This window comes from Rhinolophus ferrumequinum, chromosome 6, assembly GCF_004115265.2.
Source record: "Rhinolophus ferrumequinum isolate MPI-CBG mRhiFer1 chromosome 6, mRhiFer1_v1.p, whole genome shotgun sequence".
NCBI classification, from domain to species: Eukaryota; Metazoa; Chordata; class Mammalia; order Chiroptera; family Rhinolophidae; genus Rhinolophus; species Rhinolophus ferrumequinum.
In genome coordinates, this window is record NC_046289.1 from 38017825 (window position 1) to 38132239 (window position 114415).

General features: G+C 38.4%; 1 protein-coding gene and 1 pseudogene across 13 annotated transcripts; one reads left to right on the top strand and one right to left on the bottom strand.

The window, feature by feature from the left end:
* Nucleotides 1-3104: 3104 nt before the first annotated feature.
* On the bottom strand, nucleotides 3105-75050 carry FBXO34 (F-box protein 34). 13 transcript variants are annotated; one of them, XM_033108890.1, is made up of 5 exons: nucleotides 74893-75050; nucleotides 73189-73239; nucleotides 72594-72676; nucleotides 18646-18702; nucleotides 3105-6312 (listed from the first exon to the last, which is right to left on the bottom strand). In XM_033108890.1, exon 5 carries the CDS (start codon nucleotides 6300-6302, stop codon nucleotides 4161-4163), a length of 2142 nt encoding a protein of 713 aa, XP_032964781.1. In that variant the 5' UTR covers nucleotides 6303-6312; nucleotides 18646-18702; nucleotides 72594-72676; nucleotides 73189-73239; nucleotides 74893-75050; the 3' UTR covers nucleotides 3105-4160. The 13 variants fall into 13 exon arrangements, with proteins under 13 accessions (XP_032964781.1, XP_032964780.1, XP_032964779.1 ...); XM_033108889.1 differs by having other exon boundaries at nucleotides 73189-73242; XM_033108888.1 differs by lacking the exon at nucleotides 72594-72676.
* A 15959-nt stretch (nucleotides 75051-91009) lies between these two features.
* LOC117024376 (uncharacterized) lies at nucleotides 91010-91109 on the top strand (annotated as a pseudogene).
* Nucleotides 91110-114415: the final 23306 nt, after the last annotated feature.

Below are 114415 nucleotides of genomic sequence, written 5' to 3' on the forward strand. Positions count from 1 at the left end.
AAATACCAAGGTCAAACCAACTCTACAATGGGGTGATACCTGTCTGTGGTTCTGCTTAAACCAGTTAGGTAGAAACACACCCAAGGGCGCATAACCACAATGTTTACTCTTCCCATGAGCCTGTGTAAACACCAGCTATGATCACAAATTTAGGAAAGGAGTGCATGTCAATAGAAGGGATTGCACATTTCCCACACAGGTACTGTCACCAACTCAGGGATTGCAACACTAGCTTGTTGGAACCCGAAGGAAAACAGGATAGAAAGTATCAGATTACCCTAGAGGCCGAGCTGTGCACCGCAGAGAATGCATTGAAAAGACAGCACAGTCCATAACACCAGCTCTTATTATTGGTGCATCGGGTGTACAGCAAGAAAGGTTCTGGTGCAGGCTGGCATTTTTGTTTCTGTTTTGGAGGCTGTGGGATGAAGGAGAGGACGCATAGCCAGTCTGCTGAATGGAGAAGGAATGCAGGCAGATAAAGCCATGGAAAACACCTGGGAATGCCCACGTAACAAAAACTGTCCGAGGCCAGTCCAAAAAGGTTGGCAGGGAGGCCCTGACAAGTTCAAGTTGGAAGGGATGTTTGGACAGAGCCCAGGAAGGGAACTCCCAGAGCAGGCGTAACCCTCAGCCTTCTGCACTCAGAAAGCCCAAAGAAAGCAGCAGAGCCCAGATCATACCGACGGCACCACTGGCAGTTACCCAGCAAAATGCCTAAGGCTGCCATGGGGCATCCTTAAGCAAGAATGCTCCCGGGGTATCAGCTGTGGACAGAGGAAAAGACCTTCCTAGAGTCCTTTATCCCCACTTCAGGCTTCTCACACAGGATGGAAAACTACAGTATAATCCGGAGCAGTAAGAGCTTGCCAGCACCAGTCACCTTAAAACGGTCACTAGAGAGAAACAAACATTGTATGGAGAGTGGACTGTGCAGCAGGCATGAGGGATGGCACGGCCAGGCTGCCTGAGCCAAGTGAAGTCCAGATGTAAGAAAGGAAAGGAAAGGAAGTGTCCGACGTGTGCAGGGTGCACCCAGCCAGGCAAGGTGGGGTCCCAAAAAAGGGGCCCCCTGAGCACAGAGCTAGCAGTGTGCTAAGGCAGGTTATACAGTATATTTTGAATGACGCTTTTACATGGCCATTTTAAAGCCAGAGTCATTTTGACAAAGCCTGAAAAATCTTTACTCTTAGCCCTTTTTCCATTTCCAGTTCATCCTTTCCTGGGCTGTCTCACCCACTGGGCAGGGGACAAAGCCAGATTGCCTGAAATGGGGAGAGGCTCTTCCAGATTTCTCTAGTCCTGGTTTTTCTTTCAAATGGTGAAGTGGGAGATAAAAAACTAGGCCAGGCATATCAAAGCCTCCGAACAAAAGCTAAGGGGAGGTTTTATTTGGGTGTGGGGGAGGGGAGAGAGGCTGGGATCCTGGTGCCCACGTTTCCTTGACAAGTCATTTCTGCAGCACCGCAGGAGGCAGGGTGCAGGAACAAAAAGTGGGCGGGTTTCCCCAGCTTGGCACTAGGGGGCTCTGAAGCACAGCACCTCTGTCCTAAGGGGAAAGCTGCACTTGTCCAGACAGGAAGACTTGGGAGGAGATGCCCTTTGATGCCACCTGTTAAAATCCTTTCTCGTTCACAGACGGTGCTGGGAACTGGGTCCTGCCATAGTTCAAAAGGGGAAACTGCATGCCAAGATGGAGCTGGGGCATTCTTATTGTGTTCTCTAGTCTTGGTCAGTTCAGCCCCTCAGAGTCAAAGCTTTGTGTGTCCCAAGGGAAAACCAGATCCGAATGGCTGACTTGGGAAACCCAACCAAGAGCTGTTTATCCTGTGTGTTCCCCCTGCGCAAATGTAGAACCAACAGCTAGTTAACACTGATAACTAACATTTTCCTGGACACTTAACCACACACCAGGCTGTATTCTTAGGTCCCCCGTATGTGCGCACCTCCTTTAATCCTGAATTAGGCAGCATGAGAAACCCACTGGAAGCTACCCTGAGACTGGCAGCACAGGGCAAAGCACCGGAGGACGGCAGCACCGGAAACTTCAGCCCGGGGGACTCGGGTTGAAAAGCCTTTTCTTCTTGTTATATAAATAAGTTAGATATAACTTACTAAGTTACATACATGTCTAATCACTATCTTGTACACCTGAAACTAATATAATGTATTCACCTGTAATTGAAAAAAAATTTTAATGAAAACAAAAAGCATTTCCGACATACCTCAGCCAGGGCGTGTCCTGAAGGACCTGACACCCCGAAGGACAAGCAAGCTTCAGTCTCCTCTGTCCTATCAGTCAGCAAGCCCACAGTTTCCAGCCTGTCAAGTATCATTACCATGTGTCTCAAGGGGGCAGACCTGTACAGCACCAAGAAACACTTCAGTTTTCAGTTAGTACCCACATTGCAGGGAGGAGCAGTTACTGCCTGGATTAGGGCAGAAGCAGCCACGGTGGGTTCCAGTATGGAAGCTACTCGGTAGCCACCTAGCGACTCAGCCACAGGTGACCCTGGCCCACCTGGCTCCAGTGCTGCCCCACTCTGCGTGGCCGACCTGGCCCGGGCCTGCTCCGCCTTTACGCCTTTCTCCTTCAGGACCATCACCACACAGCCCTCACTCATCAAGCCCCATGTGCCTCCCCTGGAACATCGGCCGCAGCCCGCAGCTTACACACGCTGCAAGGTGTTTAGGCGAGGACTTGATTTCAAGCCGCCTAGTTTTTAGATGCTCCACAGCAGCTTTCTGGGGTGCGATACCTCCCAGCCCACCCTCTCCCCAAGCAGTACACGACCACAGGCCTGAATACATCCTCTGAACAATTAACTAATTATGCCAGGATAAGCTGTAGGAATGTCCTAGATAATACCTCGTCCAACAGGATATACAGTCAGTGTTAGGCAGGTGACAAAATCAAAATTGTTATGGGTTGCACAAATGTAAGCTCGTAATGGTCAAGATGGTCTCTTAAAGGGCAGAAAGAAAATTCTCTCCCCTTCCCCAAAACAATTCAAAAAGAGTTTTTAATCCTTACAACTCAATTTACAACATCCTTCTTTGTTACTTCATAAGAGGAGGAAAAAAAATCTGTAAAACTCAGGTCCCATTTAAGATGCATGTTTTTATTGAAATTAAAAAAAAAATTTTGTAACCAGACAGAAAGAATAAAGTAGACAAGAATGTTATAATCTGACTATATAATATTCTCTCATTCTTGGTGGATCACTAAAATATAACAAAGGATTGTTCTCTATACTATAATTTTAAAGTCCAGTTAAACCATTATTTGGTATCTTTTCAACAGGTTAACCTCTTAACTATTTAGAGTTTCTTCTCGAAACATTCATATATTATACAGGAAACATTCATAGTTTATTTGGGAAACATTCATAGTTTATACAGGATGTACAAATTTGAGAAAATAAAAAAAACTCACAACTGTAGCCGCAACACTATTCTAGCTGCGTTGTGATTACGTTGCTCAGTCAGCGTCCACTACACACAACTGGATTTGAATGGTGTTATTTACAGAGGGACCCATAGCACTCATGTAAGGTAAAGACGCTCGGGTTTAATGTGCACTTTCACAGCCCTATGAAAAACACAACCATTATATACACTGTAAACACCACAGGGCATGAAATCCATCTCCAACCACAAACATCAATCTCACAGGATCAAGCATACGAGGTCTAGGTAAGGTGCCTGCCTTTTCCTTTGTAAGCATACTTTGCATCCAAGAGAGCTGCTATTCTTTTCATAGGACACTGTTCACTTATTTCAAATATGGTGCCAGTGCTCAAAACATTTCTGGAACCCATTTTGGGGATCGCCTGCACAGTCTTCTGAACGTCCTTGATGGTGACAAGTCTTCATCCTTTGAGGACGGATTTGATTTGGGAAAACAGGCATGATTATTCACGGCCAAGTGAAACCAACTGTGGGCTGCCACCCGGATCAAACATGGGGCGCCGCTGTAAGAGACCAGTCTTCCTGTGCAGCATGTGAATGAAACGCCTGAGCAGGGGCAGTCCCGCCAGGTAAGTACAGATCCTCCTGCTGTGACAACTCGGAGGGCAGCAACACTCACGTGAACGGTATGTCTAGGTGGTGGTTTGCAGTTTCAAAAATGAGTCATCTCGTCTCGCCTCTCACAGACTTTAGTATTCCTCTTCAGTTTCAGTCCCTTTCGTTTTCTTATGGATTGCCCGATTGAAGCTGTGGCAAGCAGGGACCCAGTGATTGTCGTGAAGCCCCAGCTTACAGCCAGGGAAGCCCTTCTGAGACCGGTGGCAGCACATCCAGTATCCCGGCCCGTAGGGCAATGCCTGGCAATAGGGCTTGGGGTGCCACCGGCACAAGGACACATCCCCCTTCACATATTTTTTCTTGCACTGCTTGCAAGGATCCTCTCTATACCGTGGATCTCGAACCCAGCGAGAATCTGCTGGCCTGATGTTGTAGTATTCAATGATAAACTTGAAATAGCAGCAGGTACATTTAAGAGCCACTAAACTCTTGGTGGGAAGTAACCTGAAGATTTTCACCATAATGTGGTGGGGGAGGAAAGCCATGTACTGCTGAGGCTCCAAAAGCTGCTGGATTTTAAACCTGGTCTCTAGAAAGTCATGAGACACCTGCTTCTTCCAACTGGATGCCTCAAGCACCGGCAATGTACTTTCCACAGGAGAGGCTGGCAGGACAAATGCATCAGCTGAAACATGTTTTTCCTCAGATGCACGGCCACCCTCAGCAGCATCTTCAAGCGGGTTGTCCTGGGAAGACTCTTTTATTGTGCTTTCATTCAACTGGGAACAGTCCGACTGGTGCTGACCAGGCTGCAGAAAAAACAGCATCCCTGGAAGTGGGTCTTCACAGGACTTCAAACTACAAGGCTGGTCTTTCTCTACCGTGGACACAGTGATACTAACGCACACGGATTCTTTTCTTCTCTGATCAGGATTACGGCTCGTGAGTGGCACCAGCTGTCTACTCATACAATCAACGGCATCTGTGGGCAACTCAATGGCTTGGGGACACGTGCGAGGAGGAAAGGGTGACTCAACAAGTTCCTCTGTCATTTCCACATCATATCTATTGCTGTTTTTCACAGCAGTTTGCTGATCTGGCTCTAATGCTGCACTGTCCCTGTGGAAACTCACACCAGCTGGCAAAGAGGGACAGCCCCGAGGAGCGCTGTCCCAGGCCTGGCCCCCCGTAAGAGAACAGTTGTCAGCTCTTGAGGGACCACAGTCCACAGATACAGACCCCACGGGATTCACCTGAGTGTCAGATGCCTCCAAGGCGCTTTTGTTTGCTTTGCCTTCATCAGCCTGAGTGCCATTCGCAAGCAACACCCGGCCTACATTTCGACGGAAGCTGTTATTCCTCGAGAGGCTCCCAGGTTCACGCTGGCTCTGCCGCTTCAGACACTCAGACTCCAGCCTGGCTACCATGTCGAGGACACGGACTGGCTCATTCTGTGGTTCACCCACCTCAGGATTTCCCCTTTCCGTGGGTTCTTCACAAGCTCCTGGGGCAGAGAAGGGCTCGGAGGCTGGGGGCACACCTTTGGATTGCCCAGAAAACCTCACCATGCCAGGTGAGTTAGAGCAGTTTTTTGCACAACTGGCTAGCAGAGCACTGGCTCTTTGCTCAAGGAAGGCAACCATCTGTACGACCGACAGGGGCCTCCCAGCATACACGCTGTCCCCACTGTCACCCACATAATGCACAGAACAGTGCTCAATGCCACACGCAAAAGGCTCGGGCTGGTAGCACCTGCTGTTGACTTCCCTCATCCTTTCTAATTGTATCTTGGCTTTTTTAAGATCCCCTGATTTTTTTCTCCTTTTTGTAGCTCTCCCATCAATATCCCAGGAGCTTTTTATTTTCATAGATCCTATCCTATTGCTACACTGGTGGGCTGCAAAGAATGCAATTTTCTCCCTGGTATTTCCCGGTTTCACCACAGCCCAGATATCAAGCGGCCCTTCTCCTTCTTCACCCTGGTGGATTGTCGCAGATGGTGCATTCTTCTTGGTTTTAACATTCAAGCTGTTCTCTACAGGACTCTTCCCACTCATACTGCACAGAACATTTGGAGAAAGGATCCCAAAAGGCTTTCGAGATGATGCTTTACCAGGAGAGGCGGAAGGAAAGGCAGTGGGTTTCATGTAGCTAGCTTTACATTTTTCATGCTTTAGGGCCTCTTGGTGGCTCGTAGGAGTTCTCAGAGTTTCCTTGCTGACTTCCAGAGGTTGCACTTTCTTCTGGAGTTTCCAATATGGCTTTAGGTGCATAACAGAGTCTCTACAGAAAAGAAATACACATTTCATTATGATACCGATTTTGTTTTTAGGAAAAGTTTTTTTTTTTTTAAACTTAACTTCAGATGGTTTTAGCAAGTAATAGAAATATTTTCTAGCAATTCACTAAATCTTTACCAACTTGCCATTTCAGCTAGTTTTAAATGTACAGATCAAGAATAACAAAAACAAAATAACTACTTTCCATGGTATACAGGCCGAAAAATTGAATTTCAGACTCAGTGAACAGACTGAATTTCAGAAAACTGACATTAGTTAACATTCTATACGTAAAATTGGTCTTTTAAATGTAAAGAAATTTGAACTGACCAAAAATATCCCAGTAAGTAAAAGGCACAGTATAGAAGGAAAATAGAAAAGGAACTTGTCCAGAATCCCTAGTGGATTAACACTATTTCTAAGTAATCACAACAAACATTTTATTGGTTGCAAAAGTCTTATCAAAAGCGTTATATTGCTCCCTAAGGTATTTCCATACTGTTGAATATTTAGATGTTTGTAATTTTTCACCTGTTTGCTTATGTACTTTGCCCACCTATTAGTCTTGATTTTCTAAATAATCCATTTGTATCATAAGCTCTCGTCAATTTTTCTGCAAATATCATAAATCAAATCTAGAACCCACAATCCTTAGTAATTCCAAAAACCATTTTGAACTAGTTCAAAAGAAGTACCTTGTTTTGTTCCCAGACCTGAGGTAGAGATGGAAGCTACTTTTTAAACTCATACAGAAAGCTGATTACATGAGAGATCTGTTTTAGTCCTCGCCGTGTCACTAACCAGACAGGGAGATTTCACTTTGCACAAGTCACTTCCTCTCTGACTGGGAGTTGAAATGTTAATTAAAGGGTTGGAATACAAGATTATCTATATAATGATCTCATCAATTTCTATGTCAAATAGCCCACGGCTACACAGAGCACCCTGAGGAAAAAGTGCTTTGTAGAGAAGCCTGGCCTCCTGCAAAAGAAACCTGCAGACCTAAATAAACTTCTGCAGGCTCGGGCTGGTGGGAGTGAGGCATGAGCCCCACGGTCTGAGCACAGGGAGTGTTACCTACTCTCATTCATGGGGACCCCAAGTGAACACATACACAGGGGGCAACTCAGCAGTCCTCTCCTTCGCGCCCTAGCATTTCCCGAGTGCCTGCACTGTGGCAGCCTCCGTGGTAAATGCTTTCAGACAATAGTTGTAATCGTCAAGAATGAAAGTGGTCATCCAGAACAAGTTTACCTTTCATTTCAACTTTTAATTCTGAGAGTCCAGCCTCAGTTAAAAGAAGAAATAAGGGTACGAATATCTTCTAGCTACTTAGGTAAAGAGAAATCTTGCATTTAAGCACACAAGGTACCTTTGGAAAGATATCCCTGAAATATATCAGATTAGTTTGTTTCTGATCTTTGGCAATTTAGATCCTAAATCTGTAAAGCTCTTCCCCTTTTAAGCATTATAAAATTTTTAGTTTTCTATCTTTATATTCTATAATTTAGTCTTATAAACAGAACCACCCAGAATTCTTCAAGAACAAGAGGAAGATATATGAATACAATAGGTAAATGAATAAAAGGGGCACATCTAGTGTGTATCTGTCTCAATAATTTTGTTTTTCAAATCCTATGTAATGAGAGAAATGGAGGCTGCTGAAAACTCCACTCAGTTCTCACATAATGATCTCATTACAGAATGTCTGTGAATAAACTTGAACTTCAGCAGTATGTGTGCCATTCGGCACTGCACAGCATGTTCTCTTTGCTTTCCTCCCACACACATTATTTTAGGTGCTAAACTGATAGGCAGGAACATTAAGAAGAAACTGATGTGATCACAGAAGGCTTCTGTTTGCATTTATTAACCTGTAAAGTCAGCTCAAATGACACATTCCTAATGGATCAGCTTTTAGCACGATTAAAATAGGAGATGATCCCAGGGAACAGAAGTGAGAGAAGGGAAGGACAACAGGGAAGGAGACTAGCCAAGCAGGGTGACTGCTGGAGGGTGAGGGACCATTCTGTGGGTCCCCTGAAGGAGGCAGAACATTTAGACTCACATTCCCAACTGGCTGAAGGCTACCTGGGCTATTAACCGCTTCCCTTCCTTTGCTGGTCTTGAGGGCCTCAGACAGAAAATAGAAATGTACTGGCAAGACGGAGAGTAAGTAAGATACGGCCGAACTCTGAGTTCTGGTTGAAATCAGTGGTGGACCACATGGATATAAGCAGGGCACCAGGGACTTCTGCACAAATCCATAAAATAGAAACTTTACATCTCTCTCTAACAGATTATACCAGATGGTGGCGCTTTCCCCACCCCCACCTAACTCCCTGAACAGGCACTGCAGAAAGCTCCAGCCAGGTTTCCATGGTTGCTAACACTTCATCTCAATTGTATTTTTAAAGTTCGTCATAATAAAGTCCTGCTCTCTTGAAATTAAATAAAATGCACCTACCTACAATTGAGTGTTCCTTAGATGCTCAGAAATGTCCCTGTGAAAATTTAAGATCCTTGGGCCCACTGAATCAGAATTTCTGGGATTGGGCCGAGAATCTGTTTTTATCCTTAGAGTTCATTTGGAAGGAACTTTAAAGGTCATGTGTTAGATCTGACGTAAGAGTGTCAGTGGGACCCTGGACCTGGGCGGGGCTGACATAGCCCGGCTACCTCTACAGGCTGAGGGGGAACTGCCCGAGAAAAGGCCAAGCTGACCTGCCATACTGAAGCGTTTATTCTAACAGCTCGATGAAGACAGACCTCTTCTGGATAATCTCTTTCAAACAGAAAACGCTAATGGCCTTTTTGTTGTCAAACTTCCTCTTCCACTCCAACTCCTCTGTTTCTTTGAAACTCTTTCCCAGCTCTCTTCTCTTCCCGGGCCCTTCAACATCTGTGTTCCTCAGTGTTCTTTGTTTTTCTAGATCATTATTACTCTTAAGCCATAAATCTAAGTGATCTCACAGTTTTAACGACCACACACTGACGACTCTCCAGTGGTGTGTTCTCCCAAACTTCATATCCTGTTGCCTGCCTAGTAGCCATCCTCACCCGGATGTCAAAAAGAATCTCAAAAATCAGTACAACTAGTGAATGATACCATCAAGTACCTGGTCAACCATGCCAGAAAGTTGAGTCATTTAGACGTAGAGTTAAGTACGTCTGACCCCCACATCCAATCACCAAGTCACTAATATGTTCCCTCTTCTTCATCCCCAGCACAACCACCCTACCGTGTTTCCCCGAAAATAAGACCGGGTCTTACATTAATTTTTGCTCCAAAAGACGCATTATGTTTATGTTCAAAAGGGCTTATGTTCAGGGGATGCCCTCCTGAAAAATCATGCTAGGGCTTATTTTCTGGTTAGGTCTTTCTTTCGGGGAAACATGGTAGTTTAAGCAGCCGTCTCCTCTCTGCTACCCTGCTGGTACCTACAGGAAAGCCTACCCTCTTCATCCATGCAACGCCAGGCGGTGGGGCCCACCTGTCAGCCTGTCAGCATCACTCCTGCTGTGCCTGCCACCATACTGCACACTTAGCAAGCTTGTTCACAGAATCATTAGCACAGGGCCAGGTGGAGGAAGGCCAGTCACATCACTTAAGATACAGATGTTAAGGCAGCCAGAACCATAAAACTCACATAACAGCTTTAAAATGTGTTCTTATTAACTGCCACCCATTTCCTTCTATCCATTTATTATCAGAAATTTATTAAAACTCTGGGCTGGGTATTACTGGTGCAATTATGAATAAGACATAACCTCCTGCCTCTGAGAAGACAGAAAAGTACACAGGCAATTACGAGAATGTGATACATGTTGTAAGGGTAGTACTGGTGCTGGGAGAGCGGGGAGGACCCGTGGGGGTTAGAGAAGGAAGGGGTGTATGGAGGGAGCAGGGGAACCACCAGCAGCACCGAGCTCCATCCTGAGGGTGCAGAAATAGGCCAGAGAAGCCCTGACTGTAAGCTAAGCTCTGAAGGAAGAGAAATGAAGTCCTAAGGGGTTCAAAATTAGCGGTGCTTTTGGGAAACTGGGGTAGGGGACAAATAATCAGAGTCCAAGCTAAGGTGCCATAAGTGGAAAGATGACAAGGAAATGGATTAGTACGAAAGAACGGGCAAGATTCTAGCTGCTAATTATAAATGGAGGGTGCGGGAGAGGACACAGGTCCTCATCGTATGGCTTCAGCAACTGGATGAAGAGTGGTACGATACCTTCTAGTGAGATGGTGGCAAAGGGAGCTGAGCAGATTTGGAGCAGGGGAAGCCAAGGTCAATTGAGTTTTAAAAAATGTTGCCTGCAAGATAGAGCTATCTAGTAAGCAGGCTGACACAGGTCTGGCCAAGAGAATAGGAAGAAAGGAACAAGAAAGTTGCCATGGAAACATTTTAATAAGAAAAAGGTTTCTGGATAGAGACTACAAATGTCTTTTCCCAAAATTTTCATATTACCTATGTTACTGTTGTAATCAGAGAAAATAAAATACATAAAAGGAAGGTCACTTTTAGACCCTACAGCGAGGCCAAATAAATAATTGTGTCCAGGTCCTGATGGAGATCCCTGCTGACCCCACTGCACTGGGGGAGTGGTTCATGATGGAGGACTGACTGAAGGTGAGAAAGTGGACCTGAGCAACTCTGTCACGAAGATAGTGGAGAGAGCCTTTGTATATATATACCTGTCACCTTAAATCCTTTCCAGGAATAAGGTGAGATACAACCATCCATCAATTAAAACCTGAACAACTTTCCTCCCGTAGAAGCCAAAATCCTGCTTTCAAATAATTCCAGTATTCCTTTTAGACTGTAATTTCTGATATCAGCTCCAAAAAGCTAGAAAAAACTCTCACCTAGACATAGTGTATAATCCCAAAATGAAGCCATGGAAGAGACTTTAACTTTGCTTAGGAAAAAAAAGTGCCTGGATAGATCCCAAAGTCTAAAGAGTCATACTAACTGTTGTCCGTGGAGGGATGACCGTGGTCAATGAGCAATCTAGTGGCAGCAGTGGGGTAAGGGCAAGGCGGGGCGGGGCGGGGCGGGCAGGGTTTCTCTAAGTGCTCATGGCTTAGCGCAGACAGGAAGGCTACACGAAGGTAGTGCTTTCTAGCTTGTCGCTATAGTCTGTGGTGCCTAGCCTACCAAAACAGTTTAGAAGAGGGGTGGCCGGATGGCTCAGGTGGTGAGAGCGCAAGCTCTCAACAACAAGGTTGCCGGTTCGATTCCCGCATGGGACGGTAGGCTGAGCCCCCTGCAACTAAAGATTGAAAACGGCAACTGGACTTGGAGCTGAGCGGCCCTGGAGAAACACACTGTTCCCCAATACTCCCCAATTTAAAAAAAAAAAAACAGTTTAGAAGAAAAAAATGTTTTTTAATTAAAATAAAAAAGGTTAGAAGATACGGCATTTTCTCTTTCTTTCTGCTTCATTAAAAGTACAGGAATGCTAATTCCAAAAAGCAGTCATCATTTATTAACATAATAAGAGCTACTCTTTATTTACAAAATGTCAGAGGAATAAAAACAGAATAGTCCCTGAAAGACCCCTCCCACGATACCTTTAGAGGGAAAAGAGTATACAGTAAATAAATTCACTGTTTCTTTAGAAATGTAAAAGCTTCCAGAGAACATCTTACCCGTGCCTTATTCACTGGACCATTACAGAAACGATTAGCAACCGAGCAAGGTACCACATGTATAGATAATGAAATCCTTGCTTTTGCAAATGAAGTAACAGAACTAAAATGACCTTTGAAGACCCACTGGTAGAAGATACTGGTAGAATTAAGATCAGAATCAGGTAACAGTCTCCTGGATCTATACTTTCCTTACTACCAAAAAAAAAAACACAAAAAAACGAAAAACCATATAAAGTCCTAGGTTCAGTTATGACACAAATAAAATTAAATAATTCTGACAGCATCTATTCAAAGAGCTTTTAGCTTACAAATTAGGTCAATTTTTCTTAGGTGCCATGTAAAACCTTTACACAGAACTGTGATGAATTAAAGCTGACATCATATCACAAAGGAAGCCATGCTAAAGTAAAAGTATGTAGAAACTGCTTCCATGGCTATCAAAGTGGAAAAAGTGCCAAGACCAGGAGGGTGTGAATACAGGCATCAGAAAACACTTCCCTCCAGAAGCCTCTATGCACTGACAGAATGCATCCAACTCCCACAGAGCGACTTAACAACAACAAAAAAAACCCAGAACAAACGCTAAGTCAGAAAAGATGGTATTTCTCAAACTGAGCTCCCAAATATTTGGGCTGACTTTTTTTGGAGAGGGAGTTCACTCCTTTTTTTTTTAGGGAGTATTCTCTAAAGCCATTTCGTGGAACTTTGAACTTTGCCTCAGGAGTTAGATGGATGGTTAGTAGCGCACAATTTAATGGCAAGACCCTTTCTTGTCTGTTAATAGAATCTGAGTAATACAGAGAATAGCCTTTGGACACGGATGGACGGAACACACACACATACACACACACACACACACAAACACGCTTTTCAAGAACTCATTGCTCATAGCTTTCATCATTCTTAGAATGCACCCCAGTATTTAAGTACAGCACATACCTGCTTCACGGTTATCTATAATACAGATTGGATACCAGGATTAAAGACCAAACAAAGCTAACTTCCAGAAAATAAAGGCTATGATAAGCTTGATGGGGCAACAAAGTATATAAAACATACTGTAAAGGAATATTACAAGTGCGGAATGGTAGCCATTGCTTTGCTCTTCTATTGTGATCACAACAGAAGTGACACCTGACATAGGTGAACAGTATTTAAAATACTGAATTAGTGATATGCTGGTTCACATGGGTCCCCCTCCTCCCTTTCTTGGAGTAGGTAGGGAGGAACGGAGAGGGCCTGCAGGAAAGAACACTTGCTCAGACTGTTGTGAATTATTAAATAACAGCTGGGGATAGAGACAAATTAAAGTATTTCATTTTGTAAAAATTACATTTATTATCTAAGGTAACCCAGTGTACGGTAGTTCACAGTTATTTCCTGTTGCTCCTGTGACATAATGCCAAACACAAAACTCTGCGTATCACAATTTATTGCCACCTAAGCTGGTAAGACATCTATAGTTTGTAGCCCCCGCCAGAATGAACATCAAAATCCAAATGAAACGGAATAAAGTTTAATTCCCCCCAAATCATTAATATATTTTGAAAAGTACATCGAGCATTACCAAGAAAATTCTGCCTCCACAGATTTTGAGATATTCAACGTTCCTGTTAAAATCCTCTTGCTTATTTTTCCTATCCTAATGTTTCTTACATAAAACAAAGAAAAAGAAAACCTCTAACCTTTCACATAACACATTTATTTCCTTAAATGAGCTGATGCTTTTTTCTACTTTGAAACCAATCATTCTTCCACATATCTTTTATATAAACTTACATATTTTAAGGCAATAGCAATTTTGACATCACTTGCACAGGTAGTACTTTCAAAGAACTGATCACAGAGTTTTAACACACGCCCCATTTGACCAAAATGTAACTGAGGCATAAGGACATCAGCTTCCCCTAGGGGATAAATGTTAAAGATTCAATACAAGTCATTGAACACAGTTCAAAAATTCATCAGGTGCCAAATAAAGTTTGATATGAAAAATAAGAGAACAGCTACTAATTCTAGAGTGTAAGTGCAACACGCCCTGTGCTTCCTGCCAACATGCTCACCTAAGCCCTGGGTTGGCTGCCTCCGTCTTAAGCCAAGTACCTAATACAGCCAGCTGGGCACAGGCTGGCACATTAGCACCATTACAAGTAACTGAATTTTAAAATGGCTTATCCCTCAGGAAAGAAAACAAAGAGGTAAAAAACTCAAAATTCAGGGTAACAAATACTAAGGCACCAAGCAAAACACTTTGCTTGCAGTATCAATGCAGACAAAAGAGCTGGCAAGCTAAGACTTTTGTCAGCAATCTTGGGTGGGGATGATTACTGCAGAAATAGGACTCATGGTGTTTCCCAAAGAAATAAAGGCAAGCCGCAGTCCTGACCGGGCCCAGCTGTTTAGTAATTACTCTTCCTTCTACCACATTCCTCTAGGGTCTGTGGAAACAAGACTGACGTAGCTACCCACACTGGCTGGTCAAGGTACACTTGGTTAAGAAGTACCGCTTGGAAAGAAATGAGCTTTAAATCAACAGAAAACTGAAAAAGCTGCTGTTTGGGGGCTTGTTTTTAGAACTTACCAAAGCCAATTTAAATACTGGAGTGAAAACGTAGCCCTTCTTAATGATAAATGTGGAAATTTATACTGCAGAAAACTAATCATTAGGCACCAAGAAGTCCAAACTGCCATGTAATCGGACACTTGTCTTCTCTCTCATATAAAACTACTCCTTGAATACTCCAGGTAAGTCCTATCCTCTGGAAATTCCTGGATGCATGTATTTGCTTAACATGGTTGTAATCATATTGTACATACAATGTTGTACTTTCCATGACAAGTATTTTCCACGTTATTACAGACCATCAACTGTAAATGCGTAAGTACCAGGATTTATTAAACCATTCTCTCCAACCCTGGACATTATAATGTAACATCTGCATAGATATAATCTCTTATGCATTTAAGGGTATGTCCTTAGAAGTTTCCCAGAAGTGGAATTCCTGAGTCACGCTGTGTTCTTAAGATGCTTTATCTCACCCAACCACTCTCCAAAGGGGTAGTGCTAACTTACAGTGCTACCACCAAGAAAATCATGCCACTTTTATGGCAAAGGTTTTGTTGTTTAAAGAGAATTGTTTTTATACCTAGGGAAAGAAACCACTGTAGAACCAGATAAAAGCACAAATAAATGAGAACAGAATAGCTCTTTTTCACACTAGAATAATAATAGCTTTAACAGCTCTAAAATGCTTGCTACCTTGTTTCCCAAAATTAAGACCTAGCTGGACCATCAGCTCTAATGCATCTTTTGGAGCAAAAATTAATATGAGACCCGGTCTTACATTACATTATATAAGACCCGGTCTTCTTTTAATGTAAGATTAAACCCACAAGAACCCATAAGAACCAACCCACAGTATCTCCGAAGTATGCTTGTCTTGTCAAAAACTGACAGCCTGGAGAGGCGTGAGGACAGATAACACACATCACCAGAGAAGGAGACAGGGCTGGAATGACTGTACAGAACACACCTGGGAGAACACACGGAGATACTGTTCTGGTGTTGATTTATAATTAACATAAGACCAGGTCTCATATTAATCTTTGCTTCAAAAGACGCATTACAGCTGATGGTCCAGCTAGGTCTTATTTTCGGGGAAACACGGTATGTGCCAGGCATTGTTCTAAGCTCACAACCCCCCAACACCAAAAACACTTAAGTGTATACTCGATCTCCAATTGCAGATGAAGAAACCAAAGCAGAGGAAGGTAAGGAATTTGCCAAGATCACACAGCAGGCACATCGGGGAGCGTGGATGCACACGTGGGCAGGCGCCAGAGGCTAAGCTCTTACTTACGTACCCCACCCACCGCCGTGCAGCAAGGAAGGGAGCAGGTGAGGCTCACAGGGATGGCTACTCCTTAGCACGCTGATTCTCAATATCATAAACGAAGACTCAGAAGTCTAATTGGAAAAGGAAGCAGAAGTGGGGCTATGGGCTCAATTTGGATGCCACGAATTGATACCTTACTTAAAATTAATCTAGTCCTTTATCAACTATTGACCACACTGCTAAGTGTCAGGCATTGTGCCAGACCCTGGGGCTTCAGCATGAACAAAACTGCTGGAATTCCTGCCCTCTGGCAAACTTGAGAAACATACATTCATCCCTTAGCTTTTCATTCATTTCCAAATCTAAACGTTTCCAATGTTTTGAATCAAGCTACCTATAGAAACAAACATCATTAGAAACATTCAAATTTCATTTTTGGCAGAGAGAAGCTTCAAAAAGTGAACATACAGGCATACCTTGTTTTATTGGGTTTCATTTTATTATGCTTCACAGATGTTGAGTTTGTTTTCCAAATTAAAAGCAAGCCCCCACCAGCAAGAAGATTACAACTTGCTTTATTGTGATACTTGCTTTATTGCGGTGGTCTGGAAGCAACCCACAGTATCTCCGAAGTATGCTTGTATTGTCAAAAACTGACAGCCTGGAGAGGCGTGAGGACAGAGAACAGACATCACCAGAGAAGGAGACAGGGCTGGAATGACTGTACAGAACACACCTGGGAGAACACACGGAGATGCTGTTCTGGTGTTCAGACTCATTTACAAAAAGTAAATGAGAAATGCTACAGAAGAAAATGACATTAAAATATAAGCACAGGCAAGAGGGAAAACTCTGAAAGAATAAACAAATCACTAAAGAATAAGACCAGTAAGAATAGGAATCAATGTTACATCTAGATTTCCTAGGTCCTACCATCTCTTTTAGGTACCAGACTGTGTGAAGCTATACACATTTCATCATTTCCCCTAAAATGCACTGGGGCAAAGAGAAAAAGTTGTTACCTTGCTATATACTTTTTATTGTCACTCAACTACTGCCTGTTCACAAGCATATTAGTTTGCTAGGGCTGCCATGCAAAAATACCACAGACTGGGGGGCTTGAACAACAGAAAAGTTACTCCTCATAGTTCTGGAGGCTAGAAGTCAAAGGTCAAGGTGTCATCAAGTTTGTTTTCTTCTGAGGCCCTTCTCCTTAGCTTGCAGATAGCTGTCTTCTCACTGTGTCCTCACTTGGTCTTTCCTCTGTTCACATAGGCCCCGGTGTCTATCTTTTGTGTTCAAATTTCCTCTCCTTCTAAAGGCACCAGTTAGATTAATTAGGCCCCACCCTCTCTCCACATTCGGTAACATTCCAAGGTAAGCTGGGTGCTGGGGTGGGGGTTAGGCTTCAAGGAGGTATGAAGGGGAAGGGGTGCACAATTCAGCCCGTAACAATGGGATAAATGTAAGGACTCACACGTTCAAGTTTGATGTTCTAAGACCACATGAAAGAAAAATAACAAAGCTATTTTGATTTGATCTCTATATAATCCAAGTTGGCTCAAAAGAACACTTCAAATGATTCAAGAGCTCACTGCTCCAATAATAATAAACAGCTGGACAATTTTCTAACTTTCTGCAAAATATGTCTGGAAAGGAAAAAAATGTTATCATTCCTGTTAATTGAAATCTCATTTGAAAGCAAATGGGCCTCTCCTGAGAAAAGAGCACATATCTACAAAGGTTGGCATTATCGTTGCAGGAGATTCACAAACCACCTGCTTAAAGTTCATCAGGGTCCGTGGACTCAGGGTAAAGAGCACTGACGTAAAGGACCATTTATTATCCAAAGTAAAAACTAAGTGTCCAAAAATGGAACAAAATACTTGAAAAGAGATTATCTTGAAAAATACAGGATATATGATAACCATGTTTATTTTACATTTAGCTGCTACCCGAAGGACTGGAAGTAGCTAATGATCAACCACATAATATCAGAATAAATTTTAATCCTACCAGCCAACACTAAAGGTGAGGAGAGAGAAGAGAGAGAAATATTATTTCAGAAAATCTAAACTAAGAAGACCTGCTGCAACTCAGCACAAAATCTTAGAATAAAAAAGAAAATAACAATAGGTAGACATCACCAGCAGGTTTCTTGTTTACTGAAAAAAGATCCATTGTTTTCTACATACCAAACTCAAAGCCAACAAAAATAACATTATGTTGTTAAATTTTAAAACCTGGCTTGTATTCTATTCTCTCGACTCAAAGGTAGTCTCTGACTTTCCTCAAAAAGCAGCTCTGGACAATTGGGCAAAAGAGAAACTTAAGAGAGTTCTGTGGATGATTTCACTAAGAGGTAAGCGTCCCAGGACAGGGACGCTTGTTTGCCTGCTTTACCACTGTCGCCCTAGCTTCACTCAAAAAATGTTTGTTGAGTTTGAGTGATGTATTCTAGATGACACAGCCTGAATCGGGAACGCAGGGTTAAGAATGTAACAGCCACCTCCACTGCACAAGCACTCCAGCCTCGTGCTGGATCCAACAAGCTATTAGCAGCAAGATGATGGCCCAGAAAACAAAACTGCTATTCATTAAAGAGATTTATTATACCATTATTTTCTAGAGAGTTACCTAAAAAATAACTTGCTGAAGAGCCATCTGGCAAACTGCTGAAAAACTTAAATTTTATTTCCTGATCTATCACTTTAATATCCCTTCTATGTCCACTTACACGATCAAAGTCCAAGTTCATCTGGAAAGCAGACTCAAAATCCCCCAAAGAAAAGTGAAAATCAGGTTTATTCCATTGCACATGTATCTGAAGATTAAATTCAACCATACTTACTAGTTTTGAGTGAGAGAGAAGTCTGCTCACCGCAAGAGCACTGAGCTTGAACAAGATCTGAAGAGTGAAGAAGAAAGGCAGTAAGAATGTATGAGAGGAAAGAAGTTAATTATCTGGTCACTTTAAGATTTATTCAAGAAAATCTCCCCAATTAACCCTCCCACAGATACTCTTATTGAGCACCCCGAGCTAGGCTTCTGCCCACTCTCTCTCTAGTGCACCAGCTTCAGCTGCCTGCTTTACACGAAATACCAATGAGGTAGGTAACTGATTTTTTCCTCAACAAGTTGAATCTTTCCAAAAACAAAAATATTGTTATATTATAAATATCAATAGAGGACAATTTGGAAGGTCCTCAAAGACAACCAAGTGGGTACCAGACCTCTTTGGATAATATTCAATGTAAAATGAAGAAGTTATGAAATAGGACTTACTGTAAACTAGAAAACTGAACAAAATCAGATTATCTTTCAAGACTCCCTTCTATAATTTAAAAAAAAAACCAAAACTGCACAGTTTTGAAACCAAGGTCTTTAGTAAGTAACACCAAAGCTAACTGTACTAAGGAGATATAGTTTAGATTTTATTGGTCCTGATTCCAAATCAAGCCTAGAACTGATTTTTTAAAAATTAAACACATAAAATAAGCTCATTAAAAAAATAATAACTTCATAAGCAGGTAAGACTTTAGAACAGAAATGTATAGTATATAAGCCGAGAAGTTACATACTAATTACAGTGCATATGTATCCCTAATTATTATTTCCAGCTGGGAAACACCCATCAGTAAGCTCTCTAAGACAGCTTCCTAACCAGATGAGGTTACATGGGTCTGAAGTCATTCTGCGGCCATCAGCTTCGTACAGTATCAGGCCCGTACAGTATAGTGCACCTCTTATCACCAAATCGTGTACTGTATTTTAATCACTGCTACAAAGTCATAGAGAAAAAACACTAATTCAAAATACTACTCTTAAAGCTATTAAGGACTTAAATAAAATTTTATTTCCTGATAGGTTTTCATTCAAACTAAATGGAAGGAATGCTAGAAACAGATATCACCATTTTCTAACTTTCAGTGTATTAATAGATCTAGGTATTGATCATCAGTAGCTGCTAACGTAACAAAATAGAAACACAACTAGACATTATATACTCCTGATAGGGGGGAAAGCACTTTAAAAAAAAAATCAATCCTAATCTGGCCAAGCCTTTAGAGCCAGCTGACAATTTATAGTTAACACAAGAGATAGAAATATGCTGAACACCTAAGAGATACAAAACAGCAAAATCTAGACTGGGGAAACTATAGAACAAAATAAGGCTGGTTTCTTCAAGCAAAGCCGGCAGGGAGAGGGGCGGAGAGAGAGAGGAGACTATACGTTAAAAGAGACTGAAGAAACCAAGTATGTTGGTCCCAAATCAAACAGACATACCATAAAAATCACTGTTTGTACATGTATAATACACGCATGTATGTATTTTTAAGTCCTCATCTCTTAGATGCATATCCTAACACCTTTTTAGATTAAGTTATATGATGTCTGAGGGTTCCTTCAAAACCATATGGGAGAGAAGTGGTTGGCTGTATAGATCAAACGAGAATGGCCATGAAACTGGGTAGTAACTAAGTGGGGGTTTATCACTCTACTGTTTCTGTATTATTGTACATAACTAAAATTTCCCATAATTACTGGTTTTTAAAAAGGAGAAATAAATGGGAACATTTTGAAAACACTGGCTGTTCATTATGCACACAGTATAGAGCTGCATACCATCTGATTTGGAGAAAACGGATTCCCTGAGTCCCTGGGCAGGGCAGCTCTGCAGGCTCATTTTAAGTCCCTCCCCACTAAACCACAGGCTGCCTGATTCATCATTCCTTCCTGGTTCAGATACTGGGCACAAACCACGAGAAGTTCTTACCCTACTCCACACCCATTACTGACAACTGGACAGGAAATTAATCAGAAAGCAACCGAAAGATATAAAGAAATGAAAAGGCAACACACACACAGGCAGTCAAAAAAGAACTGAAAGAAAACAGTGGTAAAGATCAATCAATCAGTTTCTTAAATACATAGCTTTCAATCCCTCATACTACAACGTAAATGAGCAATTTAATAAATACCTCAATCTGCCTTGTATAAGTGTACTTTCACAGCTTTAAAGATAAATATAAATTAAACATTTAATTTATGCATAGGAAACACATACGAAATTTTGCTATTTAAAGACATCTCACTGTAAAACATTTTATAGGAAGTCACCCCCCCCACATTCACCCATGCAGGAGGAGGAAATTATACTATTAATATTAAAATATTAATATTATTAATAACATAGCCATTGATATTTATTGAGTACTTAAGCTGTATACTATTCTAAAGAGCTTCATTATATATGTATATGTATTAATTAATTTCCTCTTCAGTACAACTCTATAAGTACAATTATTATTCTTCCCATTTCACAAATGTGGAAATTGACCAAAGTATAATGAATATTTTAATGAATGATAAAATTTTAATGAATATATTTCATAATATAAATCATAAATATACTTACTGAATATATATTTAGATAGTATATCATGAATATATTATAATGAACATAAATATACTTAATGACACAATTTCATGAATGAATAATATTTTAATTTAATGATTGAGTATACAAGTGGCAGTTCATCTTAGAACACTAAATGCTCGGTCATTTTTTAAAACGTACTTCACAGTATTTTAAATGAAGCCATGTGTGCATGTGTGTATACACACATTTATATAACAATTAATAGTCCGAAGAGTCAAATGATTTGCCTAGAAGTCACCAAATCAGCTGTACAGAGGTTCCTAATTACAAGCTCAGAATATTTATGATTGTATTTTCTAAACACTCAAATCCCAGTGGTTCTCCATTCTTTACACACCCTCAGCTCCTGAAGGGCAGGGTCTCTGACTCATATTTTATAGATTCCCCCACAGGATCAAGCACAGAACACTTTACACTTCAGAGGACCTCTAGGAAAAGCAAATGCCAGGAACTATTCTACAATAGCACCCTAACCTCCTACATCTTCATCAACCTGGCCTCCAAATAAGGGGGGAAATGCTAAGGAACTCCTCTGACTGACAATCACCTACCTTTCATTGTCATACAGTCTCTAATAGATCTACCTCATTTGCTGGGTGGGAAACCCACTTTGACAAGGCAATCCACCCCTAGTGATCTAGAGACCACTGCATACATTCAGTTCCCCAAATCCCACCTACCTCCCACAAGGAAAAGTCTCTTCTACTACATGACTTCCTTATTTCTCTTCAAAGCCTCAAAAATCAACATCCTATCCGTCATCAAAGGCTGTTCATCTAGCACAGCGGTTCTCAACTTTTTTCAGACCCTGGACCACTTTCAGAATATGAAAAAAGGTCTGAGTTCTCTGCCCCGGAAAAATGCCAAAGTACACACATAAACAATTTTGCACACCTTCTCAGTGGCCCATGGCCTTCCTTTCCTAAACATCTTTGTCATTCTCTACCCACTTGAACTACTGAAACCGCTCTCCCGACTGTGCCCCTCCCTGCACAGGTCTCATCCGCTGCCCAACCCCAACCCACCAATATTACAGAATGGCTACTACCTGCCTCCTTTGAATTCCCAGAACCACGCCTCTCTTCGGGCACTTACCACGGTCTATCTTGTGGTCATCTCCCCTGCTACACTGTAAACTCCTGAAAGATAGCAATAATCTTACTCGGTTCCGTATCTCAGAGCATGCAGCACAGTGCCTTGTACACAGAGAAATCAACATCAAACCGAAGGACTTAAAAGAAACCAGCAAGTCATCAAGAACCTCCTAAGTAGAACCTGAGCGCCTGGTTAATCAATACCTCTGGCAGCCCAGGAAGCTGACGCAATTAAGGAACTCCACCCATCATTTCCTGACCTAACACCCTGCTCTCTCAGAGATGGGACGTGGAAGAAGTGAAGACACAGAGGACACTCTCCAGGCCACCGTCACCTTTAATCTTGGTTACTTTTCTGCAAAGCAAAAAGTAGTTTAGCTTGGGTAGCACCTTTTCCCCAGAACTATAATCACCTACATCATTCCTATGCAATATCACATTTTAAAGAAAATCCTACTCACCAGCCATGCAACAAACAAACACTTCCACAATAAAGTTATTTTACTTAATACTGCCAGTTTAACTAGCGTAAAAACAATGTTCATATTACTTAACCTCCAGGACAATGCAATCTAGATATGCACGCTATGCACGCATTCAGCTATGAGTTAGGCACCCTCCCTCTCATTTTCAAAGCCCCAAACCACATCCTTTAAATACTAAAATACATAGACACCACGTCCCAACAAGAAACACTGTAAAGTCTCCCCACTATTCTTTACTATATTAAACACAGCTGTCTAGGGTCATGTTTACAACGATTAAAAAAAAAAAACAGCGCTAGCAAAATTTCTGATAAACAGACTCCTACACACCCAAACTAGAAAGGAAGAGGACATCAAGAAGTTTAAAAACACTTCCATCTTCGGACTATAAAAACATAAAGTATGTCCTAGTATTATGTTTTGGTCATTCCTGTAAATTTTACATACATATAAAATTTTATTTTGAAGACACAATACTTTATTATTTCAACAGAAAATCCTAATTTCCCTGGTTCTAAATTAATTATAAAGTAGGCAGAGTTCACACCCAGAACCCTTAGGTACTTCAATTATTAACAAACCAAAGCACAAAGGAGAACCTAATACCCGCGATCAGATTTTAGTGTTGGATTAATAGATGGCAAAACTACACGAGCCAAACATGGTAAGAGTTAGAAATGATAGAAAACTCCCTTCACCCAAAATTTCCAGTAATAATCCCATTCCTCTTTTGTACTGCCAATCTTATAGAAAGTAAGACTATCAGTACAAATAAAATAACTAATTATAATGCAAAACTGCTGGACTTTGTGATTCGTGGGTTCTACTTCCTTCCATTCTCAAGGCAGCATTCCACCCCCCAGGCAAGGTGGCCTTGTAGCTAACAAACCAAAGCTCACTGGAAAAAGCAAACACACACACACACACACACACACACATCTTCGCTAACCGTAGCAGCACCTAAGCTGTAGAGAAACGTTTAGCATCCACAAAGAACTTGCACAAATATCTCATTTGGCCCCCTTTCTGTTCATAAGCGCATTTGCATCTTGGAGCCTCGTACCAGCTGCTCCTTCTTCCTCCCCAGTTTCTGCATCCCTATCCCCTCGTGGTCCTCATGTCACCACAAACCTCATATCCCGAAATGTTTTTGTCCCTCACAGTCTGCAACATTGCGCTGAAAAGGACACGAAAGCTCAGGAACGGACACTTGCTCAAGATTACAGTAGTGCCGTGGCCATTACTTCAGAGGTTAACATTTTCTGATGCACTAAAAATGTCAAACAAACCACACGTTACCTCATTAAGGATTTAAATAATTATACAAGTTCTCCCTGTGAAACCATGCCATGTGTCTTACTTCAGGGGCTGACTTGCAGCACCATATTGTATTCAACACTCCCTCCCAGTTTCAGAAATCAAAAGACAACCTGAGAAAGAACTCTGTATCCAAAAAGCCTTTTACAGTGATTAGCAAAATAACTAAACATTACCCAGAAGCAAACCAGAAGCTAACTTGCTTTACCTGGGATCTTACGGACAGGTGAGTGTTAGACCTGGATTCACACGTTCAGTAAACCCTTTAAACCTGTCCATTCAGTGTTTCACAGACCAGTATCTTCAAGGAGAGTTAACACCCTAATTCAGATTTCAGGAAGCTATTTTAGTCAACCACATCATGAAACAAAAAAATATTTCTAGTAAATAAAACCGATCAGAAAGAATATGAGAGCTCATTTATATAACAAATCCAAAATGGGACGAGAACATCAGGATAACACAGAAACAAAATGGCACAAAAAGAAGGGTCTTTCTGGGACTGAATCTCATCCTGGTGGGTACGCAAACCATTCCTGAAATACTCTAAACAGATTTGAAACAAGTTTTAGAAGGACACTTACGGAGGTGCCAATAAAACTTAAAAGAGAGATTGAGACAATAACAGGGAAAGGAGGAACAACCAGGAGTCCGGTTTTAAATTGGTCGATTATTCCTGAGGTCACTCACTGTTAGCAACAAGTGTACGGTACTGCCGAAGTTTTCAATACTAAAACTAAATTTGGATGGAAAAGCGATGTGATGGCTATCTAATGCCACTCAGCTCTTAATTTCCTACATGATTACAGGAAACACAAATCAGAACTACAGGTAAATGCCTTCCACAGGCTCTCATTTGGAAAGATGGGGAAGGGGAGGGAGGAACATCAGTGATCAGAGGAACAAAAGCAGGCAGGTCAAACAGGAAAAAAAATCTTTTTGATTGAACTTAACACAAAAACAATGGCTAGCCATAACGTAAAGAAAAATAGCACTGAAATTAATGTTTTTCCAAGTATGGAACTAGGAATAGAGGAAATGGAAAGGCTCAAGAGACTAAGGAAATATCTTTAAACACTAGGCAAATTTTATCAGAAAAATCAAATTATTGTGAAATTTTCTTTTTGGTCTTAAAAAAGGACTTAATCCCAAAAATGCCTTTTAAAAAAGTTTGGTTTTCTGAACAGGACCGCCCTACTGTTGGAATTATAAACCTTGAGAATCATAAAGGAATAATGTGATGACCACCTAGCCACACCCTTTCATATACTAATACAGAACCGGAAACCCACTTTTGTCACTGCACTGAGTTTAACGAGGTTCCCAAGGCTAGCTCATACTATATAAATCAGTGTGTCGATTTATTAAACCATAATGGGGACCAAAATTCTGATTTCAGAAATTGGAATACCTGAATCTTCCATTATCCCTCTCCTGGTATCAAAATTATTAAACCAGAAGGTTTCGGTTATACAAGGAAAAAAAGCAAAGAAAGACGACTCATCTAAGGAATTCAAACAACCTATAATGAACCTTGAAATACAGTTTTTGAATCACAACTGATACACCCCCCCTTAAGAACCAAAGTACTCAATACAGGAAGATCCAGCCTCTCCCCCACCCATCCCTTCTCTCCTAAAGGCAGAACAAACATGGCTTGAAAGTTTTGTTTTTAAGCTTCTCCTAACGGCCTAATCAACTACAGTTTATTACAAACTTTGTTCAGCTGATATAACAAAATGGATTTTAACCGCCTAGGTGTTCACTCTCTTCTGAGTCTGAACTAATTCCTTGGACTGTTCTAAATCTCCCTGGCCTTCATTTACTAGATTATGTTCCTTCTAAAGATGTCTGATCTCATCCATTACTACCCAAACCTCCTTAATTTTCTGAGCATCATCTTATCTCAAAGTTGAGTTGTATACTCACTTTAAAGAAAGCAGCCTACTTACTCATTCTTGCAACAAATGTTTATAGTCCATGGATTAATTCTAAACATTATTAAGGTTTCAGAATGGAATACTAGAGAAAAAAATCAAAATATGCATGAATTTTAGAAATAAATCACTTTTTTAAAAGACATTTTGCACAAATCTCCTCATTTTCGGAACAGATTATCTACTGCACCTTCCAGGAACTTCTAAGTAAGTACAATCATGTCTGCTATCTGGAACTCAGTGGTAGACATACTGGGGTATCATTTGAGTAAAATGTGAATTTTGTGTTTGCTTACATATTTCTTATGTGAAAAACACTAGGTACACATACAAAACTGCACTGAGCGGATCCCAGCCACAAAGAAACATACAAAACACAAATATGCTCACATCGCAAACATATTTTTAAAAACACATAGCAAGCACACATAATGTTTTCCTGGAAATTTTTAAATATTCTGCAGCAATCCCTGTGAGTTCTCTAGGATGCCCAGGGTGGCTCAAATAATTTGGGAACTGGCATCCTAAGACCCACTCTCCCACCCCGTCTAATGGCTACACATATAATACAACCCACATTCTGCACCAATGGCCAGCCCAAATCTCACTCCAGGACTCCAGGTCTGTGTACTGTGAAAATGAATAGTGGGAAGTCCTACAGGAGGAGCTCTCATTCACCACCACTCAGGGTACCTTGCAGACTCCTGTAAGAAGCATACACTTCCTTACATTTCTCCATGGGAAGTGGCTTACTGTACTACACCAGCAGGAAAAAGGGAGAGTTTTCTCCTTGCCTAGCAATAGACCTAGCCAGTGAGGAGCTACCATGAATCAGCCAATGGGAAGCCGCTACACTTGAATTCCCAGTTTCCTCCAATGGACATTTTGTTTATATAACAGCCCTTCCTAACTCCTTCCCTTTGCTCTATAAAGTAACGTTCCTCTCTTTTGTAATCTCCCGACTCGTCTATGGTTTGCCATTGCCCGAGTATCCCAAATTTCAACTTCTCTGCCATTCCCAAATAAATTCATTTTTGCTGGTGAAATAATTCGCTATTTTACTTTTAAGGATGACAATAAATACTGACTATTCAAAATCTTCACTTGGATGTCTAATAAGCATCTCAAACTCAACATGTCCGAAATCATAATCCTGATTCCCTGTACACAATCCATCACCACCCTCCCAAAATCTTCCCTATTTTAGTAAACAGCAACCTTATTTTTCCAATTTCTAAAGCCAAAAAACCTTGAGTCATCCATGACCCCCTTTTTCTTTCACAAACCACCTCAGCAAATCCCACTGGCTCTACCTTCAAAATATATTCATAATCCAACTCCCATTCACCACCATCACTGCTCCTACCCTGTTCTAAGCCACCATCATTTCTCACCTGCATTACTCTCCTACTAGTCTCTCCATTCTACTCTTGTTCCCCATATGGTCTACTCTCAAAGTCTGCAGCCAGAATGATCCTGTAAGGAAAAAGAGAAGTTCCATCGTTTCATTCTCTGCCACATCCTCGTTGGTTTCCCCTAAGATGGCCTCCCACTATTTCTCATTTCCTTATCTCTCTCCTTTGCTTACTCTGCTCCAGGGACACTGGTTTCTTTCTCTTCCTCAAACACACAAAGCACAATCCCACCTCAGAGCTTTACACTTGCAGCTATTCCCTTTGCTTCTTCCCTCGGATATTTACCTGGGTCACTCTGACTTTCTTCCACATTTCTTCTCAAACCTCATTTTCTCAGAGGGGCACTCCCTCCTGACATCTGACCACATGACCACCTTCCTCTGCCAGAACACAGCTCTAGGAAAAGACTTCGTTTCATTCACTGCTGTATTGACTGGGCCCAAAACAATATGTTTTAGACACTCAATGCTTGTCAAACAAAAACTGTATCAATTGTTTTAGGAGGCCTTTGATGTTCTGATGAGTATCAAAATGTCCCCAGTGTTTGTATTATTGGGAGTTTTTCAATCCTGCATCTCAAACTCTCCTGTTTTCTTGATATAATTAAACTTACGCTTTTTTTAGTCATCATTATCCATAAAGAAAATTATTTGGCTAGTTCAAAATGTATTTTGATTTTCCTAAACTCTTTAATTCTATTCTTAACTAAAACTAGATAGCCCTCTATATTTTATTAACTACCTTAAAATTTTGTTTTATTTCTGACATCCTCCAGAAATCGGGTCTATGTTTCAGGCAGAAAAATTTATCTATTTCTCTCCACACCAACCTTTCACCAGATTTAGCTTTAAACACAACTGGTAAGAGAAATCTCTAAAATTTAGGTCCCAAACAACCTCTCCTCATAGCAAGATCTAAGACAAAAAGCACTTCAAATGTAACCACAATGTATTTAAACCAAAGATTACCTGTGGCCCCCATCTACATAATCTGGCCCAAATGTAAAAATCACTTTTTACCTTTGCTTCATTTAATTCTCAAGTCCCCCAGAACTTCTCTACCAGTTGTCTTCAGTATGGATTGGGCGGTGCGGGTGGGGTGGTTAATGAGCTTAATAGGAAGCTACTTGATTATCCTCAGGCAGAAAGTGAAGAACATCTGGATTTGTTTAGGAGTCTCTGTAAAGTGATGGAACCTCAACGCAAGGGATTTTACTTCCTCCCTACTAACTATCTCAACTGTATCTTGTCTGTGCGGAGGATGCTGAAACATACCTTCAGCAGGCCTGCTGTCTAATCTACAAAAGGGTTTCTGGACCGTCTTAGGTCCTTCTGAAAAGCAATGAACTAGCAGCATTCTGCCCCACTTAAGTATGAGCTGGCTCCTTGTCACTATGGTGATGAGCACCCTATGAACAGAGATAATTTGCTACTTCACCGAAAAGTCAAAACATTCTATAGCTTTGTTTTGTATCAGGAATGATGAGCAGAACCAATTATGGAGTGTATTTATAAACACGTAAAGGTGTGTGTTTCTTGAATCTGAATAGCAAGATTTTGAATTGTTTAGCTTACAGGAAAAAGGGAATAAGACTGAAGAAAATAAACATGTTGGACTACATTCTTACATGTACAGCTCTACACCATTACTGAACTTGGGCACTATAGATTTTCCAGAACAGAGGTTCTCAGATTGGTTTTCAGGTTTTGTGTATGTGTGACCAACAGACTGGATGGAAAGAAGAATCCACTCAAGTAACAAAGAATCAACCAAGGCCAACAGCAGTGCAAGCCCAATGTTCCTGAAACATTAACAGTTTAAAGGAAAGATGACATAGCTCAATAAATTCTTAAAAGGAAGTAATATTCAGCACCTACTCCTGATTTTTTAAAAAGTGCTTAGTAAACAAGAGATAGAGAAAAACTTTACCTTAATAAAAGGAATCTACCAGAAACTTATAGAAAATAGCAGAGCATACACAATAGCAAAATATTAAAAACCTTTCCAAATTAGAGCCAGGAATAAAACAAAGATGCCAGCCATCATATTACAAAAAGATTAAAATATTTGAAGGAAAGAAACAAAAATCTGTCATATTTGCAAACTACATGTTATCTGGGGCTTTCAAGTTAAACAATCAAATTAAAAATTATTTGGTCTAATATTAAGTCCAAAAACTTACCAGATAAAAGATCAAAATTAAAGATAAAACAAAAAACATTAAACAAAGAATTACCACATGACCCAGCAGTTCTACCCCTAGGTGCATACCCAAAAGAACTGAAAACAGGTACTCAAACAAATATTTGTACACAAAGATTTGCAGCACTATTTAAAATAGACAAAAGGTGAAAACAACGCAGAGGTCCATCAGTGCATGAATGGATAAATTGTGGTATATACATACAATGGGTTATTATTTAGCCATAAAAAGAAATGAAATACTGATACACGCAATGGATGAACCTTGAAAACATGCTAAGTGAAAGAATCCAGACACAAAAGGTCACACATATCATTATAATTCCTTCTGTAGAAAACATCCAGAACAGGCAAACCTATAAAGGCAGAAAGTGGTTGTCTAGGGCCGGTTGGGATGGGGACCGGGGACAGGGACAGGACAGAAAAGGACGAGGGAAAGATGGAGAATGACTGCTAATGGGTATGGAGTTTCTTTTGTGGAGAAATGAAAATGTCCTAGAATTACAGGTGATGGCTGCACAACTTTGTGACTATACTAAACACCAGTGAACTGTACACTTTTAAAAGGTGAATTTTATGGTATGTGATTTATATCTAATAGAAAAGTAAATGGGAGACTATAGTCAATATGATTTGGGGTGGGAAAAAACGTAACTCCCAAAACATACATTAACACTGTAATAACAAAAATAGCAGAGCAGTAGAAAAGAAATAGGTAGGTAGTTCAAGAAAACAGCATCTCAAATGATTACAGGCAGAGCAAGTAAGTGGGGGAAGCAGGATGTTTGAGTAAAGACAGAAAACTAGATATTTGAGCGAAAAGATGAATGCCTTCTCCATTATAAACAGAAACTTAAAAATGCCAGATTAAGTAAGTGAAACGTAAAATCCAATATTGTCAAATATTAAAGAATGATTTTAAAATCTTAGTGGGAAGTAATTCCCCTTCTTAAACAAAAGACACAAAAGACTGACACAATACAAATTTTAAACATCTGTTCGAAAAAATACAACATAGAAAGACAAGCAAAAGATAGAGAATATTTACAATATACACAAAGGGTTAATTTCCACGATATTAAAATAATTCACCCAAGCCACTGGAGGGGGCAGGGGCGAGAAGGACAATATTTTAGTATAATGCTACTGGCACAAAACAAACAAAACTGAAAAGACTATAATGTAGTTTTCAAATACATAGAAAAATATATTATGCCCCCAAACTGTTGTTTATATTTGTGGAGGAGAGTCAGGAGCATATTTTTTTGCGACTATTTTCAATGTTGTTTGAATTTCTGACCACAGTATATATGTTAATTTCCTAATATCAAAAACAATTTTAGAAGAAACAAAGTCTGGGAGGCAAGACTTTAAGTAGCTGAGACCCACTGAAAGACTTTTAAAAGGGAAATAGCATGGCTGGATTAGTATTTTTGACAGATTCCTGGAGCACCTTTACATAGAATGGGTATAAAAAGCACTAGTTGGGAAACAGGTATTGATTCATTTCTCCATTCAACAACTTTTGAGCACTGCTGGGACCTGGCACTGACCTAAGCAGTGGAACCAGTTAGAAATGTTGCAGCTGTCCAGGCAAAAGGTCAGGTATACCTTACCCTGGGCAATGTGCAAGGGAGACAGGGAGGAGAAGATACCTTTCTTTGTTGTTTTTAAGGGAGGGGGTCACAGGGGATGTATGTTAAGGCCCTTGCCATTTTAAGGCATCTGGAAAATAGCCTTCCAATGCTGCTTATATTACAAGAGGACCAGGTATTCCTGATAGGTATAATCGACTTTTTGACAACTGACTGAATAGAAAAAGCAAAAGCCCATTTATCAGCCTTGCTCTTACAAGTTACTGCCTTATTTTCAAGAGTCTTTGACTTTGGAAAGTCCATGTCCTAAAACCTCTAAATGAGTAAATTTCAAAGCCACTTTGGTCATTTTCTCTGTTTCCATATTTATATTCTTTGGTTTCTGTCAAAAGATGCATAAAAAGAGAACACAATCTTAATAGTTAACCCAAAGGAAAAACACTTCAGTGAATCATATTAGAGATATTTTAAATTATGATTTAATTTGAACTGGTTTTGTTTTTTTACAGTTCACACGTTCCCATTTTATCACAGCCATCTGCTTTTTCAGCAGTCAGTTTTAACAAAAGTTTTAATAAATACCATGACTGTACATAAAAATTTTAAATTTCTCACCTTAAAACTTTTTTTGTAAGTGAAAGGAGGCAGAAAAAAAAATCCTGCTGGTAAGTTTGGCAAAAAATTCATCTTACCATTTAGCTTAGGGCATTTCAAACACGACGGGGGTTGGCAGCAGCTCCCAGTTATACCATTACCAGCGAGAGCTCAGAAAAGGAGCTCCGCTGAGGCTGCTGGTCAAAGAGTAAGCTTTTTCTCAAAGCTACCATAATGCTACCAGAATTCTCCCCAAACCATGCCAACAGGACTTCTCATTTATAGATTTCCTATTTCAAATGCATGCTGTGCGCAACGTCAAGGTAAATTTAGGTCAGTTTCTGAGGAAGAGGTTATGGCAAGCATGACACTCCCAATTTTATAGTCCTGTGTTTTCACATAAGGTGATTTATCAAGTATGTGATTCAAGGTGATTTAACACTTATACTCTTGAAAGATTTTTTTATATGAATTTTATATGAATAAAGTTAAAAACCCAGAAAAAAAATCTTCTCAGGCTTTCTATAAAATGTTGCTCCTGAGCATATAGTGTGATATGGAAAAACCTGGCCTAACACCACACACACACACACACACACACACACACACACACACACACACAACCATCCTGAAAAAGAGAAGCATTTCTTCCCACGCAGATCACCAGAAATTACAAAGGATAAAAAAAAACAAAAAAACAAAACACAAAAAACCATTAGAACATAGAGTCTGACCTGGATTTCATCCTACAAACAGAAAAAAACAAAACAAACCCTTCCTTATTATAAAACACAAAAGATGGTGAGGGAAAAGGGAGAGGCTGGAAAGAGGAGCAATCAGCAGTAGTTGCCAGAAGCCCTTTTTGTAGACAGGTTTAATTTAGCAATTGGACATTCCTGCACACTGGATCTTTAGAAATAATTACCATCTTCACAACTCTCAACAAGAAGGGTCACCTAGTCATTTAATCTATCTCACATGCACAGTGTCAAAGAGAACTTGATCAAATATCTATTCCTTTTAGCCATAGCTGTCATTGTCTTGAACTACAAAAATCTTTTTTAAAAATATATGTTAAATATATACATTCCTCAGTAGAGGAATCCAGGAGTTTTTTAAGTGCCTGAGAGGCCTACATCCCCCTTCCAAGAGATGACAAGCAATTTCTTCTACTTCAGTTGCCACCCTGATATCCTATGACCTTTCTACTCTGGCCTTAACTAAAAGGTAACCACTAATATTCAAAGAAGAACTTAGTGAATTTGAGCAGAAGAGGTTTAAGAGTGGAGACAGTCACAAGATTAAAGGCTCACCACCTGAAGGAGCCTGCTTCAGAGTGGACGAAGTGAACAGGGCACCAGATCCAGCCACTGATGGGCAACTGGAACTGCTTTAGAATCTGGGACAAGTAGATACTATTGTTCCAACTGTCCTCAAGACCAAACTATGTGACCTGAAATTGTTTTATGTGTTTCCTTATGTCCCCACACATCCATATAAAAAACGACAATGGCTCATCTGGTTTAACACCTACTTATACAGGGTTACTTCTTCCTTTATGGAAATGAAAAATATTCTAGAATCAGTAGAATTTTTTCCTGACTACACTTATACATGACAAACCAACAGGGGATTGGCTAAGCCTATTTAGAAACCCCTTAAATTGTTGAGGCAATTTACCTATTTTTTTCAAGAATAGGTAAATCCCAGACTTTTGAGTAGGATGGTGGACTTAAACACATTGGTTGATCCTTCCCCAAACACCAATAGGTTTTTCTTATGTTATAAACCAACAAAAAGAAATGAAGATTACAGCCACAAATTTTTGAAAGCTGGAAAATAAATGGACAAAAGGTAAAGGACTCGACTCAGAGACCTAGGAAAACTGAATCGTAAGGTAAGCATCAGGGAACACTTCCCCCAAAAGGTTCAACAGGGATAAAATGGGAAGAATTAACAGAAAAGCTTTCTGAAATGCAATTCCCAGGTCCCCTTCTCTCACTCTTTCAGGCAGTCAGACAAATGCCCTTCCTGCACCCTTGCAGAGGGCTGAAGGTAATCTAAGGAGAGTTAAAACAGAGGGTTACCTGGACTAGGAATCACCAGGTAAGGTGAAGGCAGTTTAACATGTTACTTAGATCCCAGCCCATTGTGTGTTAGTAAATAAATGTTTAACATGTGAAGGCGAGGGAAAGAGAAGGACAGACAAGGACAGTTATTTTTAATATTTGCTGATTCCTGTGGTATAAATATTCTTTCCTTGGCTGCTTCAAGCTATCAAATGATGTCACTGAATGCAGAGTTCAGAAAAAATGCACAATAGCCTATTATTACATAGTATTTCCACCACAGAGACAGATGTAAATAATCAAGAGTGTCCATAACAAAATGTAATAAAATATTAGGAAGTGGTGCGTTATTAGTATTTATTACACTCTGATTTTGAATGTAACATTTAATTATAAGTTTGTATAACCTTTAATAATTATTGTATTTAGCTGATGGCTCACAAAGCTCCTGAAAAGGTAACAACTGGCTCTGATGTTCCAGTACAAACCACCTGACCCTAGCCCGTCTATCAATACTCTTCCCAAAAGGCTTCACTTCCAAGCAGAAAAGATTAGAAAAGACATCTCTGGGGAATCTAACCAGTTATATTAGTCTAAGAGGAAAAATATAAAGATACTGACAAATTCTCAAATTAAATTTGTCCAGTCAGATTATCCTATAGTGAAGCCCAGAATTGGTAAGACCTACTTACATATTCAGAGCTTCCAGCCAGCTTTTTAGGATCCCACTCTTAAATATTAGCAAAGAGCCAAGAATTGTTAGACATCCTGGCATAAAACACAGAGATGGAAACAGAATAAGCAAGTTGGAAGAGAGAGCGAACAGGGTCAGCTTCATGGGCCTGTGACCTGGGCAGCCATGCAGCGCCCTGTACTTGGAAGATCTGCATGTCAGGTTGGAGGCTCTGCTGCTGCTGTCTGGGAATGCTTTAGTAAATGCCCAACAGGGGCCCCCACATTCTCACTCTCTACTTGGCCCTTCCAATTATGTACCTAGTCCTAACAAAGACTATGCAGACAGAAGAAAACTCTGGCGGAAAACACACCATTAATATTTTCAGAAACAGTAAAGATTACAAACATGAAGTAACAACAGTATGTTGAGAGAGAGAGAGAGAGAGAGAGAGAGAGAGAGAGAGACAGAGAGACTAAAAAGAGTCAGAAAGTAAGAATGAGCACAAGCGCGCATTTTCTTGGTAATTAGAAATGTAACAGCAGAGAAATGTAAATGCTGGTTAGCTCAGTTGGTTAGAGCGTGGTGCTAATAACACCAAGGTTGCAGGTTCGATTCCCACATGGGCCACTGCAAACTGCAACCTCCTCAAAAACAAATGTAACAGCAGAAATGAAACCCTCAATAGAATAGCGTAAGAGCACTGGATGATGAGTCCAGGAAGTCTAATATCTGAGTAACAAGACTTCAAGAGAAAATTAAGGGGGGTGCGGGGAAGGAGCAGAGAAAGTCCTCAACAAACCAGTTCCCAGACTGAAAGGGTTCATGAGTATTCAGTGCAACGGATGGAACCAAACTCACATTACGGTACATTAACGTGCAATTTCAAACAGCAAAAAAGAAAAGAACTGATCACAGAAAGGATCGGAAACCCAATGGCTTTGGCTTCAGGAGCAATGAAGTAAACACAGAGGCAACTAGAAAACAATGAAAGCTATGCCTTTGACATTTCAAAGGAAAAACTTCAAGCTAGAATTCTATACCCAAGCAAACAATCAAATAAGAGTAAGGACAGATTATGACATTTTCAGCCATTCGGGATCTAAAAGTTTAACTCCCATGAACTTTTTTGGGCACCTACCAGAGAGTATGTTCTGCCAAAATAACAAGAATAAACCAAGAAACAGGAAAATATGAGATCTAGAAAACAAGAAATCCAACACAAAGAGGCAAAGAATATCACCAAGATGCTGGTAAAGGGCAGTCCCAGGAGGAGAGCTGTGCATTAAAGTAGTGGGCAACCAGTCCGGATGCGGGCACATCTTCAGGAATATGAGATGCTAACAGAATACCTGAAGTGTCAGAACTTCCTGAAAGGAAATTTGGACAAGTTGCAATTTGAACTATACGGCAAGTCCTCACTTAATGTCATAGATAGGTTCTTGGAAACTGTGACTTTAAGCTAAATGATGTATACGGAAACCAATTTTACCATAAGGTAATTGATATAAACAAAAGTTGAGTTCCTACAGTATATTTCTGGTCACAAAAATTTTAAACAAACTTCTACATAAAGATCTAAAACATTTCTAATATTAAACATTAAAATAAATGTGAGCTATACATACAATTAAGAAAGATTAATAAAAACAAGTAAGGGGCATGGGTGGCGGGAGCCTATCTTGGCAACTCAGGGTGCAAGGTGGGACCCCATCCTGGACAGGGACACTCACAGAGGGGGACAGTGTAGACACACCAGTTTATCTCAGATGCACATCTTCAGAATGTGAGAGGAAGCTGGAAGACCCAGAGAAAACCCATGCAGACATGGGGAAAACGTGCAAACTCCACATGGACAGTGGTCCCAGCCAGGAATTGATTTTTTTTTTCTCATCAACATTATAATAAAATAATGCTGAACAAAATTATGTTATTCAAGGACATGCAGTATTGGTGAGAAGTTAATATAAAAGTAAACAACAAAGAAAAATATAAATTTCAAGAAAAACCAAAAGCTGCATAGAAGAAAAAGCATTCCCAGTTTACTACATGGCTTAACTGTGAATTGAACTTTCAGTCTTAACTGTGTAAACGCTAAATACTGATCTAAGCAAAGTTATGAACCTATACTAGGATGGGAGAACAAAGAGAGTACTTGGGGATGTGGGGAAAAACCTAAATCCTTACCTGCTGTAATGGAAAATTGAGAGATGATGCCTGAAGCTGAAAATTCAAGAAACCAGAATTTAAGAATGCTGTTAAGAATGAAGGTGTTCACGACTTGCTACCCCAAAATATGATGCCGTGGATACGGAATATTTTAAGCTGAAGAAATCTGAGAAACGGCAAGTGCAAGAAAGACTCTGACCTTCTCTTCTCCCCTGAAGCAGGTCCGAAGACCCTCAGGTGAGAGGTGCCCTCCCTCCCTATACTCAAAGGGAAGGAGCATCTTTATCTCTGAAGACAGAGGGACACAGAAAAATCCCAAGGAACTAGCCTTGCTTCATTTCCCGTTTACTACCCTTCGCTCATATTCTTTTGTCTTATCACACAGCTGTACATGACTTTTCACCCTTCATCGAATCTAGCATAAAAACCGCTCAGTCTTAAGCACTTCTTCAGGTCTTCGTCTCCTTATGAAGGTTCTCATGTAACATAAAACTTACATTAAATAAATCTGTGTGCTTTTCTCTTGTTAATCTGTCTTTTGTCACTCCAATTTACAGGGCCCCAGCTAGAGAACTTAGGGAGGTAGTAGGAAAAATAACTTTTCCTCCCCTACAAGAACACAGAGATAAATGCGAAAAGAATCAGCTATAAGAAATTAAAGTGTCTGCATCAGGGAGGGAGAAGTGGGGGAATGAAGTGGGAGAGCAGCTGCCTTTCAAACCAAGTATTATAGAGCTACCGTGTTTCCCCGAAAAGAAGACCTAGCCGGACCATCAGCTCTAAAATGTCTTTTGGAGAAAAAATTAATGTTAAGACCCAGTCTTATAGTATATTATATAAGACCCAGTCTTATATTAAAATAAGACTGGGTCTTATATTAATTTTTGCTCCAAAAGACACATTAGAGCTGATGGTCCGGCTGGGTCTTCTTTTAGGGGAAACACGGTATTGAATCTTTAAACTACACACACTCAACACTTTGGTAAAAAATATTAAATAAAAACGAGGAAAAACTAGCAGAAAAAGTTCAGAATGCTTTAGTTCATGCTTCCTTTTTCAAATTACAAGTTTCTCTCAAATTTTTCTCCTTTCATTTGTTGTATTTTCCAATTTTTCTACAAGAAAAATTTAATACTTGTATAATAAGCTTAATAGTCATGTTACTACTGTCTGATATTCAAAATCATCTGTAACTCCAACTACTATTTAGGGGCATTCCTAGGTCATGTGATACCCAACCTGACCCAGCTCAGCAAATTTACCTTCCAGGGGTTACCTTAGCAATTGACACCAAATTACTCCGTATCTCACAATGGGTTTCCCTCTGGAAGCCTACATTCTTTCAAAACAGTACAAAGAGACTGTGGATGAAAAAGGGGTTCTATGGAAAGTAACCTCACAGGATGATCTGACCACAAATTCCTAACTGGGCAGGACACAGTGGGTATCCTGGCCCCAGGCACATAACTTCTTTAGTAAAAGGCTTCTCTTTGTCTTAAGCAAGCCCTGTCCACCGTTTCTGTGCATCTAGGTTAACACACCTTTGAAACGCCCCTTTACAGACTCCTCAGAAGGGAAACCATCTAGGTTAATACACTTTAGAAGTGACTTTTTCAAAGTAAGCACCCTCAAGAGAGCACATAATTCCTTAATTCCAAACACATAAAAGAAGCTGCAAACTCTCAGTCTATTGAGATCTTGCTTCTAGGCCTGTGGTCAGTTTGGCTCAAATAAATTCTTATAAAAATTTTCCATAGGTTTGGACATTTCCTACCTTGACAAGACTTTCCATTAAACTCTATGAGAAACTCAAATAATAAACACAATAAACTCTACAATGTGCTGTTAAAGGGGCAACGACTTCAATTTCTTTCATACTTTTATTATTTCCGACACTAAATTAAGACCTTTCAGTATACATAAATTGCAATATGCAATATATTATTTTAATACAGTTGGGTAAAATTTGTTTTTATTCTGTCTTTATATAGCTGTCACTAGACTATTACACAGCAAGAAAAGTAGTTACGCTCAGTTTACAAAACACAGTTCGGATAATTCTGTCACGTCCTTTGTCCACCTCCAGGTTGGACGCTGCTGCTGCATCACAGGATGTGTAACAAGGAATCTGCTTCTTTAGCACAGAGAACGGAGCCAATCTGCAGACAGATGCAGTCGAGCCAAGGCAGCTACACATGTTTTCATTTATTCCCTTAAGAGTGATTTGATTTGTTTGGATTTGGTATAAAATCATTTCTGGATTTAAAGAAAACTAAACAAGGTTTTACAGCTTGTTATGTTGGCAGGCAGGCAACCATAAAAAAACCCCAATCTTAAAAAAAGATTCTTTTGCACTTAAAATTGAGGTGGGATAGACATACCTGAAGGCATAGTCTACATTTCTCATCTTTATTCTGCCTAATATTGGCAAAGATTATCGTGTCTTCATTATTAATTAGTAAACTCCAGCATGGTACTTTGGCCTGTTCGATCATGAACACTACACACACACACACATACACACACACACACACACACACACACTCATCATGCCACTAAAATATCCCCTTGGCATAAAATACTACTTAAATTTTTCTCAAACTGGCAACAAAAACAAGTTGCTACCAGAATTTCTTTTTTTCTCAAAGTCAAATTAAATTTTGCCAATGTACACACAGAACATACTCCCAGATCAGTGGCTGCTGACCAACGTAATCTTACCACACTCAAACTTCATGTTCACACTAGAGTACTTTAGGTAAATAACACCAATCTCTTCCGGCTTCTAGATAGCTTGCAAACTTCAGGGAAGTTCATCTGGTTTCTTGCCACCTCCATCCATTCCCATCTCACCCTGCCCAAAAAAGCAGTGTGCGTTTTGGGTTTTGTTTTGTTTTGTTTTTGAAACAGCTTGCTTTTTCCATCCTGAGCTTTCCCAAACTATTTCAGGGTTCTGACAATTCTGCCAGTGACTAAGTCTCCTCCTGGGAATAGCTGTCTCATTATCACTACTAAAAACAGTCACTCCTAATACGAAGTGATAAGGATCTGGAAACTCATTGTAACTTTGGGAACGCAAATCCCACCCTACCCAAAGATAAATGCATTACAAATGGAATAACAGACTCACCACACAACTCCAGCAGCCTTTGTGTTCCAATTAAGCTACTGAGTTTTGTGTGTACTCCTACTTCTAGTTAATATGAATAATTTGTTACTATTTCCTTCCTCATACCAATGAATACATAAATTATTAAGAGCCAAGCAGAAAAGAAAAAAGGCAAAGAAACAAAACACACTCACACAAAAACTAAACAGCAAATGCCCTAATATTTTTTCAGGTAATCCAGCCTTGCAACTGAGCATCTGTTTCAGAAACATTTTGCGCAGTGTATGTGTTGTGCGGGTAACTTGTTCTTGGCAAGCCAGTCCTCCTGCTTGGAAATCAACAGCATATAATTTCAAATAACACGTCTTTTCCTACATGCCTCAAATAAAACAACTACTTAAGACTCTTAACTCTTGCAAAAAGGACATGCAACATAAAGATCATCATAAATTCATTTCTATTGTCAAAATTTTGCTTCTATTGAGCTTGCCCAGTATTAGTGGAAAGTCACATAATCATAGTCCATCATTCTGGAAACCTAAGAGATACAGAAAAGAGAAACTCCTGAATACACACAAATCTCCCCCCAAAAGAAACTTTTTTCACATTAACTAGAATCAACTTGAGCCATTTTGTAGTCACTGTGGAAAACATGCAGCTCGAGAATATTTAACCTTTTTTGTGCTATAAACTCCTCTGGCAGTATGCGAAGACTACCAACTTTCAGACTATTTTAAAGCAAAAACACCCACTCACAAAGAAAACCAATTACATTAAAGTACAGTTATCAAAATATTTTTTAAAACTCATAGCATTAAATACACCTTTTTCTTTTTAATATATAAAATAACAAGCTCTAATGACAAGTCTATTAAATACCATAATTTCCAAATTATGACCAATATAAATGATATTTTCAAGATATCTGCAACAACTGCTGTGTAACATAAAAATATTTGTGCTTTCAATTAATGACAAAGTCTCACAGTAACTGCGAATTTACTGTGTGGTTTGAAGGAAATGGTATATTTCAGTCATAGATTACTGAAAACAAATCTTTAACATGTTTCTCATTCAAATTCATGGATCCCTGAAGCTTTTAAAGCATTATCACTTTGGAATATTAAAAGAGGCATTTAGAGGTCACTTGGTTGAACCCCTTCATTTTAAAGATAAAGGAACTAAAGAGGAATTGATGATACTGCTTGCCTGAAGTATTATATCTTAACCCCAAATCATTGGGTTCTGTTGTTTACAGTACACCACTGTTTCTTCAGAAAACCTGAATCTCACATCTGGCAATACTTGCACCTGTTTCATCATCTGTAAAATAAAGATAATAACCCAATTATGGAAGAATCTTAATGTGAAAATCAAATTTTAAAAATCCATGTTAGGGTACTACAGCAGTACCTTGAAAGGTAAGGCTATTATTATCAATGAATTCCATGAGAAATTAAAGTTATTCTTCTTCCTTAGTATACTTTAAGTATCATCAAATTCTGGTTTATTTAATACATTAAATATTTTATGCTATCAAATAGATCTCCCAAAGGACAAAATGACTTAAAGAGGAAAATGATACGTTTACAACAAAAAATACTGGCTTTCGAGTAAGACTATCACAAGCTATGTGCCTATAATTCTAGGCAAAATGCTTGTTTTCTCTGATCCTCCATTTCTGAATCCGTAAAATAGGAATAAATGCTAACACCATATGAGACTGCCATGAAGGTCATTAAATGTGAGTCTCCTTCTCTGAAAAAGGTCAATGAGGAATACATGATTCAAAAATACCCTCCTAAAGCAATAAGGAATCTTTTGTGCTTTCTGCACTATGAATACTTACTTTCTCCTCCTACATCACTTGATAAAGTTACTTAAAACAAAATGAAGTATGGCACAAATAATATCCTCCCTTTATGGTCAGTACAGAATCTCTCAGCAATCTAAAACAGAGCCAATCAAATGGCGGGCAAGTTTTTTTTGCCATAGAAACTCCTTGTTTAAAAAAGATATTATGCAGTAAAAATAGCATTACCACTGAGCATTGAAAAAGAAAAGAGATTAAAACCAAAGGCCATTCCCCAATTTTTAAACCAGACAAATGTAAACAAACACTTGGAGAACAAGAGTCACACAAAATAATTTAAGCACATAAGTATTTAGACATGCAAGGGAAACAAAAAAAAAAACCCAACAGAGGCAAAGTCACTCAACTTCTCCCCACATTCTTTGTTTTGCTTGCCTCCATGAGAATTCAAAGTGGTCGACTGCAGACATGTCCAAGTTATAGTGACAAATCTGCAAGCATTTTAGACTAGGAACAGTATACAGAAAATACAGTAGGTAGTCCAGGGAACACAAAAGGCTCGGAGTACAAAGCAGATTTGTGAAACACTGGGAGCGGAAAAAGAACCATTATCTGTCATGCCCTCCTGTCGCACCCTTTATTTGTAGTCATAACTGCAAGCTGTTTTAAAGACAATGGCAATGTTATTAAGGGTACCTTCATGCTGTGCCAAAGCACATATACATAGCAATTCAGAACAATCAGTCTTACTTTCATGAGAGCAAAGGTTGCAGCCAAATGAAATGGGTGGATACCATATTAAACAATCTTGGAATTAGCTAATAGGATATAGGAAAAAATGATCCTAATGCAGATGCTAAGTTCTTTTCCTCCTTAACACAATAAAAATTTTTACTATTTGAAAAGCATTAGTCGAGAAAGGTTCCATTTACTAAGACCTAAAAATGGCCTGTTGTTAAGCACAAAGATGCTTATTATTTCCTTGTGTAATCTGTAAACTTAAAATATATCCACTGCACACTGATTTGACATCATAGAATTTTCAAAAGGATGATGCTGTGTAGAAGCAACTATAGTGGAAACCTTTAAATACAGGCATTGCAACTCAACAGAAAAACCATGTTTCACAAACATTTAATAAAAGGGGAAATTGAAGGCAGTAGCAACATCAAGACTAATTCTTGGCTTATCTAAGTATTCTACTGTTCTTATTCCTCAGGAAACAACTTATTCTCCCATATGGTTTTCCTAACTTCATGTTCCCTGATCATAATGAAGTCCAAAACATTAAGCAATTGTTTTTCAATGTACAGTGATAACATAATTCAACTTCATGGCTATTCTCAGGCAGAGTATAAACTCTAATTGTTTTTTAAATAATTGGGAAAAGAGAAGAACTATGTATTACATACACGCACACATACAGAGGGTGCCAAAAAAATGTATACACATCATAAGAAAGGAAAAAACTGTATTAAAATTGTAATATTCAATATATACTGATAACAAAAGATGAATACAAGTCACGTCCAACTTCTGCAATTACAAGAGGTGCTCAAAGTGGTTACCATCAGGGTCCAGACATTTCTGATTATGGCGAACTACTGCTTGAGCAATGTTAACCAAGGTGTCCACTTGTATACATATTTTTGGCACCCCCGGTATTTATATAAGACTTTCAGCTGGAATTTAAAGTTTATTTGATAAAACAGAGCTACTCTAATAGGTCACACAGACTTAAAATGTGGCATTTTATCTGTCATTGTGGCATGTCAATGCATTCACTCTAATGCTTTAACTAATTAATACATTAGTTAATGCTTTGTTGACTGGCTTCAAGGGATTAAAAAGAGTTTGAACAGTAAAATATAACTGTAATCATATCAACGTAGCCTTATACATAGATATAGTAATAAATGGAGAAAATAGGAGAGAAAATTCAGGTCTTGGGAGAAATCCTACTACTAAACTAATTCAGAGAAAATTTTTATAAAACAATTTCAATAGTTTGTTTTTAAGACACATATTTTTTTTAAATAATAATATAATTATCTTTAATAATGTAATATTTAAATCAACATTTTGTAAGAATGCAAATGATTTGTAATCCCCCCAAGTCCACAAATTTTATTAAAAACTATAAGTTGATATGCAATAAAACCCATTAATAAAGTTGAATGGCACATTTTAATTGATAAAATTATTTTGTATCTATAATAAACCAGCTCATACCTATTTAAAAAAACAATATAAATATGTACATTATAAATTTTTCATATATATTATTCATATATATATACATATATATGTATGTATTTGTGTGTGTGTGTATACATCCCCTGTTTTATTTTTTTATTTTTATTTTTTTTTAATTTATTTTTAATTTATTGGGGTGACAATTGTTAGTAAAATTACATAGATTTCAGGTGAAGACACATATTTTTGAAAATTTTTTTTAGAAGCAGTTCTAATGCATGAATTACAACTTATATTTTAGGTTAGTTGACTGCTAGTGCGAGAGAACTATATTGTTCAAACTAACCTGAAAGGGAGTGTCTTCTCAGACTGGCTGTTTTTAATAGAATCCCTAAGGATTTTTAAGTTCTTCTTGGGCAGTTCCTCAGTAGGTTCAGCAGCTACTGCCCTAGTTTGCTCTAAGAATAGGAACCGTTTATTACGATTTCACCAAAAATCGCAAAGTACATAAAAACTCTATTTTTAATATTTTTAAAAAACTATTTTGAAAAATCAACCAGTCCTACATAGAGCTCCAAACCTAGAAAGATGAGTACAATAAAAATGGGTTAGCCACCTAAATTACTTGCTACTTACAGTGACTTTAGGCAAAATCACTGATCATTATTTACGAGTGAGGCCATACTTTTAAACTTACTGGGCAGATAGGTGAGGAGGCAAGAAGTCTAGCACTTGCCCAAAGCACTGCAAAAAAGCTCAACAGAGGTTCATCTCATGTCTCAAAACGGCAGTCCCAGAAAACCACCCAAGCCAATTTTGGTCAATTAGCTCCTATTTCCTTTTTCATCTCTAAAAAATGGACTATGTGATCTTTTTTTTTTTTAGGGGATAGAGAGAATATGGTCATACATAATAAAAACACGTATAATGTCGCAAACTTTTTCTGAATTACATATTGAGAGGGAGGCAATTATTTTGTAAACAAATTATCAAACTAATATAAATGAGACAATTCAATCTGTTTTATGTATTTTGAACCTACTTCAAGGTCAAAAGAAAAAAAAGAGCATAATTAAACAGAACATAGAAAACGAATAAATGATTCATTTCAATCAAACACACACCTCACCCTCTTTTAAGTACAACAACTGCTGCTATTCTCTTGACATATGTAGAAGCTGCATTTTGAGGTATTCCGTTTTGTTGCATTTGCTTTACACTTCACTGACGGTTATGGATCACAGAAAACAAATTATACAAAAACATAAAATTATTCAAGGTCACAATAAAATTAAAGGATGGGTAATTTTGGGAAGGCTGAAATACGGAAGACTTATCCCGAAAAAATGACTTAATATTATACCTATTAGTAACCAAATTTATATATTCTGAAAGATATGCTCATGAATGAGAATGACAATGATAACATTAATGAGATAGGAGCTGATATTTCAAATATTAGAGATAATCTATTCCCAACATAAAAAGTACAGCACTCAATGCTAGCAGATTTTTTTTACGTTTTCAATGATAGAATGAGGTTACCATAGTAAAAGCTGAAATCACAAGCATAAACATAGTCCTAGAGCCAATTGCATTAGAAATGAAACATATACTAACTCATATTAAACAATTTCATCACTTTAGTAGCAGACACGTTACTGTAACGGAGCAATAAATCCAAACACTCTTTCCCTTATGTATCCTTACAAAGTAACAGACTGCTTGATTTATTTTCTGCTGGAAAATACTGTTTAATACACACAAGCACATACACATTTTTAATAAGCACCCATTAGTGAGGCTGTCTTAAACCCATATTATTTTTTTAAATGTTAAACAAGGGGGTATATCCCATGGTTTAGCTTAATCTTAAGAATTTTCCTCCATGAATCTATCTGAAGTCTACCAATGCACCTACATTTGGTTAAAGTACTAGTTTATGACATTTCTCATATTAAAATTACTTTCAACTTACTACCAATTGTCACCCCAATAAACTTCAATTTAAAAAAAAAAATTACTTTAAACTAACATAAACCCATGAAAAAAAAAAAAAACATAACACTGACTCCTACTCAGGTACTTTATCAACAAAATCACTCCTTATCAAAGTGCCAATCCTCTCTCCTCAAAAGATTGAACATATAGTCTTATAGTAACAAAGTCTACATTATCCTTGAAAGAAAGTTATAGCAGTTGAATTAAATATATGTCAAAGCCCTCATTTCAGAGGCCACCCTAACTCCAAGTCTAGGATTACAGGAGGGGTAACACAACCTATGGTAGGAAAACCCCACGAAATCCCCTTTACTGAGGGAAATATTCAGGAAATCGGCTCTTTCAAAACCTACCGGGGGTGATATATCAAATTACCAGAAAGTGGCATGAAATTTTTGTTATGACAAGGAAACAGAAGTATAGAAACATAGGACTTGCTCCTATGTTCATGCTTTAAGAATCAGTGATGGAGAACTAGTAATAAACAAACAAAACTTTCCAAGTCTAAAAGCAAATGCATTAAATACTCAGCTACAAAGTCCAATTTTGTAAAACTAAACAGACAAGTTCCGAGGACTAAGGAGGGCGGTGCAATCACAATAAACACACTTAGTTTAAGTCTCCTAAATCTATCCTGCAGTATTAATTCAACTTTTAGCAATACTAGCACAATATATTTCAGTTCCTAGCTTTAGAAAAGCTAGAAAAAGTGTTTCAAGTGTTAAAGAAACTCATTTGTGCAGAAAACCTCTCCAAATCTTTCAGATTTAATATGTTTTGGTAATAGCTCCTTAAAGTCTGTCTTTCCAAAATCACTAGCAATCATTATTGAACACTTAGTATTCTCCAAGCCCAAAGGACAAAATGAGTAGGGCAAACAACCAGCCCACCTATAGTGCCGACATTCTAACACGGAAGACAAAAAATAGTTAACATGTAGGAGGTAAAACTATAAAACTCTTGGAAGAAACACAGGCATAAATCTTCATGAACTTGGATTAGGCAATGGTTTCTTAGATATCACACCAAAAGTTCAAACAACAGAAGAAAAAATAATTAGACTCCACCAAAATTAAAAACTCTCAATTTTAACCATCAAGTGAAAAAAAAACAACCTACTAGAATGGGAGAAAATACTTGCAAATCATGTATCTGATAAGGGATTGTATCTGGAATATATAATAAACTCTCATAACATAATAATACAAAGACCAATAACTCAAATAAAAATGGGGAAAGGATCTATCTAAATAGACATTTTGCCAAAAAAGATATACTAATGGCTAATAAACACATGAAAAGATGCTCGACATCATTAACCCTCAAGGAAATACAAATCAAAACCCCAATGAGATAACCACTTCATATTCGCTAGGATAGCCAGAAACAAAAAGATAATAAATGTCAGTAAAGATATGGATAAATTGGAACCCTGATACACTCGAGTTGGAAATAGAAAATGTGCAGCAGCCTTGGAAAACAGTCTGGCAGTTCCTCAAAAGGTTAAACACATAATCCAACAATTCCACTCCTAGGTATGTCCTCGTAAGAAACGAAAACATGTCCATACAAAAACTTGTATGCTTATGTTCCTAACAGCATTACTCATAAAAGCCAAAAAAGGGGTGGCCAGATGGCTCAGTTGGTTAGAGCACCAGCTCTCAACAACAAGGTTGCCAGTTGAATTCCCGCATGGGATGGTGGGCTGCGCCCCCTGCAACTAAAGATGGAAAACAGCAACTAGACTTGGAGCTGAGCTGCGCCCTCTACAACTAGACTGAAAGACAACGACTTGGAGCTGATGGGCCCTGGAGAAACACACTGTTCCCCAATACTCCCCAATTAAAAAAAATATTACTTAAAAAAAAAAAAGCCAAAAAAGTGGAAACAACCTAAAATGTCCATCAACTGATGAATGAATAAACAAACTGTGGTCTATCCATACAAAAGATTATTCAGCAATAAAACATGATAAAGTATTATAGATGCTACGACATGGATGAACCTTGAGAACATTCTGCTAAGTTAAAGAAGCCTGACACAGAAGACCACGTTACATATGATTTTATTTTTATGAAATGTCTAGAATAAGCAAATTTAGAGAGAGAAAAAACAGATTTAGTGGTTGCCAAGGGCTGGGAGGGGTGGGGGGAACGTGGAGTGACTCATAACGAGTGTAGGGGGTCTTTTTGGTGCGTCTCTTCATGACAGCAACTGGTACTCTCATGATTTGAATCGAATGTCCTATAATTGGTTTCGGCGATGGTTGCACGACTCTGTGAATAGCACTGAACTGTACACTTTAAATGGGTTATTATGTAGCATGTGAAACTATATTTCAATAAAGCTGTTGCTAATAATAATAATGTTTATAAAGCACTGTGAAGAAGTACAGGGTATTCAGGAATCCTAAAAGGAACCCTAATGTAACCTGGGGAAATCAGAGGAGAGTTAAGTGAAAACCTGGATGCGTGAGCACTTTAAAGGGCATGGCACGTCTGAATAACTCCTGGTAGTAGCTGAAAGAATTCGAGAATGGCTGGAGTAGAGTGACAAGGTGGAAGACATAGTAATAACACTGCTTATATTTTTTGAACCTATGTGCCTGGCACGGCTTACTCCAAATCCTGAAACATATTATTATATATAATCCTAATAACTCTGAGATATGGATGATTATTACCCCCATTTTACAGATAAGGAAACAGCCTAGTGAAGGAAAGTAGCCGACCCAGGGTCACAGAAAGAGGCACTATCATCACTTGAACCAAAGCCTCAGAATCCCATAATCTTTAACACTTCACCACCACCACCCTTTCCTGGAAATTGCCTATTAATTACAAAATCATTCTGAATATTCAATCCTATAAAGTAACCACATACATTATACATTTATACAAGTTTATACAACCACATACATTATACATTTACACAAGTTTCTTTGGTTGAACAAATAAAGTACTTACTTAACTTGGGTTTAGAGACCACACTTTGTTAATCTTACACGTAACTTTTAAACTCTGAAATCACACTCAGCAACGCAGGTTGATCACTAATTAGCAGCTCTGAGAATTAAGACATCCTGAAAGACATTTCCCATCTCACACTTAATTTGTGGGGTCATTTATTTACTCATTATATTATTTAAATTATCACTATTTCGTGTGTGCACGCCTATATCCTGAACCCATATAGTGAATGTGCTTAGAACTTACTACGTAGTATTTGTATAAGAAAGTGGATCAAGCTTAGGTTTCTAGCATGAACATTTGCATGGATGATGGTGCCTTTTACTGAGCCTGGGAAAAGACAGTTGTGAGAAAAAATCTGAGTTCAGTTTTGAACAAGCTGAGCTGGGGGAACTATGAGACATCCAAGTCAAGGTGAATAAAAGGCAGCTGGCCTAGCACTTGGTCCTCAGAAGAATTGGCCTAAGGAGTTAAGTTTGGGCACACAGCATGGTATCTCAAGGCTTGATAACCGGCTAAATGCCTAAGGAGAAAGCATAGACCGAGAAACGTTTTAAAACTGTTTCTCAAATTTCATCAAGCATCACAATCACCCGAGGGCCTGTTGTAAGACACAGATGGTCGTGTCCCACCCCCAGAGTTTGGTCTAGGTGGGGCCTGAAGACTTTCATTTATGACAAGTTCCCAGACCACACTTGGAGAAGCAACGGCCTAGAGCAAAGCCCTACAAAACTCGAACAGTTCAAGTCCAGGATGAGAACTTTCAAAGGAGCGCAGGAGGAGTGCAGAGCAAGGTAGGAGGAAAAACTACTCTAATTAAGTTATTTTTACCAAAGTCACCAGCAACTCCTAACTGATAATCCAGGGGAAACTTAGTACTCCTTAAAAACTCACCAAATTCTACTTGCCACAAGTATTTACTGAGCACCTACCATATGTCACACACATCTGTCGCCTGAAACCTGATCCTCCCTCCTCCCTTGGCTTCTGAAATACACTCCCTTGCTGCTGCTGCTGCTGCTGCTGCTGCTTTGAACACTTAGATTTCTGTTCTCTCCTTCCATCCACTCAAAGCATTTCAAGGTTCCCCAGGATTCTGATCATCAGGCAAGCTCCCCAGGGCAATTTCACCTAACCCACAACTTTGGGTACGATCGAGCTACCAAAAATCCCCCCACACTCATCTCTAGTACCAACTCTGGCGCTGAGTTTTAGATCCCAATTCCAACTGCGAGCCCCAACTAGACATTAACACACTAGGCCTCTTCCCAGATTTTCTCTTCAAAACGCACAACCATCCACACAGAGCTAAGCCAGAAATCTGTGCAAACCTTCCTAAGGTTCTCAACCTCAGCTGCATATCAGAACTTCCCACAGAGCTTGAAAGTAAAGAATAACGCCTCAACCACCGTGGGTCTAATAATAATATGACAAAAATCATCCTGTCCTGTCTTTGACATACATGCATGTAAAGCGTATAGCAAAAATGCTATGAGCACTCAATAAAAGGAAGCTATCTTTATAAGCACTTCAAATTTCAGCTCTTCTGAGGTCTTTTCTGAAGTTTCTGATTAATCAACACTTTTTTAAAAGCTATTTCATTGACAAAAACATAAAGGAAAAAAAAGTTTATATGTCCCTATAAGGTAAACTTAATAAAACTGAGGTTCAAATTCCTAGTCCCACTTTTTCCAAATATCCTTTTGGTATGAATCCTTACAGTTGATTTATAAAGGGATTAGTAAAAGTTGTTAAATAGATACATCACTGGAAATGATGGCTTTCTAGTGAAATCTGGCCGATGGATATGAGAACACAAACCGGTGAGTGAAGTCTATTGTTCACAGAGCCATTCACAGAGACTCTGATAAGCCATAAATGGAAAAAAAGACATACCAATACATTCAGACAAGCTAATAGGAGAAACCCATTATACAATGTTATTTAAAAGTATTTGCAAATGAGACATTCAAGTCTGTGGTGATATCAAAGCACCCTTGCACCTCTCCTCTTTGGTGCTAATTTGTATTTTAAGTATTTTCAAGAGATTGACAAAGATTTCAAACAGCCACTATCTTCCAAAGTATAATGCTTTGTTTGTGCCTCTTGCCCAATGATGTTAGCAAATCTGCCTACTTTTTCCTGAAAAGAAGTGAAGAAATCAGCAAAGTGTGAGTCAGTAAGTGAGTTCATTTAAGGCTGTAGAATTCTTGCATTTTCACCCTAGATGGCCAGTTTCCTATAGCTTTAGCACAACTGGAGAGCTCACAAATAGCCTGGGAATATGTCAGAAAAACTAAAGAATAAAAGGTACCAAAATTTGAGACAGTAATAAAAGGGTTGGTTTTATTCAGTTATTGTGTTTGCCTTTACCTAAACAATTAGTAATATGTTTGTGTTACAAATGAATTACAACTAAGTTATTTTTCAGAAATACAATGTATATGCAAATACCACTAGAGTATATAAACATACCAAAAAAACAAAACCTTTTTTAAAAAATTGACTACCTGGTAAACAGAGAGGGGTTTGCAGTTGTTAGCTAAAATGGAATCAATGGAAGAAGGCTTTATTTATGTTTCCAGTAATTATAAAGGTATGTGGATGATGAGAAAGACAGGAGGTTTACACTCCCCTTTTTTAAAGAACTCTGTATGTATATATGAAGTAGCCATATTTCCAAATGGAGGGAAACACAGATATTGATTAGAGCTATGAAAGCCTAATATGTGGGTGAGGAGTGAGGAAAGAACGAATTTAAAGGCTTTTTCTAGTTTTATTTTTCTAGATTCGGGGAAATCTTTAATTTTCACATTTTACATATGAACAAAATGTGTATATAATCTGAAGGTTACCTATTTTCAATATGATATCTGAGTCCTTTTTATAACCCATCCCCTACAAGTTCACACAGCCTGAACCTCTCCAATGGTAGGGAAGTCATTCCATCAACAAAGACTGTTCAACTTCAGAGAACTGTGCCAAAGGACTAACAGCATGCTTTTCAAATTTTAAAACCTAAATGCAAAAAGAGAAAGTTTAATACCATCACACTATTAGACCCTGGTATATTCAGGGTCCCAAGTTCATGGGGGTATATGAGATATATCTCAAGTGTTTTTCAGCAAACTGCCAAGCCAGGTGACATAACCAAGAACCTTTCTCAAAAGTCCACCTGGATTCCAGTCGGGGAAGGAATCATGAGAGCTACAACAGCAACCAAGCAAAAACTTGATCTCCAAACACATTGCTGAAATTTAAGGAGCTGAGGATTGTTTAGTTTTTGTTGTTCTCCTTTGTGACATCCAAAGAGTGATAATCTATTGTATCAGAACAATCTGCGCCATTGTGGTACCTTCTACACCAGGTAATGAATGCACAACGTCCTTGACTATTTCTTATACTCCACTCTGCTTCAATATGCTCAATATACTTGTTTTCAGAGTTTATTCCAGAATGGGAACGTGAAACTACCTTGCTTAAATTAAGGAAGAGTAGGAGCAAACACTGATGGCAAGATTTATTTGCCTCAGAATCTCTTTACAAGCTTTGACAACTCGGCCTCTTTATTACTTCCATTATTCACCGGAAAAAGAAAACAGATCTAGTTCAAATCACAGGCAAATCCCTTATACTTTGACGTATTTGCCCAGAGTAGTTAGATTGGATTTAGAAAGACCCTTGCCAAAGAAGAAAAAACAATTTCTAGCCTTTCATCAATTCTTCTCTAAACCGAAGAAACACCATAAAATGTGTTTCCCATATCTAGTAAGTAACCACCTAGCACTACTTTCTAATTATAAAACCTATTCTAGCCACTGAGTATTCAGACCCATTGCTAGTTACGAGAAAAACGACGACTAAAGGGTGTTTCCTTGAGAAGACTCCTCTATCCCTATAGAGTAAATCCTCACTTACCGTCGGTTCTCAATAGGTTCACAATGTATAACAAACCAATTTATCTCAGGCTAATTGATATAAACAAGAGTTAAGTTCACGCGGCACCTCATCATGAACAAAAATGGCACTATTCAAGGACCTGCTGTACTTTAGGCACAGACACTGCACAATCACGGTTTGTGAGCAGGGCATTTCCATTTCTCTCCTACTAACTAGCCTAACATCATACAAACTTCCCACACCACCAACCAGAGGCAAACTAACAGATGGTCATTGCCCCACGTCCAAACTTCTGATTCTAGCTGAAAAACAGAGAAATCCCCAACAAACGTCTTCTTCAGCTGATATCCTGCTATTCAAACCTAGAGGCTTTGTTGGAATACTCTCACCAGTAAACGGTTCTGAGGCCTCATGAGGAAACTATCAGTTAAGGAACTAGAAATTGCTGCTTTACTTTTGTTCTTACTACTAGACTTTCGCTTGCAACTTGGCGACCAGCTTGCCCTTCCTCGCTGTGGGAGCCACCTCTCCATCTTGCAGCCTGTCTGTTCGCGTGGTCCCTAGCTCCCCATGGCCCCTCTGCTGCTCTATCTTCCTAATGTGTTTCCTCGAAAATAAGACCTGACCGGAAAATAAGTCCTAGCACGATTTTTCAGGATGAAAAATCCCCTGAACATAAGCCTTAATGCGTCTTTTGGAGCAAAAATTAATGTAAGACCCGGTCTTATTTTCAGGGAAACACGGTAGTAATCCAATCAGTTCTTCCTGCACTCCTAGAATTGATCAAATGCCTATCTTCTGAATTGTAATCAGCCAGACAGCAACCAGAATGGGGGACAAGAAATGGTAGCCTATGAGTACAGGTGACATGGCCAACCTGCTGTAACCAGCTGTTTCACAATCTGTCCTGCATCGCGGCTCAGACTGTGTGTACACCCTGGCTCACTGACAGACCTGCTCTTGACCCAACCTAACCCTGCTCTTGACCCAACTTAACCCTTTAGTCTGCACATGGTTTCCCTTGGCCACCAGCCTCACATCTACAACTGTCTACTGAAAACAGAAGAGTACCATTAAGAGACTTCAAGGACTTCCTCCACTCATGTGGAAGGGGGGGGAACACAACAAGGTAAATAATCTAAACTAAGAACCTCCAGTTCAAAACAGGGTCAAGTTTGGGGAAGCAGGGGGAGGGCAGGAACTCCTAAACAAGAGTTAGACTCATTAACTCACCTGAATTGTAGAAACAGTCAGCAGAGTGTGATGAGAAAAGTCTCAGTGTTGTTCCACCATAATGGGGCATACCAAAGCAAAAATAAAAGAATTTTTTTTCAGGAATTACTTCCTGCTGCAAGTCTCCTGCCCTAAACATCCATTTATAAAGAAACTTCCAACATTTCTGAAGTCCAAGAAGTGGGAGTGTCATGTGTTCTGTATGGCAACAAAACTTCCCTAACACCCTGAGCACATGTGATTTTGATTGTGCATAGAATTTCTGGGTGTGAAAATAGTATTTTTTCATTCCAAGTTTTCTGGCTGTGCTCCGAGACTACTTTTCTTATCAAGTTATTTTTACCGAGATCCTTTTGGCGGAGGCCGGGCGAAGGGTAGACCTATGAAAATATTTGCACATACACATTTCAGCACAACTAATGATACCAAGTGTTCTTTGAGGTTCTAAAGAGAAAAACACAATCTAAAACTACCTAATCCTACAAAAATTTCTGCTGTGGGCAATCACCAGCATATCTAAATCACATAATTGTTATCATTAGTAGGGAGAAAAAGGAAAAATTACCACCTTCTGAGAACTTACTAGATGCCAAGTATTTAATATGTGTATTTTTAACTAAATCCTCATAACCACCCTAGTTAGTAAGTGGTTACTATTAATGTCCAAATATTACAGATGAGAAAAGGGGCACTGAAAGGTTAAGTAACAAGTAAATAACTAAGAGGCAGAACCAGATTTGAATCCAAGCAGTCTGACCCCAACATCTGGGCTGCTCGCTGCTATACTACCCTCTACCCTAAAAGTTTTCACTCTGAAACACAGGAAAGATGAATATCTGTACACTTCTAGACCCCAGATCACTGACCCTCTTTACAACAATCCCAGTTCTCTTTGAGATTTTAAATTATTTAGGAAAAAAACCTGGCAAGTCCTTCTTTTATGAAATTAAACTGTCTGGAGAGAATTAATGGCGGCTATTAGAGGCATTAGCATCACTCACCAAGGATAATGGGGCCCCCTAACTGTTCACCCTAATGCAAAGCTCACCACCTGAGAGACCCTGTCTAGGTACAGAGATACCTGTCAATTATATACGGCTTCATTCTTACACTTGATTGGTTAAATCAAAATCAAACATCTGTAACATGCAAGAGACAAACAAAAGTTAAAGAAATGTGACAAAGAAAGAAAAAGAATTCATAAAACGGAATAGAACTCGTTCAACGCCCTCTAATTGAGATCCTCAGAGTCAAGGTATTGCATCCATAAAGCAAGACAGGAAGCTGTGAAAAGGGAAAAAAAAAAGTGAGAAAAGACTCTTGGAAATTAAAAAAAGAAAAAAGAAAAAGGCAGTATAAGGTTTGAAGATGCGAAGATGAAATCAAAAAAGTAAACCAAAACACAGACAAAAAAATTTTCAAGGGAGACAGCATCAGATCAGGAGGTCAGCATTTGACTAACAAGAACTCCAGAACAAAAAGAAAAATTTTTAAATTGAAGAGTGAAAGTTTTCAAAGAAATAGGAATTTTCCACAACTAAAAGATTAAGTTAATAGAAGACGTTATAGAAGTCTTCCAATAGAGACCTCTCAGTGCTCAAATAAAGAGACCCACACCAAGACCTATCAGTGGGAAGTTTCAGACAACAAAGATAAGTAAGATACCAAAAGCTTCCAAAGAAAACGCATCTACAAAGGAACAAGAATCAAAATGACCTAAGACTTCTCATCAATAATGAAGAATACTAGGCAATGATGAAGTGACAGAAAATTATGTTCAACCTAAAATCCTATTCCCAGTGTAAGAAGAGAATAAAAATATTTTCAGACATGGAATTACTCAAAGTTTACCTCCCATACATAGAGCAAAACGAGGCAAAACCAACAACAACAACAAAAAAAACCCAAGAAAAGAGAAATATATGGGAAATAGGAACATAAAGAAGGCAAGTCACAGGATCTCAGCTGAGCAGCAGTTCTAAATACAGCATCAGGAGGGGGATAAGTATGAAAAAAAGAGATACCAGAAATTTGATACTATCTTTAAGAAAGTGGAAAAATTAAGGAAGCTTTCAAAACATATAATACAAAAAATAAATAAATACACCTGAGAACTCTTACATGGGGAGACGATGGCATCCTGTTTTAACTTCAGAGAAATACCTTCTTCCCACCTCCCCCCCCATACATGTGATTCAAATGGGGTGACCCCACCCCCACCCCCAAGAGTGGGCATGGGACCAGGCTCTAACTATTCTAATCTAATTCTCTCCACCTTGCCATAACGACTTGTTCAGACATAAACACACAGCCTAGACTCAGTACTGGTGGGGGAAAGCAGGATCCTGAAAACAAAGCTAAAAGGAGGAAAGCAGACATAGTAAAAGACCAATTCTTTACAGCAAGGTTAAAAACCTGGATCCAACCTTACTCCATTCTCCTGGACTCTCCGTTCTAGGAAAAAATTTCCTTTTTCAGTTAAGTGATTATTGAACTGGTTTCCTAACACTTACAAAGCTCCCTTAGTTAAAATACTCCTCTTTCAAAGCCAGAAGTCGAAAGATACCATCTATTGTTAGTGAAATAAATACACCGTATTTACCAAGGTGACCAGAGAGCTAAAAGTAATGATATAAATGTATCAGAAAGAAGGTGGTGAGTGGGGTAGTGGTGGTGGGAAATAATTTTTCGTGGGTCTCTATGTCTTCCAAGGAAGGCACTGTTTGCTCTTTGTTCTGGACTATATTTTCAAGGACATTCATATGCGAACAGCCTTGGAGGACAGAAAGTGTCTTCCTCCAGAGGAAAGAGCATGCATACTTACTGTCTCCTTTTGGTGCTGGAGCAAAGGGCAGGCATGCTTACTGCCCATAAAATACCTGAAATCCCTAACCTCAGAGTTTTCTCCACTAGCAAAGCCCCACTATATGAACAGGTCATCGGGCCCTTTCTGCATGACATGTGGGAACTGAGGTTGAGGACACTGGCACAAATGAATGCTTGTACTCTAGCTACTGCTACTGCTCTGAGTAATAATACACTGGACTTCATTTCTGCCTCCATGTCTTCCACCAGCATCCATAAAATTGTGGCAGGCTAACTTGTTAGCTTCAAGTAGAGAGTAAAATCTCAGATCCTTTATAATTCTTGACAGGTGGTAAATAGGACAAATCAAGAAATAAAAGTATCAGCATATTAATATATGACTAGACTAGAAGAATCAAACATAGAAACAACTGACATGGTCACCCTGGGAGAGCGAACCGAGGTGGCGAGGTGTGCGTGGGACAAAGGGTTTACTACTTTCACCATAAACTCTTCTGAACCATTACATTTTTCCCCACCATGAACATGTATGTGAAAAAGACGTCTTTGCTGGCTACCTCAAAGGCAAAAAAAGAAGTGTGCAAGAAAAACTTTTTACAGTATTTCCATCCTACTAAAACTGGATGTGAGCATTAAGGAAAGTACCGAATTAAGTACGATGTTCTCATCACAGTTCTACAAACCTAGACGGGAAACACTCTTCTCACCAATGATCATCTCAAGCCAGAAAAGTCTCAGTGTAGCTCCAAAAACAGTGCCTCATGTCTTCCTTTGGAGAATTTTTCTTTCAATTAAATGATTCTACTAGCCAGGTACACAACAGTGTCCTACAACCTCTCCTACACAAGGCACATACTGGCTTCAGCATGTAAATATGTATCCTTAAGCATAATTTCCTGCAATTGTAGATTCTAATTTATGCCTCTAACTTGCCATTGTTTTAAAACTGAAATTAAAATGAGTTTATGATACTGGAGATAACCAGATATAGTTTTAGACTCCTTAGGGTAGAGCAGAAATAATTTTATGCCAGGGGGCAAAAATATGCCATCTTACAAGAAAAAACAGTAATTCACATTAAAGAATCAGAATTTTCTCATCAAAATTTAAAATTACCAATTTTTTTGTGTGGTAGGCATTGGATGATTGTTTCTCTTCGTGTAATTTTATATAAATTACAGGGAAGTTGTTCTCTCAAAATCTAGAACAGCAAAACCTACCTACTGTCTACCCCTCCACTCCCCCACTAAATTATACTTCTCATATAACCACATTGTAACTTGCTTTCTCGCTGAATCTACTATTTAGGGAAGATGAAGGAAAAGCATACAAATTCAGCCCCAGAGATAAGCTAAATTCTTCTTGAGCTAAACTAAGTTTAAGTAACATGAGGTCTGGTTAGGAGTCAGCTCTGGTTTTATTTAAAATATACTTTATTTAAATTAGCATTAACTTTTAACATAATATTACTGCTTCAATCACAGTGGCCTCATTCAATATTTAAGTCATGGGAAGCTGGAACAAATAAAAGATAAAGGTCTCTTTGTGACATTAGAGTGCCACTCAGTTGTTTCGGGTTTCTTTTTCACTTCTAGGTGCTCCTCACTAGGAATGCATTTTATGGAGTGAAGTTCCTCTACAGGTCAGAATGCTCGAGTTTGAAATCCAGCTGCAGCACGCGTACTGGCTAGGCTGGCTGCTTAACCGCTAAGACTAGCTCTCTGCAAGATAAAAGGGACAAGAATACTTTCCTCATAGGGTAGTTGTCAGATAAAAATAATAAAGATAAAAATGATAATACACATAACATGTGTAGCATAAGGCCTTGTCAAAAGGCAGGCAGGAAGGAAGCTATTAATAGTGTCACCCCTCACTTGGTGGCAAGTCACCTCCAGTGGCAAGATGCCCCATCTGCACACACACACTCACCTCAGAGACCCTTTCTCAGGAGCAAAGCACCACTGACGGCTCTGAGAAGCAACTTCACCAAAAAGATGCCAGAGACTTCAGGCAGATGACGTATTTCATCGAATTAAAACTCCGTCCCTTTATTCGACCAAGAGAACACAGAGTCCTTAAACTCTGTACAGGGTGTTTGCCTTGGTATCATGATGGAACGCAGTGGCCTCCAAAAGCAAACTTTTAAAATAATGGACATGGTACTTTTAAATATGAAGTTTTAAAATGTATATTGGTTTACAGCTATCTTTCTTACATGTTACTTTCTTTCCTACCTTCATTCATTCAACCAATGTTTGTTGAGTACCCATGAGACACTTAAAATAGTGAATAGTCAAAGCCCTCAACTAATAACATTCTGGTGGTGAGAGACAACAAATAATAAGCATAATAAGTAAATGACAAGGAGGCAACAGCTATGGGGAACTTGGAAGTGCAGGGGGAGAGGAGCAGTTGACATTTTAAAGAGGGTGTTCCACATAAGCTTCCTTGAGAAGGTGATATACATATAAGAAGAAATTCAGAGGAGGTGAGGAAGTGAGGCATGAAAATTTATCTAAGAGAACAGTGTTCTAGACACAGGGCACAGCCAATGTAAATCGAAGGCAAGCGCATGCCTACGGGACTCCCAATGCCACCACTACCTAACAAGTAAGCAAAAATGTCAGCTACTGCTACTAACCTCTCCCCCCCTAAAAAAAATCTGTGCTAATATAACCAAATAGATCTATTTATAAATATCATTCATTCAACAAATATTTACTGAACACCAACCATGTGCTAGGCACTACTTACTATTCTAAACTACGAAGACCTCACGAAGGGGCCTGAGGTTGACTACAAAGCATTTATTAAGTATAAGAAATACTTGTTTCCTGTTCTTTGGCTTACTAAGCCTTCACTGATTTTAAAAAATAGAGATTTACAGAAATTTGACCTCCAGATAAAGTGGGATGATACTATACTGGAGTATCTCAAAGTCTATCTTTACAGCATAGATACTGGCCCCCTATTACGTTTCTTTACCAAAACAGATAATTTCAAAAGTACAAACAATGACTTTATGTTAGTATGTTCTCCCCCATGCCCCTGAAGGGCCAAAACATTGCTATTGGTAGTGTAAAACTTTTTCTACCACCTTCCCTAGATTCACGTCAATTAGGAAAAAAATGTGATACCAAGTCCAAGGTGCTCTGCCGTGTGCTACGGTAGCTAAATGAGAGGTCGCTGCTCTCTAAGATCTCACATCATGTGGTACGGGAAAGCATATGCAGATACGTCCTTTTTTATGCTATTTCCTACTTCAAAAGTAAGTACTGCTCACAATACCACACAGTTTCATAGAAAATTACTATTATTTTTTTCCTAATGTTCCAATCAAAAGCCTTTAGAATTAAAAACACATTTTAAAAACACTTATTAGTCTATAAAAAAAAATGACAACTTGAGCAGAATATATTTTATATAATTTATCTGAGCCCACTTAGCAACTGGAATAAAAGGTTAGAAAGTTGAGAACCACAACAAGAAATATTATATAAAATGAACCAAGTGTCCCAGGGAAGAAAAAGCTGCTGAAGAAGTTGATCACCACCAAACCAGGATTACAAAAAATGTTAAAGGGTCTTCTTTAAGAAAAAAGAAAAATATCAAAAATATAAATGAAATATAGCAAAGAAAAAAAATTCTCACTGACAAAGGCAACCATATAATAATAAAAGCAGTAGCAGTGGATCAACCAACACTAAAGGTAGAATACAAAGGTTAAAAGGCAAAAGAAGAGCATGTATAATTACAACAGATACACACAAATGCAAAAGAAGTAAAAAACAATGACAACCACATAAACCTGGCGGGAGTGAGTAAAAATGATAGTGATTTTACAATGTGATCGAATTTAAGTGACCATCAACTTAAAATAGACTCCAATAAACCAACCTTGGTATATATGAAGAACATGGTAACCACAAACCAAAAATCTACAAGAGATATACAAGAAATAGAAAGAAAGGAATCCAAACACAACACTACAGAAAGTCATCAACATACAAAAGAAGAGAGCAAGAGAATAAGAAATGAAAAGAGAACTACAAAAACAAACACAACAATAAAATGGTAATAACTATATACTTATCAATAATTATTTTAAATATAAATGGATTAAATGCTCCAATCAAAAGACAAATGGATAAAGAACATGTGGTACATATATAATGGTATATTACTCGGCCATAAAAAAGAATGAAATCTTGTCATCTGAGACAACATGGATGGACCTAGAGGACATATGCTAAGTGAAATAAGAGAAAGACCATGTGATTTCATTTATATGTAGTATCTAAAAAACAAAATAAACGAATAAACAAAACAAACTCATAGATACTGAGAACAAACTGCCAGATGAGGAGGAGGTTGGGGACGGGGTGAAAAAGGTGAAGAGATTAAGAAGTACAAATTGACAGTTACAAAACAGTCATAGGGATGTAAAGTACAGCATAGGCAAGGAATATAGTCATAATATTGTAATAACTATGTATGGTGTCACATGCGGCAAGACCGATCAGGAGGACCACTTTGTTAAGTTACATAAATGTCTAACCACCATGCTGTACACCTGAAACTAATATTATATTGAATGTCCACTGTAATTGAAAATAAAAATTTGAAAAAAGGAACCAAATATAACGTACCTGTTGATTAGTTTCTTTTGCCCCAATTAAGTTAAAGAGTACTTTAAAATTAGTTGAAAACATGGGTGAAAAAGGAGAAGGAATTAGGATGTATAAATTGCAGTTATAAAAAGTCACAGGGATGTAAAAATTATAGTATAGGGAATATAGTCAATAACACTGTGATAACTAAATAAACATGATGCCAGATGGGTACTAGACTTATTGGGGTGATCCCTTAGTAAGTTATATAGATGTCTAATCACTATGTTGTACACCTGAAACTAATATGTCAACTATAATTGAAAAAAAATTTTTTAAAGACTAGTTGCAAACACATTTCTAAGGAATGTATGTTATAAGGAACGTAGGTGAGAAAACAGGACACAAAAAGTTCATGCTTTTTAACCTTATGCCCTAATCTACTTTTATTTAAGAGAGCAACTGCCCAGACACACATTGTTCACTTGTCTTCCTGTCAGTTTACTGTAAGTATTTATGGGTAGAAGGGTTTCTCTTCTAACCTTAACCGTCAGGTCTCCTCTTAGGATTTGCCTAAATAAAATGAAAGTATGCTGTGATATGCTTCATCCAACCTAGCATTACATGAGCTGATTGTGTAGTCCACGTTTGTAAGGCATCTTGGCTAGAGTAGAAGTACTTTCTATACCTAAATGCCCTGTCGGGCATATTAGAGCTACCCTCTGTCCTCATGCTTTACCAGTGAGATTAGGAAACACAAAAACTGTGTCAACAAAGATGTGAAAAAATAGGTGTACACTCAAACTTCAAATACTCTTTGACCCAGCAGTTCCACTTCTAGAAATTTATTCCACAAGACAACCTATAAACAAGGTTATTCACTGAAGCATTATTTCTAACAGAAAACTGTAGTAATGACTCCATTTCTCAACCTCCCTTGCATTCAAATGTGACACTAAATTCTGGCAAACACAGCATGATTAAAAGTGTTGTGAAGTGGCAGCTTCTAGAAATCTTCCTGTAAAAAAGGGTAGCATGTAATCTTTGCCCCTTCTTGCATCCTGCAGCTTGGAATGGTTGCAATAGCTGGAGATCCAGCTAGGTCACTGAGGACACAAGTAAACCCAGTGGAGCAGTAACGGTACAGAGAGAGCTCAGGTAATAAGAAGGGGGGTATGAAGACAGACTACAGCGCGCGCGTGCGCTCTCTCTCTCTCTCTCTCTCTCCTGAGCGTTTGGTCTGTACAATTGTCAAAACTCATCAAACTGTCTGCCTAATATCTGTGCATTTTACTGTATTCATTATGCCTCAAAACAAAGAGAGAAAGAGCGACACCTCAAATGCTATACCAGCCCTAGACCAGCTACCCGAACGTTTACAAGAGAAAGACTTTGTTGTTTAACCTACTGTTGGTTTAGGTTTTCTATCACTAATACACTCTTCATCTACCAATATGTAAAGAATGACAAAATCAATTGAAAAAGGCAAGGTAACTGTATGGAGAATATGCTTTATGTTTTTTAATGAGGAAGAGTGAACAGAATTGGATGCTTTCAGTGAGGGGGAAAAGCGTGCCCGTGATATAGAGAGAAAATTTACTTTGTGCACCGTTTGCATTTTGAACCATACAGACACATTACCTATTCAAAAAACAAATGTTCTTTAATCCTATTAAACATTCCATTTAATTTTTTCAAATTTTGGTATATGCAGATTTTAATGATTGAAGACATACTGACTTTAGTTTCAAGATGATCCCACGTTGAATTAATTACCCCAAGAACCATTAGATACAAAAATGACAAAGGAATAAAAGAAATGTTGGAAGTGGGGGGGAAAGGGATGGAAAGTGGTGAGAACTCTTTCAAGGGGAAAAGACAAGAAAATATTTCAGCCACAAAGAGAAACATTGGTGTCATTCTACTGCTAGAAATATATACTGTATATCTTTTAGTTTCACATTATCTGCTTTTAGTGAAGAACAACAAATCAAAAACACTAACAAGGCTTTTTTTTCTCTTGATTAGCGGAAGAAATCATACAAAAGGTTCTTCTTCTTGTTAGGGGAGTATAGATTATGAAGAGTTACAAGAAGTAATGTGAAGGTCTGTGAATCAGATTAAAAAGTGAAATAAGATGAGAATTTCGGAGAAATTGCTCCAATTGACCTTAGGTGGTTTTCTTTTCTCAACACTACTTTAAAATTTGCATATGTAAACCGCTACCTTTTTCATGGTATAAAGCAATATAACAAGAATCACTCAAAATCTACTGCACTCTTAAAATAGACTATTTAATTTTGTGTCGGTTGCCCAAATCTCAGCCTACATGTACATGCATTTTTAAATATAAGTAGTATGATTTTTGTGTATGATTTTGTGTATCTCTTTTATATTCCATTTTCACATACTTATTTCTGTGTAATAATTAAATTGCACAAAATGAAAAATGTTCACTTTAGAAATACTCATAACATTTTAGATTTTCAAAGGTATCTCAGTAAGAAAGCACTTTCTCACCAATGTCAGATGACTATCCAGAACCTAGCGTATAGGTCATCAACCATCTACGGATCCATCTCAATTACAAAGAATCTCTCAAGTGAGAGATTAAACACTAACATTTAAACCCACAAAGCAGACAGTATTTACATCCTCTGGCTGATAATGGTATCAGATTGTTTCTAAGAGTTACAAACAAAATCACTAACCCCTTAGAAATGAATAGTAACTAGTGTGGAAATTTCACATGGAGTCTCTGGAACACACTTCAGCATAGAAAAAAATCATTCAGCCCTTCAAAGTAAATGCTCCTGATGTACATTTTCCAATACAGTTGTTTGTGTTATCCTATAAGGTAGAATGTCAGCAACATACACTAAACGAACATTCAAATGCAGAAAGCTCAAAGTAAGCACAATTAACGTTTGATGAATGAGTCGAACACTAACAGTTTTGAAACAATACAATGCACAGGGAAATAAAATTAAGCTTTACTTATCTGAATAAGATGTCTACGTTATAAGTACACAATACAAATGGCAAATTTCTTAAAGAAAACTGAGTAATTATACTGAGGTTCACTGATGAAGATTTGCCATGGTTTTCTTTTAAAAAGGAAAAAAGTTTCTGCCAAGAACATAACACTGAATTCACATTGAAATCTTCAAAAATGGTATCACTGTTAAAGTTAATAAACCGAGAAGACTAACGTACTTTGAAAGTAGGAAAGTGGGAAATTACGCTCATCATTTTTTAAAAATTGCTAAGGCAAAAACTAAAGATTAGTTTTCTTATAACTTCTCCTAAATGATTAATTTGGAGGTGAAAAAAAGAACTCATCAAATTAATTTCATATCATGTACTCCAAAAATACTAAATAAACAGCATAAACACAAGGACAGGGATTACTCAAATTCGAGTCTAACAAATTTGTACTTGATTCTATAGGAAACAAAGATTAGTAACTGTCAGTCCCGTACTTAAGGGACTTACTCAAGCCAAAATCTTAAGACTTTTAGCAGAAATTCCCACTGGATGATAAGACTGGTCAAGAGGAACATATCTAAATCATACCATTAAACAAGAGAAAGATTCAATAAATGTTTAGTAAAAGAAATGCTTGGGAACACTGGGGACACATGAAAAGACATTTAATATTTCAGTAGTCCAACCAATAAGTTGGTAAACATTTTAATCTCAAAAATTAGTATCTTTTAAAGAGGCATGCTCCTCTTCTTACATCCTTTAAAAGGAGGGGAAATCCAGGAGACATTCATAAAGGAACAATCCTTACAAGAAGCTTTACAACTCCTAATTCTCTACTAAAACAGGATAATTAAAATTCAAGCAGGACAGAAAAGATAGAGTCACAAAATAAAACAAGATAACAACTACAGTAAAAATCAAATAATTTTTTGGTAATAAATACAAGAATATCTTAGGTAACTGAAAAAATTTATAATACAAAGGCTAAGTCCCTAAATCAAATAAAGAAGAAAAAAAAGAAAATAATTCATTTTTTAAATTCAGAAATAAAATAGTAACTAACATGGATGGCTTAAGTTTTCAGTTAAATTTCAAGACCATGAAATTTTTCTAAAAACAGTAGTTCTAAAATGTTTTATACTATAATTTTTAAGTATAAAAATATTTTATACTATATAATCTTAAAATATATGCAACTAGAATGTAAAGTTATGTTTTAATTTAAGAAAAAGCTACAACCTTCTGTTAATAAAACAAAAATGTGAACTTTCGAGTAATGTTAATGTTTGAACTAATAATAAATTTTATTAATGATATTTGCCAAAAAGGGAGAAAAAATCCACAAGGTGTTATACAATATGACAAAAAATAGATTCTTTAATAAAGGCTGCTACTTGCCAAAGAATATATAGAAAATCTGTAAAATAGTGCTAAGAGAAAAAGTGATACAACTAATGCACTGATCATAATGCCTGGCAGATAAAACATACTGCACTTTTTTTTAGTAAATGAATAATAAACAGGTCTTGAAATGCCACAAGTTAAAAATGTTGATGTGTAACTTTTATTAAGCTAACCATATAACATGTTAAATAAAACACAAGCAAAGAAAATGTCAAATGAAAGACGGGCTTCCTAAAGCATAAAGCCTATGGCCTTTGGACTTATATTCAGGATCCATTTCACAGCCTCAATGCAGTGTCCCAAATAAGCTAAAATACCGTGATGATGGAGGAGCTCATCATCTAGGGGAGGACTGCCTGTCATTTAGGGGAGGAGTGCCTGTCATCTAGGGGAGGACTGCCTGTCATCTAGGGGAGGACTGCCTGTCATCTAGGGGAGGACTGCCTGAACTAGAGAAACCTCTCCCCTAAGGCTAACGTGACTGGTGTGTAGAAAGGACCACGAACCTCAAGAGAATAATCCTGATGACTGAACTTGAAATAAAATCTCTTGCCCTACTTTGAAAACAAGTTTGCCTCTCCTGGTTCCTGGACAACAGAGCAAATGTGTCCTTTGAGACTTCTTTATCAAACTCAAATTTCATCTTCAGAAACTCCAGCTAATCAATAATTCCCTACTGCAGTTCTAAGAATGATTTTACAGCTACAAACAGATTCCTTTATAAACAAAATTAAACTTTTTAGTTTTCAAGAAGCAAACTCCTATGACAGAATCTGACAGAAGTTACCCAGCAGAGTAGAAAACAAATCAGAACTTCAAAAAATTTAAAGCTACAGATTTAAATAGCCAAGTAACGTCCCTAAAGATAAGGGGGGAAGCTCAGCCTTCAATTATGTGTCTACAATTTGGGGACATAAGATATGAAGCTTAGAATTTAGTAGGGGAGATAAGACTGTTAAACATGAAGCAATTACAGAGCAACAAACAATGATATACAATGAAGAGCTAAAGTGTGGTAGGTGGCTGAATACTCAATGTATGTACACCATAGGCGTTCACGAAATGGAAACACTGCGGACGGAACGGAGAATCCAAAGAGTTTTTATGGGCCGAGGCTTGTCACAATGGATGCTGACATTTGGAGAAATGCAGAGGGGAGAGCAAGGCTGAGGAAACTGCCTAACTGAGCACCAGGTTTGTTGCAGGCAGTCCCAGAAACAGGAGGAAGAATGATGGAACAGACGGACCATCTTACAGAGTCTTAAAAGCTACTCTTAAACGTCACGCCAGAGAAACCTCGTACAGGAGAGTAACATCCCAGTGGAATGTTTGTTCAGTTAACCTGGCAACTGCACAGAAAGACTCCAGAAAGCAAATAATGGATTTGTGAAAACTATGATACAGACAAGTATAGAAATCTAAATTCAGAATAATCAGTGGACTAGATCTATGCTACCCAATACAGAAGCCACTAACCACATGTGGCTTTTGAGCACCTGAAATGTCAGGTAGGTGCTCAAAAACTGAGATGAGTCTAAACAGGGATGAGCTTTAAGTATAAAATGCACACTGAATTTCAGACTTTTTATGAAAAAAAAAATGCAAACTATCTCAATAATTTTTATATCGATTACATTGGAAATCATGATGTTTGAGATACGTGTTAAATAATATATTAAAATTATTTTCAGCTGTTTCTTTTTACTTTTTTAATATGACTAACTAAAAAATGTTTAATTACATGTAGCTCACATTGTATTTCTACTGAACAGTATTGTTCTCTGGTTATCTCAACTTTCCTTACCCTCTCATTCCCAAGATTTAAAACAATTTTAACATGTGCCCATAAATATGTACATATTTACAAATCTTATTTCTATACACATACCACTGTACTAATATATGATATATACAGTATGAACAAACACAAAAATAAATACTTAAAAGATGAGAAAAATAAACAGGAGTTCTAATATTTTTCTTTTTGCAATACAATGGACTATCCCACACACTCCATTTTGGAGGCCTATGATGTTAGCAGAGACAAATCCAAGTGCAAGATTCACTAAAAATGTAATGACTGGTTAATTATGGGAGCAAAGGGGAGGGGGTGACATAATGCACGTCTACTGTTTGTTACTTACTCAGCATCTGGTAGCCCATAAATTTCCCTTAGGAATCCACTCCTTGCCCATCATGCTGTGTAGGTAGCAATAACCCCATCCCCAGTGCCAGGGGTAGACCCAGGCTAGTTAAAGCAATTAGCACGTCCATTATTATTAGTGGTTGGTTCAAAAATGTCAGAAACATAACCCAAAGTCAATGAGATACAAGCAGACATTCGCTGGGGCTTCTGGGAAGAGAAACTCTCTTCTAGCAGTAGTTCTTAAGCTGAGGCTCACAGATTACCCTACCTCCACGGGGGTTAGGTATAGAATTCAGGGTGCCGATAAACTCAAATGAGGGTGAAAAATTATATCTTTACTTTCACTAACCTTCAACTAAAATTTAGCATTTCCATGAGAATACAGTCAACAGACCACAATAACATTAGCAATACTGGTCATTCTGCCAACAGGTATTTTCCTATCACATGATCATGGTTGTAGATACCTCCAAATAATGATACCGTTCATCACTACTCAGAAATTATTGAACCCACACTAAATCTTATTATTTAATAAAGAAGTACATATTATTATCTTACAATTTTAAAAAACATTTCTATGACTGTATTTTAATATAACTGTTTTTCTTTCTAGTGCTATGTATTTTATTTTAAAACATTACTCAGAAAAGGGGTCCTAGAGGCTTCAGACTGTCCAAGGAGTCTATGGAGCAAAACTGGTAAGAGCCCAGGCCTACAGCTCTGCAGAAGCACTCTCCTTCCCCCCTTTGGACTTGATGGCATGAGGTCATAGGCCTTGAGCTGCTGACAAACACGCCCTGACCCCAAAGGGACCAACATCATAGAAGCAGAGCTCATTAAATGAAGGAAAGAAGAGAAGGATGAGGTCCTGATCACAGAGGTACCAGTGGCTCAAGCTTCACCTTTGGACTTTTCAGTATTGGGGCCAGCAAATTTGAGTTGGTTTTCTGTTACACTCACAACCTAAAAAAATCTAAATGGTACAGTTAATTTCTATAGTTTCTATCTCAGGAAACTAGAACAATACCCACGTCTTTGCAGAGAAACAACAAAATTAGAAAAGGCTTAACTTTGTCATAATGAGGGAATCTAGGAAAAATGAGTTTAGTCTGTCACAAACTGAATGTACTGAAGACTCTCTCAATACTCCAATCTATTCTCACATGGACTTCCTGTTTTATAGAAGATGGAGAACTAAAAACTACCTTTTCCAGATGCCCCTGAAGCTGAGGTTTCACATATGACCTAAGTGTGGACAAGCACATATACCTGCATAAGATATCGAGGGCAGAAAGTAACATATAATGATGGTTCTAGTACAGCATAGGGAATTACAGTCAATAATATTGTAATAACTATGTACGGCATCAGATGGGACTAGACTTATAGGGGGATCACTTCATAAAGTCTATAAATGCCTAACCACTATGCTGTACACCTGAGGCTAATATAAAACAATACTGAATGTCAACTATAATTGAAAAATAAATTCTAAACTGTTCATTCATCCCACTCAAAATTTATGTAGTATCTTCTTTTCTCAATAAATCCCACTTGCTATAACTACTTAGAGCAAATGTTCTTACTACACATTCTTGAACAGTAAGTTAAGCACAAAGTAAACAGGGATATACCAGAAGCATCCTATTAGCAATTAGAAACCTAACAAGAGTTAATAGCTTATGGATACACAGATGTAGGCATGACCTGGAAAGAATTAAAATTGTGACGCCCTAAGAGGTAAGGGCTAGATCACAAGGAGCACAGAGTCAAAAACAGAGCTTTAGATAGTTTGGATCTGGAAGAATAGTTACCAGCAAAGCTGAGAAATCAAGAGCAATCAGAGATAGGCAAAGAAAAAAGAGAAGCAAGAACGCAAAAAAATGAAGAGGTCTCCTATACAACTAAACACCAAAGATGACAAACAGGATAAGAATTTAACTAAAAGATCTAAAAGTAATGTTTTTCACATTACTTCCTTCCTCAAAAATTGTCATTGGGTGCAGAATAATGCTCAAACTCCTTCCAAAACTGGGTCCCAACCACCCTTGTCTGTTACCGTTCCTTTATACCGTAACTTCTACTTGCAAAGTCTATTTAAAAAACAAAAAAACAAAAACAAAAAACAACCTCTTCTCTGGATCCTCAAATAAAGGGCCAATTCAAGGCTCACACCTATGAAGCTTTCTCTAACAGTACTCTGACTGCCTCCTCGGAATTCATGTAACATTTATTTATCTCTCTTTAGACACCTAACTAAAACCCAAATTAAATTATAAGTTTGGAGAGAGAAGAGCCTGTGTTCACTTCTTGATATTCTGAACACCTAGTGTAATGCTACTCAAATGTGCTAACAAAGCAGGCCTTTTGAACAGGTAGTTTCAGAAGAAATTGGTGGAGGTAAGATTGCAGGAGATTAAAAAGTTAATTAAACTGACTTGGAAGTGCACGAAGGAATCTTCTGTGGTGATGGTAAGGTTCTATATCTTGACAAGGTTACCGGTCACACAGATGTATGAACCTGTCCAAACTAAGGGAATGGTACACGTAAGATCTATACATTTTACTGTATATAAATTTTACCAAAAAAATAAGTAAACAAATAGTTCACAATAGGCATGCTGAAGTGTTTAGGGGTAAAGTATACTTACTTTAAAATACAACAAAGCTATAAGATGGATGAGTAAATGGATAGAGGTAGAGAGGGAGGGGAGAATGGATGGATGGGTACAGTAGGTACAGTAAATACAGTAAAATATAGATACAGTAATACAGATACAGCAAAATATGAATTAAAGAATCTAGGTTGTGGGTATTTAGGTATTCAATGTACAAACAATTCTTGCCATTTTTCTGCGATTGAAATTCTTCATGATAAAGTGTTAGGGAAAGAAAGCAAAGAGTGGAAATGAAGGCTGTGAGAGGCTCACGTATTTCAGAAGTTTGTCGATTTAAAGAAAATTACTGACAGAAAAGAAAACGAAGGTATATACATACATGCCGGAGAGTGGGATGTCTGTATCTCTCTCTCTCTAATTTTAGACTGACTGCACAAACCAGTTCTAGCCTTGAGGGCTTATTCTTGCCTCAAAGGAAAGTGTTCACTCACTCAACTCCCATTTATTCTAGGTCAACCCAAACCCGTGGAGTCTAGACTTTGATAATCTGTCCCCCATTCTTTCCAGCTGAGTTTCTAATACTTCCTTAAACAGATCTTTAGATGAGACCTCTGCCAATCTGGCATAACATAAAAGGTTCATTCTCTTGGTCCAATTCTGGCCCCGCAAACCTATGGCAAAGGAATAAGGTCAAGGGTCCTCGCAGCAATAACAATGCATCTGAGTGTCACAGTCCCTGGCTGATACCTGGCATAGAGGGAGGCACTCAAAAACGTTTGCTGGATGACTGAAACCCATGCCTGATAACACACATATAGAGCACTTAGTTTCACATTTATAACTACATTGTGCTGATGACAGAAAATGTATGTGCTAGGATTCTGAAGGTGAATATTTAAAAAGGGAAGATCTGGAGCCTATTCTGTGGAGAGCTAACTAGAAGATGGAGTTGGAAACGGAAGGTTGATAAACTCTTTCATCTAACTTTAAGAAACACCTACATTTTAATCATTAATGCTTTCCCGGATAACACAGTAAGTTCATCAGCTTCAAAATACCATAAGCATGAACTAAAGGAGAGAAAATAAATTATGCAAAGATAAGGATTGACAGGAATTCAATTTCCAGATGACCTAAATGCATTTGGAGTTAATCTGCTCTTTTTTGTTGTTGTTGTTTCCCAAGGACTGCAGATTATGCACTTGCTAAATTTTGCCTTTGCCACACATGACCTAACAAGGCAGGCATTCATTATACTATAGCAGCTTCCCTCAAGTATCTGGTTCTAAACAGCTGCAAATTTTGGAAGGTAACAAACACCAAATGATGTCTCTCCCCGACAAATATTAAAACAAGTTAAGGTCTACTAGAAGAATATCAAGACCAAATTAAATTGGCTCAGTATACATTTAAATTTAGCAAGTTCATATAAGAATTTAAATTCTACGTATGTTAATAGAATGGATCCAACAAACATATCCTAAAGAATTTCTAAAATATAGCACTTGCATTTTTCATTATATTTGCTTTTATCTGTCAGAAAAATGCCATATCACTGAAGACTGGCTGATTTAGTCCCTTCAAATGCTATAACTGGATAAAATGACAAAATATTTTAAAATAATAATAAACCTGATCATAAATAAATTTCCACTTATAAGAAGTAAAGGCTGCTTCCTACATCCAAAACTGCAAGGCCTGGGTGAAAACCATCCTTCCAAGAAAGTAGAAACAAACTGTAAAAATGTTTCAGGAGAGTTATGGCTTGTTAGTTAAATAGTTATGCAACTATAGGAATATGCTGGCGTGTTTATAACTGTCACTGTTCCTCAGTCACATCAGAATACACTAAGACAGTCCTTCTCTACCTACTAACTCCTTTTCCACAACGAAAAATAGAAGTTTCATAAGCCCTAACAAAACAGAGAGGGGAAAACGCACTGCCAAGGAGGAACTATTTTATCATCATCATTTATGTCTTTCAACTCACATTCAGTTTGACATTGATCCTTTCCCATTTACAATAGTGCACTTGATTTACAGAGCCATGCAGCCTGCCTCAGAAAGGCCATTCTGAAAAGACACATGCAAGGGTCCTTTTTGTACCTCCTTCAATTTCATTACATATTATCTTGCCATGATCCTTTCCTCTTAAACAGTAGGTTGATTAACATTCTTCATATCAGCAGTTTCATGTTAAGTCGGTACCTATCAGTCTTGAGGATCCAAAGGCTTCAACTTTTCTTTAAAACCTTCACTCAACATTGTCACCATACAATTTCCAATTTCATAAAAGAAAAAAAAAGAGCGATTCTCAGTAATACACACAGTGCTGTCAAATTTCCAAGGTATGGTAAGGATCAAAATGAGATTTACAGGAAAGCCTTGCTTTGTGAACTTCCAGTCAAATCTAATAGTAATTAATGAGGGTAAATTTTTGCTTTCATGTCCCTTGTTAATGGGCACAGCATAACTTCCATCTGCATGTTGATGCAAAATCCAGAGAGACAATAAGTTATTAATCACCTATAAAGAGTAAACCGAAGGAAAGGAAGAAGTATTAACCAACACACAAAAAAACCTACCTTGTCAGTCAAGGTCAGTGAAGAAGGATTGAGGACTTCTATTCAAGCTTCCTGCTGAAAAAACGAAATTGTAATTACGAAATTGTAATTACGCTTCAATTTTAAGCCATCTACCTTTCAAACTAGATACTATTAGATGAGTCTATAGAAAGGAAGGCATGATCAAAGTATTCACAAGCTGGAATAGCTGGAGACAGTCAGAGATGCAAGTGAGTAGCTTTTCTTCCAGCCTGATCTGTTTTGAAAGCTTTGGAAGAAAACCAATATGCACAGACAAGGAACTTTTTTAAAATTCAGTAGTTTCATAGTTGAAAGCACTACAGACAAAATTTTAGTTGCAAGTCCAGACAAGCAGTTCTGGGATGTTATTATATTGTTATGGCCCAGCCCTAGCAAGAAAGCAAGAAAAAGGCTTGTTGCTGAGCTATAGCCATAGGAAACCTTCAATTATCCATGGTAGCATGGGACAGGGAGAGTCTGGATAAATTAAATCCTCAGGTAATTATTATTTAAGAAGAATACTGGATTAATTCAAACACCTCACCCCCTTTACAATAGAAAAAGTTCATTTGAGACACGCTTTCCCTCTTCCAGGCCATTCTCTAACAAAAATGCGAACGAGCAGATACTTGATGTCAAAACCGTCTAGCAAAAAAGAGCAAGGTAACTGAATGACCAGCACTGAAATTGGTCCTATTTTGTTGACAATTCCGATCATAAACCATCAAACTAGGAGTTAGCATTCTGAAAAGCATTTACATTAAACACCCAACTACCCGCCACCCAAAAAACCTTCCTGATTTAGATGTTTCTGAATGAAATGTGTCTTATATTGAACTGTATTAACAATGCTTGTTTGATATGAAGTTAAAGAACTTGACAACTATTACATTAAAATTGTAAAATGCTGATATGGAACAACTTTCGATTCAAATTCTGCTGCGAGTCCAAACGTCGGTAGAAGACTGAACTTCCTTTTTCTCCCCGCCAGATCCTCCCGGCCCTGCCGCGCCAAGGTCCCCGCCAGAGCCTGCAGTGACATCACAGCCCATCTCCTGGAAACCCCTGACGTCACAGACACGAGGGCCCACAGCAATATGACTTCATCGAGGACTGGGGCCGACCCGCAGCCGACTTGCGTCTGCCCAGAGACGAAAGAAGCTTCCAAGCCTCCGTCCTGCACATTCCCGATAAGGGTTAAGGGCAGGCGCCGGCTCACCTGCGCTGGGACAGGGAAGGGCAGTGGCCGAGCTGAAGCGGGCGCGACCGTGCGAGGTGACCCCCACCCAAGGCCCGACTTCCTCACTGCCGCTGGTCCCGAAGGTGAGTGAGAGAGCAGGTCCGGTGCCTCCTCACGGCCTATCCGTGATCTCCTAGGCTTCAGCCCGGACCGAGGACCCCGCTCCCGCCCGCCCGCCCGCCCGCCCGCCAGACCCTCTAGGGCCCGCGGGGGCGCTCAGCGCGTGGCGAGTGCGCGGGTGGAGGCCGGCCCGGGAGGAGGTGCGAGCCGCCGGGTCCCTGCCCTAGACGCGCCGGCAGCGCCGAGAGCCCGGCACCCACGGGCGGCGCCCCTGCCCCCACCCGCCCCGCGTCCCGGGAACGCAGGCAAGAGGCGGGAGGGGGGCAGGGAACGGCCACGGTGGCCGCCGCCGAACCCGACCGTGCTGCCCTCGCGCCGCGCCACGCCACGCGGCCCCGACCCACCTGTGCTCCGGCCCCGGCCGGGGCCTGGCCCGGGGCTGCACACCCCGATGCAGCGGCGGCAGCAGGAGGCCTGCCTTGCTCCCTACCGCTGAGGCGGACCGAGCGCCCAGCGCGGCGCGGCGGAGCCCAACGCTCCCTACGAAACCCATTTGTTTGGCTAAAACGGCGTGACGTCATGCGCCGGCCCAATCGACGGTTGGCCAAGGGAGGGGCCGAGAAAGCAGGGATTCACAGCGCCTCCTTTCGGGCATTCTGCAGTACTTCGGGCGCTGGGCCCGGGAAGAGTGGGGGACTTAAAGAAGAACCGGGTGAAGCATCTGCGGGCCCCCAAGTGGTGGAGAAGAGTGAAAGCTCCAATGCGACCTGTAGGGAAAGCACTCAAACCCTCAGGCTAGTCAGAATGGTAATGCCAGTGTTCAGTCAATAGCCATGAGAAGTTTATTAGTACTCATGGGTGAATCTGGAGCTATAAATGGTATTGGATTACTATTAGATATCCTAGTGGACTTCGGTTCCAATTTTAGTTCTGCTACTAGCTCGAAAGGCTGGGCTTCAGAGTTCTCATTTGTAAAATGAAGAGGTTGCGAGAGTTCCTTCTGTCTATCATTCTTTTCCCGGAGGATCATGGCAGAAATACCTACCAGCATGTACATAAACTTTGAGATTGACAATGGATCGGCTCTAAAGCTGACCAGTGGGCCACACTTTGAATAGCACTGGTCTACGAAAAGGAAGATAAGACTAGATAGGAGACGATGAAACCACTATAGGCAAGTCCTCCCATTGATTCTATTTCTTCATTCATACAATGGGAATGATCCCGGAGAAATGAAGCCAGTAGAACCAGTGCAGTGTGCATCCGACCACAGGCCCTCGGGAGGGAGCTCTCGGGTGGGGCTGGTGTGGCACAGTGAGGCCACAAGACTCATAGGAGCTAGAAGAGGAACAAGATTAAGGTGGCCTGAGGTGGCAAAACAGCAGAAAAAGTCTAAATATAAACAGCATAAAACTTTGGTTATTCCATCAATGATTAGGCCTTAATCTCAAACCGGCAAACATCGTATTAAAACCTAGTACAATGGCTTGTTTGTAAGACTTGGTTTTATTACTGCTCTCTGCTCAGAAAAAAAACTAAGGCCCTACCACTTATTCTTTAATAAGCTCACTCCTACCTCCAAAGGAAAATCACCCACCATCTCATCTTCCTCCCTGCCCCCAAACTCTTCATCCTTAACCATACCTACTTCTTCCACTTCAGGAGAAAAGGAAACCAAGAAGCAGGATTCATCTAGACCCATCATTACTGCAGAACTGGGTGTGATAATGCCTTTCCCTACCTACTTAACTAGGTTATTATTAAGCTCAAATAAGAAAAAAAGGCATAAGCAACAACTTGCATTCCTGATGTCTATAGAATCCAAGTGCGGCAGTTAAGCAGGAAACACAGAAAGCTTTTTGTTAGTTAGCTCCTCTGTCAAGTCAGGCAATCTCTGTTCCATCTCAAGGTCTTTGGGCCTTCTCATGCCTTAACCTGGAAGGTTCCTCTCCCTTCCACAACTGGTCAGCCCTACACTATCTTAGGTGTTACCTTAAAGTTCTCCTTCCAGCAATGGATGTGCCAGAATTTATATTTAGGAGGGAACTTGGAAGAAGAAGGAGGTAAGCTGGGGAACTTAAAGTACTTTTGCCTGGCAAGTCGTTTTTATTTAGATTTTATTATTCAGTGGTGACATGGGAAGATGGCTAAAACCTCTTCAAGCCTGGACTTCCCTAGCCATCTTATTTAGTCTTCCCAAAAGTATCCTTTTTCACAAAACTGCATGTCATTGGTTACACTAGTTTTTTATTTATTATAATGCCCTGTAGAGGGACAGCTTCAATAGGATGGGGACTGAGTGTTATTCGGTGCTGTATCCTAATGCCAAGACCAGTGCCTGACATTTAGAAGGTAATAATAATGGCTGAATGATTTCTTTCTAAATGCTAGAAAGAGTTTTCTGAAAGGACATCAGTGGTCTACACTAGAAATGGTTTAACCCCTGCAGTTATGAGAGATGAAAGAAGTTTTTAAACGAGAGGCAAAAAAAAAAAAAAAAATGGGTAATCTTCCTTCTGCTAGAAGAAGAATCTTTCTGCTGGGGTTTTCCCCAGGAGTTGTTCTCTCCACAGTATAGTAAGACCAAATGTGATGAGCCAAATAAGACCACAAAGCCTGTAGCCTGAAGCTGCTCATGTGGGAACACGAGGTCTAGAGCTAGAGGTTGGAGCTTCTTAGAAGGCCAGGAGGACGACGAGTTGTACTTAAGAAACTGGAAGCCTTTTCCACAGAAGGAAGTCACAAAAGAAGAACGCAGGTTTGCATATCCCACTAATTGTTAAGCACAGAAGGAATTAAATCCAGCTGAGAATCATGCTGCGTTCCAAGTACAAAATTACAACCGGCAAACGGAAAGCAGCTCATCACACACACACATACACACACACACACACACACACACACACACACACACACACACCGTCCCCAAGCCCATCAATCCTTCTTCTTGCTCTTATCATAAAATCAGAACTCATTACTATGGCCCATTATAATCAGACACGTCACCTTCCTTGATCTCTCTCCATTCTCCCTTTTGTCTTGGCTGAAATGCTACTTCCTCAGAGAGCTTTCTCTAACTCCAATGTAGTATTTCAGCTTTGTCACTTTCCTTCAAAGTATTCATGCATGGTACACAATAGTCATCCAATAAATATGTATTGAATTAATAAAAATATTCATACTTTTTCTCACCAGACGGTTTAAACCAGGACGCAAGTGTTCATCACCAATGGATGACTAATAAAAGTAACAAGAGTAGAATGTCTTATACATTAGAAATAGGACCTGAATAAAGGAATTTATTGCCACAAGAATATGACCAAAGTAGGAGCATCTGAACTCTGAGGAACCCAACCAATCAGTCATGATTTCGGTGCTTCAACACAAATTACCCTTGATTAAACTTCCTAGATCACCAGTTGATTGTAAGGATACTTACGTTATCCACTTGGCATTTAGGCAGGAACTAGCATTCACAGGGTGTACTCATTCTTAAATAATTCATATTTTTAATAAGGTCCTTGTCTATTTGTTGAAATATGGCAAGAAAGAAAATGGCAATGGGGGTGTGGAACTGCCCACTGACTGTCTATCAAATAGCAATTCTCTCTCTCTTTTGAACAGAATCCTGATCTCCAGCACCTTCTCTGTGCTTCAGGGAAGGTGGGCCCAGACCCATGGGGTGAATAATGAACAATGACCTAAGCTAGTGGTTCTCAATGGGATGATTGATTGATTTTTGTCCCCAAGGGGACATTCAGCAATGTCTAGAGACATTTCTGATAGTCACACTTGGAGGTAAGTGCTATTGGCATCTAGCAGAGAGAGGCCAGGGATTCTGCTCGATATCCTACAAGGTACATTTCAGCCCCCACAACAAAGAATTATCCCTCCCCAAATGCCAATCATGCCAAGGTTAAGAAACCCTGCTAATCAACGTGGTCCCAATCTCCTTATCAGTGATTGGTTTAAGCGTGTGATGCAAATCAAGTTAATAAAATGCAATGGAAGTCTACTGAGATACTTCTGGGAAAGGTTTTTTCTTACCCTTAAAGAAAGACATTCATTTTCTGTTGAAATGAGTCACTTTCCTAAATAAAATATTTACCAACAATGAGAGAGAGAGATCATACAGAAAGAAACAGTCCCTCGTGTGTGGCTAGACGTCAATGTGACTGTGTGTGGTGGCAGGTACTGTGACTGCCATCTTGGAACGATGAGAATTGTTAGCTGAAGAGACTTCAGAGAATGGTTAAGCAGAAAGATGAAAATAACCTGAATCCTTGATGACATCATTGAACCTCTGATTTAACCTTGAGACTTCTTGTTATATGAGATAATACTATTACTATGTAAGTCATTTATAGGACTTTCTAAAATATTAGGAAATACCTGATAACATTACATAGATATACATATATATACATATATGTATTTGGGGGACGTTGATAGGAAATAAAATGGAAGGGAAAAAACACCGATCCACTCCTTTGGAGGCAAGCTCTACAATAAATTAATAATAAAATGATTTTGTTTTGCTATGTTTCCAGGATAGTCTTTAATGTTACCAGAAGCTGATAAAATCAGTGGGAAAAGAATTTTGTACACATCTGTGTGCTCTAAATAAATGAGTAGGAAATCATGTGACATTTGAAATCTTTAAGGAAATGACATTTTCCAAGCATTAAAATTTAATGTGGGGGAGCCTGCAGCATGAGAATGAGTGTAGCCAGGCTGTCCTACTCTTCCTAAGCTCCAGCAAACCTAATTCACAGGCACCTGCTATAACCACGGAGAGGCTGCCTGGCTAAAATAACCCAGTTACATCATCTTGCTAAAATGGTCCAGGGAATAGATTTTTCTTAGAATTGAGTTCTGTAAAAAAAGTCACCAACTTATTCTGCAGTTTTAGGATTTGCTGACATTTTCTACCAGGCATAACTATGCATTTAATACCAAATCTTGCTTTGAAATAGCAAAGACACTTTTCAAAAAGTACAGAGCTCAGTTACTAGTATTTCCATGCAAAAATCACTTGTTTTATTGATTAATAATGTACCCAAACTAGAAGAGTGTACAATGGTTTGGCTTCTTTTGAATGCACCACCATATGGATGGTCTCACCCTACTGTATTAGTCTACTGTTACTCTAACAGTCCCATGGATCTTTCCCCACACCTCACTTCTTACCCCTTCCTAAGACTGCTGAGCTACGTGTAAATTTTTGTGTGCCTTCAGCCAGACACCATCTGAACAGTAATATATACGCAGATGTGTATTAGTAAAGTAAATTGAGCCTGTAGCGTCCTTCTTCTAGATGCCTCCTCTTCAACAAAGCCAAAGTGTGCCTCCTGAGGGGCATAATGATGACCTTGTTTGTAAAAGGGTGAGGACATCTGGTTTCTCCCCCTAGTTCAGAGCTACTCTGGTTTTCTTATGTCAGAGCCAACATTTTCACACTTAGATGATACAGTCCTTCAGGCCCCATTGCTCCTGTGGTTTTGCCATCTGTTACTTTTACTTTGGCTGCACTTTTCTAGCTTTCTCTGTTTTCCTTGTCTCTTCTGCTTCCATCCCTATTATATAGCCCATATTTCTTGACTTTCTTCACAAATGACTTTTAGTGTCATCACTAGTCAAGAAGAAGACTCTTGTTGGTCCATATATGGTGTTACTGGAGTCTCTGCATACTGTGTGTAGGTTTGAATCCTCTCCCTTTCTCAGTTATTTCCTTCCTTCCATGCTACTCAAGGGCTACTTTTGCATGGCTGCATGCATTTCTTTTTTTACAATTCCAGTACTATTAATAATTTAGGGCCGGCCCGGTATCTCAGGCGGTTAGAGCTCTGTGCTCCTAACTCCAAAGGCTGCCGGTTCTATTCCCACATGGGCCAGTGGGCTCTCACCACAAGGTTGCCAGTTCAATTCCTCGAGTACTGCAAGGGATGGTGGACTGCGCCCCCTGCAACTAAGATTGAACAGGACACCTTGAGCTGACCTGCCGCTGAGCTCCCGGATGGCTCAGTTGGTTGGAGTGCGTCCTCTCAACCACAAGGTTGCCGGTTCGACTCCCGCAAGGGATGGTGGGCTGTGCCTCCTCAATTAGAAAACGGCAACTGGACCTGGAGCTGAGCTGCGCCCGACACAACTAAAACTGAAAGGACAACAACTTGACTTGGAAAACAGGTCTAGAAGTACACACTGTTCCCCAATAAAGTCCTGTTCCCCTTCCCCAATAAAATAAAAAAAAACATTAAAAAAATGATAATTTAATAGTTTAAATTATTTACTACCTGTAGGTAATATTGATGCAAAGCAGAAAATCTTAGGTGCATTCCTATTTTCTCCTCTTCTCCCAAAGCATTTATGAAACAGACTCTGTTAGCTGACCATGTAAAAGTCTTACTACGCAAAATGTACAAAAATGAGTGGAGGAAATGAAGCTAAGATTTCTGTCTCTACTTACCTGGCATTACGGCTCTGTTTTTCCAGTGAGAAGACAATAACAAATCCCCGGCATTTATAAGCCATTTGGAATTTGAACTCTAGGGGCAAATGCTTCCATTATGCTGTTAAAAGCATACACAGAACTGGCAGTGAGACAGAATACCATAGTCCTCTTGTCCTCCCTAAATCATCATCCCATCAGCTTTTTTCCTGGTTGGTTCCAGAAAACAAAGCCCAGACATATATGACTAACCTATTACAAAGCAGTACCACTCAATGGCTAAGCACAATGGAGAACGCAGGGAGCCAAGGCACACACAAGGCAGTGAGTCCATAATGTGGCTTTCCATAAAACTGTGGCAGTGATGTTGTCTCTGACCACCTACCTCCCCCCAAGTGCCCAAATTCTTGTCTCCTGTGCTTCATACAAAATAAATTTCAAACGTATTGTTGGGGCTGATGAAGCCTCAGCAAGCTGGAAACAAAAAGGGGAATAATCATTAAAACCTTTCACTTTTGCCTCAAAGGTTTAAAAGTCCTTTTTTTCCCCTAAGGCACCATTTGTTTAAAATGAGTTGGTGCCAGGGACCTACGTCAAAAGCAGCATCCAGCATAAAGAAATCATTCTATGATAATATTAGATGCCTGATGGGAAGGAGCGCTAGCAACTCCCAAGTATTCTCAGAAGGGATTTCCAGCTGAGAAAAGCCTGTGGCTCTGTGAAAGGCATTCTGCAATCTTTTCACAAACTGTTCTTTACTTGCCTCAGGGGAGAGAGGTCCCAGTGGATGAGAACTCAGAACTTGACAAGGTAGATTTGTTTTTCCTTAAAAAAGTCTTAGGAAAATATCTAAAGATCTCTTCCACAACAAACAGATCGAAAACTGTTTGAAAGTATTTACAGGTAGTGTTTCTGGCTACACATTAAAATCATCTAGGGAGCTTTGAAAAGTAGGATACAGAGGCATGGCCATCCCAGACCAATTGAATCAGAGCCTGGGGGAGGAGCAGCCCAGACATTTGTAACTCTGATGCACAGGGACAGTTAAGAATTACTGCTGTATGTCCAGGAATAGGCTAGTAAACTGGCCTTCAGGGGTAAGGATGGGTTATTCCAGGGAGCTCTGATTTATATGACATGTGCCTATTTCTTGGTGTAAATACTTCCACTATGGCCAAGTTCAAGCTACTAACGTGAAGACACTGAACATGGAGTACATAAGCAGCCCTCGTGAGCTCCTAAGGGCTAGCTAACTCCAGCACACCACCTTTAGGAGCCTCTGATGGTGAAGTTACAGTAAGGGGTGAGAAAGCAATAGATTGTGTGTTGGGTTTTTTTGTTTGTTTGTTTTACCTACCACAGAACTTTAAATCAGAATTCAAGCTTTTTCAGTTTAAAGGTTATAAGGAAAAACTAACATCCGATTGTGATGTCCTGGAGATCCAGGGTCCAGTGCCCGATATGGATCAGATGGCTCTCCAATGGGGTCAAGATCCTGGAAGAATAATCCCTCCATCAGGCCAACTCCATCTGGATGCAGAGCTTCTACAGGAGCAAGACAGAGCTTGCCCTGGTGCTCCTTACAGTAATAGTTGCTCAGGATTTTGTTGTTCAACTTCCCACCTGAACAAGGAGGGAGCCTCTGATCCAGGCAGTTCCTCTCTCATCCTCCTGTCAGGGGTCAGATGTTACAGAGGGGACAGAGGACAGTTCCTAATCCTATTCTTCCCTTATTCTGGAAAATGAGGCTGAGACTTCCCAGGAATCGCTTCCCCGCTCCCTCTGGGGAGTTTCTGACCCAGCACATCACCACTGGCAGCAAGAAGTGTCTGTACCTCAAGGCTAGACTCCATCTCTGTCCACACAGCCTAAAAACAAAGTGTATCATCTTCCGAGTTGATTCCTCCTTCCAATGATTCTACTTCTGAAGATCCAAGACCACAGCAGGTTACATTTTTCTCTCTACTACAGTAAATTAGATTTTTTTCTTTTAGTGTTATTGCTACTAACTGATTATAAAATGGCTCAAATGGAAGCTTGGTAGGATTATACATTTTTAGGATAATGTTTTACAACAGTAGATTTTAAAAATATGAATCTTGAAAATTAATTGCTTCCATTATTTTATTTGTAGCTAGCATAATAACAGTATTTTTGTTAATAAATTCATTAAAATAATTCAGAAGCACATTTTTTTGTCTTTTAAAATAATTTTTTTTCTCTTTTGGTTTTACTGTTTGTACAGTAGCTCAAAGGGAAACTTAATAGCGCTGTAATTTTTAGGTAGGTTTTCTAAATGTATACTACACAAATGTGAATCTTATTAGTAAATTGTTTCCATCTTATTTGATTTCTAGATAGTGTACCATGTTTTTTCATTACTATTTAACAAGTCTCTTCTATTGATCCAGAAACAGCATTCTTTGTCTCTTTTATAAAGTGATTTTGAATGTTCTCTCATTTAGTTTTACTGCTGTAGTTAAGTGATTATACAATTGCTCAGATATAAGCTTGATAATTTTATCAAGCTTATAATTATATAAAGACTCATATCAAGCTGATAATTGACAGGATATAAATTGACAGTTTTATAAATGTAGTTTATTTAAAAGTCAATTTCACAAATGAATTGTTTCTTTTCTTCCATTTCTAGATGTCATAAGGATAACATTTTAGTTATTTCTTTTCAACAAGTCCCTATGACATCCACTTTTATAAGTCATACATGAAAAGTCTCACTACCAGAGACATTTGAAACTCATAGTTTATATTTCTGTATACCAAAGACTGAATTTACTCTAGTTATAAGGCTGATCTAGCTAACATAAAATTTTAAATTCAAACTGAACTAATTTCAAATATTAATTATTGGTAAAGTGAAAAAAGAGAATTCTTTAAGACTAACATTTTAAAATAAATGTCGGCTTTGAAAATAGAGTGGAGCAAGCAAAAACTGATGAAATCGTAGATCATTTGTTAATGTGATGTGCTGGGTCAGAAAGTCCACAGGGGGAGGGTAGAAATGATTTGACTTTTAAAATGATGTGACTTTTTAAGTGCATCAATTAATTTACCTTTTTCAGTTAATTTAGTGGACATTTGGTCTCTTTTCTTTGAGAGGTTTTAAATAAGTATTTAACTCAGCTGTATCAACCCATTTTTTCAAAACTCCTCATTCATGTTCTAAGAGGCGGCCATTTTCTAATGCATATGCTCCATCTAGTTCCAAGTTATATATGCTCCATCTAGTTCCAAGTTCTCACCATCTTGCCTTCTCCAAGAATCGCAGCCTGATCACTCATCTTTAGCACATGCTCACCTGAGGCTTGCTCGGACTGTCTTGATCCTTTAGATCTTGCATGTGCTGTTTAGCATTTCTAACATTTTTTTTCCCATTGAATTCATTTGGTCCATCTTCCTTTCTCTTTCAGTTTCTTCTGAGTACAGTTTATACAACCCTGAAAATAAGAATTTTCATGTAAAGCATCGTTTAGTGCTTCTAAAGTTGTTTTCCGTCCTTGCCATGTATTTTGAAGGCTGTTTTGATTGCAGCTACTTGAGATTTTATGTGTTTTGATGCATCTTCTAGAAACTGAATCTTTCTTACAATGTCAATCATCAGCTCAACTTGTTTGAATGTTTAGCTTCCTCTTCTTTCAGTCCTTCCTCAAATTCTTTATTTCAAGTCTGTGAAAAGAACTGGAAGTTTCTAGCTCTTTATTAATGGCCTCCAGTGTTTATATTTCTGATCAATTGTCCTTAAACGTGGCATCAATTAAAGTTGACTCAAGCTTCTAAATTCTTTTTTTTTTCTTTTCCTGAATTGGATCCTTTATTTTGCTCTAAAGGATATTATTGGGACAATTGATAAAATTTAATGGTGTCTCAGGATTAGGTACTATTATCAATGTTAATTTACTGATCTTGATGGTTATATTGTGATTATGTAGGAAAATGTCCTTCATACACCCCCTAAAGTATTTGGGGGTAATGGGGCATCAGGTTGGCAACTTACTCTCAAATGGTTTAAGATAAAATGTTATCTGTACTGTTCTTGCAACTTTTCTGTAAGTTTCAGATTGTATTTTTTAGTTAATAAACTTCATTTTTCAGAGCAGTTTTAGGTTTACTGCAAAACTGAATAGAAGGTAGATGAACCCAAAGAGGCCCACACCAAGACACATCATAATTAAAATGGAAAAGGTTAAAGACAAAGAGAGAATCCTAAAAGCAGCAAGAGAAAGACAACTTGTTGCTTACAACGATGCTCCCTGATAAGACTATTAGCTGATTTTTCAACAGAAACTTTGCAGGCTAGAAGGAAGTGGCAGGAAATATTCAAAGTGATGAAAAAGCAAGAAAGCCCAGTCACATCTTCCCTTGGCACTGGCTGAGGCACAAGAGAGCCTTTGCATTTTAAAGTTTCCCTTGGCTGTGAGATGTCAACAACCATTTTGATGGCCTTTTCTTTTCTTTTCATGAAGTCCTCATCCTCAGGAAGACTAAAGGCAGTTTGGACCTGGGATATAGAGTAAGAGCAAATGGATGCCCATTTCTTCTTTTGTTTCTATGGTTCACTTCATCAGCTCCAGAACCACAGCTTCTTTGCCAGGATCTGTACCCGCAAACTGCATACCCTGCACTTTCCCTCTTCCTCCACATAACTCCATTCTGAAGCAAAGTCTTAATCTGATTAGCAAAATCTCCATGACCTATCTGCATCCTAACAAGAAAGAAAGCTGGAAAAGGGAAATGGTTCTACATTGAGAAGGCAAGGTATTCACCGTGAGGAACTGTAATTATGGGGAGAAAATGTTCAGAAGGTTTGGGGCAGTCATGAATGACAGATGCTCACTGTAGTTGCTTTACTTGTATCATGTGACCTGGCTTCTCAAGACATAATTCTTCATTTATAGACTAATCATGAGGAAAATATTTATCTTTTGAGATAACTTGTGGAAGAACTCTGTCTAATAATGATAGAAAGGGACACACTGACCCACTTAAATCCTCTCTCGGGTTCTGAGAGACATACAAAGAGGTCAGCAGTTAGCAGACAGAGAAAAGTAGGGTTACAAGAATGGAGAGAGACAAGAGCAGGGGAGCAGAAAGCCACAACCACCGGATTCAGAGATGACTTTTGCAAATCTACTGTGGTATCACTAGATGTACCATAGTATCTGGACGAACACTAGTTTTATATGGAGCCTGACATAGAACTCACATTGCAAGAGAGAACCTGATCACATCTCTGCTCCTGCAATCCGAAACATGCAACCCACTGTACCCACCGAAAGTATTGCAAACTCTCAATGTCCAGAGGTTGCCCACCAGATTTGAACTCACAAAAAGACCAACGTCTGCTTAATTTGTGTATCATCCCAAAGCATCTAATACTTTTGGAAAACACTCAGGAGATGTTTGTTGACAATTGAAATGAGGGTATAAGCAGTAAGTGCTATGGGGTTCGGAGTAGAGAACAATCACTGTTATAATCCCAGTGTGCTAGGCGCTCTGGGTTTGCCCCTCACCACAGATTCATCGGCTCTTCTCTGCCTTGCTCTATGCCTTAGAAAGAAGACTTCCAAGGATGCCATGCCCTATGCTCCTTTATCCTGTGGCTTACCACTGGGAACGGCCGAAGAGAAGCACTGCTCCTAACAATGGCTGGAAGGGAGACAAAAGGGAATTTATTCTCTACTACCCCCTGTGGTTCTGGCCACGGCCACTGCCAGGTAGTCTCTCTCCCACAGTTTCAGCTCCTCAGGTCTCTGGTGACACTGCTCACTTCCCTGGCCTCTTCAGGCCTATGGTGGTAACAGCTTTCAGCTATTGTTAATTCCTGGGTACTTCACCAGCCTTTTTTTGGCCCCTTAACCATGTGCATACCTCTGATAATAGTTCCTTTTTAAATTCTTCAGTCCAATCCATTGAGTGTGCCATTTATTACCAGCCAGCACCCTGATTGATACATTATATTCATATTCTAGAAAGGAGGAGATACTATTGTTCTTGTCCCCAAGTAGTGTTACCACTTGTAGACAGGTCAAGTTCACATAGTCTGAAAGAATGTACAAAACAGCCTTTTACTTCTAGCGTTGGAGATACAGAAGTGACTCCTCTGTTTTCTTCTATCTTTCTACTCCCCAAATTCTTTCACAGGAGCCAGATGTCAACCTCGTCCTCCCTCATCCCCTTATCAGAAAAGCCTCCTCCCTTGTAGCTACAGAGGTTTTTTTTTGTTGTTGTTGTTTATTTTTTAACCTCCTGGCTCCAGGAAACCATTGCTTCTTGTGCCAATTGTCAGTCTTTAGACCAAGTCATATTCCTTGCCAGGATGGATTGGGGTTTCCAACTCTAGAGGCTCAAGATGGAAAGGGAAAGAAAGAGGCCTTCTTAGTGGTTTGCTCTCAGGCTGTAAAATATCAGATCACTCTTGGATAAGGTAAAACAATCTGTAGGTATTTCCTGCACTTGCTAGAAGGTTTGCTAAAAGGCTGAATATCTTCTATTAGGCTGGCGTTACGTGTATCTGACTCTGGAAGAGAAAGGGAGAAAGTGGAGAGGGGACCCTCAATCTACCTTAGAAGCACCTTCTTTGAGGAAACAACACTTGAGCTTCACTTTAAAGGAGAAATAAGACTAAGCAACGGATAAGAAGGAAGAGGGCACATAAGACGATGGAGAAGGATGTGGGCAAAACAGATGTGAATGTGGCAGTTGGGAAGAAATAAGGTCCCACTTTGCTGGCTGATGTCAACACGTAGAGGGAGATGGGCTTGGAAAACAGGGTAAAGCACCAATTTTGAAGTCCTTCAATGCCAGGATAAAGTCCTAAGACATCTCTGAAGGTGCATAGCAAGGCAGTGTTTCAGAATCCACATATAAAATGATTTGGAGGGGCAGAGACAGGATGACAAGTTAGAAAATAAATGCAGTTATCCAGATGTGAGATTGTGAAGGTCTGTGCCAGGGTAGTAGTTCTTGAAAATGTTGCAAAGGAAGAACCTACACTTTGGTTATGGGGTAGAAAAGGGGAAGTAGAAGACAAGGCTTACTTCAACATTTTGCAGTTGAGACACTCAGAGTGTGGTGCACAGGCCAAAGTAGAAAAGCTTCTTAGAGAGAGTTAGTTTTAGATGAAAGCTTAGTTAGGTTTTAAGTATACTGCATCTTAGGTGGCTGCTGTGTCTCCTAGTGGAGGTAGAAATGGAGGTGTACAACACGAAGAGAAGGTTGGAGACATGAACTGGAAAAGTGATTATTTGAAGTCATAAGCGTAAGCAGCACCTCCAAGAAAGACTTCACATTAAATCAGGGGGTCCAGGATTAAGCTGTCGGACATGGCTGCCATGAGAGAGCTAGAGGAGAAAATAGAGAAAATACAATAAAGGGTAGTACAGAAACAAGCCAAGCAATGGTCATAGAAAAAGATGGAGAAATGAGACAGCATAAAAAAAACCAAAGAGTATTTCCAGAAAGGATAAGCTCGACATTTGAATTTTAACACATACACTTCAGCCTTTCCAAAGTATCCTTCAAGACTTTGAAAATAAAATTAGTGAATAAAGCAATGGGGTAAACAGTATGAGAAGGTTGTGTTAAATTAGGTCCTCAGGTCAAAAACACTTTCCTGAAAATTTGGTCTACATTACCAGATGTTGACATAATCCTGAAGCCATTGATAGGTTTGTCAGTTAAGATGTCTTTGGATGCAGCAAACAGAAAACCCAGTTCAAATTAGCTTAAACAATGTAACTGGAAGTTTGTTGGCTCACTTTTCTGAAAAGATCACAAGTTGGGCAGGCTTAAGGGTCGGTCCAATCTGAGAGAGAAAACACATTTTTCTGCAATTCTCTCAGTTGTGCCTGCCTTCAAAGGTAGCTATATCCTCAGGCGGATTTCTCTAAAGCTACATGCTTCCGTGTTTACATCGAGGGTTACATTCTTCTCTGGGAAGAGGGTGCTTCTCCCAAACTGCCCTCTATTTGTATCATACCCAAACCAACCACTGGATCTGGGGAAGGCCATGAACTGATTGGTTTAGGTGCTCATCACTGAAACAATCACGACTGCCACACATTGAAATGACCAGGACTGACTAACTCGGTCAGAATGTGGGATGTATGGTCCCTAACCCTCTGAATGTGGGATGTATGGTCAATCTCACTCAACTGCCAGGCTGGTTCACAATGAGAGAAGGCTTAAATGAATGTTGAGAAGATAACTAGATTTCCACAGATGTATACTGAATGTATACATTAGGATGTGATTGATCAAAATATTAATGGCTTAAACAAGGTAGTTCTTTCTCTTGCTTAAAATCCTGGAACTTTGCAGTACAGGATTGGTACAGCAGCCAGGTTTGCTCCAAAAAGTCCTTGAGAGCCAGGATCTCCTTCTAGCTTACCACCCTGGTGACATTCCAAGGATGCAGCCCTAATTCTAATTATCCAAAGGAGGATCTCTGCACCAGGCAGGACGATGGAGGAAGTGACAAAGAAACAGGGGCACATTTGAAGGAAGGCTCCTAAAAGCTATCACACATGGTGACTGTCATCACATGACAATACCTACCTGCCAAGTAAGCTAGAAAATGAACTTTATTCTGGGTGGTTGTATTCCTGGCTAGCCATTCTATTGTTATGGCCTGAAGGGGAAATAAACATTGGGGGACAAGCGCTCTCTGCTACTCTAAAGAAATGAGATTTGTTAATAGTTGATTGAATGATCTCAGGCTAGGTGACTAGTAAATTACTTGGGAAAGCAGTTATCCATTTGTAATCTGGCAAACAGGATGGGGTGAGATGAGAGGAAAGGCTCAATTTAAAGGAATGAAATAGTGAAAAGGAAACAATAAATTATGCATTAAGGAAACTGTGTTTACATCACATTTCTGTCCCCTAATAGTTGGACAATCTTTAACAGGTTGCATAATCTCTATAAGCCTGTGATCTTATCTGTCAAATGGAAATAATACCATCTACTCCACAAAGCTGGGAAAAGATTAATTGAGATAATAGTTGTTAAGTGCTTTGTAAGCAATAATGCTCATATAGATAAAAGTTACTGTTATTAATTATAACAAAGCTTACAATAACATGGCTAATATTTTAGAAACAAAGTATTGAGTGAAAATGAAATGTGAGACTTTGATTCGCTTTTTGAGATTAATTTTTTTTTAACACAGTAAGTGATTTTTTTTTTGATTAATTTAATTTTTTAAAATGTGACTATGTTTCTCCCTACTGGTCAGGTCTCATTTATCAAATTGTTAAATGTATATCCAGAAAACAGTTGAGCAAATATTCTCACTGTGTCATAACAAAGCCATAAACACAAAGTCAGAAATTGCACATAAAAATTCCAAATATTAATTTATGGCATTAATTTCTACAATAAAATCAAAATTTCAAAATTATAATAAATTATATAATGGAATCCCAAATTTCATATATACTCTTTTTTGCATAAAGAATGGAATAAGTTGAAAAGAAAGTATCTCATCTGCTTTATGTTGTTTCCTTGTGTTTTGTATTGGAATTCAATGTCAACGGCTGCTAACATTAAGTAAATTTTTTAAAAAGTGAAAACCAGACGTTCTTTAAAAAGAACACAAAGGGATCGAATCTGAGCCTGATGAAGCATCTGGAGTCAGCTGCCAGTTTCTAGGAAACATGGAAGGCACAGGAACATGTTGAACTAGATCTGAGTGTACAATCAGCAAAATCCAAATTGTAAGATATTCTTATGTGTCAACCAGACTGAGCTCCACAACAGATAAAGTAGAAGAAAAAGAAAGGATGCGAGAGAACCTGTAGATTAAAAGAGATTTCAAAGACATAACAAAGTGTGCTTTTTGTTGTTGTATTTTTAAAACGGGCAAGACTAAACTATAGTGTAAAGAAATGCAAGAGGGGTGCTTGCCTCTACAGCTCATACTAAAATTGGAATGATACATCAAATATATGGTGATGGAAAGAGAACTGACTCTGGGTGGTGAACACGCAATGGGATTTATAGATGATGTAATACAGAATTGTACACCTGAAATCTGTGTCATTTTACTAACAATTGTCAACCCAATAAATTTTTTAAAAATTGGAATGATACAGAGATTAGCATGGCTGCTGTGCAAGGATGACACGAATTCGTGAAGCATTCCATATTTTTAATGACTAGTGCCAGATGGGTACCAGATCTATCAGGGTGATGGCTGGGAATGGGGTTGGGGGCATGAAAAAGGGGAAGGCATTAAGAAGTACAAATTAGGAGTTAATACAGTATGGGGAATATAATCAACAATGTTGTAAAGATCACGTAAGGTGCCAGATGGGCACTGGACTTATCAGGGGGATCATGTCATAGACTGTGTAGATGCCTGACCAATGCACTATACATCTGAAGCTGAAGTAGAATAATATTGAATATATAGGTATATATACCTATATAGTCACGGGACATGAAGTACAATACAACATAGGGAAGATAGTCGATGGTATATAAGATGTCAGAGGGGTGGTAGCTTGCAGGGGGAGGTTATCACAATATGAGGAATTTAAATGTCTAACTATTATATTGCTTTGTATGCCTGAAACTACTTTAAAAAATGCAAGAGAGTGATTGCTATGACAGTCAGGATAGTGGGGATTTTGGAGGTAGAGAGGAGACTGTGAATTGTATGGGACATATGAGGGACTTCTGAGATGACTGGAAAAGTTCTATTTAATTGATGTGAGTGGTGGCTGCGAAGGTATTCACCTTATAATTATTCACTAAACTCTCCATTTGTTTTGTTTAGTTTTCTGTTTCTGTGCTTTATTTTACAATTTAAAGGTTTTTCAAAGTTGTGGTATACAGAAATAAATCAACCTGGAAATGGTAAGAAAAAAAGGATGTCCTATAGACCCTTATTATAATATAGTTGATTATTACTATGTATTTGAGATAGTACAGATCCATTGTGTCTTCCAAAACTTAACTGTCTAAAATAAAAACTAAAACCGATACAGAATCATTGAACATATATAAAAACAAAATCAACAACGCAAAGAGCTCTTTCGGTTCAGTATTTTATAAAACTGGTTTCTTTGGAACATTCATTACACAAGAACTTAAGAAGTGCTATCCCAAAATGAAAAAGAAAAAGTTTCAATGGTCAAATAAGTCAAGGAAATAGAGTTAAAAAAATATTTTTATTGTCTAATATCTTCAGGGCTTTAATAAACAAGTGTTTAATTTGAAGTATTAAGAAGGAGCTATACTGGCATTGTTTTTTTCTTTTCTAAGGACACAAATATAGCAACTTTGTTTAAAGTAGAGTTATGCCTATCTCTAAAAGGAGCAAAAAAGAGATTTTATTGTGTTTATCATTTTGTAGTACTTTCTGCTCAATGAGATCAGGGACTTAGTTCAATTTATAACTCTATCCCCAGTGCCTAAAACAGTGCTTGATACATAGGAGATGCTCAAAAACTACTTGATGAGTGGACATTTGTCATCATAGAAAGCAGAAAAGATTAAAGACGTTTTTATGGAAAATCAAAATCAAATCCATTTGTAGATTTTGTAGAAACTCAAAAAGTAATGGCCTGATTAAAGAGCTGCTGTCATCTTGGTGGCCTACTGTGTACCTTTCACATTATCACATTTCCACCAATAAGTTCCCAGGGACTATTATTTAAAGAAAGCTGTAATAGCCAAGTGCTAAATTCTATTTCTTTTATGAATATCATATAAATTAACTGCTTCTAGAAATTTGCCTGAACTTTCATTTTATTGTCTAAACATTTGCCTTTGCGCTTTACACATCTGGGGAGGCAGTTAACATCATAATTAATTAAGATCACAGGCTTTGGAATTAGGCAGTGACACCCCATTCTCCTTATTTCCTTCTATTCTTATAGGAGGAAATTTTAATACCACAGCATAGTATGACATCATGTTAGAAAAAGAACCAGAGAGTGTCAGTTGAGTTAACATATGAACCAGAGACCCTGCCACAGTGGCTGTATTTCCATGGTGTCCCACTTTTCTAAGTATTTCAGTTTGACATTTTGATAGAAACAAATGATCTCATGAGTACAGTCTTCAATTAAAATTAGAGTACTAGTTTTCATTTCCAGTGCTACCTCTGATAAGCCCTATTACCACGGGAAAATTCTTCACCTGAAGTGCATTTATTTCTTCATCTATAGCAACGACAAAATTCTGATCTTCAGGGAAGCAGATTAGATGATTAAAAAACAGCACAATGTCCTTTTTTTTTTTTTTAATCTCAGCATATTAAGGAAGCAGCAGGGTGTGGTGGAAAGTGCATTGGGCTGAAAAAAAATTTGGATTCTAGTTCTGATATGTCACTACATGGCTGGGTAGCCTTGTATATATTACTTAACCTCTGTGGGTGAGAATCTAGCTGCTAAATGATCTGTAGGATCCTTTCCAACTTTTAGAGAATGCCTAAGATTCTAATCATTTCTCTGGAGCTGACTATTGTGCATGTCTCAAACTTTCCTGTAAATTGTTCCTTCTGTTGCCTCGCGCCGGGGTCTTTGAGAGGGTAACTATCACCCCTCATGCCTGCATCAGTCTGAACCAATTGAAAAGTAATATAGAGTATAGGCGTTTAGGGCTAAGATGAGGCAAAATATCACCTTTATTATTATTAAAGACTAGAGTAGATAATGTGGCATATACCTGTGGGCAAGTGGACTTCTTAAAACTGAACCCCACACTTAGAAGACAGTTTCACCCATCCAGGCCCGAACATTGGACTATCCCAGACTTCCCTATGTGGAATCAGGTATAAGTTAAATTTTTAGAATGGAAGAAAAACAACAAGAAGAAGAAAATGTGGGCTTCCTGGAGAAAGTTTTTTTGTAGATGTCCTTTATTAGGTTGAGGAAATTCCCTTCTGTTCTTGGTTTTTTCCCTTCTATTGATTGCTTCTATCATAAAGAGGTGTTGAATTTTATCAAATACTTTTTCTGCATCTATTGAAATAATTGTATGGGCTTTGTCCTTTATTCTATTGATATAGTATATTACATTAATTCATTTCGATTATTAAACTAACCTTGCATTTCTGGGATGAATCTCTCTTGGTTATGGTGTATAATCCTTTTTATATGTTGCTGGATTCAGTTTGCCAGTATTTTGTTAAGGATTTTTATGTCTATATTCATAAGTGATATTGTTCCCTAATTTTCTTTTCTTGTGATATATTTGATTTTGCCATGGTAACACTGGCTTCGTAGAATAAGTTGAGAAGTGTTCACTCTTGTTCTATATTTTAGAAGAGTTTGTGAAGAATTGGTATTAATTCTTCTTAAAATGTTTGGTAGAAATCACCAGTGAAGGCAGCTGGGCCTAGCCTAAGCCCTCTTTTAAAAATCTTCCAATTAATTAAGTCAGGGCCACCTACGATAATCTCCCTTTTGATAACTTACCGTCAACTATTTAGGAATTTTAATTACAACTGTAAAATCTTTTCGTAGTAGCACCTAAATTATGCTTGATTGAATAATTGGGAGAAGGTATATGCATGCTACAAAATGGCTTCTGCCTCCCTTTCCTCCTCCAACTCCTACAAGACAAGATCTCTTGTCATCTATCCTAACAGGTAGCATGTTAGAAAGGAAATTTGGGGGACTGTAGTTCAGCCAGCCAAGTTGACACATCACAAAGCCATCAGTTTCAAACTTATAACTGCATCATTTTGATGAAGAACTTGTTACAGATTTTTGATACCATATCCCAAACTACTGAGTTAAAAATCTCTAGAAAGCTTTTTTTTTTGAGGCTGCCAATTCATGGACTGGGATTTGAGAATCACTGCCTAGTAACAAGTATAATAACACAAATAATAACTAATACAGAGGGTGCCAAAAAATGTATACATATTTTAAGAAAGGAAAACTGTATTAAAATTGTAATACTAAATATATACCGATAACAAAAGATGAATTCAAGTCACATTTGACTTCTTAATTACAAGAGGGGCTCAAAGTGGTTACTATCAGCGTTCAGACACTTCTGATTACGGCGAACTACTGCTTGAGCAACGTTGACCAAAGTGTCCTCTTGTATACATTTTTTTGGCATCCCCAGTATGTACTTAATCTGTAGAGTATGCCATGTACCAGCCTAAGCACTTTACATTAATTATCTCATTTAATCTTCACAAGACCCCTCTGGTATAGGTACTGTTACTATTCCCATTTTGTATACGAGGGAACTGATATTTAGATAGGTCAAATTATGCATTAAGATCACTTTGTGGAACTTGAGCTAACAAAACAGGTGAACAGCCTTTCAGTCACTCGCTCTAACCCTCAGTCATATGCAGAGAACTAAGGAACACATTAAATGACATCATGGGAATTCAATCAGAAAAATCCAGAATGTGGGAAATTCTATAAGGCAAATGACTTTTTTCTTTCCAATAATTGAAGTACAAAGAATAAAACAGAGGGAAGAGAGACTTGTATGTCAGCTCTGTCTCATAATTCTTTGTGCAATAGTGGAAATATTCTATATCTGCATTCTCCATGTAACTATTTGGCACTTGAAATGTGGCTATTGCAGCTGAGAAACTGAAGTTTTAATTTTATTTAATTTTAATTAATTGATGTTAAATTTAAATAGCCACATGTGACTGGTGACTACCATATTGAATAGTGCAATTGTAGATTAGACTAAAAAGAGAGGTCAGCCAAATGCTATGTGTAGACCTTATCTAAATTCTGAGTCAAACAAAATAATTGTAAAAACTTTTATGAGATAATTGGGGAAATGGACACTGACTGGATATTTGTTAAAATTTTTAAATATGATAATGGTTTTATGGTTACGCTTTTAAAAAGAGATTTTACCTTTTAGCAATACATACTAAAATAGTTAAGGATGGAAATTATATGATATCTGGAATTTGTTTTATAATATTCCTTTTTGGGGGAGAGGAGGCATTGAATGGAGCATAGATGGACATCACTGACCATGAACAGACGATTGTTGAAGCTGGGTAACAAGTACACGAGAGTACTACCTTCTTCTCTCTAAAATATGTTTGAAATTTTCAATAATTAAAAGTTTTAAAAAAGGTATTGTGTGATGCTGTCCCCATGTGTTAAATCATTTAATCATCATAACTGTCTTGTGAGGTAACTATAATGACTGTTTTACAGATGAAGAGTCTGAAGCTCAGAGAGACTAGGTAACATGTCTGAGGTCACACAGCTAGTTAGAGGCCTGAATTCAGATCCAAGCTTCCCATGTTATTCAAATCCCATGTTATTTTCTCACCCCATACTCTGTATGACAAGCTGAATAACCATTATGGGTTGTTTAATGGATAATAAAGCAAGAAGGATCAGAGAAACACATTAAAAACTATTGCTCTCATTCAGAATGATAAATCTGCAGCATGTTCTTCTCTAATTAGGAAGAGATGAATCCCAACCAGCTAGTTTATTAGTGAGCATGGAGAGACACATACTACTACGTAAACAGGATTGATTTATAAGTTCCAGATGTGAAGGAGAGGATCCATTAACTTTTTTTACATACCATCAAAGACAATAATAAAAGCAATTTAAGACATTAAATACATTGCTGAAATTGCTCTTCTCAGGACTCAAAGGTTATATTATGCTCTTTTTCCTTCAAACTATAATCAATATGTGCTGAGAAAAAAGTTTTTTCTCAGGGTAATATCTGAAACAGGAACAATTAACTCACTTTGGATCTTGTGAATACATCGATTGTCATATTAAATGATTTTTGTCTTTGATCCCTATGACTTCTTAAAAGGCCTATGCCTATTGTCATGTGATAGTATGTTTACATTTAATACATAAAAGATTTCACAGCAGGGCGCAGCTCAGCCAATGCTTTTAGCCAGTATTTTCACTCCTTGACAATTATAATACAGTAAACTATGGTAAGCTAATAAATTAACCACTTAGTATCTAGTAGGAACTACAAAAAGAGATCTTAATATATTAAATATTACCCTTTGTATCTAGACCTCTCGTCTAGGCTTCACTACATATAGGTAGTATCCTAAGATAGTAGTCACTCACCAATTGAATGACTAACTACATGTAGCTTCATCTCCTCTAAAAAGATTTGCACACCTTTGACTAGTGCTGTTGAAATGTCCTAAAAGGGACAAAAAACAATGGGCTCAAAATGATGGGATTTAAACATTCAAAGAGTTAAGAACTCAGTCTTGAAACAATTAAACTAAGTGTCCTATAGAGTCTTATTTCTAGGCCAAGATAGCAACGGCCTGGAAGAACTTGAGCTTTCATGCTCAGAACAAATGTCTGCTTCCCAAGCAGCTCTTCTAAATCCAACATCTCTGTCATCTAAAGCAAGTCATTTCCCCCTTCAGATCTGAATTTACCCATTTCCCCTGAGAGCTGAAGTTGACGAAAGGTAGGAGTGAGAAATCAGGGAGGCAGAAGGAAGGTAAATGGCAAGCACAGGGTTATGGAGCAGTGAGTTCCAATAATTAAATAACCAAAAGATACAGTAATCCACCCTTTTCACGTGGTATATGTTCTAAGACCCCCCCAGATGCCTGAAACAGCAGACAGTACCAAACCCTATATGTACTATGTTTTCTCCTATACATAAATATCTATGATAAAGTTTAATTTATAAATTAGGCACAGTAAGAGGTGAATACAAATAACTAATAATAAAATAGGACAATTACCACAATATACTGCAATAAAAATTATGTGATGTGGTCACTCCTTTTAGGGGATCCTTGCTGAAGTCTTCATATGAGCTCAATGCTGCCTCAATCAGAACACGTTCTCTGTTCACGTCTTCCATCCACAAATTTAATGCTTATCCATCTTAGCTAAGCACTTATCACACATTGTGGCTGTAACTTTTGCAGTTTGAGGTGCGACAGCAACACTAGCATGAATTTCTTTCTCCTTCACAATTTCACAGATAGAAGATTCATTCTTACCGTAGATCTTAGCAACCTCGGCATACGATTTTTTTGTCTAATGGCCAAGAACTTTCACCTTTCACTTAACAGAAGCACTTTACCGCTTCTCTTTGGCTTATCCGAATTGCCAGAATCATAACTCTTGCAATTTGGGGCCATTATTAAGTAAAATAAGGGTTACTTGAACACAAGCACTGCGATACCATGACAGTCGATCTGCTAACCAAGACAGCTACTAAGTGACTAATTGGCAGAGAACATGTACAGTGTGGACGTGCTGGACAAAGGATGATTCTCATCCAGGTGCGACAGCGGAACCGCTCAGGACAGTGTGGGATTTCATCACGCTATTCAGCATGGGGCACAATTTAAAACTTAGGAATTATTTATTTCTGGAATTTTCTATTTAATATTTTTGGACCATGGTTTGAATGTAGATAACTGAAACCTTGGAAAGAGAAACCGCAGATAAGGGCCAGGGTGGCTACTATAGTACGTAAGATATGTTGCAACGCAAATTGTAACCAAGAGAGACTTGGAGTCTGCAGTGGTGAGAATAGGATTCCGAATTCCTTACCATAAGGGTCTGAGAAGGCTTGTAAACGACGGACGTTTTTCCATGTGTCTTGAGGGAAGACTCATTTGTTTTCTTTAAATTTTTAAATTCAAAAACCTAGGTCTGGCCAAAAAGGTGTAAAGACTTTGCCACCTTCTAAAAATCATGAAATATTTAAAAACATGCAGGATTTAAACTTTTCTAAAGTAGTTATGCTCTCTTCAAGGGAAATTTCACACATAATATGGAGTAATGCACATCTTGAGGCAAAATTCTTCATTTAGGGAAATGTAGATGGAGAAAGAAAGCTATATCCTCCCCCTCCCACACACATACACCAGAGATAGTGTAATAAACAGTTGCTAGATTTTAAACTATTATGAAACAATATGTTTCACAAAAAAAGATTGAACGTGTAAAATAAGAAAATACCTCCGATTTTTCTAGAAGTAAAAATAGCATCAATTTATGTCAAAAAGCCATTCCTGATTTACCACACCTGCTACATGCCTTGTTCACTCTGTAATTTATTGCTTATTTATATAGGACAGCTCAGCAGATGTCACATCTGGTTATCCTACAGGTTTGGAGCTTTAGTTTATTTTTAGTTGGGATGGCATGAGAAAGTTTAATGCCTTGAATAAGCTTACACTGCAAAAATTTTTAGCTTGAACTTTGTTACATCTAGGACTTTCCTGAAACTTTGAGATTGACCTGATAAGGAAGAGAAAGTGAACACTGTTCAAAAGAAGTAGGACAAAGAAGATAGAGGAAAAGAAATGTCAGTCCTGGAAACCTTCAGATTAACTATTCATCCTGGACCTGATACAGTTATTAATGCTGCATTAGATAACCCAGTTCTGTGCAGTGAGCAAAAACTTTTCAATGAACAACGTCTGGCTATTACATACAGTGTTTAGCATCGTTTCCCAATCACAGTTTTCTGAATTTAATTCCACTTTATTATTAGCTCCTCTTAATATTTGCCAGGCAAAGTGTTGTATAATCTGGATAGACTCGTGCTACAGGATTGTCAGATTTCTGGACTATTAGCACTATTTTTTAATTTCATCATTGTGAAACAAAATGAACAACAACAAAACTATATTTGCAAATTAAGCTGCAATAACATTTACTACCAAAACTAAACCACACACACACACACACACACACACACACACACACATACACACAAAACCCTATAAACATGACAACACACACACGCACACAAATCCCTGTAAACATGACAACACACACACACGCTAGGAGCCATGAGGTAATAGTTTGATAAATTATACTACTATCAAAATCATACAACTCCAAAACAAAAATAGCAGAGACAGAAAGGATATAGGTAAATTGCTGCTGGGGTATAAATTGTATGATACAACCATTTTGAAGAGCAATTTGGTAACATCCAGTAAAGAGTTGTGCAGGATTCACAACCCAACAGTTTCAATTGTGGATAGATACACTAGAGAAATTTTCAGACACGTGCACAAGGACATACAAGGTGTAATAAAAAAAAATACAGTGACTGCGGCTGCCCAGTGCCATCCAACAGAAAAAGGCAGGGATCTTTAACACCAGAGTGGCGCATCAAACCTTAGTAACGTGTGTGACAAGTTTCAACTTGTTCAGTGCAGTTAGTTGGGTGTGAGCTACAGTTGAGAGAAGGTGTGTTTTAAAGTGTGCCGTAAATCATCCTCCATCATGACAATGTTCTGTGTCACACATTGCTTCTGGTATATGGTACTTTCTGTCAAACAAAACATTATGGTGTGTCCTCATCCACCTTATTCTCCAGATCTGGCACTGTGTGACTTCTGGCCCTTCCCCAAAGTCAAAATGACCATGAAAGGTATATGTTTTGAATCCATTCAGGACATTGAGGCAGCCACAACAGTGCAACTAAAGACACTCACAAAAGAGGATTTCCAGAACTGCTTCAGAAAGTGGCAAGAATGATGGGATAATTGTGTTCAAAGAGAAGGGGAGTATTTTGAGCGGGATTAATGGCAATGTGTCTTTTACTGTAATAATTTTTTTAAAAATTTAAACATTCACCATATTTGTTGATCACACCTCGTATGTCCAATGCAGCATTATTTTTACTAGAAGGAAAAGGGTGAATAATCTAAATGTTCATTAATTTGAATATAGAAAAAGTAAATTCACAAAATAAAATATTATTCAAAAGTTAAAATGAATACTCAACCTATATGTATTAACATGGATGAATTTTGAAGTCATACTCATTAACCATAACAAATTGAAGAATTATATGCATGGTATAATGCAATTTATATAAACTTAAAACTTTACAAAATTATGTTATACAGATTTTTAAAAGAAACATAGGTCTGTGAAAAAAAAATCTATAAAGCCATGGAAGTATACTGTTTAATGTGCTTGTCAAAGTCACAGGTGACTCCATTGTTTAGGCTAAGCCTAATTTGGTTTCTTTAAAAAATAAGCAATGAGGTAGAAGTTTCAGAATATCAAAAGACTAGAGATTATTCAAAGATTTGTTTAAGTGTCTTTTAATTCTTTCTGCAAAAATGTTCAGACATGACCACATTGGTTTCATCACTCTTTGTGAAATTTCCTCATTTTTCACATATCCAAGTGGATCTGAAAACCCCAGCCCCCGTGACCATCACCTTTTATAGGGCAGACACAAGGGTTTTGACCCCCAAGTAATATCTGCTTCAGAGTGGGCAGAAAGAGGTACTGTGGCCTATTAAAACTCTCCTGGGGTCAAAATAGATTATAATATATAATATATATCTGATCATAACCCAATGACCTCATTTGAGGCAAGTTTGATGAGCAGATTTTTCTCTATTCTTTATTAGCAACATTAATCAGAAGGCTGGCACAGTTTGTGAATAGTTTCTCACGGGAATTTTGCCAGCCTTACTATTGTAATAATATGAAATTAATCTCTCTTAGAATGATGCTTACAGATCCTGGAGAGACTTACTTGGGAACAACTGTTAACAGTCAATTTGTTATTATTGTCTTTTATTTTTCTCAGAAAGACACAGGAAAATATCTAAACCTTTGGTGCATCTGAGGGGTTTTCAGGTGGTGTTTATCTCTGGGGAGGGGTGGAGAGGAATGGGATCAGTAAGAGTATAAAAGAAGCTTCAATTGTACCTTTAACATTTTATTCTTTTCTCATTAAAAAGGTGAAGCAAATAATGCAAAATGGTAACATATTAAAACTGGATGGTGGGCATATAGGTGCTTATTATATAATTCTCTCCTGTTTTCTGTATTTGTAAAACGTTATGCTTAAAAAATAAAAAAATAAATAAGTAAATAAAAAATAAAATAAATAAAAATAAAAAAATAAAATAAAAACACAAAAAATATAAATAAAAAAATAAAAATAAAATAAAACAATGGTGAAGGACAAACAATAAACTTGGAAAAATATATCAATACATGTATGAGGAAAGGATCGATTTTTTTCAATATATAAAGGCAAATCAATAAGGAAAAGACAAATGACCTAATAGAAAATTCAGCAAAAGATATAAATGGGGAATTTATAGGAAAATAGTTAATGAATTTATAAAACAGTCTAAATATGGATGGGTCTGTCCATGCGTGCTATGTGTGTGTTGTATATACTCATTAAACAAATGCAAATAAAGAAAACTATACTGCTTTTCACTTTCATACTGAAAAATTTCTTAAATCTGACAAAACAGTGTCAGCAATGGTGAGGAGAACAATGTGAATTGGTATAACCATTCTGGAGGGCAAAATTTGAAATGTACATTACCTTTTAAAGAGCAATTCCATTTCTAGAAATTTTTCCGTTGGATAGAGTTGTATAAATGCACAAAGATATATATATATATATATACACACACACACACACACACATATATATATACACACACACATATATATAAAGTTATTGTTTATCATAGTAAAAAAAATTGAGGAAAAAATAATTTCCATCAATGAAAGACAGATTAAATTAATGATGCTACATCCAACTTATAGAATATTATGCATTGACAAATGAAGATGCCCACAGTACAACATAAGTTTAAAAAGAGAGCAAGTGGTGGAACCATATATACAATACACTCCTATTCACGTGAAAAGGCTACTTATACAAATGCATGCAAATGTCTGAAAGAATTGTAACAGTGATTAGCTCTCGGGGTTGCAAGTGGGGGCTGGGAATGAAAAAGAAAGCTTCATTTTTTTCTATGACTTTTATTGCATCAGTAAGGACTATGCTGTAAACGACAGAAAACTAAAACTCAAACTGCCCTAAGAAATGAGGGTATTTATTGGCTCAATTTAACTGAAAAATCTGTGAGGAGTCTCAGATTCATCTTGAATCAGGGCTCCACAATATCACCAATGCTTTTTTTGGGTGTTGACTCCATCTTTTGCACGTGTGAATGGTACCTGATGGCCCTGAGCGTCTGGATGGCTTCCCTCAAATTAGAAACACAGTGGCCATTACCAAAGGCAAAAGTGAATGCTTCCTTTTTCCAGAAGCCTCTATTTACTGCCTCTCAGGGTTCAGTCAGTTCTAATTGGATTATACTCCCATCTTTGAATCAGTCATCATCAATCATGGTGATGGTTTTGGGGTCAATTTCACCCAACTAAATACTCATAACATAGAAAATTGTCTGGATGGTTTCCCAAAAGAAAGAGTTATGCTGAGCAGCAAACAGCAGTCATCCATCATTGCTAGGTAATGTTTTACCTAGTGTACATTATCTATCTATCTATCTATCTATCTATCTATCTATCTATCTATCTATCTATCATTTATCAATCTTACAGTCCCCTAAGGCCTAAACTCAGCTCTATAGGAAAAACTATGTCATTATCCTGTCCTTTGGGTCTAATATGGGTTCCTGGCATGGCAGTCTGTCAGAGACTATTTGTAGAATAGAAACAAAACAACCTACCTTGAAACTTCACACTCCTAACCATTGGCTACGAATTAGAAAAACTTTAGCTACAGAATGAACATCATCAAGGCTATCTTCCACAGTATCTTTATCTAAAGTGATCAGAAGATAAGCCGATGCTATCATTTGTAGATATTGCTTTTTGTTGATAGAAATTACTATATTATGTTGATTCATAACTTAAGTATTGCAATAATGGTTGAACTCAGCAAATTCCATTCAAATAGGGTCTTAGGGTCAGGCTAATTTATTTTAAGACTTTTCTTCTTCCTCTTTCCTTTCCTTGACCCTCCACTCAGTGGATCACTGAGAATTGCCTCTACCTGTACAGCTTGCCACATAGGGTTGTCAGAGAAAGTTCAGGATGCTCAGTAACATGTGAATTTCAGATAAACAACGAATTATTTTTTAGTATGAATATGCCCCAGATATTGCATGGGACCAGATAACTGCATGAGGATATACTTATACCAAAACATGATTCACTGTTTATCAGAAATTTACATTTAACTAAGCATTCATTTTTATTTGTTGTAGTTTCTTATTTTTATTTGCTAAATCTGGCAGCCCTATTATAATGCCAGGTGCCTGTGACTACTTTCACTTTGCCAGAGGGTAAACCCTTGGGTTTTCTGGATTATAAAATACCTGATGATTGGAATTTCACTTTTTAATCTGCCTTTTACACTTTAAGAGCAATTATAAAGTAAACCTCTGTGTAACTAGATTGAGGTTAAGAAATAGAGCACAATGTGTTCCTCTGAAATTTTTTGTTATTGTGTTCAATAGCAGGGCAAAGATTGAGGTGGCTTACATACAACGGTTCTCATTTATAGTCACTTAATTTTGTATTGAGGTAAAATATGTATATAGTAAAATGCACAGATATTACATATACATATAGACATAGCTTGATGAATTTTTCTAAAATGTATATACCTCACAACCCAGACCAATCAATAAAACATTTCCCGCATCCTTTTAATATGACTGCTCTATTTATTTCCTGTTGTTACCTACAAGGTAACTAACTGTGTACCTAAATTTTTGGACACATGCCTCATATGCCTACGTCGCTTTATGATGTTGATTTGGGGGCTTTCAGATGCCACCACGTGGTGAGTCCTCTGTATTGCTACTTGGTTCCTTTAAAGGAGGATTCAAGCAATTAGATTTCCAAAATGAGAAGTGGTAATACAGATTCTGATGCAGCTAACAAAGTGAAGAACTGTTTTTATTAAAAAAGAAAAAAGATTTATCTTCCAAAAGGAGGATTTAAGACCAAGTATGTAGTGATTTCACATGTATTTACAGTAGTCAAATCGAATATATTACTTTCTGCTTTCTTATTTAGCATATAAAGGAAAAACTGACTTATTGCAAGTATTATCAGCCACTAGCTTTAAAATGCCTTGAAGCTGATAATGTGTAGAATGTATAAGAATAAAATCACATGCAAGTAATTTATTCAAACCTTTGAAGTTACTGATACATTTTTTACTATTGTACTGTATTCTGAGTACAAATTGCCATAATTCCCTTTGGAATTATGCCATTCTATAATAGTTGCATAACAGTAATATCTCCTAATATGTACACTGAAATTTTTGAGTGCCCACTAGAGATACATCATTCAAATAGGTCTTTCCAGAATTTTACATTTTGGGGATGAAGAGAGAAGAGAGCATAAGCACTGAGGATTTTAATGAAAATTAAGAAAAAATGTAAACTAATGATAAATTAAATAATTATGTGTGCATATACAATGCATGTTGAAGAATTGAAGAGGGAAGAAGAAAATGGATGGACATTAAACTATTTTGTTCCTCTAAATGTGGTACTTATTGTTAAAAATATCTTATAGGAAAGACTTCAGGTCAAGGTGTAGTCTGTGATACATAATCAATCCCATTTCAATTAATCCCATTAAACAAATGCAAAACCCTCCCACCTCCCACTGAAATTTCAAGACAGATATTTTTTAAAAGCACAAACCGAATCAGTAGAAAAACAATTACAGTATCATCAGTGTCCCAGAAATTTTGAGTACTACCTAGAAAACAGAAAGCAAATGGGTTTGAATTTCTTGAAAATCAAGAGAAGAAATTGTCTCTCAGGACACCAAGCCAGGTTCTTTCTAAGAAGGCTCAGATAAGCTCCAGACTCAGCACCAGCAAATTCTAAGAGAGGAGCTGATAGAGCAACCATCAGTAGAGTTCATTTAAGATGCTTCCTGGTGAGAGTATTGGGGCCTGAGACAAAAATCAAAGCCAGACTTATAGTAACTTCAGAATTTGGGACAAAAAAAAGCATTAAACAAGACACTTTGTAATATTAAAAGCAGAATTCACAATGAAGATATAAAATCTATGCACCAAATAACACAGCATCAATATTCAGAAAGCAAAAACTATAGGCAGTACAAGGAGAAATAGAAACACAAGAGATAGAGACTTCAATTCACTTCTCTTAATTTATGTTAAAGCAAGTAGACAAAAAGTAAGAATATAGAACAAAAGGTAGTAATGCCTTCAAAGGTCTAAGGGAAAATTTTTTTGAACTTAGTTTTATTATTAATTAAGCATGAGGACAAAGAAAAAAGACATCTGGGAATTAAAGAGTTTACCATTCATGCTTCCTACATGAAAAAAAATTACTTGAGGAGTTCAGCACAAAAATAGGAATCCAAAGCACCAAGTTTTACAATAATGGTGGCAACTAAGTAGAATCAGAACAAGTGAAGGAAAGATTTAAGCAGCAAAGTTTTAATGTTATAGGATTCAATTTCCTTCTAAGTCAGTCCAATCACAATATTTGGTTATAGTGAATAATACTTATGTAATTATAATATCATACATGCTGTCTATTGGTTTTCACTTTTGAGTATCAAATAATGCCCAAAGCATAGGAGATTTAATAATTACATTACAGAGTAGCATATAAATATCATAAACCTTGACAATTAAAAAATTATGTGGCAGAGTATGAATCTCAAACAACAAACTCAAGTGTGCAAGAAATGTCACTTTAATTTCTACACTTCGATTTAATTTCTGCTTCTGGGAAATATCCCCTTTCTCTTTTCACCACTCCCATACACCCGGTTTGATGGGAAATGTAACTACAGACATTCTTGGGGTTTCTTTGCCCTCTCTGGCTCCTGTCAAGATACACAGTTACCAAAGCATTAGTAACCTGTACATCCAGGTAACTGAGATCCTCAGTGAATGATGGTTTCCAATGCAGCTGATCTCTGCTCCTTTGGGGCCCACGTGTGGCAAGGGACTCTTAGCTGAGGTTGGGAATCCTGTGCTAGAGTTCTGCCTTCCCCAGATATCCCTCCTGAGGCTTGCCCCCTTCTCAGGGCTCTACCATGGAGCAGTGTTTGAGTCCCATGTAGCTTCTTACCACCACCCAACCCTCATGGAATCTCTGGGGGAGAAGCCTCTCCCCGCCTCTTGCTTCTCCACATCACCATGCTTCCATGCCTCAAATCCTTGTTTCTCAATGAGCTTCTGCTGATGGAAAATAAAAGCCAGGAAAAATTTTGCAGGCTAATTCTGCTTTCCTCCCCAACCTGTACCTCCCCTGAAGTGATAAAATTCAGAGGCTGTTACTTGTTTGAATGGAGAAATGGAAGCAGGAAAACATAAATTAATATCACACAATGTTATTCAGACACATATTAATATAACTAAGAAAAACTGGAAGGTAGAGAGAAATAGAAAGAAGGGTAGGGTTCTCATTTTTCATTGTGGGTACTTAATCCATACCACATTTGATAAATCAAGAATTAAACCTTTAAATATATTATTTAAAGTTAATAAGGCAACCACTAGAATATTAAAACATTAAATATAAGGAATAGAAATAAATACAATAAAAAAATCAAATATAAGCAGAGGTGGAAGGGTAGGTAGTTTATGATAATTCTTTATTTTTCATAGTGGAATATTAATAGATTCTGTATAAATTTGATAAAAGTTTAAATGAAGAAATATGATATTAATCTAAAAGCAGAAACTGTTAACAGGGGTGATTTCTTGGAAATGAATTAGGGGCTGGGGAGGAAAGGAGAGTTGGGAAGGAGAGGGAGAATTTTATTTTTCATTTTAAGCTTTTGTGGGGACAGAGCCCTAAAAAGCAGTTTCCAGGCTCTCGGCCTCATGTGGAAAGGTGCTGGCTCAGGTAGTAAATGGCCATCAACTGTGATTGGATGGCCATCAGCTGTGGCTAGTTGGCCGTCAGCTGTAACCAGTGAGCCATTGGCCACTAATATAACTGCCGAGGCTACGCTAGCAGAAAATGGGGGCTAGCAAGAAGATGGTGGCTGAGCCTGCAAGTGGCACAGTGAGGGTTGAGAATTGTGTTGCTCCTGGTTCCTGTGTCTCCAACCCAGCCGCCAGCGAGAGTATAGTGGTGTGACTCCCCTACCTATGGCTCCGTGGGTGTTCCTTTTTGGCCTCACTATGTCCTGCGTTCTTGTGTGGGGAGCGGGACCGGAGTCCCTGCAGGCCGCCCCACACGACACCTTTTTATTCTAATTTCTTATTATGTGCATGTAATTATTTTCCAACAAAAATCAGACTAATTAAAAATAAATAAAACTGTTTTAACACATGTCTCATTAATACTTATATATTTAATAAAGAACTCACATTATACCTATGGGGATGAGGTCTGTCATGCAGGGTGTCATGCGGGGTCTCTGGTCCCGCTCCCCACTAAGAACGCAGGACATGGTGAGGCCAAAAAGGCACACCAATGGAGCCATAGATAGGGAGTCATACCACTATAGTCTCGCTGGCAGCATCCGCCTGTCTGCAATTTGCAATCTACAATCCGCCCTTGTTAGCCCCCCATTTGCTGCTAGCGTGGCCACAGCAGTTATATTAGTGGCCAATGGCTTCCTGGTTACAGCTGACGGCCAGCTAGCCACAGCTGATGGCCATCTAATCACAGTTGATGGCCATTTACTACCTGAGCCACCACCTTTCCACGTGAGTCCGGGAGCCTGGAAACTGCACTCCTGGCTCTGTCCCCATAAGGTCTTTACTGTAAAAACTGATTATTAAACTCCTTCCCATATTATAAATACCTATTGAAAAATCCACACCAAAAAACAAATCTCCTTAGCCTTATACAGTTGGACAAATAATTTACCCAAAAAGAAACACTCAGGAAACAACTAGAAGGAAGCACTAACAAAAATGAACAAGAGTTGGTCACATGTATAAACTAGCAGAGTTTTTAAACTTCAAAATGAACATTTAGGAGGGGAAATGCTGATTCAAAGCAATGGCTTACAGAGTTATGAATTAAGTGAAATTTTAACCACCCTTTGGGCAAATAAGACTGATTGGAAAACATCTCTGATGTTTGTTTTGTAGAAAGACTCCACCAGTTCATAGCTGTGACCAACTAATGCTGAGTTCTGTCATATTTACTAATTTTTATAGCAATACCTGTTGCCCTTTATTTCTCAATATTTTAATTAAAAATGCACTTAGTTTCTATTGGAAGGTTCATGGATATTATTATTGTTGTTGTCATTGTTAATATTTTAAACTACCATTTATTGAAAATCTATTTTTTGCCAGATACTTTTGTATAATTTATCTTTATCTTAAAACCCATTTACTGTTATAAAATTGAGGCTCAGAAAGGATTAAGTCTCTTGCCCAAGGCCATATGTGGTCTTTAACCTATGGATTAAAAAAGTGGCAGGGTTGGGATTTAAACCCAAGTCTATGGGGCCAAAACTCACACACATTCCACACTACTTTGTACTCATCTTGGTTTCCAAGATGAGTACTAATCCAAGGCTAGGTTTACATGGACTTTGGAGACACTAGCCATTAAGAGTTTATTAAGCGTACAAAGCAAGAGCATCTTTAAAATATGGGAAAACACATTTTTTGAAAAGGAGAATCTTTTATCTGTAATTCCTTCATCTTTTAATTACAATGGAGAATTTAGGGCCCTTTCACCCTCCTTTCAACTTTAACTGTAAAAGGCAAATGAATTGATTAATTAATTAATTTGCCACTCTCTGCCTTGCTAGAAACAGGGCTGGTCCAGAGAACAAAGGAATGTCCACAGGATTTGGGCTTCATCCTAACTTTTCCCCGTTTGTGGTCATCTAACAGGAAACTTTAAAGTGCTCACTGTATGCCAGCTTCTATCCTAAGTTCTTTAGGTAGGGTATTTAACTCTCACAACAATCTTCAGAAGTAGGTATTGATATTATCCCCATCAATGAAATTTAAGAACCGAAATCGAGCAGCTCCAGAACTAGAACCCAGGTTGGTTGGACTCTTAAAACTGCTCTCCACTTGATACATTATAAATTTTTCGTGAATCAGTCAATGGTTCTTCTTGCTCCTTTTTGGTAATCCAGCATCAAGATTTCAAGACTCCATTGCGAGAGATCTACAAATAAAGCCCATCAGATGGACAAGGAGAAAAACCATTCTGAGGTGCTCTAAACTACAGAGGCCAGAGAGTGAGAGGAGACAGAACAGTTAGCCTGTTTACAGCTGTGGACCAGACTGCTCACATTCTTGTACATCAGTTGGATTAATTTAGAATTCATTTCCAGGTGGCTATTTCCATGATTATCCAAAAGAGAGAATTACCAAGCGCTATAGAACCCCAGGAGCCTCTTTACACACGAACTTTCCAATCTGCTGCCCATAGCTAAATCACGTTTGTCATTCCAACCTAGCCATGCTACTGGTGATTTAGAGACTCCATGCCCAAGACCAGTCTCTTTTCCTCCTCCTCCTCCGCCTCCTCCTTCTCCTCCTCCTCCTCCTCCCCCCTCCTCCTCCTCCCCCCCCTCCTCCGCCTCCTCCTCCTCTCTTTCCGCCTCTTTCTTTTCCTCCTCCTATTTTTTGCTAGCACTGGCCTAAAAACCCTTTCTTAAAAAGACTGTCAGGCATGGAAATTAAAATTTTTACCAAGATGTAGACCACCAGGAGCACACTTGTAGTTAAAAAAAAAAAAAAGTTTAGTTATTTACTTGCTGCTGCAAGGGAGAGCATGAGGCCTCTCCCAGGGACCCCTGGAGGATCTGGGCACAAGAGACTTTGGAGGGGCTTACCTCAGGGTTTGGACATTTGATTCTGAGAAGGGACCAAGAGGAGTGGGGATCCGCTGTCATGGATCGGTGGATCGGTGCTGTCATGAAGCGGAGGAAGTTTGATAATTGAGGTTTCTCTGTAATCTTCGTTCTGGAGGCAACAGGAGTAAAGCAGAACTGGGGATGTCATTGGTAAGAAAAGAAAAAAAGCAAAAAGCAGTAATCACCCCACACCCCAAGAAAGGGGCTGTACAGGCTAAGGAGAAACATTGTTTAAAGGGCCTTGGCCTCCTCCCGTTGGAAACTTTTTAAGGTTCTGCTAGGAATATTCTAGTCTGACTGCCTTTTCCTTGAAAACTGCCATTTAAAACCTCTGAAGGGGATCAACGGTTTGTTACCCCAAAAGAAACCATTTGGGATATTGATTTTAAGCTGGTTCTTAAAAAACAAAGGACTTGGAAAGAATCTTTGACCCTTCGCCTTCTTTGTCTAAAGGAATTCAGATAGGAAGACCTGCTTAAAGGAAGGGAGCATCACCTTAGCATTATAACATTAAATGGGGCCAACGGAGAAATGTAGGAATAGAGTCCCTCTGCGGCCCATTATTTCTGGGTGGCCCAGCAAGAATTTATCACGTTGGCTCTTTCTACCTGCGAATTGCCTACTTTCCCTTTGAAATCCCAGACCCCTGTCTCCCTTCTTCTTAGTTCAGAATGCTTTATAAATCACAATGACCCAATTTCTCCTTGGATCTCATATTTTTATGCACTCCCATATGTGTATCCGTAATAAATTTTGGACGTTTTCTCTTGTTAATCTGTCTCATGTTTATTGGATGATTAACCCAGCCAGAAAAAAATTAGAAAGATGAGAGGAAGGTTATTTTTTGACCCCCACACCTCTGATCTTGCAGCTATGGATTGGAAATCGAGACTGCTTCTCTATGCTCATATCTTTTGAGTGGGAGTGAGATGGTCCTTTCTCACTGTTATTTCAAACAGCAAAGTTTCTCATAAACTATGACAGTATTTTCCAATAGAAATGCAATGAGATGGAAGGAGAACTGACTTTGGGTAGTGAACACACAGTGTGATATAAAGATGATATATTACAGAATTGTACACCTGAAACCTATGTAACTTTACTAACCATTGTCACCCCACACTCCTATAAACTTAAAAAAATGCAATGAGAGCCACACATGCAATTTAAATATTTTAATAGCCACAGTAAAAAGTGACCAAAAAAAAAATTCTGAGATGTCCTAAATTGAATTACAATAGGCCAGAGGGTTGGAAGGAAGAGACAAGAGAGGTTAATCAGTTAACAACTGTAGGGGAAAACCAACAAAAGACTGCTTACATTCCTGAATGTTAACAATAACTTGGGTTTTTTTTTTCCCCTCTGTAGCTCCTCTGAAGTTGATCTTGTGGGAGGGAGCCAGTAATTTTACTTTGTCAGCATCTTTGTAGGAAGCAGAACTGGAACTAATTATTTCATTTAATCCTCCCAACATTCCTAAGAAACGGAGATTCAGAAAAGTGCAGAAAACTTGCCCAATATAAAGTAGCAATTTTAAGCCACACCTATTTGACTCCAAAGTCTATACTACTCTTTTCCATTGTTAAATACATGTTAAAACAATCCATGGTTACAACCAGGAAGATAAAAATATCTAGGTTTGAATCCTGGCTCTGCTACTTAATTAGCTGTGGGATCTTGTACAAGTCATTAATCTTCAAAGTCCTTTTCATCACTAAAAATTCTGATTCCTCACTTACACGCTCTGCCTCTTTCAGTAATTCCCAATGAAGCTTTAATTCATTGCAGTATGGTTTCTGCCACCGTCATTCTGCTGAATTGTTCTCATCAAGACTGCCAACCTCATCCCTGTTGCTAAATGGATTGAACAAAGCTATGTCCTTCCCATATATTATGCTTTGTTTTATATTTCTTAATGCACTATGGTACTACAGTTTTAGTTAACTCTGAAAATCATGGGAGGGTTTGCAGAAGACACTTAACCCATGAACAGCCATTTACACAGGTTTCATTTATATGTGGTATTGGACAATATGTAAAAAAAAAAGGCGGGGGGGAAGATTGGCGATAACTCACACAAATTAATGCGAGAGGAATCACAGACCTAAACATAAGAGTTAAAACTACCAAGTTTCTAGAAGAAAACATCGCCGAGTAACTTCATGACGTTGTGGTAGGCAAATAATTCTTAGAGAGGAAATAAAGCACTAAAGATGAAACTTTTTTAAATGATAAATTAGACTTCATCAAATGTAAAATCCTCTGTTCACCAATGATGCTATGAAGGAAATGAAAAGGCAACTAATAGAGTCTGGTTTTGCATTGGAGTGGGAGGTTACAGATAAGCAAGGGGTGGAGGCTAGAATGATCCATGTGGTAATTGATTAGAGTTGGAGACATCAGCATATAAACTCATGATTAGCTTAAAGTAAATACAGACGATGACTATGGAAACATTTATAGATGCATACATTAATATAGACAGGTATATTTCTTCAGTCAACTGAGAGACTCCACAGTAGCAAGGAGCACACCTAGTGTCCAGATCTTGGCTTCTCATACCATTCTCCAATAAAAGGAACCAAGGCTTCTTGGAGAAATGGCTGATTTTAGTAGTGGAACACGGAAAATTTAGATGAGCCTGGAGCATCTTGTAGAGCCAGAAAGTAAGGCAGTATGTACTAAAACAAACAAACAAACAAACACCCCACAATGATGGGGATATGTAAAAGAGGAACAAACTAAAAGAGCTACCAATGGCAACAAAATAAAATAGTATTAGAGAGTAACCCAACAGTCCTGCTATAAATGATTGAATAATAATAGGACAAATGGGAAAAGACAAATCTCCCATGCAGAATAATTCCAAATAGTTTATGTTCAGAGTTTGTCCCCAATTAGATGGAATGTAACTTCCCACTCTTTAATTGTGGGCTGCCTATATAGTTATTTTCTCCCAAAGAGTACAGTATGGAAAGGGAGAAAATAGTAATGTCACAGTGGAGAAACCTGGCAAACATGTCATCAAGGTTAGCAATTAACAATGATAAATAATGTTGATATTATGTACTCTTGATGTGATATAAGAATGGCACTTCACCGCTATGGTCTTCCTCCCCCAAACCCACAACCCTGGTCTAATCATGGGAAAAACATCAGACAAATTCCAATTGAGGGACATTCTACAAAATACTTAATGAGTACTCCGTGAAACTGGCAAAGGTACCGAAAACAGGTGAATGGAAAGGTCTGAGAAACTGTCACAGAACAAGGAGCCTAAGGCAACATTATGACTAAATGTAATGTGGTATCCTGGAACAGAAAAATATCAGTAGGTAAAAACTAAGGAAATTTAAATAAAGTATGGACTCTAGTTAATAATAATGTATCAGTATCATTTCATGAATTATAATAAATGTACCATACTAATATAAAAGGGGAAAATGGATGAGGAACATATGTAACCTCACTCTACTATCTTTGCAATTTTTCTGTGAATCTAAAACTAAAATTAAAAGCTTATTATTAAAAAAAAGACAACCCACAGACTGGGAGAATACATTCAAAATACATATACCTGGCAAAGGACTTGTGCCCAGAATAGGTAGAACTCTTACAAACGAATACTAAAAAGACAACCAAATTTAAAGATTACCCCCAATTTAATAAAAACATAGCCAAAAGACTTGAACATTTCACAAAACAAGAAATAAAAATAGTTGATGAGCACACGTAAAGATGCTTACCATCATTGGTCATTAGGGAACTACAATATTAAAACCAGATACCATTTCATACCTTCTAGAGGGGTTAAAATTAAAGAGTGATAACTCCAAATCTTGGCAAGCATGTGGAACACTGGAACTCTTG

What these genes read in the sequence shown, in the direction of transcription:
- FBXO34 (XM_033108891.1), bottom strand. Translation starts at nt 6,302, where the DNA reads ATGCACCTAAAGCCATATTGGAAACTCCAGAAGAAAGTGCAACCTCTG.